Below are 144,179 nucleotides of genomic sequence, written 5' to 3' on the forward strand. Positions count from 1 at the left end.
TTATGCCTAACCTGCCCTAGTCATGGTATTTTGTGTCCACATGCTATTTTCAAACACCCTTTTTAAAAGATTAACAGCCCTAGCAAGACACACATGGGAAAAGTCTCACCATAAAGCCATGCACTTGCCAGACCTCCCACAGCCCCCATTTCCAGAACTGTGTGAGTTTTTATGATTTTATGATTTATTTTTTGATGCATGGCTGTTTTAGTTTTTATTTTAGATATTTTTTAAAAAACTGATACGTATTTACATTTTTATTTGTTTATTTTTAATTGCAATTGTGTTTATTGATGCCTGCCCTGGGAAGTAAACCAATATATGTTTTTACATGAATGCCAGTATACAAAAACGAATAAATAAATACAATAAATAAACTGTATGAGGTACCAGATAATCAGTGATCACATGTCATTACCTTCCAGACTAGGGAAAGAAAGTTTGCACACACAAATATATTCTTCCTCAAGTATAAGATGATATCCCTACCTCATATTTCTACAGTATGCACTGTAAGAGTACTACATTATTTTCCTATTTCCTTTTATACCTTTCACGTATGCAATCTCCCCTATCCCTCTATCTTCTCTCCCCCTCCCTCCCTTATCTACAAGTAAGCCACTTTGCTTGTTACTATCCTCCACTTTGCTTGCCCTCATCCACCGCAACTTTCTGACTGCCACACACCCATCACAAAATACAGCCTCACTCTACACAACACTCAAACACACAAATACACACTCACTGTTTCCTGTGCAGCTTCAAAATGCTAAACATCCCAACGCTCAGCTACTATAGACACAGACCTACTGCACCTCATGCCATACGACAACGATCATTTCTCAAAAACATTCACACAACCATGATCTCCCCACCACTCACGCAAATCATCGGCCTCACTGCACTCACGCTTATCCTCTTTAATGCACAATCATTAAACAAAAAAACCTCCATACTCAACGACATCCTCTCTGACGAAACACCAGACATCTGTGCAATAACAGAAACATGGTTGAAAGACACCGACAATGTTCTCCTCAACCAGCTCCCCAACAATATATACACGATATAGTCTCCATCCCCCGTTTAAAAAAGAAAGGTGGAGGCATTCTTTTAGCCACCAAAAAACAACTCAAACTCACACTCCAACCCATCCCCTCCCCAGCTAAATTAGAAATTGGCCTGTTCAAAGCCCCCTCTCTACAAATCTGCCTCATTTATGCTCCCCCCTGGAACTCTCAACATTAACCCTTCTTCTCTCATAGAATATATAGCTAAAAATATTTCCATCGGCTCCCCAGCTATTATCCTAGGAGATTTTAATCTCCATGTTAACACAACACCCCTTACACCTAGCTGCTCTTCCTTCATGGAAGCTATGAAATCACTAGGATTCAAGCAAATCATAAATATGCCCACACATAAAGCTGGTCACTCACTCGACCTCATTTTTACCAACCGTCACATCGTAACTGACTCTCTATCATGCACTCCCATCCCATGGTCTGACCACTATATCTTAAGAACATCTAACACCATACAAAGACCTCCGCCCCTTCCAATTAGCACTACCACTATACAATACCGAAAAACATGCAATAGAGACGAGCTTACTACAGCTCTATCCAACACCCAGCTTAATCTTGATCTATCAAATGCTGACACTGCTCTAACATCATGGAATGAATACACCCTCTCAGTTGCAAATAACATTTGCCCCCTCATTACAAAAAAACTATCCTCTCAGAAAAATACAAAAAAACCCTGGTACACTCCCACACTAAAAGATTTAAAACATGCCCTTAGAAAAGCCGAAAAAAATTGGTGTAAAGAACCCACACCTACTCTACTTGCACGATACAAAACTTCGCTGCAAAATTATAGTGAGATGATCAACAATGCAAAAAAAAATTACTACGCTGGTAAAATACACCAATTTCAATTAAATCCAAAAGTGCTGTTTGAATATGTCACTTCACTTACAAACCTCACTCCCAATATCATCCCAGAAGAAGAAGCCAAAATCAAATGCGAACAACTGGCCTCTTTCTTTCAGGACAAAATTAACAAAATTATGACACGCTTCACCCACAATTCCCATTTGCCCCAATTCAATAACCTCTGTCACACAAAAGACTCTGCACCTCAGCTAACTATCTTTGAAAACACAGCAACAACTGAAATTGTATCCTTACTCAAAAAAGCGAGACCCTCCTCCCACCCCTCTGATACCATCCCCACAAAACTCCTCCTCACTGTCCCTGATCTAATAGCCAGCCCTATCTCTAACATTATCAATGCATCTATTGAACTTGGACAAGTGCCTAACTCTCTCAAATTTGCTATCCTTAAACCCACTTTAAAAAAACCTAAGCTCGACCCATTAGACCTTGCCAATTACCGCCCAATTTCTAATCTCCCATTTATTGCTAAAATCCTAGAAAAAACTATCAACCGTCAACTTAGTGACTATTTAGAAGAACACCAAATCCTCTCTCCCTCACAATACGGATTTCGCAAACTACATAGTACTGAAACCCTGCTATTATCTCTGTCTGATTACCTTCTCAAAAGCCTAGATAAAAATCTACCTCATCTTCTAGTAATCCTGGATATCTCAGCGGCTTTTGATACCGTTAACCACAAAATTCTCCTCCAACGCCTTCACGAGATTGGAATAACTGGTACTGCCCATAACTGGTTTACTTCCTACCTGTCCAACCGTAACTATAAAGTCAAAATTGGCAACCACCTTTCAAAAGAAATCCCCCTGAAGCAAGGAGTCCCGCAAGGCTCTTCACTTTCATCTACCCTTTTTAACATCTATCTCCTACCACTCTGCAATCTCCTCGCCAATCTTAAGCTTCCACACTTTTTGTACGCTAATGATGTACAAATCCTTATTCCAGTAACGGAATCCATACCCAAAGCTATTGAAATCTGGGACACTACCCTCGCTTCTATCAATAATCTACTAACCTCCTTACAACTTGCCCTCAACTCCTCAAAAACAGAACTCATGATCATTTCTCCTCCCACCCCTCTACATGCTTCTCCCACCTCACCAATAACATCGACGCACATACAATTCTCCCACCAAGTCCGAGACCTAGGGGTCATTATTGACGACCAAATGACCCTCAAAAAATTTATCAGCACAATCCTTAAAGAGTGTTTTTTCAAATTACATACACTCAAAAAATTGAAACCCTTACTTCACACATCTGATTTCCGGACAGTTTTACAAGCCATGCTGTTTTCAAAAACAGATTATTGCAATTCACTCCTCCTAGGCCTACCTAAAAATGCCATCCGCCCCTTACAAATCCTGCAAAATACTGCAGCCCGCATCCTTACTAATACAAACGCAAAGGAACACATTACGCCAGTTTTGAAGGATTTACACTGGCTCCCCATCCAATCTCGCATACACTATAAGACACTAACACTTATCCATAAAGCCCTCCACAATCCTGAAATGAAATGGTTTAATAATACACTACAATTTCAAAACTCTATTAAACCCACCAGAAATCAATACCTTGCCAAATTACAGACCCCCTCGCCCAAACTATATAACTATGCTTCTACCAAAGTGCGAGCACTTTCTTTTGCTGGCCCTTTGCTGTGGAATACCATGCCCACCGAACTGCGCCTTGAGCCATCTCCCAAAACTTTCAAGCAAAAACTCAAGACATGGTTATTCACACATGCCTATACTTGAAATAAATATGTCCTCCCCTCCTTTACCTGCCCTGCCTTTCTACCCGACACCCCCTGTCTATATACCATCTCTAACTTCCCCTATTTCTGCTCCTACTCTAATGATCCTACCATATAATTGCTCCTAATCTAAGATTAGCACAATCGCTCCTCTCTTACCACTTCTAATTTAGAACTCCATCACCCTCTAACCCTCTCCCTTAGCTTTTACCTATTCTCCTTGAACCCTCTTTACTCTATAGTGTTGTTTTAATTCAGCTCAGTTAAGTTACAACTAAATGATAGTTCTGTTTTTTATTTTTAAAAGATTCTACTTATTTTATGTTCAAATATTTATATACTTGCCTTTTTTAATTGTATAACGCTTATATAACTCTGTTAAATGTAAAACGCTCCGGCGTAAGTTCCTGTTCACTGTACACCGACGTGATATCTTTGATGAGCGGCGGTATATAAAAATTTATAAATCAAATAAATAAATAAATAAATAAATATTTCATATTACTATTCCTAATTTGTCTTTACCCATTTTAACAATGATTTCATTCACTGTTATTCTATTACATTATTAATTTACTACCATTATATTATTACTATTATGATTACTTATAAGTACTATGACTCTATTAATACTGTTGCATCATTCCTACTTCATGTTGATGATGTCATCATTGGTGCTCATACATGTCATACAGTTGAGGCCTGCATAAAAGTCTGATTGTTATGCTTAAGCAATGATAAGCTCATTTGCTGGCTCATCCTACTTAAGAAGGGGGAAATGTAGGGAGATATCCCATGTTTAACCACTGAAAGCATCCAATATGAATCCTAATAGCCAAAGGGAGATGCTGACAAATATGCTGATAGGCCAAATACACTGTCTCAGCTGAAAGAAGAAATTGTACCCAGATGAGAAATTTCCCCAGAACAGAAGAATACTTATCAGGATTTGCTTATTTGTAATCTCCTGTGTAAACAAACTAAGGTAGAGGGACAATGCAGCAACTTTAGCTCAAAAAGCAGAAGTCACTGTTTGGCCATGGGAAGTCCATAGGGCAGGGGTACCCCCATCCATTGTTGAGGGGTGAACACTCTGAAAGAGAGAAAAAGCTGATAGAGTAGAAAGCACCAGTACAAATGTGGTAGGACCTTCTCCCTGAGTAAAAAGGGGAGAGAGAAGAGACCTGCAATGTGGCAAAGACCCTCCATTCACTACATGATGATGCTCAAACTTATGCACATTTGTCAGCTGGAAAGTATAAGATGGGGCAAATAAGGAGAAGAGAACAGTGTATTCAAAGCAGCCCCATTACCCTCTCTGATTGAGGAATGAGAATGTTACGAAGCTGCTTACAGGCCTAGCCACAAGCAGCCTCTCACCTTACGAGCCCAGTGTTGTGACCATCGCTGCCCAACATCTCTACTCCGCCCACCTTACTGCATTGGCGACTCCCTCTGGGGTTGATGGAAGGCTGGCTGCCGCAGTGTCCTTCAGCCATCCTCATCCGGCGTCCCCGGACCAGCCCGACACTGCAATCTGCCATGTTGACCTGATGCCTAGGGGCACGTGCGCAGCCCCACCTCAAGTAACAGAAGTGGTGTGAACCTCAGGGGCATTCCCCTGAGATGACATCATCCGCTTCAGATATTTAAAAGTCTCTGAATTGCTAACAATGCGAGTTAGCAAGGATAAGGATTTGTTCTATCTATTCTACTCTGCCTCCTCGGACTAACCAGGGGTACCCGCTCCTCGGGGGCCTTGTTCTCTCTTACTTTGTAGGTTGCAGTCTGGAACCAATACTCACTCCTCGAGGGCCCTCGTTCCCGGACTTCTTCGGAATTCACTTCTGCCTGAAAGTCATCGCTGCTTACTACATCTGTGAGTTACCATCACACTCTCAGAGCTTTCCCTGGAACCAGGTACTCGATCCTCGAGGGCCTACTTCATTCCAGCTCCTGGGCTTCTATGAGACATTGTGTGAGTGTTACCATCAGGTTCTGTCCATGAACTCTGCATACCCTGCCTACTCACTATATTTTAGTTTCTCTACAGCTCAGCCTCCAGGGATCGCTGTTCCAATATCTGAGGGACTACAGCCCAGCCGGGCATTCCAGCTCACTACTGCCACCTCTTGTGGTTCAGTATACTCTCTAATAAAAGAACTAGTGTGTGTCTGTCTCCTAACTCTGAGCCTGACTAGTGGTTCCTCTCGGGATCATTTCCCCGGGGGCGTGGTCATCTGCCACTGGTCCAAGGATCCACCCACAACTCTCCTAAATAATAACATCCAGAGGCCAACCCGATGCCGTCCCTCCACAGCTAGGCCGCCACCAATGCATTTTCTCCCGGCTCGGCCTGGAGGCCTCCACTGCTTCCCTGTGGAGCCCGGGCACTGCCACCATCCTCCATGCAGCATGGAGCCACCGTCCTATTCCCCTGTCCTGTGGCAGGGGTGCCACCGCTGTTGTTGCCTTCATGCAGCCCGGAGGCTGCCACCACTACCACCTATGCAGCAGGGAGCTGCCACTGCTGCCCTGCTTCTTCACGGCTTGGAGCTGCCAGCTTGCAGGTCCTGCCTTGTGGCCTGGTGCTGCCTTCAGCCCTTGTCTCCACAGCATGGATGCCACTGCCACTATCCCTGGTTCTGCCTCTCTCTAGGTGTAAGGCCACACCTCTTCTGATTATTTTAAGGACATGCAGTGGGAAATGCCCCACAGCCCCATCTGATGATCTCATCTAGGCATCTCCTCTTCAGTCATATAAAAAGGCCCTCCACCAGTCCCTCATTGCCTTGCATTCCAGCTCTTCAGTCCAGGAGGCTCTGAGTTCCATCGTGCTTTTTCTGGGTTCTTTGTTCTTTGTCTTCATCTGTGTTCCCTGGTCTCTCGTTGGTTCCTATCTCCAGATGTTCCTTATGTTCCTTGTCCTGATATGTTGTGTACTGAAGCTCCAGTGTTCCTGGTGTTCTGAATTCCAGTCATGGTCATGATGTTACTTCTTCGTCCATCATCCAGTTTCCTTCCTTGTCCACCTTTCCTAGTGTGCCACTTTATGGTCTGTGACCAGCCCATGGGGGACTGTATAGGGCCCTATATGGTATAAGGCCTCTCTTCATGTCTGCAGTGTAAGTCTCCGGAAGGCCCTTGTTTTTAATGCCGAGGTCTGTTCCTGAATCCGAGTTCAGAATCTTGAATCCTGTCCCGGTCATTGGGGTACCTTGTGCCTGCTGCCGTCCATGCCCAATACTCTGCCAGAACCTGTTCCGCTTCAGCGTGGTCTGCGACCAGCCACGGGCAGCTGGTTAGGGCATACCTCGGTTCAGGCCTCTCTTGAATCTTTGACATGTTACCAGTTCCAAATTCCACTTCTTCGCCTGGAGTCTTCTCTTCTGGCATGGTCCACGACCAGCCATGGGTGCTGTGTAGGGTGCGCTACGATGCAGTACTCACCCTGCACTATCACCTGTATCCTTAATCCTTGTATGACTCTTCCAAGTATCCTGAAACCTAGTCCAAGTCTCCAAGTGTCTTGTCTTGTCCAAGTACCTATGTCTCGTTCAAGTCCCCATGTGCTTTGTCTCATCCAAATCTTCTAGTATCTACATATTGTTCTTGTTCCAGTACCATCACCTGTCATCAGCCTCTGTCTGTCCTGTTTCACCTGCCATTTCTAAGTGGTGGCTCTGAAAGGGCAATCAAGTGGCAGGAGGGCTACCCAAGAGACCAGCATTGTTTTGCTGGGTTTCTCCTGGTGTGTTTGAATTCAGCAGAGGTCAGGGTCCTGAGTCTCCAGTCATTCTGCCCATGCTTGGATGCATCTCACCTGCCTGGGCGCCTCTCCGGAGTCCTCCTCTGGATCATGCCATGGCCCAAGAGCACACTCTCCCCCCTCCCCCCCCCCCCCCCCCCCGAATCAGGACCACTCTCTAGCACTCCTGCAACAGAGATAACTAGGTATGGCCAGGAGTCTAAAGAGAGGAAACAACCTGCCTGGGATCTGACAGTGGTTCAAAGTCTGACACAGCCAGGAACAGAGAGAAAACTGGCAACTCAGCCAGTACCAGACCCTCAAGCCTCTTCCTCAAACAGCTCTACAGACCTCCAGCCAGAGCCTACTTCAAAGGTAAACAGAAGGAAATTGCCTGAAGTTGGGGCCATATTAATTCATAAATATTAATATATTAGTCAGGCTAAGGTTTATGGCATGTTTTATACCAGCCATGGTACAAAGTTTTCTTTAGGGTTAACTGGTGATAGTAGCAAGAATGTTAGAGATATGTGTGGTTGTTATCTTCTAAATGCTAATCCTGAAAAATCTGATAAATAAGTCTAATTCTGTAAACAAAAATGTTGTATTTTCCTGAATTTAGGATCCTGAAGTGAGATAGGAGGGGAACTGGAAGTGTCACAGACAGGTTCCTGAACCCCTAAAACTTAAGAACGTAAGCACATAAGAAATTATCATGCTGGGTCAGACCAATGGTCTATCATACCCAGCATCCTGTTTCCAACAGAGGCCAAACCAGGCCACAAAAACTTGGAAAGTACACAAACACTAAGAAGATCCCATGCTACTGATGCCAGTAATAGCAGAGGCCATTCCCTAAGTCAACTTGATTAATAGCCATTAATGGACTTCTCCAAGAACTTATCCAAAACTTTGTTTAACCCAGTAACACTAACTGCACTAACCACATCCTCTGGTAACAAATTCCAGAACTTTATTGTGCGTTGAGTGAAAAAGAATTTTCCCTGATTAGTCTTAAATATGATACTTGCTATCTTTATGAAGTGCCCCCTAGTCCTTCTATTATCCAAAAGTGTAAATAACTGATTCACATCTACTCATTCAAGACCTCTCATTATTTTAAAGACCTCTGTCATATTCCCCCTCAGCTATCTTTTCTCCAAGCTGAACAGACCTAGCTTCTTCAGCCTTTCCTCATAGAGAAGCTGTTCCATCCCCATTATTATTTTGGTTGCCCTTCTCTGTACCTTCTATATTGCAACTATATATTTTTGAGATGTGACAACCAGAATAGTATACAGTATTCAAGTTGTGGCTTCACCATGGAGTAATACAGCGGCATTATGACATTTTCTGTTTTATTAACTATTCCCTTCCTAATAATTTCTATCATTCTGTTTGCTTTTTTGACTGCTACAGAACACTGATCTTTTTCCTGGGTGGTAGCTCCTAATATGGAACCTAACATCGTGTAACTACAACAAGGGTTATTTTTCCCTATATGCAACACCTTGCACTTGTCCATGTTAAATTTCATCTTCCATTTGGATTCCCAATCTTCCAGTCTTACAAGGTCCTCCTGCAATTTATCACAATCCACTTGTGATTTAACTACTCTGAAGAATTTTGTATCATATGCAAATTTTATAACCTCACTCGTTATATTACTTTCCAGATCCTTTATAAATATACTAGCCGTTAAGCCCGTAACAACGGGCTACATTTAAAAAAAAATTTTGGTCCATTTCCTTCCCACTCCCTCCCCCTCATTCTCCCTCCCTCCCTCTCACCTCCCCCCTCTAGTCTCCCTCCCTCTCCCCCCTCCCCTCACCTCACTCTCTCCTCCCTCCCTCCCTCTCACCTCCCCCCTCTATTCTCCCTCCCTCTCACCTTCCCCCCTCCCCTCCCTCTCCCTCCCCCCTCCGCTCATCCTCTCCTCCCTACAACCTCCCTCCTCCCCCCTCCCCCTCTCCTCACTCTCTCCTACCTCCCCACTCCCCTCACCCTCTCATCCCTCTCTCCTCCCCTCAGCTCACTCTCTCCTCCCTCCCCTCACTCACTCCCCCTCTCTCAAGCCCCTTCCCTTTCAGCTCATCCACAACCGGCAGACGGGGGGTGTCCCTCCCTCCCTCCCTCGTGCGTGTCGCAGCCGCCGCCGATACTGCTCCTCCCGCTCCTGCTTGTCGCCACCACCGCCACTGCTACTGCTCCTCTCGCTCCTGCTCATCGCCGCCGCCGCTCCTGCTCCTAAGGACCCAGCGCCATGGTTTTTTTTTTCGGGCACGCTCCGCTCTGACCGACGTGCTCGCCCACGCATGCACGGTAGAGCTGCTCTCTACTGCGCATTTGTGGCACGTCGGTCAAGCTTCATTTATCTAGTAGATTGAAAAGGAGCTGTCCAAGTACAGATCCCTGAGGTACTCCACTGTTTATCCTTTTCCACTGAGAAAATTGACCATTTATAATCCTACTCTCTGTTTCCTGTCTTTTAACAAGTTTGTAATCCATGGAAGGACATCACCTTCTATCCCATAACTTTTTAGTTTTCCTGGAAGCCTTTTATGAGGGACTTTGTCAAACGCCTTCTGAAAATCCAAATACACTACATCTACCGGTTTACCTTTATCAACATGTTTATTAAACCCTTCAAAAAAATGGAGCAGATTTGTTAGGCAAGACTTCCCATGGATAAATCTATGTTGACTGTGTTCCATTAAACCATGTCTTTTTATTAGGGATGTGAATCGTTTTTTGACTATTTAAAATATTGTCCGATATTTTTTAAATTGTCAAAAATCGTTAAAGAGTGCGATACAATAGAAATTCCCCCGATTTATCGTGAAAAATTGTTAATCGGGTTTGTGTCCACTAACGGCAGTTATTTGGGGAGAGGGCGGCATACCAAAACAACCCCTAAACCCACCCCGACCCTTTAAAACTAATCCCTTACCTTCGCCCACCCTCCCAAACCCCCCCCCCAAATGTTTTAAAATCACCTGGTGGTCCAGTGGAAGCCCCGGGACCGATCGCCTGCTCTCAGGCCGTCGGCTGCCACTAATAAAAATGGCGCCGATGGCCCGATAAAAAAAAAACCCACCCGACCCTTAAAAACTGACCCCTTAGCCTCCCCCATGCCCGCGCCTTTTTTAAAGATGGTGCCGGCCATCCAGTGCTCCTACCATGTGACAGGGGCCGGTCAATGGCATGGATACCCTGTCACATGGTAAGGGCAAAGGGCCATTGGCGCCATTTTTATTAGCGCAGCCGACGGCCCGAGAGTAGGAGATTGCTCCCCGCGCCCCCCTCTGGACCACCAGGTAATTTTAAAACATTTTGGGGGGGGGGTCGGGAGTGTGGGGGAGGCAAAGGGGTCAGTTTTAAAGGGTCAGGGTGGGTTTTTTATTTATCGGATCAGGCACAGCCAATAAACAAAAAAACAATCGAGCCGGGCGATAAAAATGATAAGATTTGAATTGGAACCGGAACCGAACCAATTCCGGTTCCGATTCACATCTCTACTTTCTATATGCTCTACGATTTTTATCTTGAGAATAGTTTCCACTATTTTTCCCAGCACTGAAGTCAGGCTCACTGGTCTATAGTTAGCCGGATGGCCCCTGGAGCCCTTTTTAAATATTGGGGTTACATTGGCCACCCTCCAACCTTCAAATACAATGGATGATTTTAATCATTTGTTACAAATTTTAACTAATAGATCTGAAATTTCAGTTTTTAGTTCCTTCAAACCCTAGAATGCATACCATCTGGTCCTGGTGATTTGCTTCTCTTTAGTTTGTCAATCTGGCCTAATACATCTTCCAGTTTCACAGTGATTTGGCTCAGTTCATCTGACTCATCACCCTTGAAAACCATCTCCAGGAATGGTTTCTCCCCAACATCCTCTTTAGTAAACACAGAAGCAAAGAATGCATTTAGTTTTTCTGCAATGGCCTTATCTTCCCTAAGAGTCCCTTTAACCCCTCAGTCATCTAACAATCCAACCAATTCCCTAACAGGTTTCTTGCTTTGGATATATTTTAAAAAGTTTATATTATGAGTTTTTGCCCCTATGGCCCACCTCATTTCAAATTCTCTATTCACCCGTCTTATCAATGTTTTACACTTAACTTGACAATGCTTATGTTTTGTCTGATTTTCTTCAGATGAATCCTTCCAATTTTTGAAGGGTTTTTTTTTTTTTTGGCTAAAATATCCTCTTTCACCTCACCTTTTAACCATTTATTTTGAATTTTATACACAGAAAAATCGTCAACATAAGAGATAAAAAGAAATGAAGCCAAGAAAAATAAAATATATCAAACACCACGATAAGAAAATAAGTCAAGAACCTTTGAAAATAAAAAATGAAACTGAAGGAGATTCAACTGAAAAGGAAAAAATTGTGTCACATGTTTATCTTTCAGCATGACCAGGACTATATATGTCCAAAGAAACCCGTTCAAATGTATCATTTTGCTTACCTTTCTCTGTTTCTTTTCTAATTTTGCTTTTTTGAGATGAGATGCAGTGGCCAGAACTCTACAAATAACTCAAGATGAAGTCACACCTTGAAAAGATTGTGCAACCCAATAATACAGTGAGATAAGTGTTTACTGAACTATCATATTTTATTTACCATATTCTATTGACAAAGTCAAAGAGTTGTGAAACAGAGACCCTTTGTTGCAATGTTTGTAAAGAAATTTCCATTCAAATGATAGAAGATACACATAGGCAGTGGCACTATATGCTACAAAGTTTTCATTCTGTGAGTTTTTGAATGATGTATTTGTAACACTGAAAAGAAGATAAACAAGAATTTTTGAAAAATTATTTTTGAAACATAATTGGGAGAAATTAAAAAGGCCTGTGTGTGCAAATACTGGGAGATATGCATATGGCCGAGCTATGCATGCATCGAACGTATTTTAAAAACAGCCTGGCCACGTGCATATCTCCTGATATATATGGAACTTCTGGGCTTGTTTAAAGGAGTGGGCTATGGGTGAGGTCTGGACAGGGTGGCGGGAGAGGGCAGGAACTTGCCAGGACAGTGTCATTAGGCACTGTCCTGGGGAAGCTTGCATCAGCAGCTGACCAGCATGCACAATTTACTCCTGCTCTATCGAGTGGAAAAGATGTTAATTGAAAAAATCTAGGGTAGATAGGTAGGGTTTAGGCATCGGGGAGGAAAGCTAGGTAGGGGGATAATAAAGTTCCCTCCCAGTTGGCTCCTTAATTGAAGCGGGCAGGAAGGGAACGCATTAGGGATGTGAATCGTTTTTTGACGATTTAAAAAAATCGTCAGATATTTTTTAAATCGTCAAAAATCATTAGAGTCGCGATACAATACACATTCCCCAGATTTATCGTCAAAAATCGTTAAATCGGGCACGGGAATTATTTGAGGGGAGGGTGGGAAAACCAGCACACCAAAACAACCCCTAAACCCTCCCCGACCCTTTAAAACCAATCCCTTACCCTCCCCCACCCTCCTGAACCCCCGCAAAATGTTAAATTACCTGGTGGTCCAGTGGGGGGGTGGGTCCCGGTGCAATCTCCCGCTCTCGGGCCATCGGCGCCATTTTGGCTGCCACTAATATAAATGGCGCCGATGGCCCGATAAAAAAAAAACCCACCCAACCCTTTAAACCGACCCCCTTAGCCTCCCCCACCCTCCTGACCCCCCCTAAAAACTTTTAAAATTACCTGGTGGTCCTGGGTGGCACGGGGAGCGATCTCCCGCTCTTGGGCCATCGGCTGCCACTCATAAAGTTGGCACCGATGGCCCTTTGCCCTTACCATGTGACAGGGTATTCATGCCATTGGCCGGCCCCTGTCACATGATGGGAGCACTGGATGGCCATATTGCCAGTATTCAAAATGGCGTTGGCGCTACCTTTGCCCTCACTATGTCATAGGGGCCGACGGTCGGCCGACGGTCGGCCCCTGTGACATAGTGATGGCAAAGGTAGCGCCGGCACCATTTTGAATACTGGCAATACGGCCCGAGTGCAGTAGGTCGCTCCCGGACCCCCGCTGGACTTTTGGCAAGTCTTGTGGGGGTCAGGAGGCCCCCCAAGCTGGCCAAAGGTCCCTGGGGGTCCAGCGGGGGTCCAGGAGCGATCTCCTGCACTCAGGCCGTATTGCCAATATTCAAAATGGCACCGGTGCTACCTTTGCCCTGTCACATGGTAAGGGCAAAGGGCCTCGGCGCCATTTTTATTAATGCAGCTGATGGCCCGGGAACGGGAGATTGCTCCCCGTGGCCCCCCTGGACCACCAGGTATATGTAAAAAGTTTTTTTTGGGAGGGTCGGGAGAGTGGGGGAGGTTAAGGGGGTAATTTTAAAAGGTCTGGGGGGGGGGGGGGTTATCGGCGCAGGCCTCACTAAAAAAAATTAGTGATGTGAATTGGAATCGGAACCGATCCCAATTCACATCTCTAATGATCAGATTCCCCCCCCCCCCAGCCAAACCCGATCGTTAAAACGATCGGCACACGATTCACACCCCTAGAACGCATGCCTCTTATAAAATTGGACAGCAGAAGAATGAAAGGATGGATCGGTTAAAATGGACTTTATTGAAATTTTAACCGATCCATCCTTTCATTCTTCTGCTGTCCGCTACATTGGATCGGTTACCGGTTTGTTTTCTTGGACCATCTCTTATAAAATTGGCACATATATGCCTTTGAAAATCTAACTGAAAGTTATAGTGGGTGGTTTTTAAAATGTCAGTTATGATTATTTATGTATTTATAACATTTATTAAGCACTTTCCAATTTTTCAATTAAATTTCCAAAGCGATGTACATATAAAGCAGTAGAATCATGCAAAAACATAAAATAAATCTAAATTTTAAAATAAATAATTAACATATTAATAGCCAACCAGACTAGCAGTCCTAAAACGGTACCCGCCGCTGTACCATTACAGTCATTCTATATTTTTGATTACCTTTAGTTACCTTACACCTGCAATGCAGCAATGGTTTTACAATTCAGAGGTTGTTAGTAACTTGCCACTGAGTCGCCCATATAACCCAGCCATGACTGGAGGATGGGGAAAAAGGGGCAGAGAATGAGGGAAGAGTAATGCATGCCTTGGAGAGGTTTATTTACAGCCAAGAAATTTGTGGACACTGCCTGTTGGCTTGTTTGAATACTATGGATTTAATCAGGTGGACTATTGACGGTCAAAGTGGACCTTGTGTCCGCGGAGACCCTATAATATGACTAAGGGCACACTCGTAGCGCGTGGGGGGGAGGGGGTGCGTGAAAGGGGGAGGGAAAGAGTTAAAGAGCGCGTGAGTGTTAGAGTCCGTTCGAGGAGGGGGGGGGGTGACGAGTACGGGGAAGGGAGCGTAGATCGGGAGGCTGTGTGGCAGCTTGTGATTGGCGGGGGGCGAGTAGGTGGCATCCGATTGGAGGGAAAGCAATTTGAATTAGGGGATCTTTATGAGGGGACAGTAGTTAGTCATTCGGCGGCGGGACAAGAGGGACAATTTCGCTTTAAGCGGGACAATTGGTTGTGAGAGAGAGCTGTATTTTCGCGCGAGGCGGGCGGAGTGCGGCGTTTCGTTTACCTTTGTCGCTGAGTGAAGGCGGTGCCATGGCAAGATCGTGGGAGCGGATCGAGAGTGAGCGTGGCAACGACATGGTGGCGGAGCTGGACTCGGAGGAGGCGGCCTGGGTTCCCGGTTTTGGCGAGGAGGCGGAGTTCGAAGGGGACGACTCTGGCGACTGGGTGAGCGGAGAGCTGGGCGGGAGTGGAGGCGGCCTCGGCGGCGTGGGTATGGGAAGTGCCGGTAGGAGGAGTATAGGAAGCGGCAGGAGCCTCGATGTCCATCCAATTTTCGAGGCAGCGGGAGAGTTAGAACGGGTGGAAAGGGGGCGGTCCGTTAGAATTATACGGCCCAGAGGGATGGGTCGGGGAGGAATACGGAGGGGGATGGCGAGTTGTGACCGAGCGCGGGGACCATGTTCGGAGGCAGGCAAGGGGGGCGGGCCGGGCGGGGATGGCGCTGCTGTTTGTTCAGCTTCCGTGGTGGTAACCAGGGGAGCGGGGAGAGAGACCGGGAGGGTGCTTTCTAGAGGCGTGGACGTGAGAGCGGAAGATCGGCAGCGTGTTTTCGCGGGCAGAGGGACTGCACGGGCTGGGGGGGTTAACGGAGGGTTTGACGGAGGAGTAGACGGAGGCGTTGGGATGGGCGTTAGGGGAGTCGGCTCTGTCTGCGGGGGGCGGGGAGCAGTTAGGCGGGGGAGTGGCTGGGACCGGCAGACGCCCTCCTTGCTGGAGGAGGGGGGCACCTGGGACGCCGGATGGAGGGCATTTAATAGGGGAAGTGCGGCGAGCGCGAGGCAGGAGAGTTCCAGGTCTTCCCAGAGGGGTGCTACGCAGCGGGCCTCTGGTTGCTCCCTTGCTAGTGACATATCCAGTCTGGGCGGGGGGAGCGCTGTCCGGGCAAGTAGTGGGAAGGAATTTCAGCCGCGGAACCGTAGGGGAACGGGGAGGCAGGGTGTGATAGGAGCATGGAGCTTCTTGACTGGTGCTGGGCCTTTTTCCCCGTCTGGTGCGCTGTCTTCTCAGGTGGAGTTGACGGAGGATGACGGCTAATTGCCAGGCCCTTCGGGGCAGGAAGCATGGAGGAGTGTGACACCGAGGGAGGCTTCCGCTGTGCAGCGTGAAAGGAGGATGCTGGCAGACACGATGGTGGGGGATTCTGATCCGACTGGTGAGTGGGTAGTTTTTCCTAAGAAAGGTGGTGGGGATGCACAATAGCTTAGGGATTACGGTGCTAGTGAGGATAGTGGGGAGCGGAGGACGCGTACGTTGCAATCAGCCGAAGGGTCGACGAAGAAAGACGATGACACTGAAAGTAGGGGAAAAAAGGGGTCAGCTGGATCTGGGAAGGCTAAGAGGAAGCGGAAGAGGACCCGATCTAGTTCTTCCGATTCTTCTTCCTCTTCCTCTTCATCGTCCTCTAGTTCATCCGAGGACGGGGCGTTGAAGAAAGGTGAAATGGTGGGGGGTGCCACTGTTCGAGGTGCCCCAGCATTGGTGGCGTTAACGGAACTTTGGGAAGAAGTGCCAAAATCCATTCGTAAGCGCATTTGGAGGAGGCAATTCATAGATATTTTCCAGTTGTTGGAAGGTAGGCGGGGGAGGCGTAAGGAAAAGAAGAAGAAAAGTAAGAATGACCGTTTTCTGGGGGTACAGCAAAAAGTGGCCAGAAACATGGATAACTGGATGAGAGCATTCCTGCGTTTAGCAAGTGTAGTGGGGAAAAAGGATCCATCGCAATACGGGTCACTGTTAGCTTACGCAGATTCCATTCTGGCCGCTAGCAAAACATATGAAGGGTGGTCATGGTTAAACTATGACGAGAGGTTCCGTGATAGAATGGAGGAAAATAAATTTATTACTTGGGGCACGCAGGATGTCGGCCTTTGGTTAACTCAGATGGCCTCCAAGGCGTCGGGCGGTGGATCAGGGCAGGGTCTGGTCTCAGGGGCGAATTTGAATCGGTCCTTTCGGAAAGAGTTTCCGGGTGGAGGGTCGGGGAAGGGGGGGGGCGGCGCGTAGTGACATCTGTTGGCGATTTAATCGCTCCAATTGCAACTTCCCTGATTGCAAATTCAGGCACGCCTGTTCTAACTGTGGAGCAGCCCACCCCGCCTTGCGGTGCCTCAAAAAGCAAGGCGAAGGTTCCCCCGCGACCCACCTGGTCAAGGGTGGGAACAAACCAGGGATTTGAATTAGCAAGAACGCTGGTTCGTATTGCAGCGATGTCGCCGTGGTTAAGACTGTATACAAACCATGGTGTTGCAGAACTGCTTCTTCGGGGTTTTACAGAAGGTTTTCGGATTCCTTTCACGGGTGAGGGGGTCGTGGGGGGGGGGAGCAATTGTCCATCCGTACGAAGGTTGGTGGGAGTAGTTCAGAATAAATTGAGGGAGGAGTTAGTCCTTGGCAGGATAGCGGGTCCATTCCCTGAGGCACCGTTTCCAAATTTGGTATTATCGCCATTGGCTGTTATTCCCAAGAGAGAGGCTGGAAAATTTAGGCTGATACATAATTTGTCTTTTCCCGAGGGTAAGTCTGTAAACGATGGGATTCCGCGAGAGTTATGTACAGTGCGTTATGCTTCGTTTGATTCGGCAGTTCGGGCAGTGAGAGGTTGTGGTCCAAACGCTTTGATGGCGAAAGCGGATATAGAGTCGGCTTTTCGTTTGCTGCCTATACATCCTGATAGTTTTCATTTGCTGGGATTTCGTTTTCAGCAGGGATACTATTTCGATAAGTGCCTGCCTATGGGCTGTTCTATAGCTTGTGCTTATTTCGAAGCGTTTAGTTCCTTTGTGCACTGGGTGGTCCAGATAAGAGCTAGGTCCAATAAGATGGTGCATTATTTGGACGATTTCCTGTGCGTGGGGGGGGGCCGACTCGGAGGAGTGTAAGCATGTGTTGGGCATTTTCCAAGAGGTGGCGCGGGACTTTGGTATTCCTTTGTCCGAGAGCAAGACGGAAGGACCCTGCACGAAATTGACGTTCCTAGGGATTGAGTTAGACTCTGGGGAAATGGTTTTGCGATTGCCGGTAGCGAAGGTGGAGCGTCTGTGGAGTTTGGTGCGGGAGGGCCGTTGGCAGGCGCAAACTGACCTTACGGGAATTGCAATCTTTGGTGGGTAGCCTTAATTTTGCATGCCGGGTAATTCCTATGGGTCGGGTATTCCTGAGGAGATTGTCACATGCCATGTCAGGCGTTAAGAAGCGTCATCATCGAATTCGGGTTTCCAAAGGTATGCGGGATGATTTGCAACTTTGGGATACTTTTTTAGTTGATTTCAATGGTGTGGAATTTTGGCAAGATGACCTGTCGTCTAATCATGATTTGGAGTTGTTTACTGACGCGGCAGGGGCTATGGGGTTTGGTGCTTATTTTCAAGGCTCCTGGTGCGCGGCGAGATGGCCATGTGCTTGGGTTGAAGAGGGAGTGACGAGAAATATCACATTCTTGGAGTTGTTCCCAATTGTGGTAGCGGTGCATATTTGGGGTGCGCGGTTACGGGGAAAGAGAGTCGTCTTTTGGTGTGACAATATGGGGGTGGTTGAGGTTATCAATAAAAGATCAGCTAAGTGTATTCGAGTATCGGAGTTGCTGCGGGCGCTGATCTTGTGTTGTATGTCCTTGAATGTTACCATATGGGCCCGGCACGTACCGGGGGTTTCTAATGGTGTGGCCGACTCTCTTTCTCGTTTCAAGTGGGACACATTTCGAGAATTAGCGCCGGAGGCGGAGCCCTTTGGAACACCGGTTCCATCTTCCCTTTGGAACTTTGGTGCCCTGAAGCCTGGAGTATGCTGCGAGCTTCATTAGCAACGTCGACATGGACAGGTTACGTTAACGGAGCTCGAAGAGTGATCACATTTTTGTCGTCTCTGGGTTGGTGTGGTGGTCCTGTTTCTGACGTTGCTTTGGTGCGATTTATTGAACAAGCTAGATTACATGGTTATGCGAGATCGTCGGTGAGTCAGCAATTGGCGGGGTTTTCTTTCTTTATGCGGGTTCATGGCTGGGGTTTTCCTTCGGGGCGTTTTATAGTACGAAGGTTGTTAGCAGGTTGGCATCGGGAAGTAGGGCAACGATCGGATTATCGTTAGCCCATCACGCACGATATTTTGCTGCGGTTATGGGCAGCTGTAGGAGCGGTGTGCTCGTCCACTTACGAAGTACTGCTATTTCGTTTGGCTTTTGTTTTCGCTTTTTTCGGTGCTTTCAGGATCAGTGAATTAGTCGCGCGATCGGTCAGCAGCACAGATTGCTTGGGACTTTTGGCCGAGAATGTCATCGTGACGAATCGATCTGTGATACTGGGTATACCACGTTCTAAGACAGATCAGCAAGGGCGTGGGTCGTCGGTGGTGCTGTCTGCCGTGCCAGGATTGGATACCTGCCCGGTGGCAAATGCGATTAAGTATTGCCAGGCTCGACCGGGGGAGGCGTCTCAATTCTTGATACATGAGAATCTACGCCCGTTGACCAGGTACCAATTTAAAGTGGTACTTCGTAGAGCGCTGGTCCAGATTGGATTGGATGTGAGACAATTCGGGACACACTCGTTTCGAATTGGAGCGGCAACCTCTGCAGCGGGGGCGGGTTTGTCCAGAGGAGTGATTCAGAGGATCGGACGGTGGAGGTCCAGCGCATATAAAAGCTATATCCGCCCGGATGGGGGGATGTCAAAGAAGAGCGACTAATTTTTGTTTCTTTTAGGTGCTGTGTCCGCTGATATGTCGGTGTGGATCATTGGACATTCATACATCCATTGGGCACATCAGCATGCGCAGGGTCGACCTTATGGTCCCCATTTGGATTTGCAGAGCAGAGGGGTGCGAATACATTGGATGGGGCGGAGAGGCATGCGATGGGACGAGTTGGTTCCTTACGTGAAGAAGGCATGCGCATATCTCGGACCGCCTCGTGTTGTGGTGATTCACCTGGGGGGAAATGACTGGGGTAGGGTGGCGGCCAGGCAATTCATCAGCGCTGTCCGGAAGGACTTGATGTCTGTTTCAATCCTATTGCCTACCGCCATCCTGTGTTGGTCGGATATAATTGCTAGACCTACTGAATGGAACAATGTGATGTGGAAACGGAGCAGGTCCAAAACTAATAGGCAGATTGGCTCCTGGTTGGCTCGCTTGGGAGGACGGCATATTCGCCATGAATGGTCTTGGGGTAAGAGTACGGGGCTCTTTGGCTCCGATGGAGTTCATTTGTCTTTCCTGGGTACTGACCTATTCTTAAATTCCATTCAGGAGGTACTGGAAGGATTATTTCCGAATCTAGACAGGGCCGCATCTTTGGGGGGGTCACAGGGCATAGGATGCCTGTGTCTGTGGCGCTTGGTCCGAGCCTGCAGAGTTAAAGCGATGGTTGATGGTAAAGGGATTTCAACATTAGGCATGAGATGGTTGACAACTGGGCTGTGGGCAGGGGGTGGTCCCTTGCTGGAAGGAGGCGGGGACCGCTGGGGCCAGACCCCTGGCAGGCGGAGGCGGGGGTCCACTCAGGTTGGCTCCTTGTCGGAGGACAACGGAGGCCGGAACTTAGAGTGAGTGCCAATTATTCGAGCCGGGTGGCTGGTGAAGGCTATCCTGCCGGAGTGGCGGATAGACGGGGGGAGGAAATGTTGAGATCCCATAACAATAAACGGTTGATGTTTTCGGCTCGGACCATTTGTGAATAAAGCTGCGGCCTTTGTTTTCCCAACTTATTGTCTTGGAGTCATTTCTATGTTCAGGGTGGTTGCGAGTGAGTGTGGTCCTGTATGTTTATATTATGACGGTCAAAGTGGACCTTGTGTCCGCGGAGACCCTATAATATGACTAAGGGCACACTCGTAGCGCGTGGGGGGGAGGGGGTGCGTGAAAGGGGGAGGGAAAGAGTTAAAGAGCGCGTGAGTGTTAGAGTCCGTTCGAGGAGGGGGGGGGGGGTGACGAGTACGGGGAAGGGAGCGTAGATCGGGAGGCTGTGTGGCAGCTTGTGATTGGCGGGGGGCGAGTAGGTGGCATCCGATTGGAGGGAAAGCAATTTGAATTAGGGGATCTTTATGAGGGGACAGTAGTTAGTCGTTCGGCGGCGGGACAAGAGGGACAATTTCGCTTCCCTCCCACCCACCCTATTTTGCGATATTGTTCACTGTTTGTATATTGAACTGATCAAGTATCAAGTTGTGTTGTGCAGGTCGTCGCAGCTGGGGCGCTTGGTCCGAGCCTGCAGAGTTAAAGCGATGGTTGATGGTAAAGGGATTTCAACATTAGGCATGAGATGGTTGACAATTGGGCTGTGGGCAGGGGGTGGTCCCTTGCTGGAAGGAGGCGGGGACCGCTGGGGCCAGACCCCTGGCAGGCGGAGGCGGGGGTCCACTCAGGTTGGCTCCTTGTCGGAGGACAACGGAGGCCGGAACTTAGAGTGAGTGCCAATTATTCGAGCCGGGTGGCTGGTGAAGGCTATCCTGCCGGAGTGGCGGATAGACGGGGGGAGGAAATGTTGAGATCCCATAACAATAAACGGTTGATGTTTTCGGCTCGGACCATTTGTGAATAAAGCTGCGGCCTTTGTTTTCCCAACTTATTGTCTTGGAGTCATTTCTATGTTCAGGGTGGTTGCGAGTGAGTGTGGTCCTGTATGTTTATATTATGGTATTTTTCCTCTTTGCCCAGTTCCCTGTCTCATGGTGCTTCCCTCCCACCCTTTATTTTATGGTGCGTTGCCTGCTGAATCTTGAATCTTGTTTTTCAATTTGCCTGGGCGGGTGGGGGGGGGGGGGGGGGCAGAAGGAGACCCAAACCAATGTTACTGGTTAGTGTGATGGCAAAGCTTAAGCCAGAAATGAATCTGGAGACTCAGGATTGCAGGATGCCGATGGCGTGCTGCAGGCTCCATGCCAGTTACGTGCAGGGAAATGACCACTGGCGGTTATTTCTGAAGGCAGCCTTCTTTGCTGCGACTCAGGATTGCAGGAAGCCGATGGCGTGGTAGAGGCTGCATGCCAGATATCTGCAGGGAAATGACCACTGGCGATTATTTCTGAAGGGAGCCTTCTTTGCTGCATCGTGGCCAAATGGAGCCTCAACTGAAAGTAATGGATCATCATTGGTGGCCCTTGCTGGGATGAGGTAGTGGGACACCTAGGGATGTGCAGAGCAAAATTTTATGTTCATATTTTTTATGTCCGAAAGGGGGTCCCACTTGCGGCCAATATGGACATAAAAAAAATCCAATGAGTTGGGTATATGTACATATGTGCAAAAAAAAAATTTAAACCCCCTCACCCTCCTTAATCCCCCCCCCAGACTTACCACAACTCCCTGGTGATCGAGCGAGGAGTGAGGACGTCATTTCTGCAATCCTTGGCGAGAAGCATGTGACGTCGGTGGCACGTCGAGTGACGCGGCGTCACGTGATTCCCGGCTCGTTCGCGCCGGACGGCTCGTTCGGCCCAAAAAGAACTTTTGGCCAGCTTGGGGGGGCCTCCTGACCCCCCCAAGCTGGCCAAAAGTTCTTTTTGGGCCGAACGAGCCGTCCGGCGCGAACGAGCCGGGAATCACGTGACGCCGACGTCACGTGATTCCCGGCAAGTTTGCGCCGGACGGCTCGTTCGGCCCAAAAAGAACTTTTGGCCAGCTTGGGGGGGCCTCCTGACCCCCTCAAGCTGGCCAAAAGTTCTTTTTGGGCCGAACGAGCCGTCCGGCGCGAACTTGCCGGGAATCACGTGACGTCGCGTCTGAGTGACGCGGCGCCACGTGATTCCCGGCGAGTTCGCGCCGGACGGCTCGTTCGGCCCAAAAAGAACTTTTGGCCAGCTTGGGGGGGTCAGGAGGCCCCCCCAAGCTGGCCAAAAGTTCTTTTTGGGCCGAACGAGCCGTCCGGCGCGAACGAGCCGGGAATCACGTGACGCCGGCGTCACTCGACGTGCCGCCGACGTCACATGCTTCTCGCCAAGGATTGCAGAAATGGCGTCCTCACTCCTCGCTCCATCACCAGGGAGTTGTGGTAAGTCGGGGGGGGGGATTAAGGGGGGTGAGGGGGTTTATATTTTTATTTTGGCTCAACAATCGCGATTTCCCACATATCGAACATATCTATGTTCGATATGTGGGAAATCCGATCGTTTATGTCGAATCAATTTTTTAAGTAAAAAAAAAATATGAGTTGCGTTTTACTAATGCGGTCAATCCGAATGCACACCCCTAGGGACACCCAGGTTTCGAGGATAGGGGTAGAACTGGTGTTCACTGTTACGGGTTAGGCCAGATTTAAACACTATAAAGCTGCAGTCTTATTTACCCAAGAAATGTTGTCAGTATTTTTTATGATATTGTAAGCAAGTGGTGAGTGTGGATGGGCCAAGATGTCTTGGCTACTCATGTTCTTATGTTTTTCACTCACTTTTTTGAGATTCAAAAACAAATACAATAGAACAGTAAAATATATTCAACATCACAGATTTTTTTTTTAATTATTATTTTATTTGTTATTTCTCTTTCACTTTTTTTGTTCGCTCATATAACTTATGCTATCTTGAATATCTCAAAAGAACTGTAAGTAGAACTGGCAGACCCCTCTGGAAAAACTCTCAGTTAGAAATTGTATTCTTTGAATGTTTCCCTACTAAGTGTTTTCTTCTGTTCATTTCAGGCTTTAGCAATATAATGTAGCACTTAGGAATAAAAATGCAGCCTAGAAGTCCAGCAGTGGAGGCCAGGATGGCAAATATCTCCACAGCCACCATGTATTTGCCTTTGGTGCTCAGGTACGCTGGGATGAAGGACACCCAAACACTGCAGAACACCAGCATGCTGAAGGTAATAAACTGGGCCTCATTGAAAGTGTCAGGTAACTTCCTTACGAAGAACGCCACAACAAAACTTAACAAAGCCAGAAACCCCATGTACCCAACCATAATGTAGAAAGCTGTTACAGATCCCTCACTACACTTTAATATAATTTTCCCTGTTTCAGATTTTGTGTCCAACTCTGGGAATGGAGGAGACATGAGGAGCCACACAGTGCATATCAGGACTTCACCCACTGAACACAGAAGAACAAGATAGAGGGATATTCTGGTCTTTAACCATTTCTTAAACCTGCTGCCAGGTCTCGTAGCATTGAAGACCATAGCAACTGTGAGGGTTTTAGCCAATATAGAAGAAATAGAAACAGCAAATATAATCCCAAATGCAGGTTGTCGTAGCAGACAGGTCACCTTTAGAGGGCGACCAATGAATGACAAGTTGCAGAGGAAGGACATCATTAGGGACATGAGCAGGATGAAGCTGAGATCACGATTATTTGCTTTCACTAAGGCTGTATCTTTATGTTTCATAAAAATTCCCATCACTCCAGCAGTTACCATAGAAAAGAAAATAGCAACAGATGCTAAAGCCAGACCCAAAGGGTCCTCATAGGAAAGGAAGTCAATGGCTCTTGGGATGCATCGATTTCTCTCCTGATTTGACCATTGATCTTCTGGGCAGGGCTCACAGTTTTCCATATCTATCAAGGAATCAAGAAAACAAATATTTAAGGACTTTTGCTTGTATGTTAGAATCATTTGTTTCATTTCACACTGCACATGTTAGTTTTCCGATTGCAACATATAAGGGATCTGTATTGGGATCCTTAGGGGCGGATTTTAAAAGCCCTGCGCGTGTAAATCCTTCCGGATTTAAGCGCGCATGGCCCTCGCGTGCCAGTGCGCCTATTTTGCATAGGCCACCGGCGCGCGTAAAGCCCCGGGATGCGCGTAAGTCCAGGGGCTTTTGAAAAGGGGCGGGAGGGGGCGTGTCCGGGGGCGTTCCCGAAATACGCGGCGTTTCAAGGGCGTGCTGCAGCTTTTCGGGGGCCGGCCCGGGGGCATGGTCGACGGCTCCGGACCAGCCCCCGGGACCGGAGGACGGAGAGGGGCTGCCGGCCGGCGCACGCAAAGTTAGGCCTGCTTTCAGCAGGCCTAACTTTGCCGACAAAGGTAGGGGGGGTTAGATAGGGCCGGGGGGGTGGGTTAGGTAGGGGAAGGGAGGGGAAGGTGGGGGGAGGGCGAAAGAAAGTTCCCTCCGAGGCCGCTCCGAAATCGGAGCGGCCTCGGAGGGAACAGGCAGCGCCGCTGGTCTTGGTGCGCGCAGGTTGCACAAATGTGCACCCCCTTGCGCGCGCCGACACAGGATTTTATAAGATATGCGCGGCTACGCGCATATCTTATAAAACCCAGCGTACTTTTGTTCGCGCCTGGTGCGCGAACAAAAGTATGCGATCGCGTATTTTTTAAAGATCTACCCCTTACTTTTCAATATATTTATAAATGAGCTGGAAAGAATTACGACGAGTAAGGTAATCAAATTTGCAAATGACACAAAATTGTTCAGAATAGTTAAATCACAAGCAGATTGTGATAAATTGCAGGAAGACCTTGTGAGACTGGAAAATTGGGCATCCAAATGGCAGATGAAATTTAATGTGGATAAGTGCAAGGTGATGTATATAAGGAAAAATAGCCCATGCTATAATTACGCAATGTTAGGTTCCATATTAGGTGCTACCACCCAAAAAAGAGATCTAGACGTCATAGTGGATAACACATTGAAACCATCGGTTCAGTGTGCTGCGGCAGTCAAAAAAGCAAACAGAATGTTGGGAATTATTAGAAAGGGAATGGTGAATAAAATGGAAAATGTCATAATGCCTCTGTATCGCTCCATGGTGAGACCGCACCTTGAATACTGTGTACAATTCTGGTCACCGCATCTCAAAAAATATATAATTGCGATGGAGAAGGTACAGAGAAGGGTGACCAAAATGATAAGGGGAATGGAACAGCTCCCCTATGAGGAAAGACTAAAGAGGTTAGGACTTTTCAGCTTGGAGAAGAGACAGCTAAGGGGGAATATGTTAGAGGTGTTTAAAATTATAAGAGGTCTAGAACGGTTAAATTTGAATCAGTTATTTACTCTTTCAGGTAATAGAAAGACTAGGGGGAACTCCATGATGTTACCATGGGGCACATTTAAAACTAATCGGAGAAAGTTCTTTTTCACTCAATGCACAATTAAACTCTGGAATTTGTTGCCAGAGGATGTGGTTAATGCAGTTAGTATAGCTGTGTTTAAAAAAGGATTGGATGAGTTCTTGGAGGAGAAGTCTATTACCTGCTATTAATTAAGATGACTTAGAAAATAGCCACTGCTATTACTAGCAAAAGTAACATGGAATAGACTTAGTTTTTAGGTACTTGCTAGGTTCTTATGGCCTGGATTGGCCAATGTTGGAATCAGGATGCTGGGCTTGATGGACCCTTGGTCTGACAAAGTATGGCATGTTCTTAAGTTCTTATGTTCTTAATCATGTGGAAATATTTCCAGCACCACCTTTTCTGTAAATTTTCTTTTTGCTCAAAGTTCAGTTCTCTTTCCGCATTTGCTACAGTAAAATATATTGCCTCTAGGGATGTGCAGAAGGAAAAAATTTGTTTCATTTTGTATTTTCATTTCGTTGGGACCCCAATTCCTTTCATTAGTTTCATAGGGGAAAAAAACATTTTGTTTATTAGTTTCATTTGTTTTTCATTTGTCATTAAAGTCAATGGGAGAAGTATTTACAGCCTATTTTGGCTGGAGAATTGGGGTTTTCTTATCAATTCGGATGAAACTTCTGGGGAGCAATCATCAGAAGGGGAAAAGAGTTCCAGGGTACTTACACTGTGGCAAAGTGGCACCAAAGTGGCATGAATACCTAAGGCACTGTAAACGGACAAAGGGGTACCAGGAGTGGCAAGTGTGCTTTAACAGATGTGCAAAGCAGCAGTGAGAGTGTCAAAAACACTTCAAAAGCTTCAAAAGAGAGCACTGATAACAGGTGCATGAACCCTCAAAGGCAGCAAGAGAGGGAAAGTGGCAAGACAAGTGGGAAGGGGGAACAGAGCAAGCAGAAAGTGGGAAGGGGGAAGGGGAACATAGCAAGCAGAGGGAACATAGCAAGCAGAAAGGGTGAACATAGTGTGATGAGTTGAGCCAGAGCGGAGTCTCTGTGCTGTAGAGCTCTCTGTGTTTTCATGGTTACTTTGCAGAAAGGAAACTACATTTCCCAGATGCCCTGGCAGTCAGCCGCAGGAAGGGTTGGGGGCAGGGAAACACAGAGGTGGTTTCTTCCTAGGGAGGGGCACTCTATCTGACATAAAGAGAGTAGCCCTCCAAAGGGAAAGAGAGAGGAGAGCTGGAGGGAAGGCAAGTAAGATCCAAAGCCTGAGGCTGGGGGATAGTGCCCAGGCAGACCTTTTCCACTAAAAGCTAAGTCAGCTCTAACAGAAAATGGTTTTTAGAAATGCACAGCAAGGGGAGCTTGTGGCAGCGAAAATAGTTGTTTTACTTAATTAAGGCAGCTGGAGGAAAAGAGGTAATTAGGACCTGGCAGCTGGCCTAAGGAGACGTTCCTGCAGGGGGCGAGGATTCAGTACTATGTTATACTTGGGGGAATAAGAATGTACTGGGGAAAAATCCTACTTTGCCCACATGTTGTGCAGAGGAATGTATGCTAGAAACTCAGAGGGAGAAGCTTGGTTGGTAATACTTGTTGAGTGTTTTTCCTTTCTGTGGAGTTTGGTTTAATTAATAAACTTCAATACATAAGAAGCTTCTGCCTGAATGTAATATGTTGTTTTAAAGGGCTGCCAGGGAGGTGACCCTTACTCTAGTGGAGAATGAGGGAAGTGTGGTCTCAGGGGCCTAGTTGTAAGAGAGCCTTCACTTACAAATGGTGCTGACCCATAGCCTCCTTGCCTTATGGTTATCCTCTACTCCTGTCTCGCGGGAGAAACTTCAGGAAGGGATCAGCTATAAAGGACTTTGTGGAAGCAGTCCTTGATAATTAGCCCTGAGCCCGAAGTCACCGCTGAGGACCTGCCACCAGGGGCACCACCATCACCACAATAGCAAGCAGGTGGAACATAGCAAGCAGAGAGGGTGTCAGAAAAAAACACAAAGCACCGATAAAGGGACAAAGCAGCAAAGAAAGACTAGCATCAATACACTGAGGAACCAAGATAGTGGCAAGAACACCACAAGGAGTAGAGTCGTCTGGTATATGATAGCAAGGCAGAGTGGTAGAAAGTTGATAGGGGCTAGACAGGCTGGCAGAGCGGAGGTAGTCAGGTTGCTGTGGTGTTGATAAGTGAAAGACAGGCTGACAGAGCTGAGGTAGTCTGGTCCCTGTGGTTTTCATAGGGGCAAGACAGGCTGGCAGAGATGAGGTAGTCAGGTTGCTGTAGCTCTGGCTCAGCTGGATAGGCCTCGGGTGGGGGCAGGGGGCTCGCTGCTCTAGCGGAGCATGTTATAGCCCCCCCCTCCGGAAGCAGCTTTGCCCTTTCCCCTGGGGAACCCCCTCCTCTGGAACCCCCTCCCCTTTGTGAGAGGAGCAGGGTGAAGGGGAGATAGGGCCCTCTGCATGCGGCGTGACTGTCAATTGGAGCATACTGTCTACCCGACCCATCTTGAAACATGGACCAAGGAGTCTAACATGCATGCTAGGACCTAAAAGATGATGAATTATGTTGGATGGAGCCGTCGTGAATGCAGATCTTGGTGGTAGTAGCAAATATTCAAACAAGAGCCCTGGGGAGAGTTCTCTTTTCTTTGTGAAGACAGGGTGCCCTGGAATGGGTTTGCCCCCAGAGTGGGGCACGAGCCTCGGAAAGTGTGGTGAAGTGGGGAAGGTTTCTATATGAATAGCGGTTCAACATGGGTCAGTGGGTGTTAAGGGATAGGCGACACCCGGGGAGAGTTCCCTTTCTTTTTTCAGGAAAGGGCTCCCTAGAATGGGTTTGCCACGAGAGTGGGGCACGAACCTTCAAAGTGTGGTAAAGTGGAGGAGGTTTCCATGTGAACAGCTGTTCCACATGGGTCAGCGGGTACTAAGAGATAGGCTACACCCGGGAAGAGTTCCCTTTCCTTTGTGAAGGTATGTTGTGGTTTGTTCTGTCACTTCTTCCTGAACTGGTTCACTGCTAGAAGAAAATGGCATCTTTTTCATTTCTGAAAGATAATTCAACAGAGGATGCTTTTAGAGCAATAGAGACTGCCATTTGTGAAGCAAGAACTGAGCTGGAGATTATTTGTGAATACCCAGGATCTACTAACTTTACTTATGCACTTCAGCTGATGACAAAGGAACTTGAAGAGCTCTCAGAAATAAGAAAACTGTTACTCAAGTTCAAAGTTACAATATTAACCTATATTGACTTTGTACCCTACAGTGCCTCTGTTAAACTATGGGAACACAGAGGATGAACTAGAGTACAACTACCACCAGTTTTCTATAGTACTAGAAACATTAATGTTGGCACCTAAGAAAGATTTAGAGAAATGGCCCATATTATGAAGGTCATGAAAACTATTGAGCCTATGAAATATGCAAGCTCCAAGTATATTAAGTCATCTTTTTATGTTCATACATACCAAATGTTGCAAAATAGGAAAATAATATTCTGGAAAGAAGTGATAGAAATGATAGAATCATAGAAATGATGGCAGAAGAAGACCAAACGGCCCATCCAGTCTGCCCAGCAAGCTTTCACACTTATTTTTCTCATACTTATCTGTTACTCTGACCGCCGAGATCAGGGCCCTTATTGATAACCTTTTGCATAAATACATGAAACTGAAATTAGAGATACTAGAACTAAACTCAGACAGGCACAGCGTTTGGGGTCAGGTGCTTATAGTGAAGTAAGGGCTGGATTGGCAGGCACTTCAGTTGAGTTCAGGCCCTTGTAGTGACGTAAGGGCTAAACAGTGGACAGACAGGCACAGCGTTTGGGGTTAGGCCCTTGTAGTGACTTAAGGGCTGGTCAGACAGGCACAGCATTTGGGGTCAGGCCCTTGTAGTGACTTAAGGGCTGGATGGGCAGGCACATCAGTTGAGGTCAAGCTCTTATAGTGACATAAGTGCTGGACAGTGGACATACAGGCACAGCGTTTGGGGTTAGGCCCTTGTAGTGAATTAAGGGCTGGACAGACAGGTACAGTGTTTGGGGTCAGGCCCTTTTAATGACTTAAGGGCTGGATGGATAGGCACAGTGGTTGAGGTCAAGTACATGTGCTGATATTATCTGGAGCATATGAGGCAGTTGGAGCTGTTGCAAGGCTTTAAATTGCTTTTATTCATCTTGTCATTCACAGGGAAAATCTGGAAACCCAAGCAAGGGCATCTTTATTTTCAAAAACACTAGCGTTTCCATCAAATCTCGTGCCAGTCTTGAGCGATGAGGCCTCATGATATCCCCTGTCATTGAAAATACACATTCACTGGGCATACTGGTTGGTGGACATGACAGATATCGCTGAGACACTTTGGATAGGTGTGGCCAGACAGTGGACATGTATGCCCAATATGCCAGCGGATCTGTCTGCATGTCCTCTATGGGCTCTGTGAGATACCATTTCACTGACATTTTTGCTGGTGTCTTCTTTGCTTGGGTGGGCTGACAGTACTTCTTTCCATCTGCTTTCACTCTAGCCTGTGCCAGAACAGATGATTTTTTAAGGGCAACATGGCTTGGGCATACTGAAGTGGAGAAGGAAGTACTAGCTGTCACAGACAGAGTGCTCCTCCTGCTTTGGCTTGCACTACTCTCTGAAGTGCCCACTGTTTCCTCCTCTGCTTCATGCCTAATCTGTCTCTGCCTATGGCGCTCCTGTTCACGAATGTTTACTAACAGCAGGTTCTTCACAAATGTGAGACAATTGGACTGAAGAGCGAGATTCCCTTTCACACGGGGATCACAGACTGTGGTGAGCATGTATCTGTGGTCTTTTGTAAAAGGTCCTAATCTCTCTTGCACCTGCTTCTGTAAAACGTCCAGACAATCCAGCACCTCTGCTGTCATTCCCTCTTCCTGTTTAAAGCCCTCCAAATTTTCCTCCAGAAAATTAACTATAGGGATGATGTCAGCCAAGGAGGCACTTCTGGAACTCAGTTCCTCCATGGCATCCTTGAAGGGCTGCAGGATTTTTACCAGCTGACTCATGACTACCCAGTCATGATGCCCTAGGGGACTTTGCACACCTATGTCCATTTCCATAGAAAGGTCATGAAGGGGTGTCTGCTGCTCCACTAACCTCTGCATCATCATATAGGTGGAATTCTACCTGGTGCCAATGTCTTGACTGAGACGCTTGTGAGGCATCCTCAAATCAGTCTGCTTTTCACGGAGAACCTGCCCCGCCTTCACACTTTTGTGGAAGTGCTCTGCTATGTTCTTGTGTATTAACGTATGCAGGTATTCATTCTCTTGGTGCTTGGACTCCAACCCCAGAGCTGACTTCACTACCAGGTGCAGAGTGTGTGAAAAACATCGGATGTTCTCAACCCCCCGTTTGATATTGCCTTTACCATGTTTGCACCATTGTCTGTGACAAAGAACCCTGCCTCAAGATTCCTGACTCTCTGGTGCAGCTGCCAGCATCTGTCTGATGCTTGCTAGAATATTGGCTGAGGTATGGACATCATCCGTCAGGTGAGTGTGCAGTAAAGCCCAACTCCTCCCTGATACTTGTTCACTAATAGAGATGCTGCCTGCCCCTGAGTCAGCCACATCCCACCAGTGGTAAGAGTGTGCAGCTTTCATGGCAAGAGTGGTAAGAGTGTGCAGCTTTCATGGCAGTCCAGATATCACAGGTAAAATGTACACTCCCCTCTGCCTTAGCTAGCAGCACTTGTATGCGACTGCGACACTGCTTGTACAGGCTGGGGATGACCTTTCTGCTAAATGTGGTTCTGGAGGGGACTTTGTAATTTGGAACTAAGACCTGCAGCAAATGCTTGAAACCCACATTCTATACTACCTGCAAGGGCTGGTCATCAAGGGCAATCATTTCCCCTGATGCTCCTTGGTTACAACTTTTGAGGCTGCCTGCCTCCTTCCCCGGGATAGCGTTACTGAACACCACCTCATTTCCAGCATGGTGGTTTGTCGCTTCTGACACATGGCAGGGGGCTGATGGCCTGCCACCTGACCGCTAGAAGGAGCTGAGGGTGTGGGATGACTCTGCTCCTTTTCAACCACTTTATGCTGCCTGGAATAAGGGGTCCCCTTACTGGTACTGCCACCATCCCCAGATGTCAGTACTGTTGGTTGTTGCTTCTACATATGTTGCTTCATGCCAAAATTAGTTAGATGTCCCATTTGCTTGCTTCTGCTAATATCCCGGGCACAGTAATTACACTGAGCAAAATGTGGGTCCTCCCTCACTTTAAAGTGGCTCCAGATCGCATATTTTTTTTGTGATCCCTTCTCTATAGCCTTCGGGGTAGATGCTGGCACTGGAATTGAAATAGTGGGTGCACCCTGAGAAACAAATGCAGAGGCATCAGTCATACTCTGTGCCTGCGCTGACTGCTCTTCCTCCTTCTTATCATCAGTTTCATGTCTCCCCTCCACCACTAAAGTAGAGACTAAGACAGAAATAACTAATTCTCCTAAACCTTCTTTAGTTATGAAGTCTTCTATTTCTGATGAAGAGAATCCTATACAAATGATTCTTCATTGGAATCAGAAGCAAACAGTGCCTGCGCTGCATGGTCAGCACTAACTCGTGTCTGCTGTCACACTGCTGTTTTTGGGTCTCGCTCTTTTGTCTGGCATTTGTCATCCTCCCCTTCCGTCACCTCCAAAACAACAGGGTCAGAAACAGGTGGTTGTGATGCATCATCTTTAAATTTCAGTTATTTCTGGATGGAACTGCCTGCCCCTCCAGAGATTTTAGATTGGAACAGCTCCCTTTTTAACTTTAATGGGGGACTTGCACTGCCTTTTGAAGTGCCTCTTCTGCAAGTCCCAATCACTTGACAATGTGTACCTTTCCCTGACTTCATGGATTTAATGTCACTGCCTACTAGGGATTTCAATTAAAATAATTATTTCTTCATTGGTGACTGAACACCTCTGCACCAATATATGTGAGTGTGGAAAACTATACACACACACACACACACACACACACAGTGCAGTGCCTTGCTGTACACTACAACTGAGACTGCTGTATGTGCACAAAGAAATAACCCCCTTAGTAAGCTGTTAGAAGAGTCTACTTATCAGATCTTTGCAAATTCTACAATTTGTCACCACACTTTCTTTACTTGCAACTCAGAAGGGTTTGGAGGGGAACTTTGAGGGGTATCTCCAATTAATGCTTTCTCTCACAGATTTTAAGATCAAGTTCATTTTGTTCACTTAGAGAACATTTTTGGCCATTGTTGTGGGAGAGGAGACTCTTCTTCTCTGGACCAGGCCTGGAATTCTGATCATCAAATTAGCTTAGATCAGGATGACTGGCCAAAAATACGGTGCACTACACTTTCCAAAAATATTTGTATGTGATGTAAGGAGTTAATACTTTGAATTCTACACCACATATTCAGATACCTTGGTTGGTACTCAAGATTTAGTAACTTCAGTCCTTTATGTGGGAGAGGGTGTGGGACAGTCGGTTCCTCTCTTCAAATGTGGTGGGAATGTCAGCGAGTTCATGATTTTTAGTGTTTGTTTGAGGATGAATGTATTACTTTCACAGGGTGGCTTTTAAATTCTCATTATCTTTCTGTATTTTGGGTCTCTGGGATTTTAGAAACTTTCCTGTTAAACAGCAGAAGTTGCTTTTTCATCTAATGATTACTGCTAGATTTACAGTTGTACATTTTTGGACTTTTTGTACAGACAAGTGATAGAAATAGTGACATTGGAACGTATTACTGGGGTCCTTCAGAAGAAGCAGGATCAGTACGATAGGTTGTGGTAGCATTACTGGGCTTGAAGGGGAAACGTTATAGCACTTTATATATTGGGAGGCCACTTTACCATTTTTGGTATTGTGGGGTTCTTTTCCCTCTGCTTCTGATCTAAGCCTGAAACTGTTATTAAGCTTGGATTGAAATCCCAAAGTTAGAGTGAAAGTTCAGATGTATTGCTTCTTCCACTGACTTCAGCCAACTTGGATGGAAATTCAAATCCCATAGTTTGTGCAGCTAAGTCAGAACTTAAGTGAACAAGCAACTTCAGTGCTTATTGACCTCCATATTAATAGCAAACAATGATTTGTATAATTAAACAATTAAGATTAGCAAAAATCTACCTTATAAATGGGCTCTGACCGACGGCCCGCAAATGCGCAGTAGAGAGCAGCTCTACCGCGCATGTGCGGGCGAGCACGTCGGTCAGAGCCGTGCGTGCCCGAAAAAGAAAAATGGCGGTGGGGCCGCAGGAGCGGCGGCGGCCGCGAAGCAGGAGTGGGAGGAGCAGGAGCGGCGGCAGCCGCGATGACGAGCAGGAGTGGGAGGAGAAGCAGCGGCGCCGCGCGCGCGAGTGACAGCCCCCCGAGATCTGCCGGCAGGAGCGGGAGGAGAAGCAGCGGCGCCGCGCGCGCGAGTGACAGCCCCTCGAGATCTGCCGGCAGGAGTGGGAGGAGAAGTAGGGGCGCCGCGCGCGCGGGAGGGACACCCCCCCCCCCCCCGAGATCTGCCGGTTGTGGATGATCTTAAAGGGGAGGGGATTGAGAGAGGGGGAGTGACTGAGGAGAGGGAGGGGAAGGTGAGGGGGGGGAGGTGTGAGAGAGGGAGGTGAGAAAGAGGGGGAGGGAGGTGTGAGAGAGGGGGGTGAGAGAGGGAGGGAAGGGGAGGGGGTGAGAGAGGGAGGGAAGGGGAGGGGGTGAGAGGGAAGGTGGGAAGGGGAGGGGTGAGAGGGAGGGAGGGAAGGTGGGAAGGTGAGGGGGTGAGAGAGAGGGAGGGAGGGAAGGTGAGGGAGGGAAGGTGAGGGAGGGAGGGAAGGTGAGGGGGGTGAGGGAGGGAGGGAAGGTGAGGGGGTGAGAGGGAGGGAGGGAAGGTGAGAGAGAGGGAAGTGAGAGGGAGGGGGGGAGAGAGTGAAGGAGGAGGGAGAATGAGGGGGAGGGAGGGGGGAGGAAACGGACCGAGCCCGTTGTTACGGGCTTAACGGCTAGTATTTAAATAAAATGCACTGTGCTTGACAGCTGTCTAAGATCCTCCCCTTCATCTCTTTACTTTCATTCATGCTGCCTGACCCACAAACTATTCTTCATTTTACTCACCCATGTTGTTGGTGATTTCTCCTTCAGGACATGGCACACAGTCATAGCAGCAGAGGGGTTTTCCTTCCTTAGAGACTTTCCTGTATCCAGGAGTGCAGCTCTCACTGCACACAGAGCGAGGAGTCTGAGGTGTGATATAAATCAAAGGAAATGATAAGATGTGAGATTGTGTGATATTTTAATGGTCCCTGTGTAGTCTTTACTTTTTATATGGGCTGATGCAAAAAAATGCACTTTAAGCAGGCACTGAGTGTTGGGCACATGCTTTCCTAATGAGCACACAGGCATGACTCCTGGGGGCACCATTCAATATTAAAATTAGGGGCTGCACTGTGAAGGAGGTGCTAGGGTCAATTGCATGCTCCTAGCACCTCCCTGGCAGTGGGGCAACCAGGAGAGGTCGGCAGTATTTTCTGCTTTACTGTACAACTTTTTGGGATGCTCAGAAATTAATTCCAGCTCTGGGCAAGCATTAATTTCTGAGCATAAAAATGTGCAGATTGGACGCACATTTTTTATTTTGCATGTGGAGTGATTAACTAATAACTTCATCAACATGCATTTGCATGTTATGAGCGCTATTAGTTTCACAGTGCTTTGAAAACACGTTGTGGATGCGCTAATCCCCTTATAGCGTAAGTGGCTGTGGATTCATAATCAAAACACGTGTTGGACCGTGGGATAAACAGTGCAATCGGCCCCTTTGTTTTTATGATATTGAGTGTCAGTATTTATCTGTGACCTTTTAAATTTCATTTTAATGTATTTACAAACTGGATTAAATAGAAAAATCTTTTTGAAGAATTAAATAAAAATGTTTTCTCTATGTTATTCATGAATTGTTCCATACAAATGTTTCTTTGTTATAGGTACTGTAAATGTATGCATACCTCTTTTGTTTCTTTTATATTCAATCCCTACCATGTATTCTGCAGCCTCACTGGTACTTTGGACCCACTAGGACACAAAGATTTAGTTCAAGCTGTGTGCTTTACTCGTGCCAAGTCTTCAAAAGGGAATTGTGTCCATCTCATCCAGCTTGCCCCTGTCCAACTCCATCTGCTCTCATTTCCCTAATATGGAAAGCTCCACACACTGTCGGCCCGGTTTTAAATGGCCCGCATGCATAAAAATGAGGGGTTATGCACGCGGCCGGGCCATGCATGGGCCACATGCATTTTAGAACAGGCCCGGCCACGTACATAAAGGAAAATTAGTTTCTTACCTGATAATTTTCGTTCCTGTAGTACCAAGGATCAGTCCAGACTGCTGGGTTATGCCTCCCCTCTAGCAGATGGAGTCAGAAAAAAGCTGAAACGCACCCCCCAGATATACTGGCGTGCCACCTGCAGTCCCTCAGTATATTCGATATCAAAGCAGAAGGACTCAATGACCACCTCCGCCAACACTTTTTTTTTTTTTTTAAACAACCACTGACCAGATCAACTCCTTTGAACGACAGACAAAAGAGAAAACACAGTAACTCTCTAAACACAGAAATTTCCTGTACCGAATAGAATGCAAGACCAATAACTTACCGTGTACAGTGTGTAAACTGTTGTAGACAAAAAACCTGTAAGAGCATAATAACCACGAGCGGGCTCTCCGCAAAACAGACTTGGGCGGGCATCTGGACTGATCCTTGGTACTACAGGAACGAAAATTATCAGGTAAGAAACTAATTTTCCTTTCCCTGTATGTACCAGGATCAGTCCAGACTGCTGGGATGTACCCGAGCCGCCTTAAATGGGGTAGGACCCCGAGAGTCCCACTCGAATGACACTGCTCCCAAAAGACTCGGATGATGGACCACGCACATCCAGGCGATAGTGTCTCGCAAAAGTATGCAAGGATTTCCAAGTGGCCGCCCTGCAAATCTCCTGTGAAGACACAAACTGGCTTTCAGCCCACAAAGTTGCCTGAGAGCGAAGAGAGTGAGCCTTCAGACCATCAGGAACAGCCTTACCACATCCAATGTATGTGGAAGCGATGTCCTCCTTTAACCATTGAGCAATCGTCGTCTTGGATGCCTGAAGACCCTTCTTGGGACCATTCCACAAGACGAACAAATGATCTGATCTCCGAAAAACATTAGTCACCTCCAAATACCTGAGGAGCACCTGCCGGACATCCAAACGCTTTAAGTCCCGACCTTGAGTAGACCGAAGCTCCTCTTACAAAAAGGAAGGCAACTCCACCGTCTGATTCACATGAAAGGCCGAAACTACCTTGGGCAAGAAGGAAGGAACTGTACGCAATGAAACTCCCGACTCCGAGATCCGCAGGAACGGTTCCCTACAAGAAAGAGCCTGCAATTCTGAGACTCGCCGAGCGGAAGCAATGGCCACTAGAAACACCATTTTGAGAGTTAAGTCCTTCAACGAGGACAACTTAAGGGGCTCAAACGGTACCGCGCAGAGACCACGTAGAACCAGGTTCAAGTTCCAGGAAGGACATGGCCGCCTCAATGGAGGGTGCAAATTCCTAACCCCCCCGCAAAAGACGAGCAACATCCGGGTGTCTGGCGAGAGAGAATCCTTCGACCTTACCTTTCAAGCACCCCAGAGCTGCTACCTGAACCCTAAGGGAACTGTAGGCCAAACCTTTCTTCAAACCCTCCTGCAGAAAAGTGAGGATATGCATCACAGAAGACCGCCGTGGCGATATCTTCAGGGCACCACACCAAGCATCAAACACCTTCCACACCCTCGCATAAGCGAGCGTGGTCGAAGATCTACGCGCACGCAGGAAAGTGGCAATGACCGTGTCCGGATACCCTTTTTGTCTTAACTGCCTCTGCTCATAAGCCAAGCCGCCAGACAAAAGCGATGCGCCAGATCGAAAAATACCGGACCCTGCTGAAGAAGATTCAGAAGATGACCTAATCGCAACGGACCGTCCACGGCCAGATTGACAAGATCCGCGAACCTCGGACGCCGTGGCCACTCTGGAGCCACGAGAATCACTAGCCCCCGATGGGATTCTATGCGCCTCAACACATTTCTCACCAGGGTCCACGGAGGAAACACATAGAGGAGGACGTGAAGAGGCCACGGCAGCACCAGCGCATCCACGCCCTCTGAGCCATGCTCTCGCCTTCGGCTGAAGAACCGCGTGGCCTTTGCACTTAACCGAGTCGCCATCAAATCCAGGTGCGGGACTCCCCAACGCTGGGTGATGAGATACATCGCTTCGGCCGATAGCTCCCACTCCCCTGGATCCAGGAGTTGGCGACTGAGGTAATCCGCCTGTACGTTGTCCACGCCTGCAATATGGGTGGCCGCGATGCGTGACAAATGACGTTCCGCCCAGGCCATCAATACCGAAGCTTCGTCCGCCACCGGACAACTTTTTGTGCCTCCTTGCCGATTGATATACGCCACTGTGGTCGCATTGTCTGACAGAATTCTCACCGCTCATCCGCGTAGCATCGGGAGGAGGAGCCACAAGGCCAGCCGCACCGCCCTGGTCTCCAGCTGATTGATGGACCATGTGGCTTGTTGGGCCAACCACGTCCCCTGCACTGCTCTGGACTGGCAAACTGCCCCCCCAGCCAGAGAGGCTGGCATCCGTGGTGACCACTATCCACAATGGAGGCTCTGGTCCACCTCCTGCAGAAGGTGGTCCGGGATTAGCCACCAAGCAAGACTGGAACGGGCTGGCTCCATTAATGGTAACTCCATGCCGTAATCCTCGGACCTGTGGTCCCAACGAGAGAGAAGCGCTCTCTGTAAAGGCCGCATATGCGCAAAAGCCCACGGAACCATCTCCAGAGTAGAAACCATATGACCAATGACCTGTAAATAGTCCCAGGCCGTAGGAACTGGGATCTCCATCAGGTGCCACACCTGCGACATCAGATTGACCATACGTTGATGTGGTAAAAACACCTTGCCCATCAAGGTGTCGAATCGGGCCCCCAAGAATTCCAACTGTTGTGTCGGCTCCAGCCGGCTCTTCGCAAAGTTGACTACCCAACCTAATGCCTGCAATTGCTGTACCACCAGCCGAACCGCCCGCGTGAACGATGCTTCTGACTTCGCCCGGATGAGCCAATCGTGGAGATAAGGATGGACCAGAATTCCTTGACGGTGCAGGAAGGCTGCCACGACCACGAGAACCTTGGTGAACACCCTCGGAGCAGTTGCTAAGCCGAACGGCAGGGCACACAACTGGTAATGTTTCCCTAACACCATGAATCTCAGGTACCTCTGATGATGCTCCCTGATTCCAATGTGCAGATACGCCTCGGTCAGATCCAAAGAAGCCAAACATTCTCCCTTGTGGACAGCCGCAATAACAGACCGTAGCGTCTCCATGCGAAAGCGAGGAACGCGTAACACCTTGTTTACGACCTTTAAATCCAAGATGGGCCTGAACGTGCCCTCCTTCTTCGGAACCACGAAGTAAATGGAGTACCGGCCAGTCTTGCGCTCGGCCGGTGGAACCGGCAACACCGCCCCCAGAGATCTCAAACGGTCCAAAGTCTGGGTGATAACGAGCTGCTTCTCTGGAGGACCGCAAGGTGACATCATAAAAAGATCCCGGAGGGGACGAGCAAAATCCAACTCGTAACCGTGGCAGATGACATCGAGAACCCATTGATCTGAGGTTATCTTGACCCATTCCTCCCAAAACCGGGACAACTGACCCCCTATGCACGGAAGAGAGGAATGGGCCTGCGCGCCTTCATTGCGAAGTCTTGTTAGGAACAAATCCTTGCGAGGGTCTGGAACGTTGCAGCCGTCTGCCGCAAATAGTAGAGGACCAGGATTGGGCCCGTGTCGCTGGCTGTCTTTGGGAAAAGGAACCACCTCTCCCCATGCGGAACCGTCGCTGACCCTGAAAACGCGCCCTAGAGTTCCCGAAGGGCTGAGGCTGACGGGGCTTATCCTCTGGCAACTTATACACCTTGATATCTCCTAGGTCCTTAATGAGCTGATCCAGCTCCTCCCCAAACAATACCTTACCTTTGAAGGGAAAAGAACCTAAACGTGCCTTAGAGGATGCATCCGCTGACCAACGACGGAGCCAGAGTAGCCGCCTGGCTGAGACCGCAGACGACATGATCCGCGCCGAGGTCCGCAGCAGGTCATACAAAGCGTCCGCTGTATAGGCGACCGCAGCCTCCACGCAGTTGGCCTGCTCCGCCTCACCAGGAGGAAGATCCTGCGATGTATGTAATTGCTGGACCCAGCGCAAATTTGCCCTCTGCACGAGGCTGCTACAAGCCGCTGCCCGGACCCCTAATGCCGCAACCTCAAAGATGCACTTCAATAAAACTTCCAATTTCCTATCTTGGACATCCTTCAATGCAATGCCCCCCCCCCGAGACAGGAATGGTAGTGTGCTTTACCACGGCCGTAACCGCTGAATCCACTGACGGGTTCTTGAGGAGCTCCAAGGTTTCCGCCGGTAGGGGGTACAGCCTATCCATAGCCCTGCTAACCCGCAAATATGCTTCAGGGAGATCCCATTCCTTAGACACGATCTGAAAAATCTTATGATGGAATGGAAAAGTTTGTGGGGGGGCCCCGCAGGCCCCGCAGGCCCGCCATGGCCACATCCCCCATGGACGTGTCAGTTCCTGATGCGGGGCCGCGATTTCCAATTCCTTCAACACATGAAGGATTAAAAAGCTTAACTCCTCTTTACTAAAAAGTCTAAGCACCTGGGGATCATCTCCTTCCACATTCCCCTGCCCGGCAGTGCCATCCAACCCGGGTGTCTCCGGGGGATCTGGGCGAAATCTGGCACCTCCGGACCTTCAGCCCCCCCCCTGTGAGCCCTTCCCAAATTTTCACCGGCCCTGGGGACCTTTGGTGGAGGTGGCCCATCTACCTCCATACCCGCTTCAGCCTCTAAAAAGGCTTTGTGCATTAAAAGCACAAACCGGGAAGAAAAAGGGGTCACTGACCTTTTCAAGCTGTCTGCCGCGGGCCGGGAGGGAGGGGGGGGTCGGTGCGCCTCCGAATCGGGCGTGCTCCGAGGAGATAAGGTAGGCAGTGAAGGAGGAGGGGAGGAATCCTCCTCCGACGCAGATTCCCTTGCCTGCCGCGTGTTCAAGATGGCCGCCGCCCCCCCCCCCCCCCCCGAAGGCAGGAGGCGGGGCCGAAGATTGGGAGACTCGACCTCCTTTCTGCCGTGCTGCACCGGGGAGAGAAGATCTGCTGTGGGCCGCGCTCGGCCACCGAGAGGGTCCCTCACCCCCGGGAAGACTTCGAGAGCAGAGACCCTCTAGGGAGAGTCGCGCCCCCGCCTCCCCACAGGCCATGCAGGCCGAAGAACGCGGCATGCCGACGCGGGAAACCAAGAGCAACTGCCATCAAAAGGAAAAAAGCGCACCAAAAAGGTAAGCAGTGCATCGCCGGGTGACCCAGCCACCCCCTCCGGAGTCCCGGGACCTAGTAATGGCAGGCCGGGCTGAAATAAAGAGGCTCACTGCCTGCCACCAACAGGACTTAAGCAGCCGTTCTTTTTTTTTTTTTTTTTCAAGAAGAAACAAAGTTTAGCAGCCCCCTTCAGAAGACCTTCTGGAATAGTACATGTGGGGGGGGGGGGGGGGGGGGAGGGTGACCGGCCCACCGGTAAGCTCTCCCCCTGTCCCCTGGGACTATACTAGCTCCAGGAAATCGAGAGAGGGCAATGCCCTACAAGCCTGCCCTGAGAAGTGTGACCTCGCTGCGCAACAAAGCACCCAAACAAGACTAAACTCCCTTAACTAACCTTAATAATAGTTTTTGGGTTTTTTTTCAAACTAGACAGACCAAGAAAGGAAGGGAGAACGAATTGATCTAGTCAGGGTAATATAGATTAAACAAAACCTGGATCAGTAATGTAGAAACCAAGAGATCAGGACCGCAGGTTATGCCTCTCAATCTGCTAGAGTCAGAGGAAATACTGAGGGACTGCAGGTGGCACGCCAGTATATCTGGGGGATGAGTTTCAGCTTTTCTCTGACTCCATCTGCTGGAGGGGAGGCATAACTCAGCAGTCTGGACTGATCCTGGTACGTACAGGGAACCCCTGTTATGTGCACAAGAGTCAGGCCTCGGCACACGGGTGGTCCAGGGGGCGGGGCAGGGCTGGAGGTGGCCGGAACAGCAGCCATTTGCCACTGTGCCGGGGGATTGCACGCCGGTAAGGTGCCGGCATGCACAATTTGCTACTGCTCCTTTGGTTAATTTAAAAAAATTGCAGAACCTAGGATAGGGAGGTTACATTAGGGGGTAAATTGGAGCAGACTGGGAGGGAACTGGGGAAGGCAGAGATGCATTGCCGTGCGACTTTTGCTAAAGTGTGCCCACCCTTGACATGCCGCCCCCAATTTTATAACACGCGTCCATGTGTGCACGCCGGGTAGCGCATGTACATGGACACGCACACATTTTTTTTAATTTAATCTACCCCTGTTCTTTAACCCATAGTGGGGGAAGAGTCATTTTGAAAGATGTTTTTCTACGTCAGTAAACAGTTCTTTACCCATGGAAATCCCTCTAAAATCATTTAGGATAGGAATGATCTTGAAGTCTCTTTTACGCATGACATGAATCATTAGGACATCATGTCATAAACGTGCTCCTACATATTCCTCATCTAGAGGGAATTTTGGTTGACTAAAATGAGGGAGGGGGGATGGGGATTAAGGGTTTACTAGTTGGGTTATTTCTCTCACTCAATATTACAGGGTACGACAGTTTGAAGCTTGCTAACACATGTCAGATAGACAGAAGTCATTTCCTGAGAGACCTTTCTTTGATATTACCAGTCCCAAATCATGATGCTGCAGACTTAGGCTGGGGATCCTGCAGCTACTCAGTAACAATGAGCGGACATACAAAGTTAATGTTCGGCCATTTCTCATAGATCTCTAAGATTAGCTAGTTTAAATATAAATGGTCTGGGAAACCCAATCAAACGCACAAATGTGCTCTCCTTTCTAAAAAGATCAAAAATTCATATTGCCTGTTTACAGGAAACACATCTCACTGCTTCCGAAAGCAGGAAATTACAAAAAGACTGGGTGGGGGCTGCTTATTACTCGCCTGCCATTGGAAAAAAAGCAGGGGTAGCTGTGCTTGTACATAAGAGTGTTTCCTTTCAATTAATGTCTGAAATGTCGGATTCTGAAGGCAGATACGTTATCCTCATAGGTAAAATAAATGGAAGGGAGATAACCATTTGTAACATATATGGCCCAAACATACCAGATACAAAGTTTTTCTCATCCATTACAAATATGCTGATAACACATGGAAAAGGGGGCATATTCCTAATGGGAGACTTTAATAGTGTGCATGATCCGGTACTAGACCGCTCAGCCCCTCTGGGAAAACTAGCTCAGAAGCTCCAGAAAATGAGTATTAGCCAGATCTGTCAAGACTTGCAACTACTGGACTATTGGAGAACCCTCAATAGTTATATTTATTTCAAATGCTTTATTTATATAAATATAAATATAAATATATAATATAAATATAAATATAATATAATATAAATATAAATATAAATATAAATATAAATGGTTATATTTATTTCAAATGCTTCCAATTTGGCTAAAGAATAGAGATCTGGGCTCCATATATAAAATTTTGAAAAAATTGTTAAATTTTGAACTTATGTACACTGTTCCAAGTTTCATAACCTTGTTCTATGTAATGCCTTTTGGCAATTTTCATGTTCTGTTTCAATGTAAACCGATGTGATCTTTATTTCATATAGGAACACCGGTATATAAAAATCTAAAAATAAATAAATAAATAAAATAAATAGTGATGCACATGATTATACACATGTTTCCAAAGCGCATGGCACTTTATCCAGGATAGATTACATTTTGGGTTCTACAAATCTTTTTTATCGGATATCATCAGCAGAGATAGGGCCCATTGGAGTATCGGATCATGCGTTAATTTGGGTAGATTTCCAATTGGAAAATAAGTTACCACCACATTCTTGGTGGCGGTTTCCAGCATATTTGAAAGAGGATGTTCCCTTTCAACAATTTTTGCACAATAAATGGGAACAATATCAAATTCATAACGACCAACATAAACAGGATGCGAGCTTATTCTGGGAAACCGGAAAAGCGGTCATGAGAGGAGAAATAATATCATATGTGTGAAGTAGGAATAAACTAATACATGAGAAGATCATATCTCTGGAGGTGAAGCTCAAAAAGGCCAAGAATGAAATCATAAAAAACCCAACCAAGGCCAACTTTAACCAATATTATGCCACATTAAGCTCTCTGCAATCATATTTACATCAGAAATCCTTAAAAGCCTTTCATTATAAGGAACACACATATTTTCGGTTCGGGAACAAGTCAGGTAGATTACTGGCGAAATTGGTGAAGCTCCGGCATAGTGAAACATATATAGACAGACTAAATGCACCACAAGGTACATGGGCAGTTCAGGGGAGGGACATCTGTGAGGTGTTGAAAGGTTTTTACGAAAATTTGTATACGGAGGATAGAATAGGAGGTAGTGAGGAGGAAGCATCTTTTTTAAGAACCTCAATATTCCTCAGATTACTCTAGTACAATTGGAGTTTCTGAACTCTCCTATCTCGGACACTGAAATTCAAACAGCTATTAAGACATGTAAAACAGGTAAATCACCAGGCCCGGATGGGTTTACTTATGACTATTATAAAATACTAGGAGATACAATTACTGAGGCACTCGGCTCATTTTATCAAGGAGCCCTAGATAAAAAACAATTTTTATCACAATTTAATCAAGCCTATATTACTATATTACCCAAGCCAGGAAAATATCTTACCCTACCGGCGTCTTACAGGCCAATTTCACAATTAAACTGTGATCTCAAGATTCTAGCAAATGTTTTGGCAAAGAGACTAGGTGCGATACTCCCCTCTTTGATCTCATCACATCAGGTTGGATTTGTGAAGGGACGGTCGGCCAGCTCGCATATTGCAAAATTGATTACTGCTATTACTTATTGTCAAAAGCATAAGTTACCTTCTATGGCAGTGAGCTTTGACTCTGAGAAAGCTTTTGACCGAGTTTCTTGGGATTATATGTTCTTAGTATTGGGGAGGTATGGGTTACATGGGGATCTCTTCTCTTATATCACCCTTTTATATAAATCACCCTCTTTCCATATATTGGTGAATGGTCATGTATCCCAAGCCTTTGAACCTAAATGAGGAGTACGGCAAGGATGCCCTCTGTCACCTTTACTATATATTATGGCAATAGACCCCTTGTTACACCTTGTGTATCAAGATAATTCCATTAGAGGTCTCACTCATAATGGTTTTACGTTCAAAGTGGCAGCGTTTGCTGATGACATCCTCATATTTCTGACGAATCCTCAACAGTCTTTACCGAAAGTCCTTGAGCTACAAAAATGGTATGGCACTTTTTCCAGACTTAAAATTAACGTGGACAAATCTGAAGCCCTAGAAATTTATGGAGAGTTGCGAACGACATGGGGTGCGTTGTTCCCCCTTAAATGGGCTCAAACACGAATTAAGTATTTGGGAGTTTTCATTCCTAATCTAATTACATCTATCTATGATATTAACGTGCAACCTTTATTACAAAAAATGGAAAAACGAATGGCAAACTGGACATCACTCCCCCTATCTTTAACAGGGCGGATACATTTATTTAAGTTGATGGAGCTCCCTAAATGGTTATATTTATTTCAAATGCTTCCAATTTGGCTAAAGAATAGAGATCTGGGCTCCATATATAAAATTTTGAAAAAATTTTTGTGGAGGGGGAGGAGATCCAGATTAGCGTTGAGATACTTACAAATTAGAGCGGGACATGGTGGAATTGCTTGCCCAAACTTCAGAGACTATAACTTAGTAAGTATGATGAGACACATCCGGGACTGGATACTGGGTACCAAATCATTCTCTCCTTCATCTCTCATCCGTGGCTGGTTTAATAATTATCGTTAGCATCCCTTTTACAACTCAAACAGAGTCAGCTTCCACAAGACTGTAGAGGATACTTGATACTTCACTCTAGCAGACAAGCATGGTCCTATTTTTGAATTAAAATGGGGATTTCACGGGGTCCTCTTCCATTTGTTATGGAATTATGTGATAATCCCCAATTTCCACCAGGTATAGGACAATCTGTATTTCACAATTGGGCACAGAAGGGGCTGGTGAGGGTGGCACAATTGTTTTCTCCCACAGGGAATATGATGTATAGTTTCTCCGAGATCCAGGGAAGGTTCCATATTCCTAAGAAAGACTTCTATGCGTACCTTCAGGTGTGACACTATATCCTCCAAGAAAAATGGCCTACAATCTCCACAGGTCATCGGACCAGTCTAGAAGCAATGTTCTGTACCAGACCACAGATAAAATACTCTTGTTCAATATTCTCTACACTGTTACAGTCGCATTTGAATATTAATGCTTATGATATAGTTTTAAATAAATGGGCCAAATACCCATAGAAACATATAGAAACATAGAAATGACGGCAGAAGAAGACCAAACGGCCCATCCAGTCTGCCCAGCAAGCTTCACATTTTTTTCTCATACTTATCTGTTTCTCTTAGCTCTTTGGTTCTATTTCCCTTCCACCCCCACCATTAATGTAGAGAGCAGTGATGGAGCTGCAACCAAGTGAAATATCAAGCTTGATTAGTTATGGTTAGTAGGGGAAGTAACCGCCCCAATAAGCAAGCTACACCCATGCTTATTTGTTTTACCCAGACTGTGTTATTCAGCCCTTATTGGTTGTTTTTCTTCTCCCCTGTCGTTGAAGCAGGGAGCTATGCTGGATATGCGTGTAGTATCAGTTTTTCTTCTCCCCTGCCGTTGAAGCAGAGAGCTATGCTGGATATGCGTGAAGTATCAGTTTTTCTTCTCCCCTGCCGTTGAAGCAGGATATGCATTGAAAGTGAAGTATCAGGCTTATTTGGTTTGGGGTAGTAACCACCGTAACAAGCCAGCTACTCCCTGCTTTGTGAGTGCGAATCCTTTTTTCTTCTCCCCTGCTGTTGAAGCAGAGAGCTATGCTGGATATGCGTGATCAGTTTTTCTTCTCCCCTGCTGTTGAAGCAGGGAGCTATGCTGGATATGCGTGAAGTATCAGTTTTTCTTCTCCCCTGCCGTTGAAGCAGAGAGCTATGCTGGATATGCGTGAAGTATCAATTTTTCTTCTCCCCTGTCGTTGAAGCAGAGAGCTATGCTGGATATGCGTGAAGTATCAGTTTTTCTTCTCCCCTGCCGTTGAAGCAGAGAGCTATGCTGGATATGCATTGAAAGTGAAGTATCAGGCTTATTTGGTTTGGGGTAGTAACCACCGTAACAAGCCAGCTACTCCCCACTTTGTGAGTGTGAATCCTTTTTTCCACATTACCTCTTGCTGTTGTAGCTTAGAGCGATGTTGGAGTCACAGTAACCATGTGTATGTTTATTGAATAAGGGTATTATCTCCAGGCAGTAGCCGTCATTCTGGCGAGCCACCCACTCTTTATTGACGGCCTCTTGATTTTATGGATCCACAGTGTTTATCCCACGCCCCTTTGAAGTCCTTCACAGTTCTGGTCTTCACCACTTCCTTCGGAAGGGCATTCCAGGCATCCACCACCCTCTCCGTGAAGAAATACTTCCTGACATTGGTTCTGAATCTTCCTCCCTGGAGCTTCAAATCGTGACCCCTGGTTCTGCTGATTTTTTTCCTATGGAAAAGGTTTGTCGTTGTCTTTGGATCATTAAAACCTTTCAAGTATCTGAAAGTCTGTATCATATCACCTCTGCTCCTCCTTTCCTCCAGGGTGTACATATTTAGATTCTTCAATCTCTCCTCATAAGTCATTTGATGAAGACCTTCCACCTTTTTGGTCACCCTTCTCTGGACCGCCTCCATCTTGTCTCTGTCTCTTCGGAGATACGGTCTCCAGAACTGAACACAATACTCCAGGTGAGGTCTCACCAAGGACCTGTACAAGGGAATAATCACTTCCCTTTTCTTACTCGATATTCCTCTCTCTATGCAGCCCAGCATTCTTCTGGCTTTAGCTATCGCCTTGTCACATTGTTTCACCGACTTCAGATCATTAGACACCATCACCCCAAGGTCTCTCTCCTGCTCCGTGCACATCAGCCTTTCTCCCCCCATCTATCCCATTAACTATTACAAAAATCAAACAATATTTTTTACAATGCAGTAAAATTACAGAAAATGCCAATTTGAGGGAGCTACATTTTAAATTTATCTGGCAGCTATATTGCACTAATTCAACGGCTTATAAGTTGGGGATTGCAGCTTCTCCTCTTTGTTTGACGTGTGATACTGAGGAGGGGCATTATCTACATAGTTTCTGGGAATGTAGTAAAATTAAGCAGCTGTGGCTAGAGGTCCAACAACAATGTTCTCAGATATGTGCCTGTACACTTCCTCTTGACCCAATGTTATGGTTGTTTGGTTTGTTCAATGATAATCATGACTTGCTAAACGCTGCACAAAAACTCTTCATAAGTAAAGCAGATATTATTGCTAAAAATGTAATTATTAATAATTGGATATCTAAGGATCCACTAAGCATCCTTCATTGGAATAGGAAACTACTTCAAATAGCCACGTTTGAACACATGACGGCAAAATCTCTGAGCGTCTCGAAACAACGATACGTCACTGCTGTGTGGTCGGCGTACCTACAGTATCAACCTGCACAACTGGTCAAGCATATTGCCAAATTAGACTTAACACAGAAATAAGGAGACCAAAGACATTCGAGAATTAATATCTTGGTGGTTTTTACTGTCTACTCTTACTGGGGAAACTGCTTCTCAGTACTGTCGCATATATGTACTATGCAATACTGTTTCAAGGCTTCAGCGTCATACTGTTTCATTGTTTCAATGATTTAACGTACTATCATATTAAGGTAAACCGAAGGAAAGCTTGAGAGAATAAGAAGGAAAGCGGTTAAGGAGAGGGTGGGGGGAGGGATGGGCATGAGTAAAGAGGGAATGGGGGGAAAAAAGAACATCTGAGCTCTATGATATACACGATACTCCAGTCGATTCTACCCTGTGTGGAAGGTCAATTATGTGATTATGTAGCGTTATGAAAATCACTATTAAGATAAATGTTATGGTGTATTGTATCTGTTCTGTAATATATTGATCATTGTTTGGATTTTCTAAAAACCCAATAAAAACATAATATAAAAAAAATAAGAAATATATTAATTCTATCCTCAAGGAGGGCTTCTACAAACTCAATGTACTAAAACAATTAAAACCCCTACTTCACTCGCAAGACTTTGTACCGTTATTCAGGCCACCCTCTCCTCCAAACTGGACTATTGTAACTCCCTTCTACTTGAGCTCCCCTACACCTCAATAAAACCGCTTCAAATGCTCCAGAACACGGTTGCAAGGACCATCACAAGTGCCAAGAAATCAGCCCACATCACTCCCATCCTTAAAGATCTCCATTGGCTTCCCATTCCATCACGTATTCTCTATAAAACCCTTTCCATCATTCATAAATCCATCTAGTGTCACAATTCCAAGCTAGAAGTTTTTAGTAACCTACATAAGCATATTAATGTTAAAATCAAACTGCCTAATTTGTTCCTAACAATCAGGTTTAACTTACACACCTAGTTTATTATATTAAATTGTTACCGTACTATGATGGCACATGAGTAATTTGTAATCTATACCACCCATATTTCTCTTTATCATGCCCTTCTGTAAACCGTTGTGATGGTATTTAACTTAATGACGGTATAGAAAATGTTTTAAATAAATAAAACAAACAAATAAATAAATAAATCCCATCTGCCTTGATGAACCCTTCTGCCTAACACACTCTAACTGACCTACCAGAGCAATCAATAAAGGAACCCTCCAGGTACCCTCGCTTAAAAAGGCACATCTCTCTTCCACAAGGGAGCGGGCCATTTCATCTGCTGGCCCCACGCGATGGAACTCACTCCCCACCTTCCTTCGACTTGAGCCATGTCCTACCAAATTAAAAAAGAAACTAAAGACATGACTCTTTAAGCAGGCTTACCCAGATTAGAGCCCTCCCACCCTCCCTCCTGGCTAACCTCTTATTATTTGATCCTGTATAAAGTTCTTCTCCACTTTGTTACCTGTTGCTCATTACCTGTTTTTTGCTTTTTGTCGCTCACTGATATGTTTCTGACCTCCCCTCGGCCTCTTTTGTTCTATGCCTATACCCTGTTTAATGCCTATATCCTGTTTTTATACTTTCCTCCTTTTAGTTTGGATGTAAACCGATGTGATGTTCCTTACTAATGTCGGTACATAAAAGTTTTAAATAAATTAAAAAAAAAAGTGAATGTGGAAAACTACACACACACACACACACAGGCCAAAACAGTACAGTGCGCTCCGGTGAAGTGCACTGTTAACCCTACATTTGGATGCACGTTTTCGATGCGCTAGCTTTACCCCTTATTCAATAAGGGGTAATAGCACGCCGAAAACGTGTGTCTAACCCCCCCGAGGCTAATAGCGCCCGCAACATGCAAATGCATGTTGATGGCCCTATTAGTCATTCTTGTGCAATACAGTAAGTAAAATGTCCAGCCAAGCCACACATTTTACTTTCAGAAATTAGTGCCTACCTAAAGGTAAGCATTAATTTCTGCCGGCACCGGGGAAGTGCACAGAAAAGCAGTAAAAACTGTTTTTCTGTACACCATCTGACTTAATATCATGGTGATATCAAGTCGGAGGTCCCAAAAGTTAAAAAAAGTTAAACATTAAAAAAAAAAAATTTAAATGGGCCCGCGACTCGTGAGTTGAAAACCGGACTCTCAATTTTGCCGGTGTCCGGTTTCCGAACCTGTGGCTGTCAGTGGGTTTGAGAACCGATGCCGGCAAAATTGAGCATCGGCTGTCAAACTCGCTGACAGCCGCTGCTCCTGTCCAAAAAGAGGCGCTATTTTTACACTAGTGTCCCTAGCGCCTCTTTTTAACACGGACCCTAATTTAAATAAATTTATTTACTGAATCACGTGCACAGGAGAGTGGCCTGTGCGCGTACCGGGAGAGTGGGCGCTCGCCCACTCTCCCGCGATTTTTACTGTATCGGCCCGACAGTGCAGTGCCTTGCTGTACACTATTTATTTTATTTATTTTTTTATTTGTGGTTTTTCTTGACCGACCATCATCAGAGTTATCATGCCGGTTTACATGTAACAGGGGGAAAACAAAGCAGGAAGAGAGCAGTTACAAAAAACAGGTTAAAGAAGAACTGGGAAGTGCAGAGAAAGGTGAACGTAGGAGCGATAGCTTAAGGCTTGAGAGTGGTATAGCAAACTTATATACATAGTATGTGTCCCAACATTAGAATGGGATGAATGAGTGTAAATATCCAATAGCACGTACAATGTACGGACAGGTTGAATGAGCTATAAATTTCTCAGTATTTGGATGCTGAGAGGCAGCACCGGAAGTATAGACAAAGATATACATACAGGCAAATCTATCCAGGTTGAAAGGGGGAGAGAAAGGGGGAGACGGCTGCAGGGATCTCTAAGGGAGGAAGGAGAGGTCAAAAGAAGGAGATAGATTGAAGAGATATAGAATAGAGGATTTAAGGATAGGCTTGTTTAAAGAGCCATATTTTGAGTTTTGATTTAAATTTATGTGCACACTGCTCTAGTCTGAGTTCAGGTGGCATGGTATTCCAGGCATAGGGGCCGTCGATTGAAAAGGCCTGCTCTTTTATAGATTTGAGGTGGATATGTTTCGGGGGGAGTGTGTGGAGGGTACCCTTTAAGAGGATCTAGTAGGTCTAGTTGAGGCGAGGAGGTGAATAGTGACTTTCATCCAGTGCATGTTTACGTTGTGGAGGTATTTGTGCATTATAGTGAGAGTCTTGTAAGTTATGCGCTGTTGAATGGGGAGCCAGTGCAGATCTTTGAGTATAGGGGTGATATGGTCACATTTGCAAGAATTTGTGAGAGTTCTCACAGCTGCATTTTGTAGGAGTTGTAAGGGTTTAATTGTGGCATTGGGTAGACCAAGAAGGAGGGAGTTGCAGTAGTCTATTTTGGACATGACCGTGGCTTGCATGACAGTATGGAGGTCACTAAGGTGGAGGAGGGGGTCTGAGTTTTTTTAGCATATTGAGTTTAAAGAAGCACTCTTTCATGGTGGAACCAATGAATTTTTGTAGGTTGAGGTGATTATCAATTGTAACACCTAGATCTCGGGCTTGGAGTGAGAAGGAGATGCTTGCAGAGGGGGTGCTCTGGGCAAGAGTGGGGGGAGAGATAATAAGAAGCTCCATTTTAGATTTGTTAAGGGCGAGGTTAAGAGAGGTGAGGAGGCTGTTTATAGATGAGACTACAACTGAGACTGCTATATGTGCACACAAACAATTTTAAACTCCAAATGCCTACTGGGCATTTTGATTAAAAGAACACCGTTGTACCAATATATGTGAGTGTGGGGAAACTACACTCACACACAGTGCAGTGCCTTGCTGAACACTACAACTGAGACTGCTCTGTGTGCACAAAAAATGAAACTCCAGAGAAAAGACTGGAAGCCTGAGCAAGCCCAATTCATAGTGATGCTGCTTGTTGTTTGAAAATACCAACTCCCAGACAGCCACTGCAACTCTCACACTATCTCCCACCTACTCCACTCATACCCTGCTTGCAACCTACTCCAGGGGGGGTCAGATCAGCAGCAAAATGCCACTGCTGGCAGCTTGTCTCAGTGGGAGAGACAGTCTAAATTCAATTTAAAAAAAAGTACAGTAAAAAAAGCCTGGCTGGCACAGCAACAAAAACAAAAAATATATATTTTTCAATGGAAAATTCTCTCAAAATAGCAAGCAATAGCAATTGAATACAGATTTGAGACACTCAGAGACTAGCTCTGAGCATAGCAACCTCCTTAGACAAAAGCAGAGAAGAAAGGATGTGGTGCTTAAGGTAGAAATACAGCAGTATCAGCATCACAGAGCACTGAGAGCAGCAATTGGCTGAATTAGAAAAATGCTTCAGTTTGATACATTGGTATTTTTGTTTCCTTGCCAACCTGTCCTACCCAATCTATGGCAGGGCTGTGAGGTCACTTATAACTCACAGGAAAGGACTGGTTGTTGCTATGAATACTTCCACATGGCCTTCTCCTATTTCAAACGGCCGCTAAGAAAGCACCACAAACCAAAAGAATGAAACTAATATATGTTTCATTCGTGGGGGATCGCTATGCGTTTCATGGACCCACAAATCAAACGAACAGGGACCTATTCATTGCGGATTGCACATTCGTTGAAAACGAATGCACATCCCTAGTATCTATGTGGGTTCAAAACAGAAACTGGGCCAGTAGATGGTGCAATTGACCAGACTCCAAGGCATGGAGTCTATTTTAACTTGCTGAATATTTTTCTTCCACTCTGTGGCCCCCTACAAATACATCATGATTGCTTTCTTGCCTTTATTTCAGTGAGTTAAGTATCTCTATCCCCTTCTTAGTTGAAAAGGGGTCTCACTAAAAATTATTTTGGAAAAAAATATGTATTTCAGATTTTAGGATTCCCAACAGGCAGAGCTGCATATCTTGAAAGTCATCAATTTAATCAGCTTTCAATGCAAGGCGCATTTGCAAAAACAACAAAACTTTCTTCCTCCAAATCTGTACCTCATGTGCTCCATTGAAAAATTGCAATAATCACTCCCTATCTCTTGAATTTTGTGGTATAGATTACTCATATTCCCCCTCTGTGATCTCTTTCCACATACTCTCCTCATCAATGTGGCCATTTTATAATTTGCACACACATATGCGTGCATGTTATAACTTGGCTACGTGCATGTGTGCCCAATTTAGGTAGGTGAGCAGCCAGCTGTGTAAATCCCAATTCTACCACACGAGTGAGGAAAATGTAAAAGAGGCACATGTCCATGCCATTACTATTTTCACCAGTTTGTCCACAAGTTCACCCAGTCAACAGCAGGGTTCTTCAAATCCCTTGGTTTGATAGCCTGCACTCTACCCTGTTACCCCAGACCCTTTAAACTCCTCATAAATGGCTCATTTTTTTGGTTACTTAAACTTACACCTCCTCCATAGCAGAAATAAAATGACACGGCACAGGACCTGGGTGCGCGCCCATTCACATAAATATTTCCAAGTTTATCTCTTGGGCACACCCTGACACACTCATTCCCCTCCCAGACCATGAGATGTGTGCACAGCGAGAGATCCCCACACATCTTAGTGGCTTGTAAAATTCAGAGGGCACTCACAAGGCTGATTTATGCATATATCTCTCAATTTTGATGAGTGCCAGGCTTTTAAAGTTCACCTTTTATTTTGTTTATTTCACAATCATACTATACATGTAAGGAAATCCAAGTTCAAATTCAAAACAGAAACATTTCAAAGAATTTGGAAGTTGTGGAATCTGGGGAAGTCCTCAAGTAAATGTTGAAACCGTCTGACTGATAAGAAATGAGTTTGCCAATTTGTTTGTATCTTCTCTGAATCTGAGTACTGATGAACCCATGAATCATTCAAACCTATTTGTATTCCAGAGTGGTTTTGCTGATTCAAAGAGTCCATATTAAATTACTGGGGAAAGTTCACTGAACAAATTTGATGACCCTTGAAATATTTTGCTGCTTTAAGAAAAACACTTTGGGAATTTTTCGAAAAGTGGACGCATTTTATTTATTTATTTATTTGAGGTTCTTTATATACCGACATTCGTTTAGTAACATCATGTCGGTGTACATTCAACAAAACTTTAGCAGCAGCGCTGGAACAGATAGAAAATAGCGGCAGTGCTTTACAATTAATATTCAACTTAGAAAGGACATTAGGAGATTATAACAAGGAAAGATTGGATCAGGGAATGCAAACAGGGAAGGGGAGGGAGAGGGAAAATAAAGGAAGAATTAAGAAGAATATATTAATGTTAATACATATGATAAATACATTAAATACATTAGTTATAATAGATTACTAGGCATCAACTTTATAGAGATATTAGAGAGGAGCATGCTTAGTTCATACCTGTGTAATATTTGGTCCCCATGTGATTGCACTCACATTGATGAAAAATTGCTGACCCTGAGGAGCAGATGGATTATATTTTCCTACTTGATTATTCCAAATAGTTCCATTAGGGAAGATCAGAAAGTTAACGATATCAAATTGATCTTGCAGATTCCCCTCATCATCAAAGATAATCTCATCGCCCGATGAAGTTCTGAATTGAAGATATTTTATGTACTGGTTTATCTTAAAAAAGGAAACAACATAGATATGAAGCTGAATATTATGTGAAATAGTACATTATGGATTAATGTTCTGAGAGTTTAGGCACCTAACTTTGTGAGTTAGGCATCTAAATTGGCCTCTTTAAAAAGTGACTAGGGCTGAGACCATAAACAGATTCCTAAAGAGTAGATGCTATTGGTGTGGAGTCATGATAGAAAAAATGGACTGATATTCGTAACCTATGCATGACAACTAATTAATATGGATACTTTTCTACACGGATTTAAATAGTACAGATAGATCAGAGAAGTTCCAGGGCCATTTCAGGGTGGGTGAAAATTAGCCAGATAACATAGCTGACTAACAATGATATTCAGCATTATCCAGGTAAGTTATGTAGGAAAGTGTGATCATGCCAAACAGAAGTCGCATCGTTATTTGGATACCTTGAACTTTTCCCAGGTATATTCAGCAGAATGAATAACTGCACATTTCTGACTATTCAAATAAAGTTGTCCTTATAACTTTACATGGACAACTTTTCCACTTACCAGAACACTGAATATAGAACTCCCTAGTTTTTAGGAGCCTATATACAGTCTAATTTTAGCCAAAATCTTAGGAATCTAAATTCAGTTGAAAATCTTCTTAAAGTTAGATGCACTCAAAAGATTCACTCAAGAACACAGACAAATGACTAAAGGATGGGAAACAGCAAGGAAGAAACAAGAAGCACAAGACAACACTCAAAAATCACAAAGCAACAAGAACAATAGTGACCACTCCTATACCAGGAAAAACTCTAACACTTAGTTCAGAGCTCTCCTAACACTATCCTGCAATGAAAAATGGCCCTGGATGAGGCTGGCTTTTATTTCCATAGAAAGAGGAGTGTCTAAGAAAACCTTATTTCCTTTTTGAATACACGATCAGAACCCTTATCCACTCTGTCATCTCCTCCCACTTAGCCTATTGCAAACTGCTCCTCACAGGTCTCCTAGCGAGCCATCTATCCCTACTACATTATATCCTAAATTCAGTTGCATGAAACTAACTACATCCACATAATCCTTCTTCTGAAGTTACTGCAGTGACTCCCTATCCGTTGCTGCACATAGTTCAAGCTCCTCTTTCTCATTTACAAGTAACTTAACTCTGCAGCACCTCACTACCTCACCTTCCAATCTCTCTCCATACCCCTCCTTGAGCACTCTGTTCATCAGAAAGTTACTCCTATCTGTGTCTTTCTCCTCTATAGCCAATTCCCAACCCTGCGCTTTCCAACTGGCTGTGCCGTGTGCTTGGAAAGGACTTCCTGAACTGGTGCATCATTCTTCTTTTCTCACCTTGTTTAAATCACATCTAAAGACCCACCTTATTAACGGGCCGATACAGTAAGGACGCGTAAGAAAGAGTGCGGCAATGCCAGGCGCACCCTCGTTTGCCGCGCGCATATTTTGGTTCACATACATTTGAAATGTCATTCCACCAGGTAAGTGGATGGTTCTTTCCTACAGACCCCGCTGCCTTGATTGCCCGGCTGCACGTCCAAGCCAGACATCCGAGATCGCGGCTTGGACGTCCAGCCGGGTGCTCAAGGCAGCAGGAAGGTCCAAGAACGTTTGTCCGCACTGAAGCAAGTACCACACATTAGTTACTCACCGAAATACTCTTTCTTCATGTGCAGCTCCAGCTCCTTCTCCAATTCCAGGGTCAAGGCTTCCAATCTCTCCGCCTGGCTGGGTCCGCTCTCCCTGCACGGGGTCCCCTGGTGGGGGAGCTGGAACTTGTGCAGCATGGCTGATCCTCGGTCGGGATGGGGGGCGGCGGCAGCTGCACCGGCAGGGGCGGTGACTTGTGCCAGCACGCGTCCCCGAAGTCGGGCGGGACGGGCTCCTCCGGCAACCCGGAGCCCAGCAGAAGAGCCCCATGGACAGGCTGGGGGAGGGGGGTCCTTAATCCAGGCGCCGGTGGGAAGCTCAGCAGAGGGGCTCCATTCCTGGATGAAGTTAGTTCAGAGTCGCAATCCTCCGCCCTCTGCGGCCCCCTTCCCTCCCCCCACCAGAAGCGATTGCACGTGCGGTTCTCTCTCTCCCACCAGGGGCTCTCCTCCTGCGCTGGGCTGGTGCAGTGACAGCAGCATGGTCAGGCCGAGGGGCTGGCGGGCCAGCCCGTTCCACGGCCCCTCAGAACGCGCATCGCATCTCCAAAAAAAAAAGCCCGAGATTGTATTTTTTTTACAGTCCAGGTCCCGGGTCTCCCCCTCCTGCCACCAACTCTGATCCACCAGCCACGCCGTGCCACTGGTATTAGCCCATGCTGATGCCGCTGGTCCGGTTGCTGCTGGGCTTGTTGCCGCTGTCGTAGCCGGTCAGGTCACGGTGTCCATTCATGGACCTTCCCGCTGCCTTGAGCGCCCGGCTGGATTTCCAAGCTGGACATCCAAGGTTGCGGTTTGGACGTCCAGCTGGGCACTCAAGGCCGCGGGAAGGTCCATGAACGTCTGGGTGGGTCCACTCTCCCTGCACGGAGTCACCTGGTAGGAGAGCTGGAACTTGTGCAGCGTGGCCAATCCTCAGTCGGGATGGGGGGTGGCGGGTGGCGGTGGCTGCTCCAGCCAGGGCGGCGACTTGTGCCGGCACACGTCCCCGAAGTTGGGCGGGACGGGCTCCTCCGGCAAACTGGAGCCCAGCAGGGAGGCGCAGGGCGAGGACAGCGGCGGCTCCGGGTACGCACTCAGGGAGCCCTGGAGCTGCGGGAGCTGTGGCTGGAGATGCTGGAGTGTGGGCTCAGCACACAGGGGTTGCCGGACATCCGAGGTCGCGGCTTGTACGTCCAGATGGGCGCTCAAGGCAGCGGGAAGGTCCATGAATGGTCCGGCCGGACGTCCGAGGTCACGGCTTGGACGTACAGCCAGGCGCTCAAGGCAGTGGGAAGCTGACTGAACACCACACTAACGCCAGGGTCAGGGTAGGCAGTAAATATGCAGGTTAAAGATGCGGCAAATAAGCTGGTTAAAAAGGCGATAACCTTGGAGAGAATAGCTAAATCTATCATTAACATATTATATACATGCGGCAGGCGTAGACGGATACACGTCCATTTCGCAAGTGGTAAGGATGCGTAAAACCGGATACTGAATCGCGGGTTCGCCTTATGCAGCCAAATTGTGCAGCCAAAGCGGGTTAGAAACAGGGTAACCGCGGCCGCGCTTTAATGTATCGGCCTGTAAGGCTGCTTTTAAACCTTAGGCCTTATTATCTGCTTTTAGCCTCATTAACTAACTTTTTTCTTTCTTAATAATTGTATTACTTTATGAACTCCCCTAGTCTCTTGCCCTGCATGTTTGTCTTATTAGATTGTAAGCTCTATGGAGAAGGGACTGTGTTTTTGTGTTTTGTTTGAACAGTGCCGCATACATTGTGTAGTGCTATAGAAATATTAAGTAGTAGCAGTAATAATAGGTGGACAACTGTGCACCACTAATCACACCTTAAGTCATCTCAGCACACTTATGTCTCCCATTAAGGAACAATGCAGCATTTCTTCTACTAGCACCAAGTTTTACTGTGCTGTCATTGGCACGTTGTTACGATTTACCACAGATTTTCAACACTGGCTTGATTTGCATCACATGGGACCACAGGTTCTAAACACATTCATTATTAAAAATTGGTTTTAAAATGTGGTGCCATTTCTGCTACAGTTTTTATTATATTGGTCCCAAAGAGCACAAAGGCACAAAATCCTACACAGAAACATGAGAGGAGCAAGGGGAACCAACAAACGTTTTATAAATAGGCCAAGACAGTGAAGGCCGCACCAACAGTGCCATGAATATCTCAAAGGAACCACAAAGCAGCAAAATGCTACCTGCTCATAGTTTTTATCCAAAGCACTATGGGACAGTGAGAAGTGGATAGCAAAGTAATAGTGGCGGGCTTAGACAAGTCCTAAAACTGGAAAAGAGAAAAGGTGGTTGAAGAAACTTGATTTCTTTTCCTTTTTTCACATTTTTATTTTAGGGTCAAAACACCACTATATATTTATTTATTTTATTTATTTAAAAACTTTTCTATACTGTTATTAAGTTAGGTACCATCATGATGGTTTACAATAAGGCACAAACATTAATATTGGAAACAGATAATAAATTCTATCACTAAACATGTGTCAAAACTTTACGGTAACATAGATCGTTATAATTATTCATAATTGGGTGTGTTTATATTATGTCCATACTTTTTGTAACAGGTTTAAAATAGAGAATTTATATAATCTTATCCTTTGGTGGTGCGTAAAAATTTTTAAATAAATATAATATATACCTGTGTAGTTTGGGGTAGTGTGCTTGGGTGTTCTGCAGATCGCTTTTCTTTTTTCCTGTGTTCTACTCTCCTTTCTCTTTGTTGTACACTTGTTTAAATAACCATTTTTTAAAATGTTTTCTGAAGGTTTTTATGTCTCTTTGTAAACGGATCTCAGCAGGCATGGAGTTCCATAGCATAGGACCTGCTAGGGAAAGCGCTCTTTCCCTTACTTGGGTTAGTTTAGTAGGGCTGGCAGCTAAGTCAGGATTTTGAGGGATGCAACAAAACAGTAAAGTGGAGAACAAGAAAGGAGATAGGGTGGATGGAGAATTTTTTTTTCCCGTTTTTCACATTTATATTTTGGGGACAACACAAACCAGTATATTAAAGAAACAAGTGGAGTCAGAGAACTAGGCTGGTATCAAATCAGCAAGCAACACAGAAGCATGAAAACCCCCAAGGTAGAACAACAGGGGCATGGTAGTTAGACAGAGTGGAATCAAGACCACCAAGGAGGAACATCAAAGACATGGCAGCTAGACAGAGTGGTAGCATCACTTGAAGGTGGTACATAAGAGATAGGGCAACTATGTGGAATGGCAACAAGACACCCAGGGTGGTACATCAGGACTATGGCAGTGAGACCACCTTTTTGGTACATCAGGGTCATGGTGGTAGAATGGCAGGAAGACCCTAAGGATATACAACTGGGGCATAGCAGCTGGGTAGCATGGCAGCAAGATAAGAACATATAAACATAAGAATTGCCACCGATGATCTATCAAGCCCAGTATTCTGTTTCCAAGAGTGGCCAATCCAGGTCACAAGTACCTGGTAAGATCCCAAGCAGAAGATAGATCCCATTTTGTTAACTCCCAGAGATAAATAGTGGCTTTCCTCAAGTCTATCTGGTTAAAACCTGCTTATGGATTTCTTCCCCAGGAACTTGCCCAAAACATTTTTATGCTCTCTGCATTTACCATATCCTCCAGCAATGGATTTCAGTGTTTAATTACATAACATAGTGACATAGTAATGATGACAACAGATAAAGACCAAATGATCCATCCAATCTGTCAGCTATGCCATGATTTTTTTTTTCTCAGAAGTCTCTCATTTGTCAAATGCTTTCTGAAAATCTAAATACACTGTATCTACTGGTTTACCGTTACCTGCATGTTTATTAACCTTTCAATAAAATATATCAGATTGGTGAGACAAGACTTTCCTTGTATAAATCCATGCTGGTTGATTCTGATTAAATCATGTCTTTCTATATGTTCTACGAGTTTGTTCTTTAAAATTGTTTATATCATTTTCCTGATTCTGAAGTTAGGATTCCTGGTATATAGTTTGCAGTATAACCCCTAGAGCCCTTTTGAAAGATCAGTGTCATATTAGCCACTCTCCATTCTCCAGGTACAATAGATGATTTTAAAGATTGGTTACAAAGTATTAGTATGAATATTGTTATTGTAAACCATTTAGAAACAGATTTTTCCTGAAATTCGGGAAAAATTCATTTTTGGGTTTGCGTGGGGGGGAGGGGCAAATTTATTAAAAAATAAAAAACCCAAACCCACCCCAACCCTTCTAATTTACTTAATTACAACCCCCCCAAAAAAAACTTACCAAAAGTCCCTGGTAGTCCAGCGAGGGTTCCGGGAGCCATCTCCCCCTCACGGGTCATCAGCTGCCACTAATCAAAATGGCGCCGGTGGCCCTTTGCCCTTACCATGTGACAGGGGCTACTGGTGCCATTGGTCGGCCCCTGTCACATGGTAGGAGCAATGGACAGCAGGTGCCATCTTAAAAAATGTTTCAGGATTCAGGTCCCCTGAAATGGGATGAATTAGTCAATTTCATTGAAATTGCCTAATTTGTTCCAAACAAATGCACATCCCTAGTTTGCATAACTAGAGGGAACATAATTAGTGATGAAATTGAACATGTATAACCACCAGGATCTTCTATGACCATTTCGACACCCATTCAGTACATAGACCCTGACTCAATGAAGGGCTCGGTTGCTGACTAGGCTGTTTCGCTTGATCTGCATTGTTCTTTTTAATGATGTTTTTCCAATGATTTTTCTCACCAAATTTACTTAGCATAAGCACCTCAGAGATATATGGTTGTGTTTATCAATCAGATATGATTATTCTTGTAGACCATAGCATGAATAAGAAATTACTGTCAAATGTGTTGATCCTAAGATGCAGATATTTCTTCACAATACATATCCATGTCAGGGGGTATGGATTAAAGGCTGGATTCTGAAATTTCACCATTATTGATAAGATAAATTCCTATTTTAAATGCAAACTAAAGTTGCTTGAGAAAAAATATAGTGGTTGATGAACTCATTGATGGACACAGACTGATGATTATATATAAGGCAAATGAAGGTGTTTTACTGTCAATGTCTAGCATGAAGGTCTTCAATTGAAAGTTCTTTTAATTGTATGCAAGATTCTTGATATTGACACTGGAAGATACTGGTTATTTATTTATTTTATTTATTTAATCGAGATATCACATCGGTTTCCAGGTAACTGAGAGAATAGGGCAAGTTCTGCCCTATTTTACATTATAACATGATAACAATTATAACATGGTAACAATTGTAACAGAAATACATGGAAAAATAAAATTATAGCAATTAACATATATACATTTTGACTTGTTGATAAAATAATTTAGTTTATTTATGACATGTTTAGGTTATGTATGACATGTTTAAAATCCATCGTGTTTAGAAGAACTAAGAATTTTCTATTTCACTTTTGAATTCAGCTACTGATTGTTACGATTCCTCCCGCGGCCAGAGCCGCAGGAGGCCTCTCACCTCTTTTTTCTTCTTGCTTCCATGCGACCCAGAGGTTGCCAATGTGGTCTTCAGATGGTGGGCCATGCTGCCGTGCTCCGCGGTGGGTCATCCGCTGCTGCTGTTTCACCCTGGTATCAATGCCGATGCCTTCTCTGCATTGACAGGGCCACCATGGGATCTCCGAGCAGCTGGAGCCACTCCTTCTGGGACCTCCTCTGTGGCTGGAGCCGCCCTCATTCTCCTCTTTGTGGTAGGAGCCGCCTCTGGTACATCTGCTCTGCGGTCTGCTCCTCTTCGGCATATTTCTCGCGGCGTGGCGCTTTCCAGGGTCCTGCCCCTTCTTTCCTTAGGCATGGGGCCGTACCTCTTCTTCTTATTTAAAGGGACAACATGGGAATGGTCTTCCTGTGATGTCATCGTGGGAGCCACCTCTTCACTTCTACAAAAGGGTCCTGTTTTAATTGCTTCATTGCCATTGCAAGGAGCCAGTCCTCCTTAGGACTTTACTTCCATCCAGCTTCTCCAAGGCTCTCTGTTCCATGTTGGAATTCCATGTCTTCATCTTTGTCTTCATCAAGGTCTCTCATCGGATCCCGTGTCTTCGTCCATATAGTTCTTGATGTATTGATGTCCTTCCCTTCAGATCTCTTGATGTTCCTGATGTTCTGATGTCTTCGATGTCCTCAAAGCCCTATCGTCTGGATTTCCCAAAGTTCCAGATGTCCTGATGTTTCCTGCATCTTCTTTTCAGATCTCAGATGTCTTTCTCCATGGCAGCACAACTTCTGGAAGACCTCAATTTTAATACTTCAAGCTTCAGGTTCCATACCGAGCTATACCCAAGTCATACCTGAGTCTCTGCCTCTGTGTCCCTGGATCCTGAGCTTCTTCACCGTATCCCAAATCCTGAATCCTGTCTGAGCCTTCGGAGCAGCCTTGTGCCTGGCCTCATCCTTACCTGAATCGCCTTGTTCCTGCGTGGCCAGTCCCTCACCTTGATTGGCTGTGGAGGGCACACCTTGGGACAGTTTTCTCCGGAATCTTCATTATATCTTCATTCTTCAAGCAACTGGAGTCTGGGAGCCGCTTCACCACTAGCATGTCCCATGTCCTACCTTGATTGGCTGTATAGGGCACGTGGCATGGCAGTACCTTTATGAACTCTAATCTTGTTTGAACCTCTAAGCAACCTGAGTGGGGAACCAACAGTGTGGTCTGTAGGGCATGTGGTGTGGCAATACCTATTCAGAACTCTTGATCCTGTGACTCTGTCTGATTTCGCCAAGTATCTTTAGTCTCATCTCTTCAATCAACTTGAGTCTTGTCTCATCCCTTCAAGTCTTCGTCTCACTGAGTCTTCATGAAGTCCTCACGTATCCTGAGTATTCATCTGAACCTGTCTTCACCCTTCAGCTACTGTCCATCCTGTTGCATTTGCTGCTCCCTTGCGGCAGGTCCGAAAGGGCTATCAAGTGGCCGGAGGGCTACTCCAGAGACCAACATTGCGTTGCTGGGTCTCTTTGATGCGTTCAGGTTTGGCAGAGGCCAGGGCTCTTCATCTCCAGTCTCTTCAGCCTGTGCTTGGACACTCCTCACCTGCCGCTGTGCTTCCCCGGAGCTCCTCTGTGGTCGCATCGTGGCCCAAGGGTACACAATCCTCTCAGAAGTGGAAAGCCTCCAGGATTCCCCTAACACTCATTCAATGGCTATTGCTGAGACTTGATGTCAAATGCTATGAAATGTTTGTCTGCACTTTTAATCTGGACCATTGATTAGAAAAACAGCAGCTTTGAATAGGTGCCACTTTCTGTGTAGTTTTGGAAACTCGAAGAGAGTAAAATTGGGGTTTTAATAGTGGTCTTTAAAAGCAGAGTATTTATTGAAGTGATTGATAGTAAGAAATATTTTACATGCCCCACCCGCGGCCATCTCGCGCATGGGTCCGCTGACCTCCGTGGTTCCACAGCAGGTCCTGAGACGACCTCCCGCGCAGTAGTTTTCAGCCCAGCTAGGCCCCAGCGTCCTTCAGCGGCAGTCGCCGGGCCTTCCACTGCATGCCAGGCCTCATGCCGAAGCTTGGTGTCCTCAGCGCTGTTAACCACATCCCTACGTGCGGCCGCGAGCGGACCGCCCAGCCTCTTGTAGGGCCAAGGGCGTGTCTTAGCTCTGCGGCGTACCCTGATTGATTCCCTGATATAAGGAAGTTCCTGTCTACGCTTCCTTGCCTTGGAATTTAGGTCAGTGTGCTTACAAGATTGCCTCTGCAATTTGTTCCTGCTTTGCTTGTTCCTAGTCTCGTTCCAGGATCCTTCTGTTCCAGTTCTGTTCCTGCCTTGTTTTTGCATCCTAGTTCCTGAGTTCAGCTTGTTCCTGTGTTCATCTGTCTGTCTTCCCAGGTAGTACCTCCGGACTGTCTTACTGGTACTGACCTCAGCCGGTTCCTTGACCTGCCTGCCTATCAGCAGCCTCCCTCATGATCTCAGCTTGTTCCTTGACCTGCATGCCTACCAGCCGCCTCCCTCGTGATCTCAGCTTGTTCCTTGACCTGCATGCCTGCCAGCCACCTGCCTCTAGACCTCAGTCTGCCTTTGACCTCGTCTGACCTCTGGTGCCTGACCTCTGCTTTGCTGACTATTCATTGGACTGACATCTGGACTCTGATCTTTGCCTGCCTGAACTTGTCCCTAGATTCTGGCTCTGTTCCTCACCTTGTCATCACCATCTCTGTTCTGGTTCTCCTTGCTCCAACCAGTCTCCAACCTCGAACCTGATCACGCTCCCCCTGTGTCTGTGGGCACGCCGGACTTCCACTCTCCCAGGAGACCCTGCGAGGCCCACCTAAGTCCAAACAGCCCGGGTCCCTACAGGTTCTTCCCGGGGGGACCTCGGGCTTCCAGTGGTGAAGCTCTTCACAGCCTCTGTCTCCTCCAGTGCTCCATCCCCTGGGGGCAGTTTCCTCCTGTTCCCATTCAGGAGACATTCCCCACTGTCCCAGGACAAGGGTCCACCCCCAAGCGCAACAAAATACTTTCAAGTATTTACTAAAATTTGGGACTACTCAATGTACGAGTATTGTTAGGGATGTGAATCATTTTTCAACGATTAAAATTATCGTCCGATAATGTTTATATCGTCTTAAATCGTTATAGAACACGATACAATAGAAATTCTAACGATTTATCATTAAAAATCGTTAAATCGTGTTAGTGCGCACTAACTCGAGTTAGTGCGCACTAACTCCCCGTTAGTGCGCACTAACTCGATTTAGTGCGCACTAACTGAAAATGATACAAATAAACACTTTCCAGGTCACTGAAGGTCAGTTAGGAATGAATATGTGTTCCTATTGGCTGGCTGCCCTCTTATCTATTGATGTTACCAAGGTTACCACTGAGGTGATGGTTGGGGGGATGGGAAATGGAACTGGAAACTAACGAACACCAACAGAAAATGAAACAAAGTGTTCACACTTCCCAGGTCAGTAAAGGTCACTTAGGAATGAATATGTATGTATGTATTCCTATTGGCTGGCTGTGCTCTTATCTATTGATGTTACCAATATGGTTGGGGGGATGTGAAATGGAAACAGTTGGAAGCTTGACAAAAAAAGTAATGTAATGATCAGCACTCACGTGACTAGAACTTGTTTGTTTATTATTTTTGTTAGCAGGCACCTGAAATGCTAGTGCATGTTGAATTTGCCAATCACTGTGCATTTTAGAAAGGTGGTCCTGGCTGGAACTGTACACAGTTCAAATATATGTAATTGATTGTTGGTAAGTGTATTTTTTAAGTAGCCACACTGGCACCAGTATGTTTACTTTTCCTCCTACTTAACTCACTAGCTCAGCTTTGTAAGAAGGGCTTCTCTGCTTGTGTGTTGTTTTTGTTTGGTGTGAGGAGAGCAGAAACATCAGATCTTTATTCAATCTACTACAGTCATCTCTTACAGTGCCCTATCCCTATTAATACCAGGAGTGTTGTGATCTTCCTGCACACAGTGCCCTAACCCTGATACCAGTCTGAGACAGCTCCCTCCCTGCATTACTAGTGAGAGGCTGGCTTCACAGACAGGGGGGAGCTGCCTGACCCTCACTCCTGACTTCCCCCATGTCCCAGCTAGTGAATGGTGTGTGGGTGAGGGGGGGGGGGAGGATGGTGAAGTCTGAGACAGCTCCCTCCCTGCATTACTAGTGAGAGGCTGGCTTCACAGACAGGGGGGAGCTGCCTGACCCTCACTCCTCCGGGGTATTGTGATCTTCCTGCACACAGTGCCCTATCCCTGATACCAGGGGTGTTGTGATCTTCCTGCATGCAGTGCCCTATCCCTATTAATACCAGGAGTGTTGTGATCTTCCTGCATGCAGTGCCCTATCCCTATTAATACCAGGAGTGTTGTGATCTTCCTGCATGCAGTGCCCTATCCCTGATATCGGGATGTGTGCAAGAAGATCACAACACCCCCGGTATCAGGAATAGGGCACTGTGTGCAGGAAGATCACAACACCCCTGGTATTAGGGATAGGGCACTGTGTGCAGGAAGATCACAACACTCCTGGTATTAATAGGGATAGGGCACTGTGTGCAGGAAGATCACAATACCCCTGGTATCAGGGTTAGGGCACAAGTTCTAGTCACATTGACTGATCACATTACTTGTTTTGTCAAGCTACCAACTGTTTCCATTTCCCATCCCCCATATACTGTCAGTAGGAAACTTGGTAACATGAATAAATAAGAGGGCAGCCAATAGGAATACATATTCATTCCTAAACTGACCTTAACTGACCTGAAAAGTGTCAAATTGTATCATTTTCAGTTAGTGCGCACTAACTCCCAGTTAGTGCGCACTAACTCCCGTTAGTGCGCACTAACTCGAGTTAGTGCGCACTAATCGGAAAAAACGATTTTTAACGATTTTTTAACTAAAAAATCGTGCCTAAGACGATTTTCTTGCCCTGCCACACGATTTCTATCGTTAAGACGATATGGAAAACGATTCACATCCCTAAGTATTGTACTGAAATTTTGAACCTAGATGTGAGCATTTATAAGTTACAATTCTGAATTCCTTTTATTGCACATTTATAGTCACAGGTGGCAGGAACAATTTTTTTTTTTGTTTAATGGCTAGAATAAACCAGAATAAATTTAAGAAATTAACTACCCTTTTCCCCTCCTTTTCTGGTTAATACCAAAACTGTAGTTGGTTTTCAGATACAGTTTGCTTTATGAGCAATTTATCATTAATTTTGAAAATATTTTGTTTGATTTTGATGAGTAGTATTCTATACATTTTTATATTTCACATGTGCACTCACCAGGGCCAAAATTTACTTGATGTGCCTGCACTCGCAAATAAAAATAATTTGATTTGGGCAATGGGGTTGTTAGAGTAAATGGTGAATGTATTTCTTCTCTAGTGTACACAAGCCACATCAGCCCATCCCAGAACAGCCTTCTCAAGCTCCTGAACTCCAGTGACTTCTGATCTCCACCTAACTCCCGCACTTTGCTTTGCTTACCTGCCATGGGTGAACATTCTTCATCAGACTTGATATCTGAGCAAACTCCTTCTGTTGCATTTTGAGTGAGAGCAGGTTATGTAAACCATGAGCCACTGCATATACAGCAGTGTAAAGACTGTAGGTGAATCTTAAGTTATTCATTTCAAAATCTGTAAGAACAAGAAATCTCAACTCCTCATTATCTGTGCATGAGAGATTGGAATAACGTGTGTTCTCAGGTGTACAACGAAAATTGGAAAGCCAGACCTCAGAGAGCAGATTTCTATGCAATATTTTTGAGAGAGATATACTATGCAGGAAGTTCTTAAATCCAGGAATCTCTCCTTTCCTAACTGAGAGCATCAAAGAACCATTGATTTGATAAAAATTCCTCCTATACTTAACACCTAGATCAATCCTTAATGTAGCTGAGGAAATCCAAACTTTCCCAAGCACTGAATAGGAGCTTAGTTTATACAATATGTTGTTAAAATCAGCAGATTTGCAGAATACAATGATTATATTTGCTTTTGCCTTTGATATGACTTCAATAGCTATTGTGGCTCCCTGGATGTCAGTGCTCTTGACAATTATTAAATACTCAACACAGGCGCCACTCCTGATAATCTCATTCCTCAGCTCCTCACTGGCTCTCACATTGCTGTCATCATTCGATGCCACGATTCCAACCCAGGTCCAGCCAAAGTGCTTCAGTAATTGAATTATTGCTTCAAACTGAGACCTCTCAGCAGGGACGGTCCGGTAAAAGGAAGGGAACTGAACCCTGTCACTGAGGATAGGATCCGTGGCTCCATAACTGATCTGAAGGGAACAGAAACGTATATAAGCTAATGAGGGACAATCATGGAAATCATTTGATTTTAACCAAAGCAAGAAATAAAATATTTTATAAGAGCTCTGCTGTTCAGGAGAGAGTTTCTTTCCATGCTTTAGCTCATCATTCCCTTTTAACTGCAGATTAAGGGGCCGATGCAAAAAAAGTGCAGTGAAAGCGGGTGCTGAGGGTTCAGTGCCCGCTTTCCTAATGCACCCCCAAGCACCTCTCCTGGGGGCGCGATGCAATATTTAAATTAAGGTTTGTGCATTCAAGGAGCCTCTAGGGGCATTACGTGCCCCTAGCATCTCGCTGACAGCATGCGCACGAGAGAGGTCCACTGTCTGCTGGTTAAGAAAACAGACCCTGAATTTATCAGTGTCCATTTTCCTAACCGGCACACATCCATGGAATAGGAAAATGGACGCTGATAAATTCAGCATCCATTCTCCGAACCTGAATGCCGGTCTATATATGCCCTATATATGCCCTTGTCTAACATGCCCTATGCTCCCTCCCCCTGAGTTAGCTTAGGGAAGTCATAACGAGTGAATAAATCAATATTAAAGGGTTGGGCACTTAATATTAATTTACTAGCCGTTAAGCCCGTAACAACGGGCTACATTTAAAATTTTTTTGGTCCATTTCCTTTCCACTCCATCCCCCTCATCTCCCCCCTCTAGTCTCCCTCCCTTCACTCTCTCTCTCCTCCCTCTCACCTCCTCCCACCTCCCTCTCTCTCTCCTCCCTCTCACCTCCCCCCACCTCTCCTCCCCCCACCTCCCTCTCTCTCCTCCCCCCACCTCCCTCTCCTCCCTCTCCTCCCCCACCTCACTCCCTCTCCTCCCCCCACCTTCCTCTCTCTCTCCTCCCCCACCTCACTCTCTCCCCCACCTCCCTCTCACTCTCTCTCTCCTCCCCCACCTCCCTCTCACTCTCTCCTCCCCCCACCTCCCTCTCTCTCTTCTCCCCCCTCTCACTCTCTCACCACCTCCCTCTCACCTCCCCACCCCACTCTCTCCCCCCTCCCTCCACCTCCCTCCCCTCACAGCTCATCCACAACCGGCAGACAGGGGCGTGTCCCTCCCTCGCGCGCGTCGCCGGAACTACTGCTCCTCCCGCTCCTGCTTGTTGCCGTCGCTCCTGCTCGTTGCCGCTCCTAAGGAGCCAGCGCCATTTTTTTTTCTGACACGCTGCGCTCTGGCCGACGTGCACGCATGCGCCGTAGAGCTGCTCTCTACTGCGCATTTGCGGCACGTCGGTCCGGGCTCTCTTATAGGTATGATTCACTCCTTCATTTATTGATGAATGGTCCCTTCACCATCACATGATAGTGAAAGGACCAATCACCTTTCAGAAGGCTGTTCTGAAAGGGGATTGGTCCTTTCACTGACAAATGTCAGTGAAAAGGAACAATGGGCAAGAAGTGAATGAGTGAATAAATTAATATTCACTCCTTACGGTGCAGGCAGTCAGATTTGGAAAATGGACCCTGAATTTATCAACGTCTGTTTTCCTAACCCGTGGGTGTGCCAGGGTTCAGGAAACTGACGCTTGTCAACTGAGCCTCCACTTCCTGCACCAGCAATTTTTTTCTGCTTTTCTGTACAACTTTTAGGAGTGCTCAGTAATTAACTCCTGCTGCGGGCAGGCGTTAATTTCTGAGTGCAAAAATGTGCATCTTAGATGCACTTTTCCTTTGGCATTCAGAGTGAATAGCTAATAGCCTTATTTACATGCATTTGCACGTGATGAGCATCATTAGTTTCACTCTGCATTGGACACGCTTTGTGGAGGCACTAATCCTCTTAAGGGTAGATTTTAAAAGGAGCGTGCGCACGTCCATATGCACATGCAACCCAGCGCGTGCACATGGACGTCCAATTTTATAACATGCACGCGCCGGTGCGCGCATGTTATAAAATCGGGTGTCGGCACGCGCAAGAGGGTGCACAATTGTGCACCTTGCGTGTGCCGAGCCCCGTGGTCTTCTGTTCCCTCCCCCCTAATCTAATCTGCCTACCCCTTCCCTAACCTTTCCATCCTCTATCCTAACCTAACCCCCACCCCCCCATTTTTTTTTAACCTCTTGCACCTGCCCCTTTTCTGAAGCCCCGGGACACATGTGCTTTTTAAAATCTGGCCCTTATTGCATAAGGGGATTAGGTAGCACCATACAACCCTCTTCCGCGCTCGGATGACCACACTGTATTGCATCGGCCCCTAAAAGAGCTAGAAAATTAAACAAAAGTGCTAGTGTCTCCATGGATGCTAATGCAGGGGATGCATGACAACACCAAAATTACAAAATTACACATAATGAAATTTATTATTATGTTTTTTAGTGTCATTTGAATGGTAAATGAAACACACACACACACACAAATAAAAAACTGGAAGTTGGGTTGATGTTTCTATAATATTTTAAATGATAGCACATTTCGTACAAATTATTTTACAACTATCCGTTAAGCCCGTAACAATGGGCTATATTTAAACATTTTTTTGGTCCATTTCCTTCCCACTCATTCTCCTTCCCACTCCCTCCCCCTTATTCTCCCTTCCACCTCCCCTCCCCATTCTCCCTCCCACCTCTATTCTCCCTCCCACGTCCTCTCACCTCCCCCCTCTAGTCCCTCTCACCTCCCCCCTCTAGTCTCCCTCCCTCTCACCTTCCCCCCTCCCCTCACTCCTCAGTCACTCCCCCCCCTCTCAATCCCCTCCCCTTTCAGCTCATCCACAACCCCTTCCCTCGGATGGCGCAGACGGAAGAGCTCCGGGCGGGGGTGGTCCATCCCTCGCGCGCGTCGCTGCCATTGCCGCCGCTACTGCTCCTCGGTGCTGCTACTGCTCCTCCCAGCACCATTTTTTTCAAGCACACTCCGCTCTGACCGACGTGCTCGCCCACGCATGTGCGGTAGAACTGCTCTCTACTGCGCATTTGTGGCACGTCGGTCAGGGCTGCCTTATCTAGTAGAATGTATTAATTGCATAGCAATAGAGGCTGATATTCAGTGCCAATTAGCTGGATAAGTTTGGACTTGTCTTGCTAACTGATCAAGTTCAGCAGCCACCACTTATCCAGATAACTTTTTATACAGCTGAAAATTATCTGGATAAGTTATAGGTGAGATGAGGCTTTCTAGGATAGAACTACTTATCCAGAGAACTCAGCAGGATAAGCACAGATAGTCAGCCTTATCGATTAAGGGGTATATTTTAAACACCTATGTGTGTGTGTGGGGGGGGGGGTGTTTACGCGCGTCGGGCCAATTTTATAATGGCCCAGTGATGCGCGTACAACCCCGGGACGCGTCTAAGTCCCAGGGTTGAGTAAAGGGGGCGGGGTGGTCTGGGGGCGGGACAGGCCTAAAGGCCCTCGGCACAGTGGCCATTTGCCGCTGTGCCAGGGGATCGCGTGCCGGCAGTGAGCCAACACATGCAACTTGCGCCTACCCAGAGGCAGGCGTAAAAGTTAAGACAAGGGTTGGGGGGGGGGGTTAAGATAGGTTTAGGGGGTGGGAGAGTTAGGGGAAGGGGAAGGGAGGTTAGGGAAGAGGATTAGGAATTCCCTCTGAGGCTGCGAGGCTCGGCGCGCACAAGGTGCACAATTGTGCACCCCCTTGCATGCGCCAACCCACGATTTATAGCATGTTATAAAATTGTGCGTCGATTGTGTGCATGCTGGGTTGCGCATGCACATGGACGCATGCACGCTCATTTTAAAATTAACCCTTAAGTTAGCTGGATAAATTAGTCCTGCTATTCAGCTGGTCTAAACTTGGTAGAAAAACATATCTGACCAACAGGTTAATAGTTGAATATATTCAGCAGTGCAGCTGTGCTGCTGAATATCTTGACCAATTTAGCCAGATAAGTTTATACAGCTGGTATGTACAGGTCTGGATTGCTCCCCTGGAAAGTAGTTCAATATGATCTCCTTAATAAATCCATGTTTTATAACCTCTTCAAACCCAAACATACCTATATTAAAATAAAAATGTTATGAGACACTCCAATCCCTATGGGTCAGGCAGTGTAGACATAGAAAAGACTCATATATTCAAAAGAAGAGTTAGGGAAGCAATGAAAGTACCATCAATGTCTTTTCCAAGTTGTGAAATAAAGGGAGAGAGTGAACATAAGAAATTAAAACATAAGATTTACCATACTGGGTCAGATGAAAGGTCTATCAAGCCCAGTATCCTGTTTCCAACAGTGGCCAATCCCAGTCACAAGTAGTTTCTATGCTGTTTATCTAAATAATTATCAGTGGACTTGTGCAGCTCCACCTTAATAATGGTTAATGGACTTTTCCTCCAGTAAATTGTCCAAACCGTTTTAAAATGCAACTACACTAAGAGCTTTCATTGCAGCTACACTAAGAGCTTTCACCGCACATGAACCCATCACAATGTACCAGCTTATGGCTTCCAGTACTCCTCCATTGCTCCTGTTTTCAACACTGAGAAAGGGTCACATCCAGTTCTCAGTGCACTGTCCCTATCTCACTCAGCATGGAGAAAGGACAGAGAGCTGGAATGACACATAGTAGGAGGCTCAGGAGAGAGAGGCTATGTGCACTGCACAAGGTAGAGAGGACCATCCATGCCCTACATTTTACCCATTAATTACCAAATTCCAGGGCTCATGCTGTAGTAAGGAAGAAAAGGCATTAATGAATACACTTGTTTTCAGAAACATATTTCTACATGTTTAAGAGCCATTGTTAGTTTGTCATGTTGCTATGAGGAGCTTAGAGCAAAGCCCAAGTGTGGGTCACCAGGCAGTGGTGACTTTTCTGTGGCACACTTGATCAAATCTTAAGGCACGTGATACATTTGGTGCCTGAGGGATGTCTCCGCAGGCGACCACACTCCCCCAATGCCGTAGTCCATTCCACAGTCATAGGGGTGATGCAGAGACAGGGTTTTGGCCCACTGCTTGAATAAGACAGAGTACTGTAGCAGAAGCCCAGGTATGGTAGCAGCCAGTGCCACCTGGGTCAGTGGATGAACAGAAGTGACATAGATGGTGAAACAGGTAGAACCCAACGTGTGGACCGCTGAGCTTCACCTCTGCAGTGGGACTCTACTAGAGCTCTTGGGCATGGCAATTTGCCAACTGGACCACTGCTTCTGCCTTGCTCCTTAGGCATCTGCATGCCCAATGTCTGATGATTTAGAAGCCATGGTGAGAAAAGGCCACGGCTTTCTTAGATGACATCAAAAGACCCTGGCCTGTAAAAAGGCCCTGTTTCATCTCTACTAAACCCCAACAATGGGTCTCCTGCATCATTGTGTGTAGTGTGTGTTGCTGCTTCCTGTATTCCTGTTTCCTGCCTTGTCTCTCCAGCCCAGCCTTGCCTCATCTCTCCAGTCTGTCCTGCTTTGCTTTCATCTTATCCAATCACTTCTACCTACCCTTCTCTCTCTTTCCCACTGTCTCTCTTGCTCTGTTCTTACCTTATAATACTGCCCCCTCAACTTCTCTTCTCAACAAATGCTGCTCTTGCTCTGTTCTTACCTTATAATACTGCCCCCTCAACTTCTCTTCTCAACAAATGCTGCTCCTCACAAACTGCCAACTTCCCTTATTTCTCCCACTCAGTCACATCTTACCGATCATCACTGCTATTCAAAAATGCACCCTTTCCAAAAACTGTAATACCCCTCACCATTCCAGCACCCTAGGCAAATGCATAGTCCACCTAGTGATCCTGTCAGCCATGCTCTGACCCTTGCCTGGACACTAACCATTTTTGTTTGCTGTTTGTCTCTGACCTTATCCTAGCCCTGGATAAATGCCTAAACCATTTCCAATGAGATTCTCACCTAAGACCCGTCTCTCGCAGAACAAAAGGGCTCAACCCAAGGGGAAAGGGGTTGGTATATTTGGCACTCCAGTCCAGTCTCCTTCCTGAGTAGCTTCATCAGCTGTCAGTGAGGCCCTACAGGGCCTACCCCATAGGTTGAGTCAATCTCACCACAGCAACAAGAGTCACACATCTTACAGCACTCCAGTGAGCCGTATCACACTTGTTGGGAAACACTATAATAAATGAGGGTAGATTAAGACACAAATGGTTCATCCAGTCTGCTCAGCAAACTGTTTAGAGTTGTAACTACTGCTCTGTGTAGGCTACACCATTCCTAAAGTTTAGAGTTTGAATTATCACTCCATGTTACATGGGAGCTGTGCATATGAAACTGGCATATACACATAATTAGGCGTTGTGTGTGGTATGCAAATTTTCAGATGGATGGGCGTATACATGTAATGTCCCTGTAGCAAAGTATCCTTGTGACCTTCTGCAAGTTTTTTTACCCTCCATTGATTCAGGTACAAAGTTAGAGGTATATTTATTAAGCATAATAAGCATTTATCCTACCAATATAATGTGGGTAAGTAAATAAGTTAATTTACATGCATATGCTTTCCAAATGCATGCAAACAGCTCATTAAAAGGTAACAATGCAAACAAAATAACATGGCTTGCCTCAAAAAACACAAACCAAATTATTTTCCTGAAAGGTAGCTACAATTCAGGAGCTGTAGTTAACTTTTAGGGGAGCATCAGGACACTAACGCACATCCCAATACTCCCTACCTGGTGCAGGAACTCCTCAGTGCTCTTGAGAGACCCTCACCCATCCCTGTCACCTCTAAAAGTGACCCAGAAGTAAATGCAGTTGAAAAACGAAATGTTATAAGTCACATGGTGATACTCCACGCCATACCTAAGCCCCCTTTCAAAAAAACAGCAACCCCAGTTCCCTATTCCAGGCCTCTCCATTTAAAGGTCTATCCCTCAGGTATACCTGGTAATCTAGTAAGGCCAGGAGCACCCCCTAGCCCCCTAGGATTTGGGCTGGCCAGTTGCTTAAGTAAAATTGGTGCTGCATTTGTTTGGTAAAGTAGTTTTTCTTTTTTGCTTTATTGATTTGTTCTTGGTATTTTATTAAATGTTTTTTGTACATTTCTAGTGATTTTGATGATTGGCATTTATTTATTTATTTATTTAACAATTTTTTATACCGATATTCTTGTAACAAGTTACAAATCAATTTGGTTTACATTGTAACAGTAAACAGTGCATCGAAGAATGCAATTACATTGAACAAGGAAGTACATTTCCACAATTGCTTTTCAGATTTTCTCAGGGTTTGCTTAGTGTGTCTTAGCTCTTCACAATATCAAGTTTTCTTTTTATAGATGTATAGGGGCAGATTTTCAACGCCTACGCACACAAATCCAAGTGGATTTACGCACGTAGGGGGGTTTACATGCGCCGGGCCTATTTTCAAAAGGCCCAGCGGCGTGCGAAAAGCCCCAGGATGCGTGTAAGTCCTGGGGCTTGGAAAAATTGGTGGGGCATAGGCGGGGCAGTCTGGGGCGGGGCATGGCCAAAGGCCTCTCTATGGCTTCTGGGCTGGGGGATTGTGCACTGCCCGGAGGCAGGCGCAACTTATAAAATAAAGGTTAAGGGGGGTTTTAGGTAGGGCTGGGGGGCAGATTAGGTAGGGGAAGGGAGGGGAAGGTGGGGGAGGCGAAGAAAAGTTCCCTTCGAGGCCACTCTGAAATCAGAGTGGCCTTGGAGGGAACAGGGAAAGCCATCAGAGCTCCCCAAGGGCTCGGCGCGTGCATGTTATAAAATTGGGCGTACATTTGTGCGTGCCGGGTAGGTTCTAAAATCCAGCCCCTAGTGTTCTTTTTGTATGCTATTTCCTGTTTTGGACTTAGGTTGTCAGCTAATTTATTGATGATTTTTTTTCCAGGAGTCAAATGCTGAGGAGGCATTATCATTGTTATGACTGCACTGCCCGCGGGTTTCCCCACGAGCAGACACTCACCCCATGCTGTGCATATTCTTTCCCCCGACGTGGCAGGACACCGCTGTTGGGCCTTCTGCGTGGCTGGAGCCATGGTCGTTGCTGCCCACGCGACCCGGATGCCGCCCTGGAGTGTCCTGTGCTCCACGGTCGGAGCCGCAGCCTTGTTACCTCTCCTGTAGGGCCAGGACCGCTCCCGACGCTGCTCCCATCTTCGTGGCGCTAAGGCCACATCTCTGGGCTGGCCCGGCAGCTGGAGCCTCCTCCGGGGCTCCCCGCAGCGGCTGGAGCCGCTGCCGATGGCAGGGCCTACTCCTCAGGCTCTGCCAGCGTCTGTACGCGATGACGACGGTGCAGGCCACTGTCCGCATTCCTGAACAGCTCCCTGCTGCTCTCCTTAGGCGCCGGCGCGCACCTCTCTGCAGAATTTAAAGGGCCAGGCACCGGAAGTGTGCTGGCCCCACCTTTGATGGGACTTCCTGCTTTAGCCCTATAAAGGGCTGCTTTGTCAGTCTGTTCTTGGCCTTGCATCGTGGTGTCTTCCCTCTGGAGGCTCCTGCCTGCCAGAGTTGTAAGCTCTTCTGTCTTCGTGGAGCTCCTCGTCTCGTCTGCCTTCTTCCACGTCTTCATGTCTTGGTGTTTCGCCTGAGGTCCCGGTCCATGTTTGATGTCTCGCCATGTTCCTCCACGTCCTGATGTGTGTTCCTGCGTCTCGTCTTCTACGCTCCTGAGCCTTCTGGTCCTGTGGGCCGGACTCCCTCGGACGACGTCTTTCCTGGGTTGGAGTGACCTGCAGGTGGACTGGTGCCCTGCGCTCTCGAGCCGTCATGTCCTGGATCTTTCCTGCGCTGTCCCACGGGTGGCCTGAGTAGGGCGCCCTGAGAGACAGTGCCAATGTCCATGCCTTGTGTTTTGCCTATTTGGATGTCTAGTTCTTCGTCATGGATGCCATTGCATCAGCCATGTGTCTTCGTCATGGATGCTGTCGCATCAACCCCGTGTCTTCGTCCAAGGATGCCGTCGCATCACCCCTGTGTCTTCGTCCAAGGATGCCATTGCATCATCCCAGTGTCTTCATCTAGATGCCATCGCATCACTCATTGTCATGTCTTCATGTCAAGGCTGTCTGCCCTCAACCTCAGGCCAGGCCTGCTGCTCCATGCTGTTCGCAGCAGGTCCGAAAGGGCTCGGAATGGTCGCAGGACCATTCAACTTCCAACATCCTCGGATGTTGGCCTTGGGAGCTTGCCGGCCTGGCAGAGGGTAAGACCGTTAGCCAATGCGGAGCCACCGTCAACCCTCGGCTCAGCCCTGAAGGTCTGGGCCCGAGCTGAGGCCCATGGGCACACAAATTCCCCCTGTCACATAAAAGAATGCAAGGCCTTTCGAGGCCATTCTCAACAATCATATTTTATTTTTAATGGTCTCTTCTTTTATCATTTCCTTTGGTGTGGACAGTGCATCTATGTGAGGTGAGAGAAAGAGCCATGTCCATTGCTGGACCTAAATTATGGAACTTGCTCCTAGCTGAATTAAGATTGCAAAAATAATTTTCAATATAAAAAAAAATAATAATAAAACCTGGCTGTTTAAACAGGCATATGAGAACAATGACTTAAATAAGGCACTAGCCTAAGTGCTATCCAATTAAGAACTATGTTGAAGATGGAATTATGAGCAATTGAGGCTTTAGATGTTTTACTTTCTTGTTTTATTTAGAATTGTTTAATTGTTTTTTGTAATGATTTAGTTTTTATTGCTTTTAGTTTTTAACTTTTTTATATATTTAATGATTTTAATGTATTTTATATTGTATTGAATTATACTTGTTTATTCTCATTTTATTTACTTTGTAAACTGTTATGAGTATCTACACAATGATGGCATATAAATATAATAAATTAATAAACAAACAAATAAAAACATAAATTTACATTTTCCCAATGCAAGCTTGGACTTTTGGTGGGACTGTGGAAAAATTGCATCTTATATGTACACATGGTGGCAATGGCAAGGAGTAAAGGGTTTTTTTTTTTTTTTGGTTTTTTTTATTTATGAATTTTTCAAAATACATACAAGGAACAAATCTTGCTACAAATTACAGAAAAAAGAATTAACAGGAAATGAAATACAGTCCCAAAATATATATATATATATTATGGCATGCAATCACAATTTTTTCATTGGGAATAGAGGGGAGGAGAACAAAGAAAAACAGAGAAGTACTCAGTGAAATATATTTTTACAGAAAGGGCTTGAAACTCTCTTTCATTCATTATTATCCTGAGTTAAGTCAACTTATGCCCTCCCATCCAGAAACTGTCTCAGCTGATCTGGCATAAAGAAAACATATACATTGCCAGCTGATTTCACAATACATCTACAAGGAAATCGGAGGAGAAAGCTAGCACCCTTAGCCAAAACCTCAGAGCGCCTAGCTATAAACAATTTCCTACGCTGTTGAGTAGGACGCGAGAGGTCTGGAGAGACCCTCACTACCCCTCCCATGAACACATTATTAATATTTTGAAAGAATGCTTTCATTAGCTGTCCTTTTTCTAATTCTGTGAAGAATTGGACAAAAAGAGTAGCCCTTTCTGTGACTTCCATTTCAGAATTTTCCAAATATTGTGTTAAATTGTTTAGATCATCCCTCTCTCCTCCAGAGGTAATCTGTAAACTGTTTCTTCTTGATGTAAGAAAGAAAAGTTTTTTCATAGACGGCACCTTTTCAGCTTCAATCTTAAGGGTTTCAATTGCAAAACGTTTGAAAGTCACCAGAACTGGTTCACCCATTACTTTAGGAAATTTAACCAGTCTAACATTCAAACAACAAAGATAGTTTTCAACTGACTCCAGCTTTCTCTGAGATGTAATACAATCCTTCATTAAAGAAGAGTTAAGTGACTGTGTCTGGTTTACCTTTATAGACAACTCCTGTATACTGTTAGTATGGTCTTGAATTTTCTGTGAGTACTCCTTATCCACAGAATCCAATTTACTTTCAAATTTACCTAGCTGCTGAGATTGTATCTTCAGGGTATGGGCCATATTAGCCATAAGATCCCATATTAGGGATGTGAATCGTTTTTTGACGATTTAAAATATCGTCCGATATATTTTAAATCGTCAAAAATCGTTAGGACCGCGATACAATACCAATTCCCCCGATTTATCGTTAAAAAATCGTAAATCGGGGGAAGGGGGAGGGCAGGAAAACCGGCACACTAAAACCCCCTAAAACCCACCCCCGACCCTTTAAATTAAATCCCCCCACCCTTCCGAACCCCCCCCCCCCCAAATGCTCTAAACTACCTGGGGATCCAGCGGTGGTCCAGAACGGCGGCGGTCCGGAACGGCCCCCCTCAATCGAATCCTGTTGTCTTCAGCCGCCGCCATTTTGCAAAATGGCCACCGCAAAATGGCGGCGGCCATAGACAAAAACGATTCGACGCAGGAGGTCGTTCCGGACCCCCGCTGGACTTTTGTCAAGTCTTGTGGGGGTCAGGAGGCCCTCCCAAGCTGGCCAAAAGCTTCTGGGAGTCCAGCGGGGTTCAGGAAGCGATTTCTTGCCGCGAATCGTTTTCCGTACGGAAAATGGCGCCGGCAGGAGATCGACTGCAGGAGGTCGTTCAGCGGCGGTCCGGAACCCCCGCTGAACGACCTCCTGCAGTCGATCGCCTGCCGGCGCCATTTTCCATACGGAAAACGATTCGCGGCAAGAAATCGCTTCCTGAACCCCGCTGGACTCCCAGAAACTTTTGGCAAGCTTGGGGGGGCCTCCTGACCCCCACAAGACTTGACAAAAGTCCAGCGGGGGTCCGGAACGACCTCCTGCGTCGAATCGTTTTTGGAAAACCCGCCCTCCCCCCAAATAACCCCAAACAACCCCAAATAACCCCAAACAACCCCTACACCCACCCCAACTCTTTAAAACTAATCCCTTACCTTCCCCCACCTTCCCCACCCCCCCCCCCCCAAATGTTTTAAAATCACCTGTGTTATGTAAGTGGACCCTTGACCCAGAGTAAAAGTCACCCACCTGAGGAATCTAAGTGCCTTTCGACTCTGGAAGTGGAAGTCCCGGTACTAGAACCCCTCAGTACCCTATGCTGGGCTTCAGGATGAACGGGGTACAGGCCAACGACAACCAGGTACAGCGTCCTGGTTCCAGGCAGGGGTCAGTGTCCAATCCGAAGGTCCGGGTAGGCCGCAGGTAAGGCAAGGTCAAGTCCAATCCGAGGTCCAGGCAGGCAGCAGGCAAGCAAGGTCAAAGTCCAATCCGGGGTCCAGGCAGGCAGCAGGCAAAGCAAAGTCAGAGTCCAATCCAAGGTCCAGGCAGGCAGCAGGCAAGCAAGGTCAAAGTCCAATCCGGGGTCCAGGCAGGCAGCAGGCAAGCAAGGTCAAAGTCCAATCCGGGGTCCAGGCAGGCAGCAGGCAAGCACGGTCAAAGTCCAATCCGGGGTCCAGGCAGGCAGCAGGCAAAGCAAAATCAGCCAGGCAGGAGTCAAACAACCAGGGAACCGCAAACAGGAACAAACCACCAGACCTATTGCAAAGGCAATCAGCCCTACACTGCAAGGGATTTAAATATCCCTCCCTGCTGACGTCCTCTTCCGGGGCCGGTCCCTCTTCCCGGGTACCAGCCCCTTTAAGGGGCGGGGCCGATCGCGGGCATGACGACGCTGCTCCCCGGATGGTGGCCATCTTGCTGCCCGCGGCCCGTGCGCCGCGGACCGCGGGGAAGGGGACCCGAGCTGGACTGGCTGGAGAAGGTAGGGGAGCCCGGTCGCGTGCAAAACGCGATCGGGTTCACAACAGTACCCCCCCTCTTACGTCCCCTCCTGGACGGACCGGGTTTCTCAGGATGCATCCGATGAAAGTGAAGAAGCAACGATTTATCCAATATATTTGCCGCAGGCTCCCATGAGTTTTCCTCAGGGCCAAAGCCCTCCCAGGTGATCAAGTACTCCCACCGTCGATGGTGGCGCCGAATGTCCAGATTCTCACGTACTTGATAGATTGCATCCTCAGCGGACTCGATGGCGGGGGCCGGACCCGGGGTCTTATGGAAAGGAGAGGAAGTCAGAGGCTTCAAAAGAGACACGTGGAAGGAATTGTGGATTCGAAGACTAGTAGGAAGCCGGAGGTGGTAGGTTACCGGACCCAGACGTGTACTGATAAGGAAAGGTCCGATGTACCTGGGAGCCAGTCGCATGGAAGGAACCCGGAGACGCAGATGACGAGTGTGAAGCCAAACCCGATCTCCCGGAAGAAAGTGCGGAGCGGGACGGCGATGCTTGTCAGCCATCCGTTTCGCTGCCTCGGCAGCCCTGTGCAGGCGAGCATTGGTGGTGACCCAAAGTTCATGTAGGAGTTGAGCCAAAAGCTGAGCAGCAGGAGAAGCTACTGTAAGAGGGAGAGGTAGTGGAGGGCGAGGTTGTTTACCAAAAAACAATTTGAAAAGGAGAGTGTCCAGTGGCAGAATGTACATGAGAATTATGAGAGAATTCGGCCCAGGGGAGAAGGCTGGCCCAATCATCCTGACGGTGGTTCACAAAAAGACGTAAGAATAATTTAATCCCCTATTGACCCGTTCAGCCTGACCATTCCCTGCGGATGGAAAGCAGTGGTAAAGTCCAATTGGATGCCGAACTTCTGACAAAGCGCGTTCCAGAATTTGGCCGTGAACTGAGGTCCCTGGTCAGAAGTGATGTGAAGAGGAAGGCCGTAAAGTCGAAAAATATGCGAGGTGAAGAGATCCGCCAATTCGGGAGCAGAAGGCAATTTGGGTAAGGGCAAAAAGTGGATCATCTTAGAAAAAACGGTCGACAACGACCCAGATGACCTGGTTCCCCCCAGAAGGAGGCAAGTCGACTACAAAGTCCGTGGAAATGTGGGTCCAGGGCTCTTGGGGGGGTGGAAGGGGCTGGAGGAGACCCCAGGGTCGACCCGGCAACGGCTTCTGCTGAGCACACTTTGGACAGGAGGAAACATAAGCTTGTACATCCCCCTTCATCCGGGGCCACCTGTAGTAACGGGCAAGTAGTTCCCAGGTTCGTGCTTTCCCGGGGTGTCCAGCAGATAGCGAATCATGAGCCCATGAAAGTACTTTGGGGCGCAGTCTGAGAGGCACTACAGTCTTTCCGGGTGGTACCGTCTCAGTGACCGCTAGCATAAGTTTGGCGGGATCGATAATGTGTTGAAGAGTCTCTGGTGAATCTTCGACCTCGAACGATCTGGATAGGGCATCCGCTCACCCATTCTTTGCTGCTGGACGATACCGGAGGTTGAAGTCAAAACGTGAGAAGAATAAAGACCAGCGGGCTTGGCGAGGGTTGAGATGCTGAGCTCTGTTAAGATATTCCAAATTCTTGTTGTCAGTAAAAATGGTGATGGTGTGTTGCGCCCCCTCCAGCCACTGTCTCCATTCCTCCAAAGCCATCTTGATGGCCAGCAATTCTTTATCACCGATACCATAGTTTTTTTCTGCGGGTGAGAACTTACGAGAGAAAAAAGAACAGGGAATTAGTGCCCCTCGATCCGAACACTGGCTGAGGACAGCCCCCACAGCTACCTCGGATGCGTCCACCTCAACGATAAATGGACGATTGGGGTTCGGATGATGGAGACATGGTTCTTGTAAAAAGGCCATCTTGATATCCTTAAATGCTTGTATTGCCTCTTGAGACCATCTCTTGGTATCAGCCCCCTTTCTGGTCAAAGCGGTAATCGGAGCTATGATGTGTGAATAATGTGGGATAAAGTTCCGGTAAAAAATTGGAAAAACCAAGAAATCGCTGTATGGCTCGAAGTCCCTTGGGCTGTGGCCAGTCTCGAATACTGGCCAGTTTCTCTGGATCCATCTGAAACCCCGTGGTGGATATAATAAATCCTAAGAAAGGTATGGATTGTTTCTCGAAGAGACATTTCTCAAGTTTCACAAACAGCTGGTTCTCTCTGAGACGTTGTAGGACTCGTTTAACATCTTTGCGGTGTGTGTTCAGATCCTTGGAGTAAACGAGGATATCATCAAGGTATACAATCACTTGTTTATATAGCATGTCACGAAAAACTTCGTTCATAAGGTTTTGAAAAACCGCAGGTGCGTTGCACAATCCAAAAGGCATGACTAGGTATTCGTAGTGGCCATTACGAGTATTAAAAGCGGTCTTCCACTCATCCCAGGCTTAATTCGGACCAGGTTATATGCTCCCCGCAAGTCCAGTTTTCGAGAAAATTTTTGCATCGTGCAATTGGTCTAGTAATTCAGGTATCAGTGGAAGAGGGTAACGATCTTTGCGAGTGATGGCGTTAAGACCCCTGTATCTATACCTGGCCTTAATGACCCGTCTTTCTTGGGGTACAAAGAAAAACCCCGCACCTGCCGGGGATGTGGAAGGACGAATAAATCATCGGGATAAATTCTCCTTAATGGAATCTGACATGGCCTGGGACTCTGGCCCCGAGAGTGGATAAATTCGCCCCCTGGGAGGAATGGTGTCCGGAGTAAGTCTATAGCGCAATCGACCTTCGATGACAGGGTAGGATCTCTGCTTTTTCTTTAGAAAAAACGTCCACAAATTTGGCATATTGTGGTGGTAAAGCCAGCTTCGTGGTGTTACTGGAATTGCAGGTTGATGAGTCCATTGGATGCAAGTCCCATGGCATTCTGGACCCCATGCCGCAATTTGGAGAGTACTCCAATCAATCGTAGGGGAATGTCGTTGTAACCAGGGGCAGACCCAGTACCACTGGGTGGATGGCTTTTTTCCAGACAAAAAAAAGAAATCTTTTCTTGATGCAACACTCCAGTGAGGAGGAGTAAAGGTGTAGTGCAGGAGGTAATCCGTCCAGGAGGTTCTCACCACGGATGGAGGAAATGAATAGTGCTGTCTTACGAAGGTAAGTCGGAATCTGTAAATTGATGGACCAGTTCTGCCAGAATGAAGTTTCCTCCGGCACCGGAATCAACCAGGGCCTGGGTGGTGAAAGGTCCTGTCCTCACATTGAAGTGTCACTGGTAAACAAATTGAGGAGCAGGATTACTCCCTAGGGTCCTGCCCCTCCGAGACTCCTAGGACCGGTAGTGTTCCTCCCGGGGCCGCTCGGGACACTGAGCCAGAAGGTGTCCTCGGTTACCGCAGTATAGGCACAGCCCCAGCCTCCTTCGTCGTTGTTTCTCCTCAACCGTCAGCCGACTTCTTCCCAACTGCATGGTTCATCCTTTGTCTCCGGTGGAACTTCGGCCGTGCCGGGAGTTACCAATGGACGGGAGAAATTGGGAGCCAAGGAAAATAGTCGGCGAGAGGTTCTTGTTTCTCTGGCCCTCTGTTGGATTCGTCGATCGATACGGCCTGCCAAGTCGATTAAGGAATTTAGATCCTCCGGAAGATCTCTACCCGCAAGTTCGTCCTTGATGCGGGGAGATAGGCCTTCAAGAAAAATGCCCCTGAGACAGTCCGATTGCCATCCTAACTCGGAGGCCAGTGTCCGAAATTCGATAGCAAAATCTGCCAAGGTACGGGAACCTTGGCGCAGATTTAGTAGTTCTGATGAGGCTGTGGCCAGTCTTCCGGGTTCATCGAACACCTGGCGGAATGTAGTCACGAACCAAGACAAGTCATTCAATATGGGGTCTGTCCTCTCCCAGAGAGGGGATGCCCAGGCCATGGCCTTCCCATCGAGCAAAGAGATAATAAAAGAGGTTTTCGTCTGGTCATTGGGGAATTGTTGTCCTTGTAACGAAAACCTTATAAAACACTGGTTAAGAAATCCACGACATAACTTGGCCTCCCCGGAAAAGCGAGGAGGAGCGGGCAAGTGAGATACTGAAGCATGAATAGTTGGTGGAGGTGGTGCTGGAACCGCGGCCTCGGCTCCATGGGGTCTTTCCAGATGCCGAGCTAACCGATCCACCGTGGTTGTTAGTGCTTCCAAGCTCAGTTGTTGTTGTTGTTGCTGCTGACGTTGCTGCATCAACTGCTGGGCGAGGCCTGGGATTGCCTGAAGACCGGACAGGTCCACCGGGTCCATGGCCTTTGCAATCTGTTATGTAAGTGGACCCTTGACCCAGAGTAAAAGTCACCCACCTGAGGAATCTAGGTGCCTTTCGACTCTGGAAGTGGAAGTCCCGGTACTAGAACCCCTCAGTACCCTATGCTGGCTTCAGCATGAACGGGGTACAGGCCAACGACAACCAGGTACAGCGTCCTGGTTCCAGGCAGGGGTCAGTGTCCAATCCGAAGGTCCGGGTAGACCGCAGGTAAGGCAAGGTCCAAGTCCAATCCGGGTCCAGGCAGGCAGCAGGCAAGCAAGGTCAAAGTCCAATCCGGGGTCCAGGCAGGCAGCAGGCAAGCAAGTCAGAGTCCAATCCGAGGTCCAGGCAGGCAGCAGGCAAGCAAGGTCAAGTCCAATCCGGGGTCCAGGCAGGCAGCAGGCAAGCAAGGTCAAAGTCCAATCCGGGTCCAGGCAGGCAGCAGCAAGCAAAATCAGCAGGCAGGAGTCAACAACCAGGGAACCGCAAACAGGAACAAACCACCAGACCTATTGCAAAGGCAATCAGCCCTACACTGCAAGGGATTTAAATATCCCTCCCTGCTGACGTCCTCTTCTGGGGCCGGCCCCTCTTCCGGGTACCAGCCCCTTTAAGGGCGGGGCCGATCGCGGGCATGACGACGCTGCTCCCGGATGGTGGCCATCTTGCTGCCGCGGCCCGTGCGCCGCGGACCGCGGGGAAGGGGACCCGAGCTGGCCTGGCTGGAGAAGGTAGGGGAGCCCGTCGCGTGCAAACGCGATCGGGGTTCACAACAACCTGGTGATCCAGTGGAAGCCCGGGACCGATCGCCCGCTCTCGGGCCATCGGCTGCCACTAATAAAAATGGTGCCGATTGCTCGATAAAAAAACCCACCCTGAGCCTTTAAAACAAACCCCTTAGCCTACCCCCCCCAAAAAAACCATTTTAAAATTACCTGGTGGTCCAGTGGGGTGCCGAGAGCGATCTCCCGCTCTCGGGCCATCGGCTGCCACTAATAAAATGGCGCCGATGGTCCTTTGCCCTTACCATGTGACAGGGTATTTGTGCCATTAGCTGGCCCATCACATGGTAGGAGCACTGGATGGCCGGTGCCATCTTTAAAGATGGCGCCGCCCACACCATTTTCAAAGATGGTGCCGGCCATGCCCGTGCCATTTTTAAAGATGGCGTCGGCCATGGGTGCCATGGACATCACGATAGGTCCTGGAAGGCGTCCCCTGGATGGAGGTAATTCGTAATGGGACCTCCCGTCTATGCGTAGGAATTCACAACTGGGAGACTAAGTCCTGCAGGATGAAATTACCCCCGGCTCCAGAATCCAGGAACGCGATCATCTCGATGGACCAGGGTAATCCAGGGTAACAGGCACGGTACATTGAGGAGCTGTAGCACAGCCTAGGAGGAGCTCCTCCCGACCTCCTAGGCTTTGGCGTTTTCTGCATGCTCCTGGCAGCGTGCCAAGAAATGGCCCTTCTGGCCACAATACAAGCACAATTTCAATGAACGGCGACATTGCCTCTCTTCAGCAGAGAGCGGGGCCCATCCCAGCTGCATGGGTTTGCAGGTGAGAGCGTCTGGACGAGAAGTCTTAGGAGAAGACGCGGATCTCGCAGACACAGAAGCAGGACTGTGGCAGGGGGAGTGCTGCTCCTTGGCCCGTTGTTGTAGGCGGGTCAATGCGGGCAGCCATCTCTATCAAGGCGTTGAGGTCCTCCGGCAAATCTCGGGCAGCAATCTCATCCTTTATGCGCCCCGATAGACCCTCCAAAAAGATGGTTTTAAGACTACCATCCTGCCAACCTACTTCTTGGGTTAAAGTCCAGAATTCCATAGCATAATCAGCCAAGGAGCGAGCCCCCTGATGGAGCTGTAGCAGTTCAGATGTAGCCGTAGCTACTCAGGCTGGCTCATAAAATCCTGTTGGAATTTGGAGATGAACTGTTGTAAGTCCATTAGCGAGGGATCATTGTGTTCCCAAAGGGAGAGGACCATATTAAGACTTTCCTGTCAAGCAGGGACAGGATATAAGCTACTTTCACCGCATCAAAGGGAACTGCCGAGGCAACAGGTAGAACCGTATGAAACATTGGTTCAGAAAGCCGCGGCAGGTCCTTAAATCTCCAGCGTAGCGAGAGGGTTCCGGTAGCTGAGTCACAGAAGAGCTGTGTCCCTCGGGGACCACGCCAGCAGGAGGCAAGGACTCCAGGCGAGAGGACAGCCATTCCACCGTAGCTGCCAGGGTATCGATGTAGCTCTGGTGCTGTAGCATCTGCTGGGCCATCCCAGGCAGGTCCGAGGGAGCAGGCGCATCTGCCGATCCATGGCCTTGCAATCTGTTTATGGAGTCTCAATTTAGTGGACCCTTGGGCTGACCTGCAATAGACTGGGAAAGGTATTCAATGTCTCTGGTACACTGCAGGCCGGGAGGCAGATGTTCAGGTAGGACGTAGAGGTGCTCTTCACCCTAGAAGCTGGTGCTCCCCCGGGAGGAGCCCGTAGGAGCCCAGATGCTGGGTCTTAGGTGAGGCTTCACTCTTGGAAGCCGAACCCCCCCCAGGAGGAGCCTGTAGGAGCCCGGCCGCTGGGACTTAGGCGGGTCGATGATCTTGAGATTGGAGCGGGCAGGCTGATGAGCAGGACTGAGAACTGGAACCAGACTAGAACAGTAGACAGGAACTGGAACCAGGCAGGAACTGTAGCAGAACTCGGGTACTGGAACCAGACAGGAATTGTAGCAGGACTCGGTTACTGGAACCAGGCAGGAACTGTAGCAAGACTCGGGAACTGGAACCAGGCAGGAACTGTAGCAGGCAAGCAGGAACCAAGCATGGTACTGTAGCTGGCAAGCAGGAACCAAGCAGGTACTGTGGCAGGCAAGCAAGAGCCAGGCAGTACTGTAGCAGGCAAGCAGGAGACAGGCAGGTACTGAGCAGGCAAGCAGGAACCAAGCAAGTACTGTAGCAGGCAAGCAGGAATGGAGCGAGAACTAAGGCAGCTCACTCTGGGGCATAGACCAACACGGAACCGGTTGGTAAGCCCGTTGCAAGGCAAAGACTGAGTGTCCACGGCCGGCTTATCAAGGCCGCGGCGTCTGATGTCAGGAACTGGGCGGAGTCACCACTAGCGGGAAACGGCCTAGAAAAGCGCCCAAGTGGTGAGCGCACGTGCCTAGAGGCAGGGCGCCCATGGAAGGCTTCCCGGCAGCGCGGCCCTCACGGGGACACCGCCGAACAGGCCGCGAACTAGGCCAACAGAAGCGGGAACAGGTCCAGGAACACGGAGGTAAGGGTCTGGTCGCTGCGCTCGCGGCCAGAACCGTAACAATTACATTATTTAATTCTTCCTTTTGCTTTAAATCAGTGCAATGTTGTTACCATATAAACAATGAATACTATCACTCTATTTTTATTTATTTCACAGGGTGTTGTCCCAAATGTATTGAGGCAGGCTTCTGTGAGATCTGAATTGAAAAACATGATTTTGATCCTACAGATTTGTCTTATTACAGTCATATCTTTGCTTTTATTTTTGACCAAGATTATTAAAAATCTTGCATTGAAAGAAATTAATGACTTCCTGCAGGATAACCAGGTACTGAATCAGTATCAGTTTAGTTTAGAAAGATACTCAGAGAACCAAGATCTTAATTCTTTCTTAATCTAGATGTCAAAAGGAGAGGGTTGGATGACGGGCAGAGATTTATTCTGTATTACTAGATATCTTCTCCATATTTTATTCCATTGAACATCATATCCTCCTGTATAATTTAAATGAATGTGATATTGCAGGCTCAGAGATTAAATGGTTTAATTTATATTCCTTGGGCCAGTCCAAAATATTTGCATTGGTGAGAATTGTTCATCATGATAGTTTATTAATACCAGAGTGTTATGGCTGTGGCTGCTGTGCAACCGCCTCACACCACCAGGGGTCCCTCTAGAGCTGGCTTTCCTGACAGGCCCAGTCCATCTCCTCTGTCCACTCTATGCTCTGGGTGTGCCCTTATAACCCTGCCTGACAGTTGCCTCGGTGCTTCGGCATCGAGCTCACCTGGGCTCCCTGCTCTAGCCTGCCTTGCGTGGCCTTCGGGCCTTTCCTTTCCTTGCGTGGCCTACGGGCCTTTCCTTGCCTTGCGCGGCCTTCGGGCCTTCTGTCTTGCCTTGCCTTGTGTGGCCTTTGGGCCTTCTGTCTTGCCTTGCGTGGCCTTTGGGCCTTCTGTCTTGCCTTGCCTTGCCTTGCGCGGCCTTCGGGCCTTCTGTCTTGCCTTGCCTTGCGCGGCCTTTGGGCCTTCTGTCTTGCCTTGCCTTGCGCGGCCTTTGGGCCTTCTGTCTTGCCTTGCCCTGCCTTCGGGCCTTCTGTCTTGCCTTGCCTTGCGCGGCCTTCGGGCCTTCTGTCTTGCCTTGCCTTGCGCGGCCTTCGGGCCTTCTGTCTTGCCTTGCCTTGCGCGGCCTTCGGGCCTTCTGTCTTGCCTTGCCTTGCGTGGCCTTCGGGCCTTCTGTCTTGCCTTGCCTTGCGCGGCCTTCGGGCCTTCTGTCTTGCCTTGCCTTGCGCGGCCTCCGGGCCTTCTGTCTTGCCTTGCCTTGCGCGGCCTCCGGGCCTTCTGTCTTGCCTTGCCTTGCGCGGCCTCCGGGCCTTCTGTCTTGCCTTGCCTTGCGCGGCCTTCGGGCCTTCTGTCTTGCCTTGCGTGGCCTCCGGGCCTTCTGTCTTGCCTTGCCTTGCGCGGCCTTCGGGCCTTCTACCTGGTCTTGTCTAGCCTAGTCTTGGTGGCCTTCGGGCCTTCGGTCTTGCCTTGCCTTGCCTTGCCTTGCGCGGCCTTCGGGCCTTCTACCTTGTCTTGTCTTGTCTTGCCTTGCCCTGCGCGGCCTTCGGGCCTTCTACCTTGTGCTGTGTATGGTCTTCGGACCTTCTGCCCTGCCCTGCTTTGCTTACTGTGCATGCGGTCCTACGGGCCCTCTGCTCTATTGTCTGTGTGTGTGTGTGGCCTACGGGCCTACTGACCTGCCTTGCCCCGCTTACGGTGTGTGGCCTACGGGCCTTCTGTGTGTGTGTGTGGCCTACGGGCCTTCTGACCTGCCTTGCCCCGCTTACGGGTGTGTGGCCTACGGGCCTGCTGTGTGTGTGGCCTACGGGCCTTCTGGCCTGCCTTGCCCCGCTTACGGTGTGTGGCCTACGGGCCTTCTGACCTGCCTTGCCCCGCTTACGGTGTCTGGCCTACGGGCCGTCTGTGTGTGTGTGGCCTACGGGCCTTCTGACCTGCCTTGCTCTGCCGCCTGCCCTGACCCAGCCTAGACCCAGACACTGCTTCTTGCTGTCTGCCCTGACCCAGCCACGGTTTCCAGCCATCCTGTCTCTCTCCACCTGGAGCCACCCCTTTGGGTGGTGTTCACTACCCCTGAACTCAGCCCAAGCGTAACAGTATGCCGAAGCCATCAAATTTCCAGGGGAAGAGATAGCTCTGAGTGCTAAACCGGTGAGTCAACTTTTTTTCCCTATTACAAGATGCCTCCTTCAAAGTTTTATACCTGCAATTCCTGTCAGACCTTGAATTACCTAAGCTATCAGAACTGTCTAGCCTGTCAACTTGCTGGTCAGGAACACTGGTTGTGCAGTAACTGCAATAAGAGAAATGTCTCTGTTTATCAAGAGTGTTTAAACTGTTCTACTCCACAGCCAGGATGGTGGAAATGTTCATGTATTCCGTGCCTTTTGCCTCCAGGCGAACCCTGCCCCCGCTGCAAAGCTAACGGGCCATCTGTTTCTCCCAAAAGCTCAGCTAGTTCTACTACCGGGCGTTCAGCTTCTGGCCCAGTTAGCAACATTATTTCATGTAGCAGTTTGTGGATTAAGCATTCTAGCACTTCATCTCTGGACACTTTTGAAAAAACTTGCTACCAGGAAACAAGTATTAATTCTGAAAATCTTAGAACTCACCGGGTTAAGAAGCCTTCTATAACTTCCACGCTAGAGCCTCAGAAACGAAAGCTGAGAGAAGTAATTAACTCTAGCAGAGCTCTGCTTCCCACAGCTGCACTTAAGACACTAACGAGCACCTTCCCTAGACGTCCTAGAACTGCCTGTGCCCTCTCTAAGCAGCTCCTCCAGAAACAAAAGCAGGAGCTTCTGGCTCAAAGTATCAAGCCCACGGCAGTACAATCTTTGTCCTCCCTGCGCCTTAATTCTCACCTTGTTGCTCTGCCTTCCAAGCATGCTGCATTACCCCATGAGAGGCCTGAACCTGTTTTCATCACCCCAAGAGGGGTCCAACACTGCTGCATCTCCCCGCAAGGGGTCCAAGTCTGTTTCATCACCCCGCGAGGGGTCCAAGTCTGTTTCATCACCCCGAGAGGGGTCCAAGTCTGTTTCATCACCCCGAGAGGGGCCTGAACCTGTTTCATCACCCCGCGAGGGGTCCAAGCCTGTTTCATCACCCCGCGAGGGGCCCAAGCCTGTTTCATCACCCCGCGAGGGGTCCAAGCCTGTTTCATCACCCCGAGAGGGGCCTGAACCTGTTTCATCTCGCCCCAAGAGGGATCCAAGCCTGCTGCCTCACCCCAAGAGGGGGCCAAGCCTGCTTCATCGCCCCGAGAGGGGTCCGAACCTGCTACAACGCCCGGAGAGGTGTTCGAGCCTGCTTCATCGCCCCGAGAAGGCGCCGAGCCTGCTTCATCGCCCCGAGAGGGGTCCAAACCTGCTACAACAAACGCCCGGAGAGGTGTTCGAGCCTGCTTCATCGCCTCGAGTGGAGTCCGAGCCCGCTGCTTCACCCCCCGGAGGGGCTCGAATCGGTCCTGCTGCTGGCCCCGGAAGGATCTGAACCGGTCCTACTGACAGACTGTGTCTCTCAGCCGTCTGAAACTGCTGAACCGGTTTTGCTGCTGCCCCTGGAGGGGTCTGAACCGGTCCTCTGCTTCCGCCCCGGAGGGGCTCGAACCGGCCTTGCTGCCGTCCTCGGGGAGTCCGAACCGGTCCTGCTGTCGTTCCCGGAGGGGTCCGAACCGGTCTTACTGACAGACTTTTTGATTCAGCCATCTGAGTCTACTGAACCGGCCCTGCTGCCACTCCCAGGGGGGCTCGAACCGGCCCTGCTGCCGTCCCCGGAGGGTCCGAACCGGTCCTACTGACAGACTTTCTGACTCAGCCATCCGAGCCTACTGAACTGGCCCTGTTGCAGTCCCCGGAGGGGTCCAAACCGGCCCTGTTGCAGTCCCCGGAGGGGTCCGAACCGGCCCTGCCAACAGACTTTGTTATTCAACCATCTGAGCCTGCTGTACCGATCCAGCTGCCGACTCGGGAGGAGTCTGTGCCGGCCCTGATGCCGACCCTGGAAGGGTCCGGACCGTCCCTGCTGTCGTCACAGGAGGGGTTAGCACCTGCCTTGTCGTCTCAAGAGGGGTTATGGACTATTTCACTGCCCCAGGTGGGGTTTGTGTTCCCCTTGTCACCCCAGAAGGGGTTATGGACTGTTTTGTTGCCTCAGGAAGGAATGGAACCTGCCACCTTGCCCCAGAAGAGGTCTAACTCTGCCGCCTTGTCCCAGGAGGGGTTATGGATGATTTTGCTGCCCCAGGTTGGGGTTGTGTCTGCCTTATCACCCCAGGAGGGTTATGGCCTGCCTTGCTGCCTCAGAAAGGAGTTGAACCTGCCGCATCGCCCCCGGAGGGGTCTGACTTTATTATTGAGTACCCCCTGCAAAAATGGGACCCTGGAGGAGGGGGAGGCCTTGAGGGGGGGGTACTGTACGGCTGTGGCTGCTGTGCAACCGCCTCACCACCAGGGTCCCTCTAGAGCTGGCTTTCCTGACAGGCCCAGTCCATCTCCTCTGTCCACTCTATGCTCTGGGTGTGCCTTATAACCCTGCCTGACAGTTGCCCTCGGTGCTTCGGCATCAAGCCACCTGGGCCTCCCTGCTCTAGCCTGGCCTTGCGTGGCCTTCGGCCTTCCTGCCTTGCCTTGCGTGGCCTTCGGGCCTTTCCTTTCCTTGCCTTGCCTTGCATGGCCTTCGGGCCTTTCCTTGCCTGGCCTTGCGTGGCCTTTGGGCCTTCTGTCTTGCCTTGCCTTGCGCGGCCTTTGGGCCTTCTGTCTTGCCTTGCCTTGCGCGGCCTTTGGGCCTTCTGTCTTGCCTTGCCTTGCGCGGCCTTGGGGCCTTCTGTCTTGCCTTGCCTTGCGCGGCCTTTGGGCCTTCTGTCTTGCCTTGCCTTGCGCGGCCTTTGGGCCTTCTGTCTTGCCTTGCCTTGCGCGGCCTTTGGGCCTTCTGTCTTGCCTTGCCTTGCCTTGCGCGGCCTTTGGGCCTTCTGTCTTGCCTTGCCTTGCGCGGCCTTTGGGCCTTCTGTCTTGCCTTGCCTTGCGCGGCCTTTGGGCCTTCTGTCTTGCCTTGCCTTGCGCGGCCTTTGGGCCTTCTACCTTGTCTTGCCTTGCCCTGCCTTCGGGCCTTCTGTCTTGTCTTGCCTTGCCCTGCCTTCGGGCCTTCTGTCTTGCCTTGCCTTGCGCGGCCTCCGGGCCTTCTGTCTTGCCTTGCCTTGCGCGGTCTCCGGGCCTTCTACCTTGCCTTGCCTTGCGCGGCCTTCGGGCCTTCTACCTTGTCTTGCCTTGCCCTGCGCGGCCTTCGGGCCTTCTACCTTGTGCTGTGTATGGTCTTCGGACCTTCTGCCCTGCCCTGCTTTGCTTACTGTGCATGCGGTCCTACGGGCCCTCTGCTCTATTGTCTGTGTGTGGTGTGGCCTACGGGCCTACTGACCTGCCTTGCCCCGCTTACGGTGTGTGGCCTACGGGCCTTCTGTGTGTGTGTGGCCTACGGGCCTTCTGACCTGCCTTGCCCCGCTTACAGGTGTGTGGCCTACGGGCCTTCTGTGTGTGTGTGTGGCGTACGGGCCTTCTGGCCTGCCTTGCCCCGCTTACGGTGTGTGGCCTACGGGCCTTCTGATCTGCCTTGCCCCGCTTACGGTGTCTGGCCTACGGGCCGTCTGTGTGTGTGTGGCCTACGGGCCTTCTGACCTGCCTTGCTCTGCCGCCTGCCCTGACCCAGCCTAGACCCAGACACTGCTTCTTGCTGTCTGCCCTGACCCAGCCACGGTTTCCAGCCATCCCTGTCTCTCTCCACCTGGAGCCACCCCTTTGGGTGGTGTTCACTACCCCTGAACTCAGCCCAAGCGTAACACAGAGTCCCACAGGTCAGCCTTGGCAACAGTATTCTTTAACACTCTGTAAACTGATGGCCAGAATTTCTGCAGGATACAGAATGTATGTGAACGATATTCAGTTATTTGCCTCAATATGTTCCTCTTGAGTTGAGATTTCTGAAGGTGTTGCCATTTGTCTATCAACTATTAGACAATGGGTGAATCATAATAAACTCTCCTTGAATCTTTCTAAAACTGAAGTGATAGTCCTCCATTGGTTGGTAACTGATGTGGTCCCCCTTTTCTTATGGTTGGGAGCCAGTAAGTTTTCTATTGAATCAAAGGTCAAAAGTTTAGGAGTTTTAATTCACAACAATTTGTCATTTTGACCCTGGATTAGGGCTATGGTTAAGAATATTGTTTTCAAACTCCATCATTTTCAGGGTTTAAAGCCTCTGTTAAAAATTTCAGACCTTAGATCTGTGGTGCAGGCAGTTATCCATTCATTGTTAGATTACTTTATCTATATTTATTTGAGTTTACTGGACTGTACTTTGAGGGCTTTGCAGTCTCTTCAGAATGCAATGGCATGGCTTATTTATTTATTCTGAGATTTATCTTCTGCATGTTCAAAACACTAAGTGGCTTACAACCATAACATTCAGAGTCAATTAAAACAAATACAAAGAGGGTTAAAATACAATAACCTTATGAAATATACAACCAAACAGTATCACTCTCTTTTAGTCACTACCTTAGCAAAGACATCAGTGGTTGAATACTGGATGGCAAAGGTAGGTTTAAGGTTTGCGTACACTCAGTCAAATGCAATGATAGAGACAATGAGTTCCTTAACAATGATCTAGCAACACAGAAAAGTCTTTAACAACCAGCCACACTGTTTTATAGATGACACTTGCAGGAGCCCTCTCTGTGCGGATCTAAGGGTGCAAGTCGTGTTGTATATTTAAAACAGATGATTGACCCAAGGCATTGATTCAAACTTTTCCATTTTGCATATCAATAGCAGAACTTTAAAATTGATTTGATCTGCAACTGTCAGCCACTGCAATTCCTTTATCAGAGAAGAAATGTGTGCCCATAAGTTCACACCTGATATCAACTTTGCAGCTGAGTTCTATAATCTTTAAAGACGTAAGCACATTTTTAGGTAAACCTAGCAGCAAGGAATTACAATAATTGGGGCGGATTTTAAGAGCCCTGCTCGCGTAAATCCACCCGGATTTACGCGAGCAGGGCCTTGCGCGCCGGTGCGCCTATTTTACATAGGCCTACCGGTGCGCACAGAGCCCCGGGACTCACGTAAGTCCCGGAGTTTTCGAGGGGGGCGTGTCGGGGGCGGGGCCGATCGGCGCGGCGTTTTCGGGGCGGGACGCGGCATTTCGACGGCGGGCCCGGGGGCGTGGTTTCGGGCCGGGGCGATCCGGGGGCGTGGCCGCGCCCTCCGGAACCGCCCCCAGGTCCCGTCTCGGTGCGCTGGAGACCCGCTGCGCGCGGGGATTTACTTCTCCCTCCGGGAGGCGTAAATCCCCCGACAAAGGTAAGGGGGGGTCTAGATAGGGACGGGGGGTGGGTTAGATAGAGGAAGGGAGGGGAAGGTGAAGGGAGGGCGAAAGCAAGTTCCCTCCGAGGCCGCTCCGATTTCAGAGCGGCCTCGGAGGGAACGGCAGCAAGCTGCGCGGCTCGGCGCGCGCTGGCTACACGAAATCGGCAGCCTTGCGCGCGCCGATCCAGGATTTTAGCGGCTACACGTGTATCTACTAAAATCCAGCGTACTTTGTGAAAATCTACCCCATTGGTTATAGGCAATACCAATGCTTGCACTATGGATTTAAATTCTTGTGCACCCCAAAAAGACTCAATGGCCTAACCAAAAAAAGCTTGACGTATCCTGCTGTGATAAGGGTTTTAGTTTTAGAAGTCATCTTTAAGTTGGTATCAGGCACTGCATCTCAACTCTTCACTTGGGCAGCAATTTGAATTGTCTGGTTTTAAAACACAAAATATGCAGGAACACTCAGTTTTTCAGCTCTCTGGAGGACGGTACCCTCAGTCTTTTTCATATTTAATGCTATCATGTCCCACTTCAGCCATTTCTGCACAGTAGAAATTGGAAATTATATCAAATATCTCAGACCACTTAGAGACTATGGGAATATAAAATTGTATATCTCTGCAAAAATACAGTATCCTATCTAGAGCACAGCAAATAATAATTTAAATAATTGGGCCAGGTAGATAGTGTAGCAAACAATGCTGAGCCTTGCAGGAAACCTGTTTTCATTGGTTGCCAGGAAGTATGTTCAGATAGTATATGGAATCTTTGCATTCTGTTAGATACATTGGAAGAAAACCATGACAATATTGTGTCCCCAATCCTATATTCTATGAGGAGCTGATGCAATAAATATGCACAGAAAGCAGATGCTGAACAGTCAGCACTCACTTTCTTAATGTGCCCCCAAGTGACCCCCCCCCCCCCCGGGGGTTCCATACAATATTGAAATTAGGCCCCTAGCGCCTCCTTGCTAACAAGAATCCAATTGGCGTTGGCCATTCGCCAGTTAGGAAAACCAGCCAGGGGAGTTCAGCAAATGTGGCCATTTTGGGCTTATCGCACAGCCTAACTCCAGGAAAAAAGGTGTAGTTATTTCCGGTGCCAAACTCCTCCCCAATCCTGCCCTCCAAAAAATTTGCATTCAGAGCATGCATCACAGTGTTTTTTGCATGCGTTATGGAGTTAATGGCATAACGAATTTAGATAAATGATGTGGTTTAGTTGTTGACCAAAATAAGTATTTTTAGTCTTGTCACACACCTTGCAGTAATTTTAAAGATCTTCAGTATGGGGTAGATTTTCAAAAACGGCGCGTTGGCGTACTTTTGTTGGCGCTCCAGGCGCCAACAAAGTACGCGGGATTTTAGTAGATACGCGCGTAGCCGCTAAAATCCTGGATCGGCGCGCGCAAGGCTACCGATTTCGTGTAGCCGGCGCACGCCGAGCCGCGCAGCCTGCCTCCGTTCCCCCCGAGGCCGCTCTGAAATCGGAGCGGCCTCGGAGGGAATTCACTAATGCCCTCCCCTCACCTTCCCCTCCCTTCCTCTACCTAACCCACCCCCCGGCCCTGTCTAACCCCCCCCTACCTTTGTTGGGGGATTTACGCCTCCCAGAGGGAGAAGTAAATCCCCGCGTGCCAGCGGGCTGCTGGCACGCCTAGACACGACCCGGGAGCGGTTCTGGAGGGCGCGGCCACGCCCCCGGACCGCCCCGGGCCGAAACCACGCCCCCGGGCCCACCCCGAAACGCCGCGTTCCGCCCCGAAAACGGCGCGCCGCTCGGCCCCACCCCCGACACGCCCCGACACGCTCCCTCGGAAAACCCGGGGACTTACGTGAGTCCCGGGGCTCTGCGCGCGCCGGTGCACCTATGTTCAAACCGGGCGGATTTACGCGAGCAGGGCTCTTAAAATCCGCCCCTATATTGTTTAGCAAGTAATTCAGTTGGACAACGGCATCATTGCCTTTGTAGATGATGCAAGTTATGCATCAGGAGAATTAAATCTTCACTATACCAGCAAGCTCTCTTTTGGTACAAATGTTCTGAAAGGGATTGTTGATTAAGTACGTTAAGAACATAAGTACATGCCATACTGAGTCAGACCAAGGGTCCATTAAGCCCAGCATCCTGTTTCCAACAGTGGCCAATAGTTTTACCCCAGGCATTCACTGCTGTACCAACAGAGGTTAGATAAAGCTAGTTGAGGCTCTGTTCAAGGATTGCCTTTAAATTATCTAATTCAAATTTAGTTGTAATTGACATATTATTTTGGACTCATGCCTGCAATTTGAAACACTCAAAAAAACTAGGTCAGTGTTATGCTATGAGTTGCAGCATCGACTATCTGCATCCACTATCTGCTTCCAACCTAAAGATAACAGTATGTTTGAAATTGTGAAATGGAGCTAGCAAAGGGCAATTTATCAACATGCATGTTAAAATAACCAATAACCAATTCTTATCATGTTATTATTAAGAACTTCCATCAGCAATTAAGAGAATGGAGAGATGTTTTTCAATAATGAGGAAGGCAAGAAATATACCAGACACAAGCTGATCATAGTCAAATACAAGATTACTATCTCATATGGGTGTGCATTCGTTTTCACCGTATTAGCGATCCACAACGTATCTTATAATATTTGTTAAATACGTGGGGAGGCGAAATGCATCGTGACTCCCCACATATTTAACTTAATATCCTTTTAATTTGGTGCGCCCCGCGGCACGCACTTTTCTTTGCCCCCATTAGCTACTAGCTACCTATGATTTTCAAAATGGGCAGAGCCCATGCCCTACATTCCGCTATCCATGCCGACCTGTCTGACCCTTTCCTGTGAGGGAAGGGGAGGCAGAGTCATGCCAGACAAAATGAAGACACCCGAAAGCAGCAGGGGGACAGAAGTCTCGACTAACGCTTAGCATTGACAAAGTAGCACAGTCACTGTTTGCTTCTGATTCATATGAAGAATCTTCTGTGTGTGATTCTCATCAGAAATAGAAGAAGTAATAGTTGAAGAATCTTTGGGAGGATAAGTTAGTCCTGTCTTAGCCTCCACTTAAGTGCAGCAGGAGAAAGATGAAAGTGATGAGGAGGAGGAGGTGGAGGAAGAGCAGTCAGCACAGGCACAAAGGGTGACTGAGCCCCCCCTCCCCGGCATTGCTTCTCAGGGTGCACCCACTAACTCAGCTCCAGTGGCAGCTTCCACCCCAAGGCTTTAGAGATGGGAGGATCACGAAAGACATCTGCGATCTGGAGCCACTTTAAAGTGACAGAAGACCCGTGTTTTGCTCGGTGTAATTACTGAGCCAGGGATATTAGCAGAGGCAAGCAAATGGGACATCTATCTAATTTTGCCATGAACCATCATATGAAGAGGCAACACCCAAGAAGATTACTGCCATCTGGGGATGGTGGCAGTACCAGTCGGGGGGACCCCTTCCAAGCAGTGTGCAGTGGTTCGAAAGCAGCAGAGTTAGCCCATGCCCTCATCCCCTTCTACAGTCAGGTAGCAGGCCAGCAACCCCCCGAACATGTGGCAGAAGTGACAATCCACCATGGAGTGAAATGGGGGTGGAGTGTGATAATGCTATCCTGGGGTAGGAGGCAGGCAGGCTCAAAAGTTGTAACCAGGACCATTGGAGAAATGATTTCCCTTGATGACCAGCCCTTGCAGTTAGTGGAGAATGTGTGTTTCAAGCATTTTCTGAAGGTCGTAATTCCAAATTACAAGTCCCCTCCATAACCACACTTTAGCAGAAAGGTCATCCCCAGCCTGTGCAAGCAGTGTTGCAGTGGCATGCAAGCGCTGCTAGCTAAGGCAGAGGGGAGAGTGCATTTCACCTGTGATATCTGGACCACCATGAATGCTGCACACTATAACTCTCTCTGACAGCACACTGGTGGGACCTGGCTGAGGCAGGGGCATCCAGCAGCTCTATTACTGAACAAGTATCAGGGTGGAGATGGGCTTTACTGCACACCCACCTGACAGAACCATGCCCATACCGCAGCCAATATTCTACTTAGCATGCATCAGACAGATTGCTGGAGGCTGGCAACTACACCAGCGAGACAGGAAAACTCAGGCAGGGTTCTTTGTCACAGACAATGTGTGCAAACATGATTAAGGAAATAAATGATGGGTGGTTTTAAGAACATCCAAAGTTTTTGCACACACTTTGCATCTGGTAGTGAAGTCAGCTCTGAGGTTGGATTCCAATGATCAGAGAATGAATACCTTCATAGGTTAATACAGAAGGTGCAGGAACATAGCAGCACACTTTCCACAGAAGTGTGAAGGCGGGACAGGTTCTCTGACAAAGCAGACTGATATGGAGATGCCTCACAAGCGTCTCAGTCAAGACATTGCCACCCGGTGGAATTCTACATTTATGATGCTGGAGAGGTTAGTGGAGCTGCAGATACCCTTTCATGAACTTTCTGGTAGAATGAACATAGGTGTGCAGAATCCCCTAGGGCAATCACGATTGGTTAGTCATGAGTCAGCTGGTAAAAATCCTTGCAGCCCTTCAAGGATGTCACGGAGGAGCTGAGTTCCAGAAGTGCCATCTTGGCTGACATCATCCCTATAGTTCATCTCCTAGATGAACATTTGTAGGCCTTTAAACAGGAAGAGGGAATGACAGTTGAGGTGCTGGATTGTCTGGACATTTTGCAGCCAGCAGGGTGAAAGAGAGATTAATGCCTTTAACACAGACCACACATACATGCTCGCCACAGTCTGTATTCCCCGTGTGAAAGGGAAATTCGCCCTACAGTATGATTGTCTATATTAGTGAAGGACCTGCTGTTAGCAAAAGTCCGTGAACAGGATTGCCATAGGCAGAGACAGATTAGGCTTGAAGCAGAGGTTGAAACAGCGGGGCACCTCAGAGAGTTGTGCTGCTAGCCCAAGCTGGAGCAGCCAATGCTGTGTCAGCAACAGATAGTACCTTCCTCCTTCCACTTCAGAACGCCCAATGCATGTGCCCCTAAAAATTCATCTGTTGTGCGATAGGCGAGAGAGAAAAGCAGCTAGCATGAGTGACTCTCAGCCCCGCCAAGCAAAGGAGACAACCAGCACAGCTGTCAGTGACACACATATCTCTCAGGCCGATAGAGAACATGTAGACAGATCCACTGGCATATTGGGCACACAAGTCCATTGTCTGGGCCACACCTCGCCAAACTGGCTCAGCATATCTGTCATTGCCACCAAGCAGTGTGCCCAGTGAACGTGTCTTTTTCAATGAAAGGGAATATCATGAGCCCTCACTGCTCAAGGCTGGGCAACCATATTTGATGGAATGCTAGGGTTTTTTTAAAGTAAACCTACCTTTGCTTGGGTTTCCAAATTTTCCCTGTGAATGGCAAGATGAATGAGAGCAATTGAAAGCCTTGCAAAAGCTCCAACTGCCTCCATGCTTCCAGATAATATAAGCACTGCAGCACATGTACCTGATCTCAAATGCTGTGCCTGACCGTCCACTGTCTAGGCCTTGTGTTCCTACAAGGGTTAGCCTTAGATTGTAAGCATCTGGGGATAGGGAAATACCAAAAGTACCTGAGTGAATCGACTATGAAGTGCTGGAAATGTTTGAAAATAGCAAGATAAATAAATAAGACAAAAACCTGCTGTGCTTGTCCATCCAGGGCTTGTGTCCCTACAAGGGTGTGACCTGGATTACTTTGCTTGTCCATCCAGGCCTTGTGTTCTGTAAGAATATCCAGCGCTGAGTAGACTGATTGCACTATGAAGCACTATGATAACTAAACTTACAGAGAATTAGCCAGCACAGATGAACATAATTCCCAGGAAAACGAAACTAATTTGTTCTTATCTCTACTCTGTAACAAGAGGCACCTACAGTAAGAGCACGACACATGCTAAAATATACTGATTGGCTATAAGGTAATGGGTTGCTTTTGCGGGACATTCTGGGATGGACTGATGGAATCCCTTTATAAGGCTGAGCACTCACGTCAGATCTTTGAGCAAGCTTAGATTCATTGTCCACTTCCTTTTGTGTCGCTTCTCCATGAAGGAATCAATGCCTTCCTTCATTATTAAATCTTTTTAAACTATTTGAAGCTGGTATTTCATTGAGTTAATTAGTCAGAAGTTACCACTTTTAACAGTTCCTAAAGGGTTTTGACTTAGATTGTAAGCCCTCTGGGGATAGGGAAATACCGACAGTACCTGAGTGTGATCGACTATGAGTGCTGGAAAATGCTTGAAAATAGCAAGATAAATAAATAAATAAAGACAAAAAACGTGTTGTGCTTGTCCATCCAGGGCTTATGTCCCTACAAGGGTGTTACCTCCATTACTTTGCCTGTCCGTCTAGGCCTTGTGTTCCTACAAGGGTTCAACTTAGATTGTAAGCCCTCTGGGGATAGGGAAATACCGACAGTACCTGAGTGTGATCGACTATGAAGTGCTGGAAATGTTTAAAAATAGCAAGATAAATAAATAAAGACAAAAAACCTGCTGTGCTTGTCCATCCAGGGCTTCTGTCCCTACAAGGGTGTGACCTCGATTACTTTGCTTCTCCATCCAGGCCTTGTGTTCCTAAAAGGGTTCGACTTAGATTGTAAGCCCTCTGGGGATAGGGAAATACCGACAGTACCTGAGTGTGATCGACTCTGAAGTGCTGGAAATGTTTGAAAATAGCAAGATAAATAAATAAATAAAGACAAAATACGTGTTGTGCTTGTCCATCCAGGGCTTATGTCCCTACAAGGGTGTTACCTCCATTACTTTGCCTGTCCGTCCAGGCCTTGTGTTCCTAAAAGAGTTCGACTTAGATTGTAAGCCCTCTGGGGATAGGGAAATACCGACTACCTGAGTGTGATCGACTATGAAGTGCTGGAAATGTTTGAAAATAGCAAGATAAATAAATAAAGACAAAAAACGTGCTGTGCTTGTCCATCCAGGGCTTATGTCCCTACAAGGGTGTTACCTCCATTAGTCTGTCCGTCCAGGCCTTGTGTTCCTACAAGGGTTCGACTTAGATTGTAAGCCATCTGGGGATTCGGAAATACCGACAGTACCTGAGTGTAATCGACTATGAAGTGCTGTAAACATTTGAAAATAAAATAAATTAAAAAAAAAAAAACTGCTGTGCCTATCCATCCATGGCTTGTGTCTGTACAAGGGTGTGACTTCGACTGCTTTGCCTGTCCTTCCAGGCCCTGTGTTCCTACAAGGGATTGACTTAGATTGTAAGCTCTCTGGGGATAGGGAAAAACCGACAGTACCTGAGGGTAATTGACAATGAAGTGCTGGAAACATTTGAAAATAGCAAGATATATAAATTTAAAAAAACAAAAACTGCTGTGCCTGTCCGTCCAGGCATTATGTCCCTAGGTGGGATTGACCTCTGTCCTGGACTGCTGTGCCTGTTCATCCAGGCCTTATGTCCCTAGGTGGGATTGACCTCTGTCCTCGACTGCGGTGCCTGTCATCCAGGCCTTATGTCCCTAGGTGGGATTGATCTCTGTCCTCTATTACTGTGCCTGTCCGTCCAGACCTTTTGTCCCTAGGTTGGACTGACCTCTGTCCTCTATTGCTGTGCCTGTCCGTATAGGCCCTGAGCTCCTACAAGGGTTCAACTTAGATTGTAAGCCCTCTGGGGATAGGGAAATACCGATAGTAACTGAATGTAATCGACTATGAAATGCTGGAAACGTTTGCAAATAGCATAATAAATAAATAAAGACAAAAAACCTGCTGTGCTTGTCAATCCAGGGCTTGTCTCCCTAGGTGGGATTGACTCTGTCCTCAATTGCTGTACCCTTGATGAACAGCCCTTGCAGTTAGTGGAGAATGTAGGTGTCAAGCATTTTCCTGGCCTTGTGTTCCTAGGTGGTATTGACCTATGCCCTCAACTGCTGTGCCTGTCTGTCCGGGCCTTGTGTTCCTACAATAGTTTGACCTCGATTGTTCTGCCTGTCTATCCAGGCTTTATGTCCTTAGGTGGGATTGACCTCTGTCCTTGACTGCTGTGCCTGTCTGTCTGGGCCTTGTGTTCCTACAAATGTTTGACCTCAATTGCTTTGCCTTTTCATCCAGGCCTTGTGTCCCTATGTGAGATTGACCTCTATCCTCTATTGCTGTGCCTGTCCGTCCAGGCCTTATCTTCCTACAACTGTTTGACCTTGATTGCTCTGCCTGTCCATCCAGACCTTATGTTCCTAAGTGTTTGACCTCAATTGCTCTGTCTGTTCATCCAGGCCTTATGTCCCTAGGTGGGACTGACCTCAGTCCTCGACCACTGCCTGTCCATCCAGGCCTTGTGTTCCTACAAGTGTTTGACCTCGATTGCTCTGCTGTTCATCCAGGCCTTATGTCCCTATGTGAGATTGGCCTCTGTCATCTATTGCTGTGCCTGTCAATCCAGGCCTTATGTCCCTACAAGGGTTTGACCTCGATTGCTGTGCCTGTCAGTCCAGGCCTTATGTCCCTAGGTGGGACTGACCTCTGTCCTTAACTGCTGTGCCTGTCTGTCCAGGATTTATGTTCCTACAAGTGTTTGACTTGATTGCTCTGCCTGTCTGTCCAGGCCTTATGTCCCTAGGTAGGATTGACCTCTGTCCTCGACTGCTTTGCCTGTCCATCCAGGCCTTATGTTCCTACAAGTATTTGACCTCGATTGCTTTGCCTGTTCATCTAGACCTTATGTCCCTAGGTGGGACTGACCTCAGTCCTCGACCGCTGTGCCTGTCCGTCCAGGCCTTGTGTTCCTACAAGTGTTTGTCCTCGATTGCTCTGCCTGTTCATCCAGGCCTTATGTCCCTATGTGGGATTGGCCTCTGTCCTCTATTGCTGTGCCTGTCCATCCAGGCCTTATGTCCCTACAAGGGTTTGACCTCGATTGCTGTGCCTGTCAGTTCAGGCCTTATGTCCCTAGGTGGGATTGACCTCTGTCCTTAACTGCTGTGCCTGTGTCCAGGCCTTATGTTCCTACAAGTGTTTGACTTCGATTGCTCTGCCTGTTTATCTAGGCCTTATGTCCCTAGGTGGGACTGACCTCTGTCCTTGACTGCTTTGCTGTCAGTCCAGGCCTTATGTTCCTACAAGTGTTTGACCTCGATTGCTCTGCCTGTCCATCCAGGCCTTATGTCCCTAGGTAGGATTGATCTCTGTCCTCGACCGCAGTGCCTGTCCGTCCAGCCCAGGTCTATCCCTACAAGGTCTAGACCTCTAAAGCTGTGCCTATCTGTCCACTGTCAAGGCCTTACATCCCTACAAGGGCCTGACCGCTAATGCTGTGCCTGTCCATGCAGGCCTTATGTCCCTACCACGGCTTGACCTCTAACGCTGTGCCTGTCTGTCCAGCTTGGTACTAGGATATAATTTTCATGACCTTCATAATACGGGCCATTTTCCCTAGATGTTTCTTAGTTGCCACATTAATGTTTCTAGTGCTATAGAAAACTGGTGGTAGTTGTACTCTAATTCATCCTCTGTGTTCCTATTGTTTACAGAGGCCCTGTAGGGTACAAAGTCAACATAGGTTGATATTGTAGATTTGGACTTAAATAGCAGTTTTCTTATTTCTGAGGGCTCTTCAAGTTCCTTTGTCATCAGCTGAAGTGCATAAGTACAGTCAGTAGCTTCTGGGTATTCACAAGATGCCAACGGAAACACCCCACTCTAGGGGTGAACCCGTTCTAGGGAGCCTTTTCCTGTACAAAGGAAAGGGAACTCTCTCCTGGGCCAGCCTGTCTTTCCCCTACCAAATCCACAGGGTCATGTCTACCTCAGCTCTGCCAGCCTGTCTTTCCTCTATCAAAACTACAGGGACCAGACTACCTCCGCTCTGCCAGCCTGTTTTGCCCCTATCAGCTTTCTGCCACTCTGCCTTGCTGTCATACAACAGATGACTCACTCAACTCCTTGTGGTGTTATTGCCACTATCATGGTTCCTCAGTGTGTTGGTGCTAGTCTTTCTGCTTGCTATGTTCCTCTTCATTGTGCTGTTGGATGTTGATGCCACTTGTCTTCCCGCTTTGCCTGTCGTGCTGCCTTCGAGGGTTAATGCATCTGTTATCTATGCTCTCTTTTGAAGCTGCGGTGTGTTTTTGACACTCTTGCTGCTGTTTTGTGCCTCTGTTAAAGCACTCTTGCCACTTCTGGTACCCCTTTGCACCTTTACAGTGGCTTAGGCTATTCATGCCACTTTGCCACAGTGGAAGTACCTTGGAGCTGTTTTACTGTTCTGATGATTGCGCCCCAGAAGTGTCATCAAAATTGATAATAAAACCCCATTTCTGCAGCCAAAAGTAGGCTGGAAATCCTTCCCCCATTGACTTTAATGGGAACCAGAAAACAAATTCACGTATTAACATATTGGGGCGCCATACGTCCGAATGCAACGGAAATGATCCCCGACAAATACGTATCACAAATGCAATGAAAAGTTTCCAGCTGCACATCCCTATTATCTCATAGGACAAGCCCTCTCAAAGCTATTCAGCGGTCATACCGAAAAATCTTTGATGAATAATTAAAAGATCCCCACCTCATTTATTTGTCTGTAGTTGAGAAACAGCGATACACTCGGACAATTCTGATTTAGCAGAATGCATCAGATTTTGTTGGTTATAGAAAGAAAGTCCAGAGTTTGTGACTAACAAGTCACAGAAAATAGTAATTTCTTATGAATTGACTGTCTATTAATCCATCTAATTTCAGCCAAATAAGGGCTCATGGTCGACACGCTTGTTTGAGGTACAATCAATACAAGAGGCAGAAAACCAATGACGGACATCGTAGGCGCACATTCTCCATCATGTGTAGGAAGAAGCACAAAAAGGTGTTCCCTTATGGGCTCTTTTATGTACGTTGAAGGTGGCTGAGGCTTGGGAGTTTGTTGGGGACCAACTGTCAGCTAGCATAACTTCTGATAACCTAATTGAGACCACCCATCCCATTCCTGTTGTTTATGGAAGTGGTAGAGATGGAGGCTTGAGACCCTTATTTTTAGAAATAACCATGCTGTATATCCAATCTGGTGGGGCATCAGCCTCTATTTGTTATCAAGGCCATTGGGGAACAGTCCAGGAGATGAAGAAACTCAACCTGATCAGGGCTGACAGGTAGGCAAGCTTTGATGCTTCAGCAAATGTGAATCCAGATTACACACTTGCAGGAAATCTCATTCCAGCATCCCTCATTGGTCTAAACCCTGCCCACTCCCTCCATTGATAATGTCAGTGGGGGAGGTGGGGAATTGAACCCTTATTGTCATGCAGATCATCATGGAACTATCCAGGAAAGCAAGAAACTCAGCCATATCAGGAGCTGACAGGTAGGCAAGCTCTGATACTTCAGCAACTGCATATAGAGATGACACACTTGCAGGCAATCTCATTCTATTGACACTCACTTCATCTTCACCTCCCTGTGCAGATGACATCAGTGGGGGGGGAGGGGCAAGGCCTTGGCCCCCTCATTCTCTTTAAGTTCATTGGAGAATTGCCCTGGAGAACAAGAAACTCAGCTGTATAAGAAGATGAAAGATAGGCAAGCTCTGATGCTTCAGCTGCTGTGGAGACAGATGACACACTTGTAGGCACCATGTTTATGATGTCAGTGAGAGGGTGAGGCATCACTCCCTTGTTGTCATTCAGGCCATTGAGGAACTATCCAGAAAAGCAAGAAACTCAGCCGTATCCGATGCGTCAGCAATTGCAGAGACAGCTGACACACTTGCAGGCAATCTCATTCCAGCATTCCTCACTGGGTCTTTATCTCCCTGTGCTGATGATATCAGCTTGGGGGGAGGGGGGAGGCATTGGCCCCTCATTATTATTTAGGCCATCGGGGAACTGTCTTGAAGAACAAAAACTCAGCTGTATCAGGAGATGAAAGGTAGGCAACTTTTGAAGCTTCAGCTGCTGCGAAGAGAGATGACACACTTGTAGGTAATCTCATTCTGATGTTCCTCATTGGGTCTTTTTGCCAAGTGATCCTGAGAGATCCTATCATGCCAGTTTTGTGTGAACTCCATTGGCTACCTATTCAATATTGGATTACATATAAAATTGCAATTCTTGTACATAAGCTATTTGGTCTGCCTTCCCTAAGTTGGGCCAATGCAATGTCATATCTGTACCATCCTACTCAGTCTCTATGCTTGTCTCAGTCTGGTTTACTCAGTGTCCATCATTGTGATATGCACACTTCACAGAGAAGAGAGAGAGAGAGAGCATGTTCAGCTGCTGCTCCAATGATTTGGAACACACTTCCCATCGAGCTACCTCTCTCCACCTGCACAAAGACATTTCTGTGATTCATGTACTAACAATGGGTCAGCTGTATTTGCAGAGGCTGCAGCTTATTTGCTGTTGTTCATGTTTGTTTTTTTGTAGACATGTGTGCAATTTCCATTTTCATGAAATTTGTTAACATTTTTATGAATGTATTCTTGTGTATGTTACCTAGGGCCCGTGCAATGGCAACTAATAAACTTTGAAATAAACAAATCTTGAATCATACTAGGGATATGCATTCGTTTTTCCCGAATTAGGCAATTTCAACGAAATTTCCTAATTGGTATGGTTCATAGGAACCAAAAAATGAAGCAAATTTTTCTGAAATTTCAGAAAAATTCATTTTTCGGGTTAGCACGTGCTTTGACCCATTAATGCACACTATCAGGAGTTAGCACGCACTAACTCCTGTTAGTGCACTAAAAAAAAATGGTGGCCCCCCGAAAAAAAAACCCCTGAACCACAGGAAAATGATATTCCCAAGAGGGGCCCCAAAACGATGTCTGAGATGATAGTTCTAAGCAATGCACATCTCTAAATCAGACACTTGTGAGGCATTCCATATTGTTCCTACTTTTCATGGAAAAGCTGCCCTCTTTCCACACTTTGATAGAAATGCCCTGATAGTTTTCTAAATTTCTTTATCAGCTTCTGCAGAAATGCATCTCGTTGTCCTTGGACTCCAGCCCTAAGATTTCCTTCACAACTAATGAGTGTGCAGTAAATGTATCCTTTTAAAATACCCATCTTCTATTGCCTTTACCATATTTGAACTATTGTCTGTCACAAATAAGACTTATAAAAGTCTTTCATGCTAGCACTCTGACTAGCTATTGATTATTTTATGTATTTTAAAAAAATCTATTTTATTTTGATTATTTTTATGTTTTATTTCACCTGTGTAAACCATTTTGACAAAAATTTATTTTTAAAAAAATGGTATATAAATACTTTTAAATAAAATAAATAAATAAATAAAAACCTGCATTTAGACTCCTGGCTCTCTAATCTAGTTGTAAACCCTCCAGTACCTCTCCTATAGCTGGTAGAAAACAGGCAAAGGAATGAGTGCTTTAAATTAGCTGGGTGTACAGCAATGCCAATCTGCACTTTGATGCTCTGACCCTGCTAGAACTGCTGCCTACCTTTTCCTCAGTCAACTCGCACAAGTTTGCCATCAGAGAGAGGTAATTGTGTATAGCATTCATGGTGATGCAGATGTCACTCGTGAAATGCATGCTATTCCTCGTTGCCTTAGCCAGCAATTCCTGGATGTGACTACAGCTCTGGTTGTACAGGCTAAAGATGATTTTCCTACTGTTGTTGTCTTGGAAAAGACTTGTAATAGTGGGCTAACATTTGCAGTAGATGCTTGGAACTCATGTTCTCCACTACTACAAGGGCTTGTCATCAAGAACAATCATTTTCCTGATGCACATTATTAAAAGAACATAATAACATGCCATACTGGGTCAGACCAAGGATTCATCAAGCTCAGCATCCTGTCTCCAACAGTGGCCAATCCAGGCCACAATAACCTGGCAAGAACCCAAAAAAACATGTTACTTTTGCTAGAAATAGTAGTGGCTATTTTCTAAGTCAACTTAATTAATAGCAGGTAATGGACTTCACCTTCAGGAACCTACCCAATCCTATTTTAAACCCAGCTACACTAACGCACCAACTACATCCTCTGACAACAAATTCCAGAGTTTGATTGTGCATTGAGTGAAAAAGAACATTCTCTGATTAGTTTTAAATGTGCCATCCGCTAACTTCATGGAGTGCCCCCTAGTCCTTCTATTATCCAAAAGAGTAAATATCTGATTCACATTTACCCATTCTAGACTTCTCATGATTTTAAACGCCTCTATCATAACCCCCCCTCAGCCGTCTCTTCTCCAAGCTAAACAGACCTAACCTCTTTAGTCTTTTCTCATAGGGGAGCTGTTCCATCCCCTTTATCATTTTGGTCGCCCTCTCTGTACCTTCTCCATTGCAACTATATCTTTTTTGAGATGTGGCAACCAGAATTGTACACAGTATTCAAGGTGCGGTCTCACCATGGAGCGATACAGAGGCATTATGACATTTTCCGTTTTATTCACCATTCCCTTCCTAATAATTCCTAACATTCTGTTTGCTTTTTTGACGGCCGCAGCACACTGAGCCGATGATTTCAATGTGTTATCCACGATGACACATAGATCTCTTTCTTGGGTGGTAGCACCTAAATATGGGACCTAACAAACACCATTCCATTTTCTCTATGGTGGGTTGCCACTTTGGAGTCATGTTAGGGGCTGCTGGCCTGCCAGCTGCCTGGTGGAAGGGGCTATGGGATCAGCTCAGGAATAAGTCTTCTCCTTTCCAATTCCTTTCCTTTGGCTTTTACCTGAAGTGGCAGAAGCGATCCCCAGACTAGTACTGCCACCATCCACTGATGCCAGTGATAGCAGATGCTGCTTCTCCTGTGATGCCACAGACCAGTCTTTGTGAGATGCTCAATTTGCTTTCCTTGACTGATATCCATTATACAATGAATACACTGAGCAAAACATATTTGCTCCTTCACTTTAAAGTGCCTCCAAATCATGGATTCTGTGATCCCTTCTCTATATGCTTGGGGCAGATGCTGGCACTGGACCCTGAGAAAAAAATGCCAGGGGCATCAGTCAAGCTATCTACCTGTGCTGCCTGTTCTCCCTCTCACAATCCTCAATCCCCTCTATCTGCCACATCACTAAAGTGGAGGATAAGATGCTACTAAGATCCTCCCAAATGTTCTTCAGCTAATAGCTCTTCAATATCTTCTGATTCAGGAAATCTGCTACAAGATTCTTCCTCAGAATCATTTTATGCAATGCTGGTTTTTGGCTTTGTGCTTCTGCTGCCTCTGCTGCCCTGCTACTGTCTGTGTTTGATAGCTCTCCCAACTTTTCCTTCTGCAACAAAGCAACAGGGGGAGGAATATGCAGTGCTGGCACATCCTCTCTAAATTTCAGCTTCAACTAGCTGGAAGTGCTCTCCTCTCCTGCAATTCTAGACTTGAAAAGTCCCTCTTCAATTTAAGTGTGGACTTCTTTTCTTATTACAGCCTCTGGGAAATCTGCCACCATTCCTTCTTGTCCCTTTTCCTAACATGAAGGAGATTTATTAACAGGCCGATACAGTAAGGTGCAGTAGAAAGAGGTGCGCTAGGGCTGGGCGCACCTGCGTTTGCCGCACGCACAGTTGATATCACATACCGCTCGATACTCTATTTAAATGGCATGTAAATGCAAGCCGCATCCAACACTCGTCCAATGCGCATCAGTGAAGCGCAATCCATTTTACTGTATAGGCGCTATACAGTGCCTATACAGTATCCTGGGTGCGCTGGTACCAGGAAGTGGATCCCAATTTTAACCAAAAGAAAACCTTAAAACCTAAAATCCCCTCCTCCCGAAGCAAGGCACAGGGCGAAAAGCGACTCGACATGTAAAGTATTGTGAATAAGTGTAACCAAAGTTAACTTACTTTTTCTTTATTTCAGCTCTCTCTGCCCTCCTCCGGAGGCGCGCACCGCGGCTTCCCTGCCTCCCGGGGGCAGCCGGCAGCAAAAGCGGCTTCCAGCGGCCCCGCCGGCGAAGATGGATGAACGCTCGCCCGTAGTGCATGGGCGCTCAACCAGCGAAAGCACATGAACGGCGTGCGTGACATCACGGCGTACGTTCATAGGCTTCGCTGGCTTGAGCGCTCAAATTGACGGGCCCCCCAAATCAGCGAAAGCGTATGAACGGGCGTGTATGACATCACGGCATACACTCATACGCTTCGCTGGCTTGAGCGCCGTCAATTTGGGCGCTCAAACCAGCGAAGCGCATGAAGTCACGGCATACATTCATACGCTTCGCTGGCTCGAGCGCCGTCAATTTGGGCGCTCGAGCCAGCGAAGCCTATGAACGTACGCCGTGATGTCACGCACGCCCGTTCATGTGCTTTCGCTGGTTTGAGCACCCGTGCACTACGGGCGAGCGTTCATCCATCTTCGCCGGCGGGGGCCGCTGGAAGCCGCTTTCGCTGCCTGCTGCACCCGGGAGGCAGAGGAGCAGCGATGCGCGCCTCCAGAGGAGGCCAGAGAGGGCTGAAAGAAAGAAAAAGTAAGTTAACTTTGGTTACACGTATTCACAATACTTTACATGTCGAGTCGCTTTTTCGCCCTGCGCCTTGCTTCGGGAGGAGGGGATTTTAGGCTTTTAGGTTTTCTTTTGGTTAAAGTTGCTTCGGGAGGAGGGGAGAGAGGACTGGGGCTGCCCCGGAGACCGGCACCCATGGACGTGGCCAGGGCAGGTGAGCGGGGGCTGGGGGAAAGTTTGCCGCCTACCCTTACCCCTGCCTCTAACGCAAGGGGTAAGGGTAGGTGGTAATTTAGCAGGTTAAAGACGCGGCTAAACTGCAGGTTAAAAAGGCGATAGTCAGGGTGCACATTACTGAATGGGAGGGAATAGCTAATCCGATCGTTTACATCTCATATATATGCCGCGGGCGGAAAGGGTTACCCATTGATTTAAAGAGGCGGTAAGGATGGGTTAAAAGGGATAGTGAATCGTAGGTTGGACTAACGCGGCCAAATTGTGAGTAGAAAGCGGGTTAGAAGCAGGGTAACCGCGGCCGCACTTTACTGTATTGGCTTGTCAGTGAGTGCAATGCCTATTGGGGGGTTTGGATATTACAATTTTGTTTTATTTATTGGCACCATCACTGTACCCTGCTCACACAACCGCTCTACTATGTAGCTAGAGAATTAATACTGACAGATTCCACACACAAAAAATAACCCACTGACAGCCTGATACAGACTCTTTGCATCATTCACTGTGCACTGTTTAATCATTTTACTATGCCTAGACAGAAAGGAAAAAAAAAAACAAAACACTGGTTTTGCTGCAACTCCCTACATTGTCTCCCATACAGGCAGTCCACCAATGTAAAGAAAAATCATCATAAAGTGCCACTGCCTGTCTTTCTCTACTGACTGGGATAGTTTCTGACAGCAGTGCAGCACAGTGAAGATTAGAAGTAGCTCACCAGTGATAAAATTCACAACAATTGAAGCTTTTTGAAAACACTGTTAGTTTCTGACCAGAAATAGAGAAGGAATGCACTGCTACATGTACATGCTCAGATCTCAAGGCGGGCGTTCTTTCCTCTTACTTGATCAAGGTAAGCAGTGATAGGACGATTAGAAAAATTGTTCACTCTGATTTGTCATGTTTGTGGTTTCATTGATAACAAGCTTTGAGTCGGCTCTTAAAAAATTATGAAGTCACTTGGGGAAGGTGTAATTTTCAAGAGGTCTTTTTTTTTTAACTGTTGAAGCGAATACAACTTCAATGGCCAATAGAAATGAAAAGGAAACCTAAATGAATGGGACAAATAATATTTCTTTCATTTGTTCAACCCCCTGTCCATTATTTCTTTCTTTCTTTTTTCTTTGGGGGGGGGGGACACTTCTAAAACAAATATCATCCCATTCCTTCTGATTTATGCATTTATTAAATAAAATAGACATCCTTAGCAGATAGACTAGTGGTGGACCATGTAATCTGTTTATGAAGTTCACATCATTCTTTCCCATTAATGTCAAGCCACAGCATACAAAAAGCAGAAGGTTAAATATCGTTAGAGAAAGGTGGAAAGTAACTGCAACCCTCATCACTTCACAACGGAAATGTTACAGCAACATTAAGAACACCTTCCTGGACAGACTGAATGGATCTTTGGTCTTTATCTGTCATCATTTACTCTGTTACGTTTCTGCTATGAAATTTGAAGAACGTTTAATTTGAAGATGTTATTTTGGCAAACCAATAAGTGTAAAGTATTTTCTTGCCAGCTGAAATCCTTGGGGGTCTGAAGTTAAATATTCCTCCCCCTCCCTTTCCCCCCATTGAAGGAGTCATGCCAAGGTTTGCAAATGCTCATTGATACTAAGCCCTGGAATTGGCCAGTGCCTCACTCAGTTTAGAAGAGTAACGGGGGGTTACATATGAAATGAACAGGGAGGATAATTATCAAAAAGACATTTTTGGGCAAAACTTCTTTATCCACACAAATTACTGTTTGAAAATTATCCAGCCTATACACAGGAAAAATGTGTGCACATATATCATTTGTATTTATAAATTTACCTGCACTGAGCAGATGAGCTCCTGGTCACAGAGCTGGAAAGGAGTTTGCACCTGCATGCATAATTTTTTATTTTAATAAGTAATTAGGAATACAAATTTTAATGAAATATGTGGGCATTATAGCAGCATAACTTGTGTGAAAGATTTAATGGGATATTATTCAAAACAGGCTCACTCAATCAGTAAGTCTGCTTTGAATTGGGGTGCACATTATTTGATGACTTTTTCAAGCAAGATGTTACAAAATCTATGACTTTCTTATGTGTGATGTTACAAAAGTGTTCTGTACATGATCTGTTCTTTAACTTCCCCACATTTCACTCAGTCTATGAGATTTACTGTGAATGATGCTGCCTTACTTCTGATAGTATAAATAAATCTTATACATAAATTAATCATTTAAAAAAATAGAATGTGGAAAATGTAATTCAGTCCAAATCTATTGACATTTAAAAAGTACATCTTATGTAATACAATGCTATAAAAATATATATGTTCTCCCTACCTGAGGGTATCTGAAAATCCCTGTGATTTGTGCTGTTGAATAGGTTTGGAGAAGACATCAAGTGTCCAATGAAAGCCACGACTCTGCCCTTCTGAGAACAGTCATAATTGGGAATTGCATCCATATCGATAGATAATATTCGCAATGTGTGTGAAACTGAAAGGGTATTGCTTAGGCAGGAATCGTATATCAGGAATCCTAGAGTAATGTTGGGTAAAATGTCTGTGCTATTGTTGATCTCCTCAATGGCAAAAGCAAAGGCCAGCAGGTGTTGTAAATAATAAAAAATGAACCTATAGGAACATTAGCATTGTCAATTATTGCACAGTAAGAAATGCATCTTATAGTAATCATTTATTAAATATATGAACATTTCACCTTTTCTTTCTCCTCAGGACGTATGCTTTAATTCATAGAGCTGATAGTCATTTTCAAAAATGGCACATTCTGTCCATTACCCCTACCATGTGACAGGGGCTGCCCAATGGCACCGATAGCCCGGTCACATGGTAGGGACAAAGTCCTGCTGCCTGTTTTTTGATTAATACAGGCGCAGGAGCAGGAGGTCGTTCCCAGGTCCCCTGTTAGACTACCAGGGATTTTTGGTGAGTCCTGGGGGAGGAGATAAGGTGGTCAGGAGGGGCTCTGCAGGTGAGGGGGTTCCTTAATTTAATAAATGGGAAAGGTTTGGGAGGGTTTGTTTTTTTTTTTAAATGTTTAAATGAAATTAAGAATGAATAATAAAACAACAATCTGGGGGTGAACCCAAAATGGCCCTCTCTGCATGGAAAACAAAAACACCCAAACATTTTTGGGGCCCCTGCTCTAGTTACTGAAGTAGTTTAAGTATTCTTAAGGATGACATTTTAGGCTTGAAAAGCATAAAACGAATGGATGGAGTAAAGAAAGAATGAGGTGATTAAGAGTGTTTCAGAAGGAAGGTCTAAAAGCAGTCAGGTGAATATTTAAAGGAGGTACATGTGTAAATGTAAGATACTAGCATGGCAATTTTAAAAAGCCATTTATGCCTGTAAAGTGCACTTACACATGAATATCCTATCTTGTAGGAATTTTCTAAAGCCCACTGAATGGATAAAGTGCATTTACATGTGTAGAACCCAGTCTTAAGGGTTAAAATCAAGGAGTCGATTTTAAAACCCGCGCATGCACGTCCATGTGTGCAGACTAGGAGGGAACTTCCTATACCCCTATACCCCTATACTCCTTTTCCCCTCTCTTCCCCAATCCCTAAATTTACCTTATATACCCTATTTTTTGTCTCATTACTTCCTCTTTGCAGGAGAAATAAGTACCAGCTGTCGGCGCACGCTTCCCTGGGATAGGGCCTGATGGCTGCTCTCCCAGTTGGCACTGCCACGCCCTTTCCCACCCAGACCCCGCCCCCCCCCAGCTCACCCCTTTTCGCTGACCCAGCAGTCCTGTGCATACCGGGAGACACACGCATGGCCAGGCCCTTTCTAAACTGCACTCAGCACACACAGGGCCCAGCCACATGCATATCCCTTGGTATTTGCACACAGGCCATCGTAAATTCGGGTGCAAATTCTTTATCTCCCATTAAGGAAAGACTGAAAGGGCTGAAAAAGATAGAGAATTTAAACATGTAAAGGGGAGTTAAGTATTCAATATCCAATCATTTCTGATAAGATGACAGAACAGGAAGGTCTAAAGTAAAATAAAAGTTTTAAAAAAAATCATAGATAAAACTTATAGAGCCTCTTAGTGGCAGCTGCTTTTGCTGAATGACTTCCAGGGGGTAGCCTATGGGAAGAGTAAGGGGGAGTGGGTAGAAATGCTGTGCATTACTGATGGATGCTTTTCACCCTAATTTCTAGTTGATGTTCAGAAAAATCCCCATAGTAATCTGTTGTAAGTGCAAACATAATTTGGGGTGAAAATGCCCATACTTTGTAGGAATATTCTTTACTTTCCTGTTACAACTGAATATTACATCCTGTCTCCCACCATGGAAATCCTTCCTCTATTCCTATCTCTATAAAATCTATGCTTGGGGACTTTTCTTTTCAGTCTTTATTAGGGGTAAGCAGTCGTTTGTAATGAATAGGAAATATCATTTTTATTTTATAGTTTGCTGTATTTTATTTTATAGTTTGCTGTATTAAAAAATATGACAACCCCAATACCTGCTTCAAGCCTTCTCGTTTATTAAAATATGGAGCCCCCTGTCCATCCTAGGCCACCCTCCTGCCCCTCCAGGACTCGCCAAAAATCCCTAGTGTTCTAGCAAAGGGCCTGGGAGTGACCTCCCACTCCTGGGCCAGTGACTGCTATTAGTCAAAATGATGCCGTCCTCCCTTTGCCCCTACAATGTGACAGGGTTCACCTAATGGCCCTCTGCTACACCATTATGGATATTTGGTGAGTCCTGGGGGTTTTGGGAGGGTGGGCTACAGGGATCAGGAGGTTTCCACATGTGGGGGAATCCATATTTTAATAAATGGGAAGGGTTGGAGGGGATTCTGGATTGTGATTATTTTTTATTTAATGAAAAGAAAACGAAAACTGGAAAACAAAAAAAAAAAGAAGAAAAAACCAAAATGACCCACCAATGGACTGAAAATGAAAGTGCAACAAAATTTTTTAAAGGTTCCTCTGCTAGTCTTTATTTTATATTTTGAGAGGATTTCAATGTGATGACAAAAAAAAAGTATTCAAAATGGCGACCTTCGGCCCCTGTGACATAGTGAGGGCAAAGGCTATCGGCGCCATTTTGAATACTGGCAACCGACGGCCCGAGTGCAGGAGGTCGCTCTCGGACCCCCGCTGGACTTTTGGCAAGTCTTATGGGGTCAGCAGGGTCCCCCAAGAATATGGACCTATATCTTGCGGATTGCCAATTCGTAGGGAACGAATGCACACCCCTATTAGGAATTATTAGGAAGGGAATGGTTAATAAAATGGAAATTGTCATAATGCTGCTTGTGCTCTATGGTGAGACCACAGCTTGAATAATGTGTTCATTTCTTGTTGCCACATCTCAAAAAAGATATAATTGCAATGGAGAAGGTATAGAGAAGGGTGACCAAAATGAGAAAGGGGATGGAACAGCTCCCCTATGAGGAAAGGCTGAAGAGGTTAGGGTTGTGTTATGGTTCGGCGGTGTTTGGGTGGATTCTTGGGTACTGTGGCAGATGACCACATCCATGGGGAGGAGCCCCATGGGGAGCCACAGTACTGGGCTAGATTCAGGATGCACAAACACAGAGTTAGATCTTTTATTGTACAGCTGATGTATGCTATCAGAGGTGGCAGTAGTGAGGTGATCCAGAGGTGGCAGTCCAGGGTCCTTTTGCAGAGGGAACCCGTCTCACCAAGTTGGTATAGGAAGATCCAGGTGTACGTTTCCCAGCACGGTAGAGCTGTAGATGAGATAGACTGAGAATTAGAATACTCACTAGATGGTAGCTGTATGTTGATGATTCCACTAGGCTGAAGAAGATGGTTGCAGGCACCAAAATAGGGAGAGCAGGCCCTTGAGGAGTGAGTACCTGATCCTAGTAAGGCACCTGAAATGAAAGCAGAGGGCCCCTGAAGAGAGGGTACTCAGGTTAAAAATTACCCCGAAGGGCAGAGAAGACTTCCAGCGGCAGCAGGAAGCAGCAGAGTAGCTTAGACTGGACGAGTCCATTCCTTGCTAACTCAATGAGCTAGCAAATAAGCATTGGCTAAATACCCAGAAGGCGTGACATCACTTGAGGGGGACGCCCCTGAGGTTCGCGCCATAGCTGGAATAAAGACGTTTGTAGCGTGCGCGCGCACACCCTAGGAGGCCCTTGGGAGGAACATAGCGGGAGGCAATGCCATAGCCATTCCGGGGACACTGTAGAGAGTGGCTTGCAGACACGGCAGTGGCCATCTTCCCAAGGCTGGCGAGGAGAGCAGAGAAAAAGGTGAGGCACAAGGGTCGAAGCCGTCTGAGACCGACGGACGCAACAGGTTGTTCAGCTTGGAGATGAGATGGCTGAGGGGGATATGATAGAGGTCTTTAAAATTAGGAGAGGTCTTCACTTTTTTGAAGGAGTTAATAAACATGTGGATAAAGGTGAACCGGTAGATATAGTATACTTGGATTTTCAGAAGGCGTTTGACAAAGTTCCTCATGAGAGGCTTCTAGGAAAAGTAAAAAGTCATGGGATAGGTGGCGATGTCCTTTCGTGGATTGCAAACTGGCTAAAAGACAGGAAACAGAGAGTAGGATTAAATGGGCAATTTTCTCAGTGGAAGGGAGTGGACAGTGGAGTACCTCAGGGTTCTGTGTTGGGACCCTTACTGTTCAATATATTTATAAATGATCTGGAAAGAAATACGACGAGTGAGATAATCAAATTTGCAGATGACACAAAATTGTGCAGAGTAGTTAAATCACAAGCAGATTGTGATAAATTGCAGGAAGACCTTGTGAGACTGGAAAATTGGGCATCCAAATGGCAGATGAAATTTAATGTGGATAAGTGCAAGGTGATGCATATAGGGAAAAATAACCCATGCTATAATTACACGATGTTGGGTTCCATATTAGGTGCTACAACCCAAGAAAGAGATCTAGGTGTCATAGTGGATAACACATTGAAATCGTCGGTTCAGTGTGCTGCGGCAGTCAAAAAAGCAAACAGAATGTTGGGAATTATTAGAAAAGGAATGATGAATAAAACGGAAAATGTCATAATGCCTCTGTATCACTCCATGGTGAGACCGCACCTTGAATACTGTGTACAATTCTGGTCGCCGCATCTCAAAAAAGATATAATTGCGATGGAGAAGGTACAGAGAAGGGCTACCAAAATGATAAGGGGAATGGAACAACTCCCCTATGAGGAAAGACTAAAGAGGTTAGGACTTTTCAGCTTGGAGAAGAGACGACTGAGGGGGGATATGATAGAGGTGTTTAAAATCATGAGAGGTCTAGAACGGGTAGATGTGAATCGGTTATTTACTCTTTCGGATAGTAGAAGGACTAGGGGACACTCCATGAAGTTAGCATGGGGCACATTTAAAACTAATCGGAGAAAGTTCTTTTTTACTCAACGCACAATTAAACTCTGGAATTTGTTGCCAGAGAATGTGGTTCGTGCAGTTAGTATAGCTGTGTTTAAAAAAGGATTGGATAAGTTCTTGGAGGAGAAGTCCATTACCTGCTATTAAGTTCACTTAGAGAATAGCCACTGCCATTAGCAATGGTTACATGGAATAGACTTAGTTTTTGGGTACTTGCCAGGTTCTTATGGCCTGGATTGGCCACTGTTGGAAACAGGATGCTGGGCTTGATGGACCCTTGGTCTGACCCAGTATGGCATTTTCTTATGTTCTTATGTTCTTATGTTCTTGAATAAGTTGGTGAATTGTTTATTTACACTTTTGTTTAATAGGACAAGGGGTCACTCCATGAAGTTGGAAAGTAGCACACTTAAGACTAATCATAGAAAATTATTTTTCACTCAACATTCAATTAAGCTCTGGAATTTGTTGCCAGAGGATGTGGTTAGTGCAGTTAGTGTAGGTGGGTTTAAAAAAGATTTAGTTAAGTTCTAGTAGGAGAAGTCCATTAACTGCTATTAATCAAGTTGACTTATGGAATAGCCTCTGCCATTACTGGCATCAGTAGCATGGGATCTTCTTAGTGTTTGGGTACTTGCCATGTTCTTGTGGCCTGGTTTGTCCTCTGTTGGAAAGGATGCTGGGCATGATGCACCCTTGGTCTGATCCAGCATGGCAATTTCTTATGTTCTTATGGGAACAAACTGGTAAAACTGGCAGATTTGTTGGCATGCATCCCTTTTAAAATCTCCCCATTTATGCAGTTGAAGCAGAATTTGCACACACATGTGCTTGCCTCCTTAAAATTAATTGAGCATGTATGCACAGCCAGACTATTTATTTATTATTTATTTATTTAAATTCTTTTAATATACCGATGCTCAAGACCAGGTCTTATCGTACCGGTTTACAATGAACTAGGGGGAAAAACCAGTTAACAATAGAAGCAGGAAATTACATTATAACAGGGAATGTGGAACTTGGTAGTTAGAGGAAAGGATAGGTTAAACAATTTCTAACAGGAGAACAAAGCAAATAAGCAGAAACGTAAGTGCTTACATGGTAAGCATTATATACCAAAATTACATCGTGTGTAATATTAGGCAAGTTATATTAAAGTGCGGTTGTCCGAGAAACAGTTCCTTTTTTGAGTTGCTGAAGGAGGACGCAACCACGGGGTATGTAACTGTGGGGGTGATCCTGCGGTTTCTTCAGGGGTATGCTTGGGCGAACAGCCAAGTTTTTAATTTTTTTCTGAAAGTGATATGGCAGTGTTCCTGGCGGAGATCTGGCGGGAGAGAGTTCCAGTGATGCGGACCAGCAGTTGATAGTGCACGTTTTTCAATGGTGTTGTGGAGAATGGACTTTTTTGGGGGAACCTGGAGGGAATCTCTGTATGCAGATCTGGTGGGTCTTGTAGAGGCGTGTGGTTTAATAATATGCGTGTATATTATTTTAATAATATATACGCATATATTTAATAATATGCATGTATATTATAACATAGCTGTTATGGTTAAGCGGTGTTTGGGTGGATTCTTGGGTACTGTGGCAGATGACCATGCCCACAGGGAGGAGCCCCGTGAGGATCCACAGTACTAGGCTAGACTCAGAATGCACAAACACACAGTAAGGGGTAATAGCGTGTCCAAAACACACGTCCAACCCACCCGAACCTAATAGCGCCCGCAACATGCAAATGCATGTTGATGGCTCTATTAGGTATTCCCGTGTGATACAGAAAGTAAAATGTGCAGCCAAGCCGCACATTTTACTTTCAGAAATTAGCGCCTACCCAAAGGTAGGCGCTAATTTCTCCAGGCTCTGGGAAAGTGCACAGAAAAGCAGTAAAAACTGCTTTTCTGTGCACCCTCCAACTTAATATCATGGCGATATTAAGTCGGAGGTCCCGAAAGTTAAAAAAAGTAAAAAAAATAGAAAAAAAACTGAAATAGGCCCATAGCTTGCGGGTCGAAAACCGGATGCTCAATTTTGCCGGCGTCCGGTTTCCGAACCCATGGCTGTCAGCGGGCTCGAGAACCGACGCCGGCAAAATTGAGTATCGGCTGTCAAACCCGCTGACAGCCTCCGCTCCTGTAAAAAAAGAGGCGCTAGGGACGCGCTAGTGTCCCTAGCGCCTCTTTTTACCGCCGGCCCTAATTTTAATAAATTAAAATACTGTATCGCGCACACAGGAGAGTGGCCTGTGCACGCGCCAGGAGAATGGGCGCTCGCCTGCTCTCCCGCGATTTTACTGTATCGGCCCGACAGCTCTTTTATTATACAGCTTGAAGAATGCCACCAGAGGTGGCAGTAGTGAGGCAGGCTGGTAGTTGCAGTCTCAGGGACCTCGGCAGAGGGAGCCCTTCTCACCCCGTTGGTATAGGGAGGTTCCAAAGCAGGTTTCCCAGAAAGGAAGAACTGTGGATGAGACAGACTGAGAGTTAGAGTACTCACTAACGGCTCGATACAGTAAGGCCGCGGTAAAACAGTGCGGCAGTGTCAGGCGCACCCTTCCTTCCCGCACGCACAGTTCTCTTCACTAACTCCCCGATACTCTCCTCTAATCGCATGCAAATGCATGCCACGGCTGTGAAGCGTTAGGGAAGGGTTATGCCCGCGCAACCCATTTTACTGTATAGGCGCTGTAACAGCGCCTATACAGTAACCTGGGTGCGCTGGTACCTGTCATTTCAAATGACATTTGAAATGACAGGCACCAGGAAGTGTAAAAAAGTGTAAAAAACAAAAAACCTGTGTGTTATATAAAAAATAAAACAATTTTAAATACCTGTCGGAGGGCCGTGGGTCCAGGCAGCCGGTGGGCGGCGGGCAGCCATCAGCGGCATCCGGTAGTCCCTTCTCCCTTCCTCCCTCCCTCCCCTGCCTGGATGAGCGCCAAAATCGCACGGGCGGGTCTGCAGCGGGGGGGCGGCAGCAGGATCCTGGAGCGGCGGGTAGGCAGCAGCGGGGTCCGGGGGGGCAGCGGCAGCAGGATACAGGGGCGGCAGCGAGATCCGGGGAGCGAGTAGCGGCAGCGTGTTCGATCGGGCAGGCAGGTAGGTGGCAAAATAAAGATGGCCGCCTGCACGGGAAAATCGTGCAATTGGCCGCTGAAGACGTGACGTCACACCCCGTGACGCCAAACGTCGTGACGTCACGTCTTCAGCGGCCAATTGCACGATTTTCCCGTGCAGGCGGCCATCTTTATTTTGCCACCTACCTGCCTGCCCGATCGAACACGCTGCCGCTACTCGCTCCCCGGATCTCGCTGCCGCCCCTGGATCCTGCTGCCGCTGCCCCCCCGGACCCCGCTGCTGCCTACCCGCCGCTCCAGGATCCTGCTGCCGCCCCCCCGCTGCCGACCCGCCCGTGCGATTTTGGCGCTCATCCAGGCAGGGGAGGGAGAGAGGAAGGGAGAAGAGACTACCGGATGCCGCTGATGGCTGCCCGCCGCCCACCGGCCGCCTGGACCCACGGCCCTCCGACAGGTATTTAAAATTGTTTTATTTTTTTATATAACACACAGGTTTTTTGTTTTTAACACTTTTTACACTTTTTACACTTACCATAGCAGGCCCGAGCCTTGCTACTTTTTCGTTTGTTTTTTTTTTGCTTCGGGAGGAGGGGACCGGACGGGGCTGCAGGAGACCGGACGGGACCAGGGCGGGTAAGCAATGTTTTTACACTACACTACACTACACTAACTCCTACTAGGGGGAGGCGGTAAACTAGCAGGTTAAGGCCGCGGCAGAACAGCGGGTTACGGAGGAGATAATATCAGCGCCCATTACAATATCGCAGGGGAATAGCTAATTCCTTCATTATACAGCTTTTTCGTTCATTTACATGCTGGGTGCGGAAAGGGTTTAGGAAAGGGTTTAGGAAGCGCTAAGGACGCGTGAAACTGGAGACTTTATCGCTGGATGGCCTTACTCGTCTGTATTGTGCGCTCCCAGCACGTTACAGACCGGGAATCTTTAACTCAACGTTACTGTATCGACCTGTAAGTGTTTGCTGTAGATATGCAATTCCATCAGGAAGGAGCAGGCATCGAGGCAGGGAGAGCAGGCCCTCGAGCAGCAAGTACCTGTTCCCTGTAAGGCACCTGAAATAAAGCAGAGGGCCCCCGAGGAGTGGGTACCCAGGTTAGTAGTTACCCCATAGAGCAGAGAGAGAGCTTCTAGTGGAAGCACGAAAGCGGCAGAATAGTATAGACAGGAACGGATTTGAGTCCTTGCTAACTCAACGAGCTAGCAAATTAGAATAGATTATATACCCGGATGGCGTGACGTCAGCAAGGGGGAACGCCCCTGAGGTTAGTGCCAAGGTTGTAATAAAGATGTGGGTGGTGCACACGCGCGCACCCTAGCAGTTACCTGGGAGGAGCATGGCGGGAGACAGCACTATAGCCATTCCAGGCATGCCGGAGAGGTCGGCTTGTAGATGCGGCAGTAGCCATCGTTCCTAGGTAAGTGGGAGGAGCCATGAATAAGGTGAGGAAAATGGGGCGAAGCCATCTAGCTCCAATGGACGCAACAATAGCCATATCCCTGGGCACGAGTTGTGTGCCCACACGCTGGAATGAAAGCTACTGTACCTTGTTTTGTAATGGAATGGTAGCCTCAATAAAGCACACAATGTTGGTTTTTTAAACATAGCAGAGTCCCATGGTATACTCATCATCTTAAAATTAAGAAAAGAAATATGTGTAGAGCTGAAGGAATCGAAATGACACTCTTCATTTTGAAAAATTGGGTATATATCATAAGATGAATTCTGAATATAGAGTATTCTTTGTGAAATTGAAAAATCTTATTTCACATCTCTTCTAAAGAATTACTTAAATTGAACACATAAGCTTTATAACCTTGTTAATATTGTTTTTAATTTTTCTTCCCAAGGCTCTATAGCAATGGATACCAAACACAAAACAGACAAAAAAAGCCTCAGATGAAAATCCCTCCCAAACAAAAGTATCAGAAGAGAAATGTTGTGATGTGGACCCTTGGGCCGAGATGAGGTTGATGTTACCAGCAGAAGGAGATGTCCTCCACAGGTCTCCATCATCGGCAGGTGGAGCAGAGCAGTGCAGAGACCCAACTGGACCTTCACCACTATCAACCCTCGTTCACCGTAGGTTGAGCCCTTGGGTACCAGGGCCAGCTGGACTTTGGCTCGGGTCTCTGAGTGACGAATCCAGGAGGACGACATGTGAAAGCAGAATCAAACGGGCGGAGGTCATGGGCAGGCAGAAGACGAAATCCAAAGAACATAACAGCGTCAAAACCAGAAGAACCATCAAAGGAGCAGGAGAATGAATCTGGGACAGGAGCACAGGACCAGGAGCAGGGAAGAGGAAGGGCAGGAACTGGAACAGGAACACGGAGAAGCAGGGTCTGGAGGAGGAACATGCAGAGCAACTTGCTTACAGTGCAAGCTGTTGCTGAGGCAGTTTGAGCAGCAGGGGCTGCCTTAAATAGGTCTTCAGGTGATGTGAACATCCGGGGCCGCAGGAAGCTTTCCTGCCACGGCCCCTTTAAATTCTTCAGTGAGCCATGTGGGTGAGGTCCTAGGGGTTGCTGGGCCAGGTGGCGCGATGGTGGCAGTACCGTCTCCCCACCTCGCTGGAAGGAAAGGCAGCGAAAGCTGCAAGGAGCCCGGAGGAAGGCTGGACCAGCCCAGAGGGTGAGTATGGTTGGCCATGTGATACTGTGGCTAGCCATGACAAGAACAAAAAGGGATAAACAATTATATGAGCCGAGAAACTTATGTCCGGTATTGCTTATCCTGGGAAACGACCATTCAAAAACTTAATTATGCAATTAAAAACTTATTTCTTTAAACACCCATTGTGAGAAAACAATGTTTTTAAAGTAGAAATCTTTATATAGTAGTCCACCTGATGGAGTTTAACAAAATATGGAAGATGTATTGAAACTTGTTTCACAAAGATCTTTCATCCGACGTATTTTTCCAAAATTAGAGAGCACCAACTTGCCCAGCAATGGCTGTGTGTGACACTTTGCATCTGTATCAGGGGCTGGGGGACTATATAAAATGATAGAGCAGTCATAAAAGATCCCAAGAACAGTTAATCAGCTATAATAATGGGAGATTTCAACCTCCACATGGATATATCCCCACAATCCTCTAGTTGTGAAACTTTTCTCACATCACTCCAACATATGGGTTTCAAACAAATTATCAAACACCCGACGCACAAAGCAGGTCACACACTAGATTTAATCTTCATAAATAAAAGCATGACCTCTGCCTCAGCTACGACTTGCTCCCCAGTTCCTTGGTCGGACCATAGCCTGATCACTACAACTCTCAAACTCATCCATCCCACCCTCCCACCATCACAAAAAACCACAATCCAATATAGGAAGTTATGCAACTCAGAAACCCTTAGCCCTATACTATCCTCTGCATTAGACAAACTAGACCTCACTGATGCAAACTCAGCCACATCCTCCTGGAACAAAATAACCAAGGATGTAGCAGACCTAACGTGCCCTTTAACTTCAAAAGCAATCAACTCTAATTCGAACAACAGGAAACCCTGGTACACCCCTCAACTAAAAACACTGAAACAAGATCTTAGAAGACTCGACCATGCATGGCAAAAAAATCCTTCCCCAACAAACTTGGAAGCTTACAAATCCCTCAAGCACCACTACTGGATATCCATCCTCCAAGCTAAGAGAGATTTTTTCTCACAGAAAATACACCACTTCATCTTTGACCTAAAGCTTTATTCTCCCTCGTCGCATCTCTCACCAAAGCACCCCCAACAAATATCCCAGATGACCAAGTGGCCAGCAAAGCATCATAATTAGCCACTTACTTCAAGAAAAAAATCACCGATCTGATCACACCTTTAATTTCCAAAAATACCCCTCTTCCTCCACCAGCATATTATACAAATACTCAACGGATCACTAGTTTGGAAAACTTTGAGCCAACATCCTCCTTAGAGATTGAAACAATCCTAAAGAAGCTCAAACCTTCCTCGCACCCCACAGATGTGATCCCTGCCAACTTACTCATCACCAGTTCAAAAACAATCACCAAACCAATTGCCGACATCATCAACTGCTCTCTAATTCAAGGCTCAGTACTGGACCCTTTGAAACTCGCAATCCTTAAACCACTCCTGAAAAAACCCAACCTGTCTCCAGAAGACCCCGCCAACTACCGCCCAATTGCCAAACTCCCCTTCATATCCAAAATCCTAGAAAAAATTGTTAATAAGCAACTCTCAGAATATTTAGAAGATAAAAATATACTAGCCCCCTCTCAGTACGGCTTCTGTAAAGCCCGAAATACAGAAGCGCTCTTAATCTCTCTAACAGACACTATACTGTTGAATCTTGATAAAAAACAATCTGGTCTACTCATCCTCTTCGACCTGTCAGCCGCTTTTGACACTGTAAATCACTCAACACTTCTGGATCGGCTATCTGACATAGGCATTAAAGGCAAGGCTCACAACTGGTTCAAATCTTTTCTACATAACAGATTCTACAAAGTCAGTGTTAACAGTAAAGAATCACACCCTGTCCACGCTTCTCTGGGAGTCCCACAAGGCTCGTCCTTATCCCCCACCCTCTTCAACATTTATCTACTACCGCTCTGCCAGCTCCTCTCCAATCTAAAATTAACCCATTACATCTATGCAGATGATGTGCAAATATTCATCCCAGTAACGGAATCTTTACAAAAAACACTAGAATTCTGGAATAACTGCCTTCTAACCATCAACAATCTTCTCTTGAGCCTCAACTTAATCCTTAACTCCAACAAAACTGAATTACTCATCGTTTCACAGGACAGTAACTATGCAATGTCCAACATATTCCACACCAGTCAACCTTCATTCTCATCTCAAGTCAGAAACCTCGGAGTCATCATGGACAATCAATTAAACCTAAAGAGATTTATTAATAACACCACGAAAGATGCCTTCTATAAATTACAAGTCCTGAAACGCCTCAGACCCCTCCTCCACTTCCAAGACTACCGGTCAGTCCTACAAGCAATCATTTTCTCAAAAATTGACTATTGCAATTCCCTTCTACTCGGCCTCCCAGCTAACTCCATAAAACCATTACAAATGCTTCAAAATGCTTCAGCCAGGATTCTGACCAAGTCTAACAAAAGAAATCATATTACCCCCATCTTAAAGAACCTACACTGGCTCCCAATCAAATTCAGAATCTCGTACAAAGTTCTCTCAATCATTCACAAATCTATACACAATCTCTTTCCGCTGGATCTCAATATCCCTTTACAACCACATATTCCCTCCAGACCAGCGAGAACAGCTTATAGAGATACTCTCCTTGCCACACCCATCAAAACCTCGTTAAATAAACGATCTCTATCTACAGCAGGCCCTGCGCAATGGAACTCTCTACCTCCAGATCTCCGGAAGGAACCTTGCCCTATCACCTTTAAAAAGAGACTCAAAACCTGGCTATTCGAACAAGCTTTTAACTCAAACCAATAATCGACCATCAATATGCACCATGCAATATGCACCATACAATATGCACCATGTAACATAACTCCTATACACTTAGACAGGTTTCAGTTGTAGATTCTCTTTACCAAATCGTAATCTTTGTAAGTTATACACCATACAATATGCACCATGTCATTTATGCAATATGCACCATGTAAGTTATGCACCATGTAAGTTATACACCAAGCAATATGCACCATGTAACATGACTTCCAGATACTCAGCCAGGATTCAGTTATAGAATCTCACTACCTAATCATAATCTTTGTAAGTTACTCCCCAGTTCCTTGATCCAAATTTATTCTCCCGGTTTGATGTAATCGCATTCTTACATGCTTGTTTCTGTTATAATGTAAACTGAAATGATTTGTAACCTTGCTACATGAATTTCGGTATATAAAAATGTTAAATAAATAAATAAATATACAATACAACACTCACTGAAGTCAGCGTTCATACATTTTCTAACCTCTGTCTTACCATTGGATGGCATAGGACATGACATCAGCCTGTTTAACAAACCTGAGACCAATCATTGACCTTTCCACTTTAAACACGCCCCTTTTAATCATGTCAGTCTATAGCAATGGAACCAACTTCACAATAATTTGCTGACTTTTTTTTAAAGCAATGTCAAAAATGTAATAACAATAAATATGATTTGGATCAACAGAGTATCCCAGTATTCCTATGGAATGCTTTTCAAGATGTTTCCATTATTGAAACTGAGCATTTTTTTCTGGATCTGAAAAATTCTCATTTCCTGCTTGATCCCTGTCCATCTGCATATTTATTATTTTAAATTATTATTTTATTAATATGCTGAATGTGATGAATTTTAAAACCCTGGAGCATGTCGAAATCCAGGAAATATGTGCACAAGTTGGGCCAGCATGCACTGAAAGGATTTTATTAGCCACCTGAGTACACATGTATCTCCCACTACAAGCAGAAACACATTTTTCTGAAAAAGATGTGTAGAATTGGCATAGTCTGTGAGGGGCATGGGCATTCTTGGATTTAAAAATGAAACTAGTGCATACATTATTATGCGCACAAGTACGCATCAGGGTCCCCTACCAAATAAGTTTACTTCTGCTATAGATGGCATATAAGTAGAAAACAAAAAAAGTTAAGAGGTAATCAATGTTATAAAATTTGGGGCTAAATGGAGGCTTTTTAAATAGATGGGTTAGGAAGTCTTATCCCTTGCCTGGTGAATTGGGAATTAAATGGTTTAACTGGTGTTATGAATCCTCCTGTAGCTGTGCTATAGGAGGCCTCTTACCTCTTTCCTGGAGGCCGCTTCTAAGCCGGGGTCTCGCCTATGAACTGTCCAGGAATTGCTCCAGGGCCTGGTAGGCCTTCAATGTCTGAGGCCTGCTCTGATCTGCATGGTCTTCCTCGCTTGGGCTGCGCCCTTCTCTCTAGGGGCCGGCCCACAGCCTTCTCAGTTATAGGGCCAGCCAGTTGTGGCCCATCGGGACTCCTCCCAGGGAGTTGCCTTGTTCCTGGGCTACAAAAGGACTTCCTCTGCATTCAGGCTTTGCTTTGACAAGGGGCTTGTTCTCTCAAGGATTTCCTGTCTCCAGCTCCTGCCTAGCATTTCTGATTTTTGTCCATGGGCGTTCCAGTTCCAGTTCCAGCTCCGTGATGTCTTCAGTTCCACTTCATGATGTCCAAGTTCCTTGATGTCTTCTCCAAATATTTGTGTTTCCTGATGTTTCCAAGAGGTGCTGAGGCTTGCCTGTTCCGCTCCCCTCATGGTCTGTGACCAGCCGTCCAGCTGTGTAGGGCGCGTTGAGGAACAGTGTGGTCCGTGACCAGCCCCGTGGGTTTGCCCTGTGGTGGGCTGTGTAGGGCGCCTGAGGGACATTGCTTGCCTTGTTGCTTCTTTCCTCCTGCAGCCTATGCCTCCGGAGGACCTTTGTTTCTAGAGCTCCGAGTCTTGTCCAGACTCTTGTATCCTGTCCAGGCCTCAGAGGGTCATAGGGTTGCCACCTTCCTGAACTGTGTCTTGAGTCCTATCCTGGATTCAGTTGCTTACCCCGGACTTTGTCTCTAGCTGGCCACATTCAGGGTGTAAATCCATTCAGTCCGGTATCCATTCCGTGGTGGCTGGAGCCGCCTTCCGGTGGTTCTTCGCTGATCACTGCCTAGACTTTTCCTTGCTCCTAAAGTTCCAAGTCCTCGTCTCGTCTGACCTAGTCTCAAGTCATCATGTCTGCTTCCAAGTCATCATGCCTACTCCAAACCTCTAAGACTTGGACGGTTCCACCATAAAGGGCACACATTCTCTTTGCTTCTGCTGGAGAGCTCCCAGTAACGCTTGACCTCGGTTAAGCACAACAGATTGCCAAAGCCTCTTAAGGCTCCCTGGTTAAGCAAAACAACTGGTAATTGTGTTGGTACACGTGCCTATTAAAATCCCCCACTTACTTGATAGACGCATCATTTGCACTAATAGATGCACACCCACATAAAATTGTGCATGCGTTCATCCTATTTTATATCAAGCGTGCATATATGCACATATGTTATATGTCCCTTGGTGCGAGCTGGCAAATGTGCGCACATGTGCGCTCATGAACCTGTTTAAAAGTTACCATCTTAAAGAATTAGTTAATTCTCCATTTTGGGAGTTCTAGTTCCTGCTATATTAGAGATTTCTAGTACAGGCAATCAAAAAAAAAAATTGGACATCTATCCACTGATCAGTCTTCCAGCTACATGCAAATTATATAAATTTGCTAACTTTAGGAAGAGAGAGAAAATTCTGTATGTCAATCACAGTGGTTTTCAATTGAACCATAATACAGAAACTTTCTTGATCTTTATAAATTACTTTATTTTTTCAATTTTTGATACAAGAAAACCAGTCATTGCTTTTTATCTGAACATTGATTCTGCCTTTGACTCAGTAAACCACAGTATATTGCTTGCTAGATAAAGGGGCAGCTTTTCAAAGGGTTACGCTTACTAAAGTAAGGGTTACCCTTACTAAACCTCCTGCGCCTACCATTCCAGACGACCAAGCTCTCAACAAAGCGAATGAACTAGCTGCCTTCTTCGACAACAAAATCACATCACTCCTAGCCCCCCTCAAAGGAGCAGCTACACTTCCAAACCACATTCAACAATCAGCTCACTCAACCGCTCAACAATCTTTGGACACAACAGATCAACAGCCTCCGCACTCAACCGCCCAACAATCATTGCACTCAACCACCTTACAACCCAACACAACCCCATCAGTGCTGGACAAGTTTGATCCCACATCTACTTTAGAAATAGAGAACATTCTCAAAAAAATAAAACCTTCCTCTCACCCATCGGACCATATCCCTTCAAACACCCTGAGTATGATCACCAACACCATAGCCAAACCTGTTGCAGACATCATCAACTGCTCTCTCACTCAAGGTCAAGTTCCCAACCAACTCAAGTTAGCCATGCTCAAACCGCTCCTCAAAAAGCCCAACCTTCCCACCTCAGATCCAGCCAACTTCAGACCTATAGCAAACCTCCCTATGTTAGCCAAAACTATGGAAAAAGTGGTTAACAAACAACTTTCAGACTTTCTTGAAGAAAATAACATCCTCACCCCAAACCAATTTGGTTTTCGTAAGACTAGGAACACAGAATCGCTATTAGCCTCACTATCAGACACCATTATCTTTAATCTAGAAAAAGGCCAACCTTGCCTCCTCGCTCTCCTGGATCTCTCTTCAGCGTTCGATACTGTAAACCACCCGTGCCTCCTGCAACGCCTAACGGACATTGGCATTACAGGAGCAGCGTTCAACTGGTTCAAATCTTTTTTGGAGGACAGATCATACAAGGTCAGGATAAATAACAAAGAGTCTCGTGCCATCGAATCTAAAAGGGGAGTTCCGCAAGGTTCATCCCTTTCCCCGACTCTCTTCAATATATATCTTCTCCCTCTCTGCCAATTACTCACCAACCTCAAGCTTATACACTTCCTATATGCGGATGACATACAAATCCTCATCCCTATAGAGGACACACTACACAAAGCCATGTCACACTGGAGTAAATGTCTCGCAGCTATCAACAACCTTCTCACCAGCCTCAACCTAGTCTTAAACACAAACAAAACTGAAATCCTCATTATAGCACCGGAAAACTATGTCCCATCCACTCCTCCGAACGCCAACCAAAGTCCGGATACCTTTTCTCAACAAGTAAAGGACCTAGGAGTCATCTTAGACGGTGGATTCAGCTTCAACAAATTCGTCAATAACACAACAAAAGAATGTTTCTTTAAACTACAAACCTTAAAGAAACTAAAACCACTCCTTCTGTACAGAGATTTCCGCATGGTTCTACAAGCCATCATACTCCCAAAACTGGACTACTGTAACTCTCTCCTCCTTGGCCTACCAGCTTGCACCACAAAACCACTTCAGATGGTCCTGAATGCCTCGGCAAGAATTCTCTCAAATGCCAAAAAAAGAGACCATATCACCCCAATCCTGCATCATCTACACTGGCTCCCGATAAAATACAGGATCCAATTCAAGTCCTTAATGATGATACATAAGGCCTTACATAATATCGCTCCACTCAATTTAACATTTCAAATTCAGCTACACACATCAGTGAAACCAACTAGAAGCGCATATCAGTACAGACTAACCACACAACAGGTGAAATCCTCCCTGAGAAAACGTGCTCTATCCACAGCGGGCCCTTCTCTCTGGAACTCGCTCCCTCCGGACCTTCGCCTTGAACCGTGCCACGCTACATTTAAAAAGAAACTTGGTTGTTCGAACAAGCTTTCCCATAGAACTAATGAGCAAGAAAAAAGGCATTTCATATCCTCCGTATCTTCCCCAGCTTATATCTCTCTGAAGAAATTAACACGAAACTGTACTTAAGCATATGCAACACTATATTTTATCCTGTTACCAGATTCTATCAAGTTCAATGTTATTTACTTACTTATGTACTTATTAACCTGCTTTTTAGTTATTAACTGGTTAACCATATTATATACTTTTTCTCAAATTAACTATTTTATGTTTATTTATGTTTATTTATGTTTTATTATGTTTTCTCAAATTAACTATGTTCAATGTAAACCGCTAAATGTTCAATGTAAACCTCTAAATGAAGCGATAGTTACGGTTCCTTAGCGATAGTTTTGGTTCCTTGTAAACCGGGGTGATATGTATACTATACAGGAACCCCGGTATATAAATTCTTTAAATAAATAAATAAATAAACCCCAAAAACCTGCTCCTGCTAATGCTTTCTTAACCTCATTTCCACAATAGATATTTCCCCTTTACTTACTCGCAATCTTCCGTTCCTTAGCAAGGCCTTAATAATCTTCCTCCCTGCTGCTTTAGCTGCAATCATTTGCTCATCTTTGCAACATTTATTATTATTATGCACAGTACCATGTGTCTTGCTCTGACTTAATTAGCATGTACTATCTAATGCCATCTACTGTTCCCTAGATGTAATTATTTATTTATTTATTTATTTTATTTATTTAACGGTTTTATATACCGACATTCATCAAAGATATCACATCGGTTCACAGCGTAACAAGAAACTAGTGCCAGTGGCGGCGCTTTACATCGAACAAGTTTAACATAATACAGTTAAAAAATATTGGAACATAATAACTAGAGCATGAGGAAAGGTAGAGGAAATAAAACATTAAACTAAAATTGGAATAACATGATTACAAGATGGAAAAAGAAGAGAAAAAGGGGGGGAGAAGTGACAGACGAATAAAATTAGATTAGTAAATTATTGTAAGCGAAGATTGCAGGTATATACAAAATGTACAATTATAGGGAATAATATAAAATAACAATAGTTCAGGGAAGGGGTGATGTGAGAAGGGGGGGGGGAGAGGTAGGGAATGGAGGGGGGAAGGGTAACACAGAAGGGAGGGAATTAGATGTTATTATTAATTAGATGTTAGATGTTATTATTAATCTATTAAGTTCATATGTAAAGCTGTTCAATTATTGTTATTCTATTAAGTTTATCTGTTCATATGTAAAACTGTTCAACTGTAAAGCGCTGCTATTAGTCGTTAATTTATTTGTAAACCAATGTTACTAGTGCCTTCATTGTAAAGCACTGTTGCTAGTCATTGTTCAAATGTAAACCGATGCGATGTTACTAAACAGATGTCGGTATATAAAAGCTGCAAATAAATAAATAAATACTTTTCTTTCTAACTGCCATATATTTGGATTCCAGACTGATATTTTGCGGCATTTCTCCCCACAATTCAGGTCCAATCATTGCAAAGATTCTTTTCCTGCATGCTATTGTATGTACTTCCTTAAAAGTTGGCACTTCAAACAAGACTGTTTGAGCTAAATGCCAATTACGCATAGGCACATGATGTTTAACCAACTTCTTCAAATAATTTGACCCCCCTCTCTGCTTGATTTTAAACATCACTGTCATTATCTTGAACTGAATACACTCTCTTATAGGCAACCATTGCAATTTCCTCAATAAAAGTCTGAAACTTATAAGCCTTGGGCAAGAAAAATAAGCCTAGCTGCCATGTTTTGCATACTCTGTAATCAGGATATACTTTTTAGAGATGTGGATTCCTTTTTAATGGTTTGGGAGAACTCAAAAACGAAAGGAATTTTTCTGAAATTTTGGAAAAACTTGTATTTCGCGTTAGTGCACACTAACCATAGTTACTGTGCACTAAGGGGCAGATTTTAAAAGCCCTTTGCGCACCGAGCCTATTTTCAAAAGGACTGGCAAAGCTTGTAAGTGCCAGGGCTTGGAAAAAGGGGCCGGGAATGGGTAGGGTGGGGTGGTCCTTGGGCGGGGCAGGAGGCCTCTGACACAGTGGCCATTTGGCACTGTGTCAGAGATCACGTGTCGGCACTCGGCCGGCGTGCGCAACTTGCGCCTGCCAAAGGCAGGCGTAACTTGTAAATTAATTTTTTAGGGGGGTTTAGCTTAGGGCTGGGGGGCGGTAGAGTTAGTGGAAGGGAAGTGAAGGTGGTGTGGGGGGGTAGGGAAGTTCCCTCCGATGCCGCTCCAATTTCAGAGCGGCCTGGGAGGGGACGGTGGAAGGCAGCGCGGTTCACTGCACGCAAGGTGCACAATTGTGCACCCCCTTGCATGCACTGACCCCGGATTTTATAACCTGTGCATGTCTGCATGCACAGGTTATAAAATCGGGCATACATTTGCACGTGCTGGGTAGTGCGCACAAATGTAGGCCGCATGCGCTTCTTTTAAAATCTGCCCCTAACTTTTTAATGACAATAACAGGATTTAGTGCACACAAATGGGAGCTGCTGAGCACTAACTCCCGTTAGTGTGTACTAATATGAAATTCAGGAACCAAGAAAAAATACATCCCCTACTGTGGGAAAAATGAAATAACCCTTTTGGGTCCCAAACCGAACCATGAACAGAAAAAAAAAGAAAAAAAAGAAACATATCTCTAAACTTTTATCTGGTAATTCTATCAATACACCATTGCATTAATCAAAAATTGGGGTCATCATCACCTGTATCATTATCCTAAAAACTGACAAACTTAAAAAAGTCCTTAATCTTCTGAAGCGAGCGCAGTTTAAAAAATATTTGTTTAACCAACTGCACAATATGGGGTTTAAATATGGCTGCTTTATCAAAAACAACTCCAACATTGTATTGTATTTATACTTTATTACACGCTATTCAAGTCATAATCATTCTTTATTTCTCCTGTACTATCCCCAATGACTGAATGAAATATTTCCCCATTTGTTACTTCACACATTTGCACATCATCTGCATAGAAAACATCAGCAATTCCAGAGAATGAATAAACTTACCCAGAGGTTGCAAAAAAAATATTATAAAATAAAATAATTTTAAGAGGAACGGATCCCACAGGCATGTTACTATTGAGCAGCAAAAAAACATGCTTTTGAGGATTGCCCATGGCTTGTGTGCAATCAAGACAAGCTCCAAAAGTGGGAATTCAATCAAGTGAAGCTCCACAACTGTAAATTCCTTTATTTCTTGTTTGGGAAATAGGGACTTTGTAATTTCAATTGAGTTAGATAAGGTCCCTACCCAAATTCTATTAGACTCAGGGGCCGATTTTAATTCCCACGCGCGCAGGGTACATTTGTGCGCGCTACCCGGTGCGCCCAAATATACACCCGATTTTATAACATGCGTGCGCTTCCGCGCGCATGTTATAAAATCCGGGGTTGGCGCGCGCAACGCTGCACAAAATTGGCAGCCTGAGCGCGCCGAGCTGCACAGCCTGCCGCCATTCCCTCCGAAGCCACTCTGAAATCGGAGTGGCCTCGGAGGGAACTTTCCTTCCGTGTCCCCCCAATTTCCCCTCCCTTCCCCTATCTAACCCACCCCCCAGTCCTACCTAAATCGCCCCCACCTTTGTTGTGCAAGTTACGCCTGCTTGAATCAGGCGTAACTTGCGTGCGCCGCCTTGGCATCCCCTAGCACAGGCCGCAGTGCCAGGGGACTCGGGACCACCCTCCCGGCCTGCCCCCGAACCATCACCATGACCCCAGACCCGCCCTGGACCGCCCCCTAACCCCAGACACGCCACCGGACACACCCCCGGTCGGCCAATACGCCCCCAGACACACCTCCTCCCACCCATTTTACGAAGCCCCAGGACTTACCCACGCCCCGGGGCTTTGCGCGTGCCGGCGGCCTATGCAAAATAGGCACACCAGCGCACAGGGCTTTTAAAATCTAGCCCTCAGAGTGCATATTCTCATTAGTAAGGAGCTAATCCAGGAAATTTATATCACTCTCAGGAATAACGTAAAAATTGCCTGCATATATAGTGACCAGCAAAACAATCCAACCACTAAGGTCCTACTGAAGACTTCAGCGGGGCATGCCTATATATTTTTATTTATTTATTTATATTGATAAATATTATAGTACACAAAACCTTACTTGTTCAATGTAGATAACATATCTTAATCCAAATTTAGGTAATGTCTAAACAAACATCTAACACATTTTGCTAAATATAATATAAAAGTGTTAATAAAATATATCATCCATAATATATCGGGCTTGGTAGTGTGTCCGTCAGTACTCGCGCATGTTCCCCAGCCCGCCAATAGATGGCGCAGTTGGCTCCCTGGCTGCCTAGGAGCCTCAAACACGCCGTCATGTAACAACACTAGCTACAAGAGGCACTCCTGGGGGAATTCTGAGCTACTGCGGAATGCAGATTTTGCACAGAATTCCTCCTTCCTGCTGATTTCCTCCCTCACCTCACCAATTTCCTCACTCACCGTAAAACTGTTCAAAACCAGAAGGACAGTGGCCATCGCAGGACAGGCAGAAAATAGCAGAGGAGACCCTGGCATGCCACGAACGGCGTGGGTCCCAACGGCATGCAGGTGAGAAAAAATGTGTGTCGGGGAGGGTGAGAATGAGAGAGAGCATGGGGGAGGATGCCGGCGAGAGAGAATGTGTGTGTGAGAGAGGGGGATGACAGAGACCATGGTTGGTAAGAGGGGGGTGAGCAGGGTGTGAGAGAGAGCATGGGAGGTAAGAGAGGGTGGGTGGTCCTGTGCAATGCCAGTGACAGAGAATGTGTGTCGGGGAGTGTGAGAGAGAGCAGGAGGGTGTGAGAGAGAGCATGGAGGTGGGCTGTCGGTGAGAGAATGTGTGTGTGACAGAGGAGAGGGGATGTGGGGGAGTGCGAGAGACAGCTTGCTAAATAAACTTTTTCCAGCCCAGGCTTTAGCAAATCTGCCTCTACGTCCCTTGCCTTGGGTGAAAACAATTTTGTTTTTCCTTTTCAGCTAACACTTCCATACAAGAGCATATGTGCCAGTAAAAAGGCTCACCGCCCGGGCGTGGAACAGGTACAGTTTCTAGTAGGGATGTGAATTGTTTTTTGACGATTTAAAAAAATTGTCAGATATTTTTTAAATCGTCAAAAATCATTAGAGTCGCGATACAATACAAATTCCCCCAATTTATCGTCAAAAATCGTTAAATCAGGCACGGAAATTATTTGAGGGGAGGGCGGGAAAACCGGCACACCAAAACAACCCCTAAACCCACTCTGACCCTTTAAAACCAATCCCTTACCCTCCCCCACCCTCCTGAACCCCCCCCAAAATGTTAAATTACCTGGTGGTCCAGTGGGGGGGGGGGGGGTCCCGGCGCGATCTCCCGCTCTCGGGCCATCGGCGCCATTTTGGCTGCCACTAACATAAATGGTGCCGATGGCCCGATAAAAAAAAAACCCACCTGACCCTTTAAACCGACCCCCTTAGCCTCCCCCACCCTCCCGACCCCCCAAAAAAACTTTTAACATTACCTGGTGGTCCGGGGGGGGGGCGCGGGGAGCAATCTCCTGCTCTCGGGCCATCGGCTGCCACTCATAAAGATGGCGCCGATGGCCCTTTGCCCTTACCATGTGACAGGGTATCCGTGCCATTGGCCGGCCCCTGTCATATGGTAGGAGCACTGGATGGCCTTATTGCCAGTATTCAAAATGGCGCCGGCGCTACCTTTGCCCTCACTATGTCATAGGGGCCGACGGTCGGAGTGAATGACTAATAGGCTCATTCACATGCATTTGCATGTGATGAGCTCTATTTCCTTCACTTTGCGTCGGTGTGAAGGGGTCTATGTCCCAACCCAGAGATATAGGCTAAAAACCCCGGAACCAAAAGTCCTAGAAAAGGGGGGGAGGAAAACACAGCAACACCAAGCCAAGGAAATACCTTGGTTCCTTCCCCCATTAACTATCGAGCCAGAAAAATCCACAGGTGTGGGAAATAAAGGGTGGAGCTCCAGAAGCCAATCCGTGGCTACAGGGGATTGGCCATACTGAGGGTGGGACCACACTAGCCAATCCCTTACTAAAGGAGGAGGAGTTTCCACCATATAAAAAGGACTCCATAGCAGCGCAGCCTCAGTCTCCTGCCAGGGACATAGAGAGAAGGATAAGAACATAAGAAATTGCCATGCTGGGTCAGACCACGGGTCCATCAAGCCCAGCATCCTGTTTCCAACAGAGGCCAAAACCAGGCCACAAGAACCTGGCAATTACCTAAACACTAAGAAGAACCCATGCTACTGATGCAATTAATAGCAGTGGCTATTCCATAAGAATAATTGATTAATAGCCATTAATGGACTTCTCTACTGACTTCTCTACTGATTGCTCTGAAAGAATTGGACTCTGGATGTTCCTGCTACAGTAAGGAAGAAGGACAGCCACAGTGATCACAAAGAAGATGAGCTTGTGCTTACAAAAAGCTCCTACTTGTTTGATATACTAGTTTAAAGGTTAATTCACCAGCAACTGCCAGCAGGTGGTTGTATCTTTTGGACAAGTTGAATATTCCAGAGGTATGGTGAGAGGTGGCAGTTAGGCCCATTGGGCCAGACTTTTTTGACTTTGTGAAAAGGTATGGAGATTTAGCTCTTGTTTTCTCCTGGATGATGCAGAGGACTGAAAACAAGACTAAAGATTTAAGGTGAACTTTTGTTAGCTAAGCAGCTGGCTCAATGGGGAGGGCACCTGCCTTCTAATCTGGCCAGAGCTGGTTCAAACTCTGCCTGGGGACTTGTAAAGAAAAAAAACTGTATATAACTTCCAACTGAGTTTCAAGTGTTTAGGAAAGCGCTTCCAGAGATGGGACCCTTCAAGACAGAGTTGGAAGTCCACAGACCAGAGGGTGTGTGACAGTCTGACAAGTGATAAATAGGTGCTAACCCCCCTTATTACATTAGGGGGTGGATTAGTGCCCATTTAACCCACATCCGACAGGGGGTTATACAGAGTGCACTGTATTGTATCAGCTGCAGGGAAATGCTAAAAGAAATTAGGGAAGCTATGAAAATCAGCATCACAGTAAAAATGGGGTGATTTTAATTACCTCAGTATTGATGAGGTGAATGTTACATCAGGGCATTCTAGAGAAGAACATATGCTAGTTGAAATAAATGACTGTTTCATGGAGCAACTGATACACAGAGGAAAATAGCTTAGACCTAGTCCTTAGTGGAATTTGGTGTGAGAGGTAACAGTGTTGGAGTCTCTTGCATTAGTGATCACAACATTATTAAATTTGACTCAATAATTCAGGGAGCACACTAAAGAAATCTATTGTGACAGCATTTAACTTTCAAAAAAGGTGACTATGTTAAAATGAGGAAATTAATTAGGAAGAAACAGAGGAGAAACTGCAATGGTTAAGGGGTAGATTTTATAAATGTACGCCAGATTTTATAAGATCTGTGTGTATCTTATAAAATCCTGGGTTGGCACGAGCAAAGGGGGTGCACATTTGTGCACCTTGCACGCACTGCCCATTCCCTCCAAGGCCGCTCTGAAATCGGAGTGGCCTTGGAGGGAACTTTCCTTCAGCCCCGCTAACTTTATTTTGAAAGTTACGCCTGCTCCAATCTGCCGCCGCGTGCTTCCCCAGCCCGGGAGTGATTTTCAGAGGCCTCGGCCACGCCCCCGGGCCGGTGCCTTGCCCCTGACACGCCCCCGGAACACCCCGAACATTGCGCCACCGCCCCTGACACGCCCCTTAGCAAAGCCCCAGGACTTGCATGCGTCGCCGAGCCTATGCAGAATAGGCTCAGTGGGCGCAGGGGGGTTTTGAAAGGGTTACGTGCATAACTTATGCAAGTAAGCCTTTTAAAATCTACCCCTAAGAGTTTACCTCAGGCATGAATGTTTAAAAATACCAGACCAGATGTATTTTCCATGCATTAGAAAAAGTGGAAGGAAGGACAGACTACTGGCTTAGTTAAAAGATGAGTTTGGAGAGTCTTTAATATCTAAAAGAACATCTTTCAAGATATAGAAGAGGGATCTGAATTAAGAAAACTGGAAACATAAGCACTGATAAGTCAGATGCAAAGATTGATAAGGAAGGCAAAGAGAATTTGAAAGTAAACTTGCAATTGAAGCAAAAACTCCTATAAAACTTTTCATTTACATTAAAGCTAAAAAAAAACAACCTTCAAGGGAATGAGTTGACCTTTAAATGTGGTAAAAAGAGCACTTAAGGATGGCAAAGCCATAGCAGAGACTAAGTTAATTCTTTGCTTCAGTATTCACTGACGAAGATGAGAGAGATATACCATGCCAGCAATGATATTCAAAGCTGATGATGCAGAGTAACTGAAACAAATCTCAGTGAACCTGGAAGATGTACTAGGGTAAACAGACAGACTAAAGAGTAGCAAATCACCTGGAATGGTTGGTATATATCCCACAGTGCTGAAAGTACTAAGAAATTAAATTTTTGACCTACTTTGGAAATTTGTAAACTATCAGTAACATCATCTATGGCACCTGAGGACTGAGGGTGGGCAATTTAATGCCAATTTTTAAAAAGCAATCAAGGGATGATCCAGGAAACTACAGATCAGTGAGTCTGATGCCCACGCCAGGTAAAATGATAGTTTCTATCATAAAGAACAAAATGACTGAACATATAGAAAGGCATAGTTTAACTGGACAAAACCAACATGTATTTAACCAAGGGAAGACTTTCTTCACAAATCTGCTACATTATATAGAGCGTGTAAATAAACATGTGGACAAAGGTGAACCAGTTGATTTAGTGTATCTAGATTTCTAGAAAGCATTTGACAAAGGCCCTCATAAGATACTACTTAGGAAATTAAAATGTCATTGCAATGGGGGCAGTGTCCTATTGTGGATGACAACTGTTTAAAATATAGAAAACAGAGTAGGGCTCAATGGTAGATTTTTCACAGTGGAGAAAGCTGAATAGTGGAATGCCCCATTTATCTGTTTCTTGACCACTTCTTAATCTATTGATAAACAACCTGGAAATGGGAACAACAAGTGAGGTGATCAAATTTGCCGATGACCCAAAATATTTCAAAGTTGTTAAATCACAGGAGGAATGTGAGAAACTGCAAGAGGAAATTGTAAAACTGGGAGACTGGGCATGCAAAAGGCAAATAACAACATTTAATGTGGGCAAGTGCAAAGTGATGCACAGGTAAGAATAACCCAAATTATAGCTACAAAATGCAAGATTCCACATTACAAGTAACCACTCAGGAAAAGAGTCTAGGTGCTATAATTGAAAATGACCAAGAACAGCAGCCAATAAATTAAATAGAATGCTAGGGATTATTGGGAAAGGATAGGAGAATAAAACAGAGAATATTACAATACCTCTGTATCACTATATGGTGTGACATCATCTTGGTTATTGAGTGCAGTTCTGGTCATCACATCTCAAAAAAGATATTGAAGAATTAGAAAAGGTACAATGATAAAGGGGCTAGAACAATTCCCCTATGAAGAGACTAAACAGATTAGGACTCTTCACCTTGGAGAAGAGAGGGCTGAGAGGAGATATAATAGAGGTCTATAAAATGAGTGAAATGGAATGAGTAAATGCAATCCATTGTTTACTCTTTCAAAGAGTACAAAGACTAGGATATAAACAAATTACTAGGTGATACATTTAAAACAGATAAAATATTGTTTACTCAACACATAATTAAGCTCTGGAATTTATTGCTAGAGGATGTGATGGAATCTATTATTGCAGTTGCATTAAAAAAAAAAAAGGTTTGAACAAACTCTTAGTGGAAAAGTTCATAAAAAATTAAGGTGGTCTTGGGGGAACTCCAATGCTTATATCTGTTAGATTTGTGGACCCTTGGGCCAGCTGAAACAGGTGGTGATGCACTGTGGGGAGCCCACAGTGGACATCACAGCTGGGAGGCGGTGCTGAAGAGGTTGTCCTGGGAAGGCTTCACCATTGGAAGTTCGAGGTCCCCCCAGCAGGAGCCCGTAGGTATCCGGGTCTCTTGGACTTAGGGGAGATCCTCTGCGACCAAGGACCAGAAGAGAAGCCCTGAAGGGGTAGTCCAATGAAGCGGCTGAGCACAGGAGGTCTGAAGAGACTTCACCCTTGGAAGCCTGCGGTCCTCCCGGGAGGAGCCCGAGAGGACCCAAGCTGCTGGGACTTAGGCGAGACCTCCAGGCGGGTGAAGAACAGGATACCTGAGGAAGACGAGAGGTCTGGAGATGGAGTCCAGGCAGGGGCAGAGGCTGAAGCTGGAGTCAGTAGATGAGCCAAGGTTGGAAGCCAGGAAACAGAAGCAGGAGAAGTCTGAAGAGCAGCAACTAGTGACTCAAGAGAATGAACCTCATTGCAAGG

General features: G+C 46.5%; 1 protein-coding gene across 1 annotated transcript; it reads right to left on the reverse strand.

Annotated features, from left to right (window-relative positions):
• Positions 1–23,556: 23,556 nt before the first annotated feature.
• LOC115077767 (vomeronasal type-2 receptor 26-like) lies at positions 23,557–68,090 on the reverse strand. The gene is made up of 4 exons (XM_029580052.1): positions 68,031–68,090; positions 55,159–55,386; positions 35,131–35,254; positions 23,557–24,541 (listed from the first exon to the last, which is right to left on the reverse strand). Exons 1-4 carry the CDS (start codon positions 68,088–68,090, stop codon positions 23,622–23,624), a joined length of 1,332 nt encoding a protein of 443 aa, XP_029435912.1. The 3' UTR covers positions 23,557–23,621.
• Between the last annotated feature and the right edge of the window lie 76,089 nt (positions 68,091–144,179).

The sequence above is a fragment of the Rhinatrema bivittatum genome, chromosome 16 (assembly GCF_901001135.1).
Source record: "Rhinatrema bivittatum chromosome 16, aRhiBiv1.1, whole genome shotgun sequence".
NCBI lineage: Eukaryota > Metazoa > Chordata > Amphibia > Gymnophiona > Rhinatrematidae > Rhinatrema > Rhinatrema bivittatum.

What these genes read in the sequence shown, in the direction of transcription:
- LOC115077767 (XM_029580052.1), bottom strand. Translation starts at nt 68,090, where the DNA reads ATGCAACAGAAGGAGTTTGCTCAGATATCAAGTCTGATGAAGAATGTT. An exon ending in AGAATGTTCACCCATGGCAG is followed by an intron (nt 55,387 to 68,030) that starts GTAAGCAAAGCA and finishes TCCTTTTTTAAG; the next exon opens with ATAAACCAGTACATAAAATA. An exon ending in AGAAATCACCAACAACATGG is followed by an intron (nt 24,542 to 35,130) that starts GTGAGTAAAATG and finishes ATTCCTTGATAG; the next exon opens with ATATGGAAAACTGTGAGCCC.